This window comes from Ambystoma mexicanum, chromosome 9, assembly GCF_040938575.1.
Source record: "Ambystoma mexicanum isolate Mex_15411 chromosome 9, UKY_AmexF1_1, whole genome shotgun sequence".
Classification (NCBI taxonomy): Eukaryota; Metazoa; Chordata; class Amphibia; order Caudata; family Ambystomatidae; genus Ambystoma; species Ambystoma mexicanum.
The window spans coordinates 639,821,490-639,965,668 of NC_090931.1; the positions used below are offsets into that span (position 1 = coordinate 639,821,490).

General features: G+C 45.8%; 1 protein-coding gene across 1 annotated transcript; it reads right to left on the reverse strand.

Moving 5' to 3' along the window:
• Nucleotides 1-7,162: 7,162 nt before the first annotated feature.
• TMEM199 (transmembrane protein 199) lies at nt 7,163-110,415 on the reverse strand. The gene is made up of 6 exons (XM_069615348.1): nt 110,201-110,415; nt 91,387-91,460; nt 91,170-91,259; nt 61,693-61,735; nt 41,647-41,759; nt 7,163-7,603 (listed from the first exon to the last, which is right to left on the reverse strand). The coding sequence occupies exons 1-6, from the start codon at nt 110,382-110,384 to the stop codon at nt 7,508-7,510; spliced, it is 600 nt and encodes a 199-aa protein (XP_069471449.1). The 5' UTR covers nt 110,385-110,415; the 3' UTR covers nt 7,163-7,507.
• Between the last annotated feature and the right edge of the window lie 33,764 nt (nt 110,416-144,179).

Here is a 144,179-nt window from a genome sequence, read left to right on the forward strand (position 1 = left end):
ACACAGGATTTGAACCCTTTTGATTAGGAACCCAAACACTTATTGAAGGTAAGATAAGATGTACACTTTAATAGTGTACAGAAAGTCTGCCCATTCTAGGGGCACTTTATTAACTATACATTAATATTTACCATACATTTTTTCTGGCTTAAAATTCTGAACATGTCCCGTATTAAATGAACTTTTGTTATTTCAGGTTCTACTGACAAGAACCAGTTCCAATCTCTTCTGGGGCTTAACCCTTCACTACTGGTCCAGATGTTACTTATACACAAGCAGGGCGCCACATTACTGGTCAGCGTATAGACCAAAGTAAACTGACTTTTATAACCCAACAGACATTACCTTAAGAGAAAATGACAATTGCTCATGTCCATTAAAACCCTTTTTTCATGTGTCCAGGACTGACAGACATATCTATCCAGTCTAAGGGTGAGTTTGGTCTACGAATTCACTTAGTGCACAATATTGGTTAACAGGTCACAACACAGGGATCAGATAGAACTGAAGTATTATACCACTAGAGAAGATATCCAGTTGACTACACACAACAGCAGTCCTATGACCACTATATTTCTCTGCACGTTGGGCTACGCAGGATTCACGAGTGACTCATGTTTGAACCCAATTACAGAGGATATGCTTGATGGGCCATGACAGAACGTGGCATGCTATATACTCCCACCCACCCCCCCCAGCACAATTTGTCAGTTAAGTGTGTGAGACATTGGAATAATTAAGATTTACTGCTCTTTGTATTTTTTCATTTCTGCATACCCCTTTGTATGGGACATGACGTAACCTTTTGCTTTACATTTTGCCACTTAGAATTGTGGATTTTATTTTTGTGACAAGACACTGGTAACACATGTGTATATACATTGTGTATATCTAGCAATACCTGATCATGTTGAAATGGCTATTGTATCAGCCTTGAAAACAACTTAGGTCGAAACACGTGTCGGCTGACTTCATGATAAATTAAACCATTACCAGATGAAGATTTGTCAAAGACTTTATTCAGACATTTTCATACAGAAACTTACCTTGATAATTGTCTAACAAGCCAGAGCGTGACCAGCCTGTACCAATCTTTCACTTGTTCACTTTTTTGGGGCCTTTATGGGTGGACCCCATGGAATTTGCTGTGCAGCTTGCAGTCACACTGTGCTTAGGTGGTCATAGCGCATTTGTGAGTGGTCAGACCTATACATTCTGTTACACTCACAGCAAAAGCAGGTTTGTGCAGAAAAGCTACTTAATTACCACGCACACACATCCAGTTCACTCCTATTGCCGAAACGGACATGGCCAACCAGGTGAAGGGCCGCAAGCCTTCACGGTGCAAGGTCAAACAATGCCTGGAACTGCTCGCAGTTATCATCAATGACCCCACACCAACCCTTCTTGCCTTAAAGAATCCTGGATCACACCTCTGTTAAAAACACCTTCTCTCGATCCAACTACACAAACCAACTATCAACCATCACCACCATCCCATTCCTACTGAAAATCCTAGACAGAATTGCCTACATCCAAATTCAGGCATTCCTGGACATTCAACTCTCAGCCCCCATCAATCGAGCTTTTGTGCAGGCCACAGAACCTAAACAGCATTCCTTGACCTAAAGAATCACCTGGACGATGCCAACAATGCAAGAAAACTCCCTCCTGTTACTTGATGTATCTATCCACTGCATTTGATCTGGTGGACCACAAGACCCTATGCCAGACAGCAGTAGCATACTTCTACCCAGAAGCAGCAAGCTGGGTTGCCCCCTTCCTTCTCAAGTCTTCGCTGGCGAAGCCACAGGCCCACCTACTCCAAAGCCTTCCGGTGTCCCACAAGGTTCCTGCATCTCCCCAACTCTCTACAATATTTACACAAAACCACTGTTTGACCATCTTGACTCCTTAGGTATCTCTTTTACCAACTACGCAAACGATACACAAACTCATCCCCAAACCGGATCTTATAACAAGGACTGTACCATTGTAAATGCCATCTACGAGACAATCCAAACTTGACAAGAAGACCAAGCTGCTTCTTCTAGTTGGACAGTCAACCAACCTTGACCCAGCATACGGTTCTTCACCATAGATGGGCATACAATTCCTGCCTCAACCTCAGTCAAAATATAGGGCATTTACCTCAAGGCTTCACTCAATATGACCCGCCAAATCCACAACATCGCCTCCACAACAGAACGTTACATGAGCAAGAAACCTTTTTTTTATCCACTACCAACCGCCTCACAGTTGCCATGGCTTTTGTGCCATCGAAACTAGACTTTCGCAATGCTTTACTCTGCAGGACCTAGGACAAAAAACTGAACAGGGTCCAGGTCATTCAAAACAATGCTCTCCAAGCAGCACTGGACCTAACAAAACTGACCACATCTCTGAGGTAAAATGGTCAGTCCAATGGCTCCCCATTCGGGAAAGAATCAAATTTAAAATCCTCACGACTGCACCGCGTGTCTGGTGAACAAAGCCCCCACTTACCTCGCCCAGAAGATCAATACATACTCTCCAGCCAGACCACTCAGATCCTCAACAGCCAGCGTTTACTTACCGTCAGATTCAAACGGAAACGAGCAGGTGGCTGAAGCTTCCCCACTATCGTGGCCAACCTCTGCAACAAACTTCCACTGCACTCTGAGCAGTCCTACCAACTTTTCAAGAAAAACCTAAAGACCCATCGGTTCACCTAACTTTTATCATTTACCACCTGCTTGGACTATACCCACCAATGTAACTATACTGGTTATGTGTGATATTTCTACTTTGTTGGTCGCCTACCAAAAAGACAGTTTTTTCCGGCCAATTTTCAGCAGTCCGCCAAAATAATAATCACACATCTTTGCCCCCCCCCCACATCCTTGCTTGTGGGATGTCTGTAAAATCGGGGGTTGGGGGTTTCACCCCAAGCCCCCCTATTCAGCTGCCCCCATCTCTCCATACCCAAGCATACACCTAACCCCTAATCACACAAACCCACACGCAGACATAAACACTTACCTGCTCTACCGCGATAGCCCTTCCTGATACTGACGTGCCCGGCATGACAGTTTGATTTAGAAAGACCGCTCTGTGCAGTCACAGAGCAGTATTTCTAAATCGATCTTTTTTTCCAGATCCTAATAAAACCACATTTTCACTTAATACCAACTATAGCTACCCATGTAACTAGCGCCCAGATGCCCAATGGTTTGGTACTGCGCAATGAATGCACATATAAAATAAATCATCATAAAAAGGTGCACAAATCACCACATGATAAAGAGAACATAGGACAGAACAGTAAAGAGTTTTGCCCACCTTGAGCTTAGGCAAGCTCCAGTTTGCTAAAATGACTGCAAATACACATCAAATGAACTAATCGAACCACAACTACAAATCTCATCACAAGACATCATCCTGGACCTGCCATATAACAATGTGTAAAAACTTGAATCCTGCACTATTACAAAGGGACAATGATTCCAACATCAGATTAGCAGGCATCAGCATTCTCTTCTCACACAAAAAACCATTTGCACAGTGTGCAAGGACTGCAACTCCCAAATAAGTACTGAAGAGCAATGTTTCACACAGCTCCACTATTACAACTACTATTTGCATATATTATCGCAATTCTCCTAAAACTAGCATATAACAGTCTTCCATCAAAGGGCACTCTCAATCTACATCATAAATCAGATTACATTTTCCTTAGACTTCGAAGATAATCAATCTATTGTTTCTGCGACTATCCATTGGAAGACCATAAAAACACAATAGTGTGACTACATAGGCAAACACAATAGTGTGACTACACAAGCTACACTGACACTACGGACAAGGGAGAGAATGTGTCACACTGTCACACTAAAAGTTCGAAATTAAACTACCTGAAATGCGGATGGAAAAACGATTTTAAACTAATTTTTAGAGTTTTGGAACATACTATATTACAACCACTCAATTGTAATTGTCGATTTAAACAGCGCTTATACACAAGTGAAGTGCTTCAAAGCACTTGGGGAGCAAGCGAAAAACAGCAGTAATTCTTAGGCCTTGAACAGTTTCCGAATGATCCAACAAAATAAAGTTAACTAGCGTACAAGGCCGGACAGCATTTTAGCTAGAGCAAGTGCATGAAGTTTAACAGGCGCAACCAGATTAGGGAGGGGAGACAAAGGGGGAAAAGACAGAACTTACTAGGACTAGTAAATTCAGGTCATGCAGAGACGGCGGTTCAAGGGAGGGGGGGAGTGCGTCCAGTCCAACAAGGCCCTAGGTTACGTTCAGAGCGGTTACCCCTCTCGTGGAACAAATTATGCAGTGCAGTAGGGGTTACCCCCCTCATGGAATGAATGTTGAAAATACAGTAGTGTTGGGCATAGTGCAGTGGCCCGGAGGCAAGTGCAGAGACTTGCGGGGGAGGCTGGGACCTGTGAGGCTCTGGAGGTGAGCCAGGCGACCAGTCACCAAAAACTGAACAGAGTTATGGGAAGAGATGGAGGAGTGAGGCTGGAGGGAAAGAGGAGGTTAGCAAGAGAATGAGGAAGAGAAGAGGAAGGTCTTGAGGAGTTTCTGGTACTTCAGGAGTTCCGGCTCAAGGGGGAGAGAGGCAGGGAGGCTGTTCCAGAGGGAGGCACCTGCAGAGGATAAAGATCTACCCCCAAATCTCTGCTTGAAAAAACGGCTCACATGCAGAGAGAGTTGGAGGAGGCCGAGCTGAGGGCTCTTGGACAGCATTTAGGAAAAACATTGTCGATAGTGAGGGCCCCGGCCCCAGAATGCCTTGTTGACTATGCAGAGGGTCCTGAACTTGATCCTAGCAGCCAAGGGGGAGCCAGTGGAGGGATTTCAGCACCGGAGAGATGCAGTCCCTGGGCTTGAGGCCAAGGATAAGTCTTCAGGGTCTGTTCAGGAGGAGTTGTAGCAGGCAGAGAGTAGAAGTATGCAGCTTGAGAAAGATGCTATTGCAGTAGTCCACCCTAGAGAAAACCAGGGCTCTGGGGACAGTGAACCTTTGGGAGAAGGTGAGAAAAGGTAGAATACCTCTGAGGAGGTGCAGCTGGTACTGGGACATTTTTAGAGATGCCCGAGATGTGAGAAGAGAAGGAGAGAGGGGGGAGTTAAAAATGACCACCAGGTTTCTTGCCTCACTAGTAGGAGAGGGCGCAGGGCCAAGGGAGGCCGGCCAGTGGAAATTGGGAAAGCGGTGGCAGGGGTCCCAATGAGGACAATCTGTCTTACTGGCATTGAGGCAGAGATCGTTAACAGCACACCAAGACTGAATTGCGGACATTCGGGAATGAGCGAGGAGGAGGAAGAGGCAGAGGGTAGCCTGATGAAGAGCAGTGTGTCATCCACATGACACAAAGTTAGAGGTGAAGGTAGAGATCAAGTGGACCAGAAGGTATTACCCAAACTGACCGTGGCCGAATTGATCGAATATATATGTGGGGGGTGGATTTGGGGTACTAAATGTAGGTGGATTGGGCAGGGGCTGCGGGGGTGTGTCCGCCGGCACATATTTGGAGCCAAATTGGTCAATTCGGCCGTGGTCAGTTGTATTCGAACAATTTGTATACAACCAGCCAAAGGGGCCATATAGACCTTGAAGAAGCACGGGATAGGTTAGATCCCAGGGGGATGCCACAAGTGGAGAGAGTGATAGAGGAGAGTAAGGACCCAAGTTCACCTGGGAAGGACAGTCAGAAAGAAAGGAGGCAAACCACGCCAGGGCCAGATCTGTGATGCCACTGCAAAGCACAGGGAGCGTTAGGAGCCATACATGCCAACTATGAAAAGGCTGCATTTCAGAATCTCCCCGAGACGGGGGCTGGAATGCAGGAAGGCAAGAGGGTGCAAATGTTTATGGGGACAGTCACTTATGCCTGTGGGCCACTTAGCAGTCCTTAAAGTGTGTGAAACAATCGAACATTTAGTTACTGAATGTAAACCCTTAGCTGAACTACGTAAAAAAACACGAAATTTTTTGAATATAGAAATATTGATCAGTAAAAAATGTGGCTCATGATAATGAATGCGGAATCAGTATCCTTCATCAATACAATAAGATTTAAGGATTTGAAACTAACCAATTTATATTCTTTTCTACGTTTGGCTTATCACTGAAATTTTAAAATGAAACATAGAAAAATAGATATAAGCGGTCCATTCTGATAAGAGAAATGTACTTATATCATGAAATTAATTTTATCTAGATGTATTTTAGCTGTTTACATATCACATACTGATTTTATTTAATCAGATGATTATTTATAATTTGCTTTCTTTTACTATTGTTTATTATAAATATGTAACCTTGTATAGTAATATTGAAACAAAAGGCAAAAAGTAAACAATATGTGAAAGGCTCAATTTACGCCATACCACTATAACAAATCAAAGGGAAAACCCAGAAAAAGACTTAAGGCGTGAAAGGGGCTGTTCACAGCCAATCCGTTTGGCCACACTACAGAGACCACCTAGTGATGGGGCACGGCCATACAGGAATGGAAGAAAGAGGAAGAATACAATGCACACATGCGTTTTCATAGAAATCCCGAAAAAGCAAGCCAAGAGCAAAACACAGGCTGACCGACTCTTAGCAACAGGTTTGATTTAAAAATAAATAAAGAATAGAAACTAATGGGGATGTTTGTGTTTGACTATGTCCTAACTCAATTGAAACACATTTGTTCACCATTATGTAATAAGAAATAGATTGCATTATGAAACGTACGACTTACAAATAGGAAACTTAGAAACGTTGCAGAAGTCCTATTTTTCTGACCTACACACACCATTGCCAGCACAGTTCTTTCTCCGTGGGATTCCTGCAGCACATGACGGCCACGGGGAAAAGGGATGTAAGAGTAGGCCAGTCCAGTGAATGAGCTTTCGGAGGGATTTTCTTTAGTTCATCTGTTAAAGAAAATCAGTTTGTTGGACAATTGGAAATGCTGTGCATAGTCAGGAATGTCAGTCCCAAAAGCCCAGCAATACCATGTGAATGCTTGAGAAAGGCAATGTACCTACCTCAGCGTCCTTAACAATGGTCTTAAAATTACGAGACATGCTAGGAGAAAAAGCATGCATCATACCAAACAAAAGTAAAATATCTGCCAGCAACAGTTCAAAGAAACTGAAAACAAAACGCAGCTACAGAGGAACAAAAATATATTAACGCACCTACAATATTTCATGATTAAACATAATTTCACAAGGTTTCACTGTGGTCGAAACAAGCCGGCTGCATCCACCAGTTTCATCTTTTACCTTAGGGATGAAATGGAATAAAAAGGAGTGTAGAAAAGTGGGAGAACATCATTGGAATGGAAATTCAGCAGTATGCATCATGCCTGGAATGGACAAAAGCAAGCTTTGTCCGCTGAAACTTGTAGCACAAACATTGTGACAGAAGGCAACTTGAATTCAGGAAACGACTGACAGTCCAGCTCGGAAAAAAGTTTTCAGGCTCCAGGATTTAGACATGGTTCCTCTTACACTAGGATTCTCCAAGTTCACCTTCCATGGTGCGCACAAGTACATACAGTTCCGCCAAACCAACCACCGAAGCCACAATGACAGCTGACAAAATCCGCTGGGAGGAATAAAAAATAAAAAAAAGTGAGGAAATGTCAGAAGAGAACCACCAGTCAAAACACGAATGCAGCATTTATACGCCTGGCAACTAAAATTGGCTTTTTGGGTACGTCCAAGAGGAGCCAAAATGTCACCTGAAGCAATACCTTACAACTAGCTTAATCTTAACAGGGACACAGGTATCGTTTGTAACAGGGTTTGAAAACAGCAAAACATTGTTTGGGAGACAATAAAATCTAGGAACTGCAAACTCCTAACAAGGTTTTCACTTTAGGATTGCCGTTTTCAGACAATTCCTGCTTGCTTGTAAATCTATACACTCGACTCTCCTCATTTCCACTTCCGGGCACTTTGAAGGCATTCAGTGATCACCCAAAAAAACAAAAACAACAAAAAAACAAAAAGAAAAACGAACACGACAACCTAGAATACCTAAACCTGCGTCAGCCAGGTCACCAGTTAAAATCCACTGCATGAAATGTTCTTATAATCTGTTCAGGTCATGGGGTAAGTTGTGGATACATTTAGTGCCATCATAGATGCAGGCAGAGAGTGAATACGTTACTGACCCAGATCTTAAGGAGAATGGATCCAATATCAAGGCCCTGTAGGCAGTTTAACCCCCAATTCTACTGAACTGTGGAATTTCCCAGCACTTTATTTCTGTTTCTAATACAGCAAGATAGTGGCCTAGGCTATCTAGATAACAGAAATAGAGAAAAACAGAATACTTTAGTGAGAATTGTGGGACAATAAGAATATAATACCAGTCTGCCGTTCACCAGACTGGTCTCTGCAAACATTCTTTTCTTCATTTCTGAGCTTGTAGATTTGCACTACAAATTAGATGAATAGTGAGAACTGAAAGCATTTGAAGCATCCAGAAGAACTAACATAATACTACGGGTGGCAACTATAGGTATCCAACCATTTGTTCCCCCCCCCCTTCTCTCCATTGAGACAGGAGCATCTGGGGACACCCATGCAAATGAGAGAGCAAGAGGAGCGTTATTGCAGCAATCATACATAGGTAATACAGCAACCTATCCAGTAACGAAAGTACAAGGTTGCGAAATGTATGGGCAAATAGAAGTCTGCCCAAATGAAATTGGGGCTTAGAAAGCTCCCAATTGCAAGACCAGAGCTAAGCGTCGCACATGTCCTTTTAAAGGTAAACCATCATTAGTTTCTGATAATTTGTTGCATGTGACACCGACAATTTAATCACTGCAATCTTGCTCCTCAAAGTGGTTAAAGGAATGGTTCGGTAACATTTTTTTATTGCCCCTACGGGTCGGCCATGTGTTTTTAAGCCCAAGTCGCTCGATTTTAGAAAAATATCCTATGGACCTTACCCGAGTTTTCATCCATTAAACGCATGCGAAAACAGGCATCAGGGAGCTGCCATTTTGTGATAATCCTATCATTTCCCCCATCGCCCTGGCTGACCTGCTTTTGCGGCACTAAATCATATCCCCGCCCCTGAGCCTGTCATCAGCAGACACGTACCGCCCATTTCACAACGCCAAAGCACGTCTCGTGTCAACATTCGCTGCGCTTCAGCTAATAACGCGTCGCCATGGAAATGGCAGAACACCTCTTTCCTCAATAAGTATAAACAGACCGTTTCATAAAGCACAGCAGCAGATTTTCGATTCCATTCCGCTCTGTTTTACTTTGAGTATTCTGTGACTCGTTTCTGTGCTCTGGTCAGCTACCTTCGTTGCTTGTAGCCCGTGTGAACAGATACCAGTACCACCGCTATAAATTATTTTAGTTTAAACACACAATGGCTACAATAATGCCCTACATGTACGAGCCAGTGTATACCGAGGAGGAACTACTGGAAAGGGAAACACGCGAAAACGATGGGGCTTCGGACGGCAGTTGGGAGGACGATTCAACAGCTGAAGAGCCTGGACCTAGTCGCATGGACGGTGTTTCCACCTAGTGCACATGCAATCGGTGCGAGCTAATGCCAACCGAGGACGAGAACTGCTGCTGCTGTGAAAACTCAGGATGCGTGGCCTACATTTCGGAAGGCGAGCCACGACCGCAATGCATCACCGAGCTGCCAGACTTCAGGGCAGCCTGCCTCACACGGTCCGTGTTGAGGATAATGATGGTGCTTATGCACAAACTTCGCCGAGTAACGAGTATGTATACTCTGCTTGTCATGCCACTCCTATTTCAAGGTCTTCTACTATATCCAAAATTACATATACATATCATTGTAACAAATGAAAGTCGTTCAATAGTGTGCAGTGTCTAGATAGCATTTTTCCGAGCAGAATGCCATTAGTTACAAGAATTGTCATTGACAACAAACGTTTATTAAACTTATCTTGGTAATTTAAAAACAGTTTGTTTCATTCCTTTTCACAGGTGGTACAGGCTGGTGGCCCATCATTCCTTTACATGGTGGCTTCACGGGAAGCTTGGACACCGCATTCGAAGAGTAATACCCGCCTGTGCCGTTCGTGCCATAAGAGAAACGTGATAGCGGTCAGTACAGGGGATTTTCTCTCTCACTGTGCTGCAACCTGACCTGTACAATGTGTAAAGTCTTGTATTTTTGTGTCATCAAAATAAGATACAAAATAAAACACCACAAATATTTTAACAACGGTTGTTTTGATTTTTTAAATGAATCAAGTGTGTCTCCATTCAAGGATGGACGTCAGACAACTGTGCTCCGAATGGGTGAAGGTCTAGTCGCTGTGAAGCATGGTGGTCACTATCTAAGCTAACATAATATATTCTCAATAATGCATGCAGGTATTGAGGACACGTTTGTGGAGATGAACGAGCTATGTGCTTAGTTCAGGCTGGTTCACATGCAGCACAATGATCGAAGAGGAAGAGTGAGGCGTTACATTTATTAGCTGTTGCAAATAGCTCTGGAGTTTTCCAGTCAGAGTGGGAGTGAGGGTGGGGGCCATGTGCTGTGCGCAGTGAGGCCTGGTCACCAAGATGGATTGGAAATAGGGTACAAAAATGGATGCCCCGTGTCCTGCTCAGTGGTCCCATCTACGCGAATATCAACCAAAGTTATCACATAAGGGCAAGGAGCGAACCCACTACTGGAGGCACTTGGTCCGAGTTTCTACTGAGAAGTAAAGGATGAGAGGGGCCTGATGGCCCCTCGCTCTCACACACTTGCCTGCATGCCCACCGGCCCATCCATCCCACCCCCCTCTATCAAAGGCGGTTCGCACCCGGGGATGAGCGCTGGCATGGGGGGCTGTCACGGGCGCCAACGGCCAAGGTGCCAAACACCATGTACACTTCAAAAGGTATCCCCCAGGGGCCATCGCTCACATGGCCTCCGACCATGTGTCTCCAGGCAGGCCTCGCCTGAGGCAGGCCGCAGCCCTGCAATCCACATAAGTGTGTCTCCATTCAGCAGTCTTCCTGTGCCTTATCTGCACGCCCACCGGCCCATCCATCCCACCCCCCCTCTATCAAAGGTGGTTCGCACCCGGGGATGAGTGCTGGCATGGGGAGCTGTCACGGGCGCAAACGGCCAAGGTGCCAAACAGCATGTACACTTCAAAAAGTATCCCACGCCCAGGGGCCATCGCTCACATGGCCTCAGACCCCGTGTCTCCAGGCAGGCCTCCCCTGAGGCGGGCCGCCCCCCTGCAATCCACATATACCACGACATACACACGTCATTCATTCACAAACACACCCCAATTTCTAATACTTTATAAACCACTTGATATGTCTCATGAGAACATCTTTGTGCTTTGCAAGTCAAGTCCTGAACCTTCTACCTGAGAAGCACTGAGATCTATGCTAATCTGCTCGTTGTCGGGCCATCTGTGACCGCTTCGAGCAAACTCGTCAGTGTGCTACCTGTGGCCATCTACCTGTTCTCCTGCAACATACTGCTCGGCCTGCTGAATCCAACTGTTTGTTGGTCAAGGTAAGGCCATGTATCCTAGTCATATTTCGGTCATTTTTACATTTATCTATTTGTGATTACAGTACCCAATAGAGCTATGGTCATTGGTCTCATGGCTACTGACTTGAGTTTCAATTGTTATGCTCTCAATAGATCCATTTATTTTCATCTGTGTCAATTGTCATCGAATTGCATCCTTCGTGGGTCCAGTCTATAATGTAAGCATGTTTCCTTTTCGTGCAAGACAGAACATCCAAGGGACGAGTCACATGTTCAGAGTTTAGTCACATAATTAAAAACATTTCTGTAACTTATGCAAATACTAAACCGCACATGATGAACTGGTATAGTTCCAGCGACCAAAACAAACCTTGCATTGAGCATGGTATGGTTCATTTACTTTGACATTTTTATTCATCAAGGTTTTATAATATTGATATTTATTTTTCAGAATTTTCAACAATGCCTGCCTGTTCGATTAGCGGTTGCCCTTCGAAGACCCATGCTAAATCTGAAGGCACTACAATGCATGTATTCCCGAAAACTGTTGATCGAATAAGAGAATGGGTCAGACATTGCGGATATCGACTGGATGAGATGGAAAGTAGAGTCCAACAAGTCTTAGAGGACAAGAGGGGTGATCGATACCGCATCTGCAGCCAGCACTTTTCCTCAAACATGTACGCCACATCTTGGGTAACAAAGAAGAATAAACGGCGAACGACACGAAAATTGCTCGCAAACGCTATTCGTCCACATTCCGTCACTGAAGTGTCCGGATTTAGCTTTAGGCCTTGCGGTAGTGTGTAGGTAGCCGAATGGATTAATTGATATTTTAGGTGTTGTGTCCCTTGTAATACTTTCGATATTGATATGTGTATAGCTTTTTGAATAATGACATTTATCAATAAATGATGTTTCGATCTTATAACCCCCAAAGGAAATCTATTTATGGGCACAGGGAACTGTACTATATTGCACATTTTCAATAGCATTATTCTCAAGTATTCTGTCGGTTTACATGGCAATTTTTTAATATCTGCATTTCATCATCAAACAATAATTTACCTTTACAACTGCTTGACTATCCACTGAATCTGAAGCAAGAACATTCTACATCCGTGTCGTGCCCGCAGTGATCAACCACTTCTAGCGCGTATCAGGTAATCATACTTGGCTATTCCGCTACAGACTTGTTTTATGCATCGTGTGATTATTTTACCAATTGTTTGGTTAGTGCTTTCCAATTGATATACACCTTAGTTGTCGTCCCCTGGCGTTTGTTTTCAGTTATAATGAGTGTTATCCGTACTAATGCAAGTACTGTCTTTCAGGGAGATGCTGAAGCGTCCACCACATTGACAACAGCCCTAGATGTTCAGCAGCACGAGGTATGGATACTGACAGCTCCATCGACCGTGATCATCAGGACTGGAACACTTGTCGTTTGATTGTTCTACACCATGTTTCATTCGTGGTTAGCCATTGATATGTACCTGTGGGGTCGACCCCAAGTGTGTGTTGTGTTTTCAATATTGTAATCCTTACTAATGCAAATACTATGTTTCAGGCAGTTGTTGAAGCGTCAACCCACGCACATGATGCGGAGCCTAACATTCAAGTAATTCCAGGGGAAGCGGGACCATGCGGACACGAATCGGCGCAACAGCTTTCGGAGGTGCGCACCCATTTACAACATCCATAGATATTCTTCAGCAGCACGAGGTATGATACTGACAGCTCCATCAAGCGTGATCATATAATGTGATGCCATTTGCTATACTTTCTTCCCTATTAACGCAAGTACTGTGTTTCAGGGAGACGATGGAGCTTCCACTACAATCACAAGATCCCATTTAGATGATGCAGATGTAAAGAAATCAGAGAAATAAGTCGATTAAATCTGATCATATTTAAATATTCCTTGATTCTTTTAGACAATGCAACATTTGTGGTTATCTCTTTATATCTACCTGTGCCGTCGACCCCAAGTGTGTGTTAGGTTTACAATATTGAAAACCATACTAACGCAAGTACTGTGTTTCAGGGAGTTGCTGATGCCTCCTCTTCAATACAATCATTCGTGGCAGTCCATGCAGAGCCAGAGGTATGGATACTGACAGCTCCATCGAACTAGGTCATCAGAGCTTGAATACTTGTCGTTTGATTGTTCCACACAATGTTTAAATCGTGTTTGGCTATTGAGATGTACATGTGTGTTCGTCCTCACGTGTGTTTTATGCTAACAATATTTTGATACACAGTAATGAAAATACTATGTTTCAGGGAGTCGATGGAGCCTCATTCCGTGCGGTCTATGCGGATACAGAAAATATAGTCGTTGCAGCGCAAGAGGAAGGGGAGACATGTGGATACGAATCGGAGCAACAGCGTGCAGATGTTGAAGTTCGAGTCAAAAAAAGTAGCAAAGAAAAGAAACAAAAATAAGGTTAGTTACAAACAGTTCATAACTTTAGAATTTTTTTTGTGCTGGGGACTATTTTGTGTTTTTTCCCCATAATTGTACTATACTTTATCTTGTGTTTAAACTGAACATCCCTTTTCCAATCTATCCTCTAGTTACCTGTGGGTGTCCAAACTATACATACACAGACAGTGAAGCGAATGAGAGATGTTGCTTGCCAGACCATATACACTATGGAGGAACTATTAATTCAGACACCGCGCGTTGAGACTAGAGATGCTCATGTCCAATGGCACGAACATGAAATGAATGTGTCAGGAGAATCCAGCAAAGTTGTATTGGACCATTGCTACAGTGCGACCGCACCACCACAACAATATGATGCTGGATGTATTGAAGATAGCTCTGAAGTATCAATTCACACAATCTACACCCGCCAAAAAATTGCCACCAAAAAAGCTGTCAACATTGTTGTGTTCTCCCATCAATTTTGAAGTAGCAGATGTTGAAATGACAGAGAATGAACAAGCAGCAGCATTCACCAACGCATCAGAACTTGATAGCAGCGATATTTCTTTCAAATGTGGTGATATGTCCTCAACGTCACAGGCCGAAACAACTTTGACGCCAGATGACAGTCTAATGAAAGAGGGCAAATACATAGTATTCGACAGTTTTGATGAATATTATAAGTATGCTCAAATGTGGACATTCCGTTAGAGGGAAAGTATGTGGGAAGTCATTGATTCAGGTCACTCGTCAAAAAAAAGGCAGTAACGTCAAAATAAATGCCGCCTGTAGATTAAATCATACGTTCTCATGGTCTGCACAACCGATGCTGGGGAAACTGCCAGCAGGTAATCTACTGTGTGCAGCTGCATCACTTTTTAGTGGGTCCAGTTTTTAGAAAGTTAGAGTCTTTCAGTTTGTGGGACTCATTTCAAAAACGCAGTACTACAAATACCAACATGATTATCTGTTTCTGGCCATTAGTGATGCTTGGAAAATTGAACAATTGTCTCTAGCAAGTACATTTGAAGGCAAACAATTCAGGCTAGCGATGGACAGTGCGACAGCCCTGGATTTTCTGCCAAGTACTGCACCTACCACTTTCAGGACATGGATAGTAAGAAAATTGTGAGTTTGGTGGTTGTGCAGGTAACACAATGTACATCCTCAGTGGCCATGGAGAAACTAGGATTTATAAAATCAGTGGAATATCTACAATCGAGGGGAATGCACATCGACCTCATTGCCACGGACAGACAGGTTTCAATTGCCAAGACAATGAGAGAGCATTTCCCACATATTAAACATCAATTTGACGTATGGCATCTTGCTAAATCAATGAATAAGAAAATCTCGGCTGCAGGGAAAAAAAAGGTTTGGAAAGTATTTCAGAGTGGTCCCAGTCTATCGGCAACCATCTTTGGTGGGGCTCCAAAACTTGTGAAGGGTCAGTGGAAGTACTACTTGAAAAATGGCGGTCATTGATGCACCACTGTACCAACATGCACCGCTGGTCAGAAAACCTACATTTCTACCAATGTGAACATGGCCCTTTGTCCCCAGTGGAGGCACAGAAGAATAAGTGGTTGATTCCATCTTCACCGACACACAAAGCCATTGAGAAGATTGTTTTCGATAAAACTATCAAGAGATTTGAGGGGACTGACAGAATTCTGTCACACAGGAGGTTTGGAGGTGTTCCACAATATGTGCCCAAAATACAGGCCAAACCGCTTGCATTTCAGCATACAGGGCATGAGACATAGGACTCTACTTGCCGCCTTGGCCCATAACGAGAATCTCGGCCGTGAACAATCTAGGACTACGGTTAATGTAAGGATGCCTTGCTACACTAAGGCCTTTTCAAAACGAAGTAAGCAATGGGTGATCAAACCAGTCTATGAGGAAATGGAGTTCGACTTTGTCAAAAGCCTTATTGTTGCTGTATTAGAGAAGCACAGATATGGAATTTTGAACGTTTCTGTGCAGAGCACTGATCCATTGCCACCAAACATTGCCACAGTGCCATGTCCACCCAAAGGAGAGCTGGTTGTGAAGTACAAATCCCGGTTTAAATAATTGTAATACAAATGTCTTTTTGTAAATAAATGTTATTGTACAGTGTACATACAAAGTATGCTAACCCTAACCCCTACCTTCACCATCCTGGGTGGTGAACAACCTGGGTGTCATCTTTGACTTCTCGCTCTATTCACCTCATATTGCTGACCTTGTTTATATGTGTATGTATATATTTTTGTTGATGTAACTAATTTTCGCAATCTCATGTAAATACTGCGCACTGTTAACCGAGGGGAGGCTTGCGTATTGCAAATAATAAAACAAACAATAAATCTCACTTTCAACTCAACTCCTCGGGTACTTTATACTTTCCCTGACCTTCCCCAAAAAATTAAAAGTCTCTAGTTATGGTTCTTTGGGGCTGCAAAGCTCGCAGACAAGGACAGAATTGGGGGCCTTAGAACGCGCCAAGCGAGCCGTTGCAGATGGGAGAGAAGCCAGTTCGCATTTGCACAATGAGGCGCAGTACATAGATGGATTCGAAACTTCAAGTTCTCACAGATGGCTTTACTACGGGATGTTGCAAAGAAAGAATGTATGCTCATTTCTAGTGAAGGTCAGCGGCTTTGATTTTCAGCTCGCGGCCTGAAGAGGCCCACAACTCGCACTGGCAGTATAAGGTTCTATTGTTTTTTGACCGAGAGACAGGGACCATGCCGAAAGAACTTCATTTGAAGGGGGGGGGATGCAAAAATGTAAGACGATAAGGCAGAAAATTCAGAAAATAGACCGAGTTTCATGTTAGTTCAGTATACGAAAAATCGTTGCCAAGAGCAAAGTGGGATTTACGGACTGCATTACGCAGAGACACAATGGAAATGCGAATATAATGTAAGTAACTCTTTAGACGCTTTTATACCGAAATGAGGAATTAATGAATGGATGCATGAATAAATGAATGAATGAATGAATGAAGAGCTAGGAAAACGTTTGTGGGATCGTCCTTGTAGCGGGCACATGGGCATGCAGGTCCACATTCCACACGCATGTAGACAAACAGCCGTTTCTCATTGTGTGCTAACCTCGATTTATTTTGTTACTTTTCGCACTGATTTTAGAGCCGAACATACTCCATTGCACTATCCTTGAAAGCAAATAGATTCAGCTCGGCCGTAATAAATAAAATGAATAATATTAATAAAGATCAGCTGGCGAGACTAATTATAATTTTTATGTTTTCAAAACAGGTATATCCTTCCCTACTGCGACTGCCACCAGTTTCAGACCCCGGCAGACGGCTTCTTCAAACGCCAGCTGCAGCTTCTTGCACCACTTTGACAATCTTATGGGACGATCGCCAAGGACCCATATGCCCTTACGCGGTACTAGCGGCTAGAAGCAACATATCAACCTTTACGCTGGCCTAGTGCCTACTTGATGGAACAGCCTTGCGGTTCACCATGCGACCAAAGTGCTTCTTTTAACGAAAACCAACACCCTGTGTACCATAAAGGAACAGCGCGTGACTCACGATAAAACGGAACAGTTTTTGCGGATAGAGATAAAAGAAAATAAATGGCATTCCGAGTTAATATGGCAATTGCTGAATATTCTATAAACATTTAATGTCAAATAAATGTACTTTACCAAATGTACTGTGTTGCTGTTTGATTTTAAAGTAAGTTTCATATTCCGAATTGTGGCGCGCTGTGTTGCGAGTTGATCTGTGTTGGTTTCCGGGTTCCGTGTGACGTCGCGTAGAAGACGACTGGGCGCGTTTGCCTACGCAGCACAGAAACGTCACGGAGAGAGGCGGGGAATATGAATGTTTTGATAATGTCAGGCTCAGGGGCGGGGGATATGATTTAGTGCCGCAAAAGCGGGTCAGCCAGGGCGATGCGGCAAGTGATAGGATTATCACAAAATGGCAGCTCCCTGATGCCTGTTTTCGCGTGCGTTTAATGGATGAAAATTCGGGTAAGGTCCATAGGAAATATTTCTAAAATCGAGCGACTTAGGCTTAAAAACACATGGCCGACCTGTAGGGGCAATAACATTTTTTTACCGAACCATTCCTTTAACTACCAAATAGGGCGACCACATGCAAACCAGGTTTAGGCAAGTGGCCCATATGCACAACAGATGAAAGTTGGAGACCAAAGATGGCCCATCTCCACAGCTAGCAAACATTGAATGGGCAGATGATAGTTTATTTATATAGCGCCTATACACAATCATATCCTATGTGTTTCAAAGCGCTTCAAGGCAAGGGAGGGAACAAGGGAAAATACAATGACATTCTTGCAGGCCATGAACAGTAAGGATGCAAAATTAACTATCGTACTCGGCCTGACGACATTTCAGATAGTGCAAGAGCTAAGGCATAGATAAGGAAGGGAGGGGAGAGTGGGAAGGAAATGGAAACCAACAGGCAACTACCGTACTAGGCCGGACGACATTTCTGATAGAAGCGGAGGAAAAAAAAAAGGTGAGGGAGAGGGTTGCAGAAAGGGAGGGGAGGAACAAAACAAGCGAATATCATACTAGGCCTGACGACATTTCAGATATTACTGGAGGGGGCGCGGGGAGGGAAAAAAAAAACAGTAATGGCAGGGTGGAGGAAACAGACGACATTGCTATCATATTATGTCCAGGGACAATTCTGATAGAGTAAGTGTATAGAAGAAAGTAAGGGGAGGAGATAGGAAAAGGGAGAAGGGAAGGGAAAGGAGGATAGAACAGAGAGTAAGCAGTCAGCAAGAGTGGAGAGCGAATACACTCTTGATGACAATAAGCTTAGGAAAACACTGCTTGTAGGTGTTGACTGAAAGCAAGCATAGTTGCCGAATGAACCCATTTCGAGAGCAACACCTTAGTCTTGGCTTTTCAACCTGCATGCTGCCTTTATTTATTGCATTTATTTTACGCCCAAACCGTTGGGTGCCACGGCATAGACAGACATCTTAGCATAACAACAATCAATCTCATTAACAGCAATATTCACAGTGACATTAGAGGATACAGTTAGATCAAGATTAGGCGGCTGGCAGTAGCAGGTACTCTGGCGTATCTATCCCATTCCAGGATAGGTAATTACAGTCTAGTATTTATTAAATAGCCAGGTTTTTATGGACTTCTTGAAGCAGTGGTGGGAAGGTTCATTTCTAGTAGGTAGTGGGAGCGTGTTCCTGAATTTTGGAGCCAGAACTGGAAAACTACTACCTCCGGCTCTGGAGCATTTGTAACATGGTACAGTGAGGTGTGCATGTTTATTTGATCCGAGAGCTCTTGCTGCCTTATTCAATGAGACTGTGTGGAGATTTAGGGGTGCCTTCTTGGCGATGTGTGTGAGATGCAGTGATTTGAATATAATTCTGGCTTTTATAGGTAGTCAGTGAGCTTTCCTCCGGATTGAGGAGATATGGTCAGATTTTTTTAATCCTATAGCTGCTTGAAGGGCTTTGTTTTGCAAAGGTTGGAGTTTGTCTAGATTAGTGTTTGTGGAACCGAGCAAAAGTACATTGCAGTAATCCAATTTAGACATAAGGGCCCGGGCTGGGGTGGTACAGTTTCGTGGTGTAAGGAATTGACGACCAAGTGCAATCAATTTGGCTCTGTAGGATGTAGCGGAGGATAGCACATTTAGACATTGTTAGATTGGCATCCAAGTAGACGCCTAGTGTTTTGACCTGCTTGAGAACTGAAATGGAGTTCCATCGACGTTAATTGTTGAGTAATCTGTGTGGGGAGCATTGATTCTGGCTGGGGAGCCTACGATGAGTATGGAACAAGTTACTTACCTGTAACTGTTGTTCTCCAGCATGGGTCTGGCATGGATTCACATGCTCATGAATATTCCCCGTCGTCAGGCTGGGAATCCTCGGTAAAGAAAAAACCAGTATCAGTTTCGTTTCTGATCTGTCTTTTGTAGTAATAACCAATCACTGGTCTCTGCGTCATACTGACCACAGCCAATGACTGCCCTCTACCTAAGCACCGCCTCTGGCAGCCATCTTCAGATTTGGAAGCACGTGAAGTGGCAGTATGACCAAGTGAAGAGCCGCAGTGGGGTAGGCGGGAGGGTTCGCATGTGAATCCATGCCAGACCCATGCTGGAGAACAACAGTTACAGGTAAGTAACTTGTTCCTTCTCCAGCATGGGGTCTGGCATGGATTCACATGCTCATGAATAAAGAATACATAGCAGTACACACATGCACAACCACGGGAGGTGGCAAAGGCTCAACATTAAGCATTACATCAAACTCAACATTAAGCATCTTACCTCCTCACCAGGCTCACCTCAGGCGAACAGGTTGCGCAGCACTGCTTGGCCGACCCTGGACTCCTCCCTGGAATCCCGATCGACGCAGTAGAATTTCGTGAAGGTGTGCGTCGACCTCCACGTAGCAGCCCTGCATATGTCCAGCAGGGGCACACCAGAAAGGAACGCCGTGGTAGCTGCGATCGCTCTGGTGGAATGGGCTCTCGGACGGCCAGGCAGCGGTCTGTTTGCCAACCGATGACAGTACATGATACAGCCGGAGAGCCATCTGGAAATCGAAGCCTTCGAGAGAGCCTTCCCCTGATTGACAGGTCCAAAGTTCACAAAGAGTTGTGACGTCTTCCGAAAACACTTTGTGCGGTCCACGTACAACTTCAGCGCTCTAGCCACATCCAGCGAGTGCAAAGTCCTCTCAGCCGGCGACGAAGGCGACGGGAAGAACACAGGCAACACCAAGGGTTCGTTGAGATGGAAGTCCGACGGTACCTTGGGCATGAAGGAGGGGTGCGTCCTGAGCACTACCCTCGTGTCGTGAAAAGTCAAGTACGGGGCCTTGCAGGAAAGGGCCTGGATCTCTCCCACCCGTCGTGCGGAGGTGATGGCCACAAGAATCGCTGTTTTCCACGACAGAAACTTCAACGGGGCCGAGTGCAGAGGCTCGAACGGAGGTCCCATGAGCTTGGTCAGCACCACGTTGAGCTCCCACGCCGGGGCCGGCGCCTTCACCAGCGGGAACGATCTGAACAGTCCCTTCATGAACTCTTTCACCAGACGATGAGACCACAAGGACGTCCGGCCCGTGGTTCTGGTGTATCGGGAGATCGCAGCAAAATGAATCTTGATGGACGCGTGTGCCAGTCCAGCTTTGGCCAGCGTCAGCAGGTACGGCAGTACCTGGGGAGCCGTAATCCGTAGAGGGTTAATCTTCTGTGCGTGGCACCAGACAGAGAACCTCTTCCATTTGTGTCCGTAGCATTTAAGAGTCGAGGACGCCCTGGCCTTTGCAAGAACCTCTCTGCAGTCGGCCGGTATGTCGTATCCTCCAAACTCTAGCGCTGCAGGAGCCAGGCCTGCAAGTTCAGCGATTTCGGGTCGTGGTGGAGGATGGCGCCTCCTTCCCTGGAGAGTAGATCCGCGTCCACCGGCAGCTTGATTGGCAGGGACGCTGACAAGTCCAGAAGGTCCGGGAACCATATCTGCCTCGGCCACGCAGGTGCGACGAGGATCATCCTGCACCGTGACCTCTTGAGCTGGTTGACAAGCCGGATTAGCAGTGGCAAAGGAGGGAACGCGTAGAGGAACAGGCCCTCCCAGGGGAACGAGAAAGCATCGCCCATGCTCCTCGCCTGGGGAAACCTGCTGGCGAACCTCCGGCACTTGGAGTTCGTCGCCGTCGCGAACAGGTCGATCTGGGGTGTGCCCCACCGTCGGAAGAGGCGATCCACTAGATCCTGCCGTGGTTCCCACTCGTGGCACGAGCGCAGCTCCCTGCTGAGTGAGTCGGCGATGGTGTTTTTTATCCCTGCCAGATGAAACGGCACCAGAAACATCCTTTGGGCGACGGCCCAATGCCACAGGTCTTGCGCCTCCTTGGACAGTGCTGGGGACCTGGTTCCGCCCTGTTTCCTGATGTAAAACATGGTGGTGGTGTTGTCGGTGAAGATCCTCACCACCTTGCCCTTGAGGGACAGAAGGAAGGACCTGAGGGCCCAGAACACTGCACGGAGCTCCAGGACGTTGATATGGAGGGACTTCTCCGTCGGGAGCCAAAGGCCTCTCGCGTGCAGATTTTCGGTGTACGCTCCCCACCCTTCCAGGGAGGCATCCGTGGTCACTGTCTCCTGGTGGTCTGGAAGTCCATGCCCGCCGTCAGATGCGCGCGGGTGCCCCACCACTGGACCGCTCGGCGGAAACTCTCGTCGAGTGTGATCCTCTCCTCGAAGCCGCCCGTCGTTTGGATCCAGCGCGCGCCCAGGAACTCCTGCAACGGGCACATCCGGAGCCTGCACATGGGAATGAGGTAGATGCAAGAAGACATCATTCCGAGGAGGGACTTGATGGACCTCACATTGGCCGCGTCGGAAACCAACATCCGCTGTACCTTGCCCAGGATGGACCTGGTCCTTTCCTCCGACGGGGAGGCCAGAAGGGACACTGTGTCGAGCTTCGCTCCCAGAAACAGTGCGTTTTGCGCGGGTACCAGGTGGGACTTGGCGTAGTTCACGGAGAATCCCAGGTCCGTGAGAAGTTGGACGGTCCTTGCCGTGTGCTCCACGGCGAGCTCCCTCGTCTTGGCTCGGATGAGCCAGTCGTCCAGGTAGGGGTAGACGTGGATCCCCTGGCGGCGCAGCTGCGCCGCCACCGGTGCAAGGCACTTGGTAAATACCCTGGGTGCCGACCGTAGTCCGAAGGGGAGGGCTTTGAACTGGTAGTGACGCCCTTGGACCACAAACCTGAGGAATTTTCGGTGCCCCTTTAGGATGGGAATATGGAAGTAGGCATCCTCCAAATCCAACGACGACAGGAAGTCTCCTTCGTCCAGCTGACCCAGGACGTGCTGGAGGGTGACCATCCAGAACTTCTGCGCCTTGATGAACTTGTTCAGACGTCGCAGGTCTAGGATGGGGCGCCATCCTCCCGTCTTCTTCTTCACGAGGAAGTATCTCGAGTAAACTCCGGAGCCCCGAAGCCTCTTTGGGACGAGTTCGATGGCGTCCTTCCTGAGCAACGCCTTTACCTCCAGGAGAAGCTGAGGGACGTGAAGCTCTTTCCTGGCCACGGGGGGGACGCGCGGGCACCTTCTTTGAAACTCGAGCACGTGGCCCTGGGCTAAGGCATCCAGCACCCGACGGTCGGTGGAGATAGACTCCCACACGCTGACGAAGCTCGCCAGCCGGCCTCCCACCGGGGTGCTTCGGTGGGGGCCCGACCCCACGGCCGGTTCAATCCTGTTTCGACGAGGCTTTGCCGCCTTGACCTCCTTGGCGACGACGGCGGGGTCCGCCAGACTTGCCTCGTCCTCTGTAGGCCTCCTGAGACGACGAGCGGGCCGCTTGACGGTAGGTAGAGAAACCGCCGCCGGAACCTTTGGAGGCGCCCTTACCTCCGCTGCTCCGAAAGGGCATCCGTCGTTGCTGTAGAACCCCCAGGGCCCGGGCCGTCTCAGTGTCCGCTCTAATGGCCTGAAGGGAATCGTCCACTGTTTTCCCAAACAGGTTGTTCCCATCGAACGGCATGTCCAGGACTCTGGTCTGTACGTCTTGATGGAAGTCCGTAGCCTTGAGCCATCCACGCCGCCTAAGGCACACGCCGTTGCCCAACTGGCGAAACCCAGTGTCGGCGATGTCCGTCGCAATAGTGATGGCGTGGTCCGACGCCACCTCACCTTCCTGTAGGCTCTCCAGGGCATCCGCCCTCTTGTCATCCGGTAGGAAGTCCAGCAGGGGAGCCAGTTTGTACCATAGCTCCCTGTCGTAGCGGGCCACGATAGCCAAGGCGTTGGCCGCTTTAATCGTCGTCGCTGCAGACGAGATGACCCTGCGTCCCATAGCGTCCAATTTCTTTCCCTCGCCGTCCGGTGGGGAAGTCGATGTGGAGGCCGCACCCCCCCCCGCTTTCTTCCTGGCCGCCGCGGAGACGACGGAGTCCGGGGTAGGCTGCGCCCAGAGGCACAGGGGGGCCGCGTCCGGGACCCGGTACTTCTTCTCGTACCGGTCTCTTCTAGCTGGCGTCGTGGAAGGGTTCTTGAGGAGGGCGAGGCCCTCATCCCAAATGTCGTCCAGTAGAGGCACCGCGAGGACCGTCTTCCTCTTGGCCTCGCGCCGTTGATAAAGGAATCCTTCCTTTTTCTTCTCCTCAGGGCAGAGTTGGAAAAGCTCGGATGCCCTGGCGATCATGGAGTGGAACGATCCAATCTCGTCGGGCGGAAAAGCCCTGGTGGGAGGTGACGACGGGAGATCCTCGTCGTATACCTAGTCGTCCGTACCCGTCGCTGCCGTGTCAGACCCCGTATCATCCCCTCGGGTGGACGGGGAGGAGGGCTGGACGGGTCGCGACGGCTGAAAAGGAGGTGGAGGGTGAATCCTTCTTTTCTTGGGCGGGGGAACACCAGAAGGTCCCGGTTCAGGATCCCCCGACGGGAGAGGTTCCTCCGTCGGCAACGGTAGTCTCGTCCTTATCTCTGAGCATAAGGACTGTATAGCCAACAAAATGGCCGCCGAGTTGTCTTGTGGCGCTGGCAGCGGGGAATCCGACGGGCGATCAGGGGCCCCGTCGGCACCCTCGACGATGTCGTCGTCACCTGCGTCGGGATCCATCCCAACGGGCTGGTCTTCATCCACGCCAAGGCCGTGGCTTAAGACCTCGATCAGCTCTTCCTCTGAAGCCGAATCTACGACGATGCCCTGCCCCCCCTTTTTCTTCCCCGCCGGGGATTTCACGGGGGTCCTATCGATGGGCACAAAAGAGGACTCCCTCCGAGGTGGCAGGGAGACTGAGCCCCGAGGTCGCCACCACTGGTGTAGCCTCCACAGGCTGAGCCAGGGCCGCCGCAACAGTATCGATAGAGGGCTTGGCCGGATGGATTAAGGCCTTCGCCACCTTAGGTGCGCTCACCGCCTTATCCTTGAGGGGGGGGGGGACACTGCCTCGCTCCCCCTCCGATGGGGCCTTCAAGCTCGACCGGGGCCTCTCCAGGAGCTTCGCCGGGTGCTCGCCCTTCCTCTTACCCGACCCAGAGCGTTGGCTCGTGGCTGAAGGTGCTGGGGAGGGTGCGCCCTGCCTGGCGCCCGTAGAGCCCGACCGTTCGGCGCTCCCGGTGCCAGCGGACTCGCGGTGCTTGGCCTCGTGTTGGACCCCCGTCGCCGGGGCGTCCTCAAAGGTCTTAGAAGACCGCTCGGATTTCTTCCTCTTCTTCTCGCCTGACGGGCTCTTCCCTTCCAGCCAGTTGGCGAGGCGTTGGTGGCGGTCCTTCATGGTCCGCTCCGACATATTGCCGCAAAACGCACAGTCCTTCTCCACGTGCGTCTTGTCCTCATGTAAGCAGTAGAGACAAAAGGAGTGTTCGTCCTCCTTAAAGACGTTCTGCAGCTGGCATCCAGGGCAGACCCTGAACAGCTTTCCGGGCGTCGAGCTTCCCTTCTCCTGGGCCATGTCCGGGCCTGAGAAGCTTCTGGAGTCCTCCAAAACGTAGCTCGACGAAATCTTCACCCTTGAGGGGCGCAGACGAATCCGACACGGGTCCCCGTTGATCGGATGGAGAGAGTCGGTGGAGCTTGAGGCTCTTTTGACCGGAAAAAACGAAGTTTTGAGAAAAAAAACTTGAAAAATAGCACTAACGCTCGAGAGCCATAGCACGAGGATCCCAACACATGAACGTGCGGTAAAAATCTGAAGATGGCTGCCAGAGGCGGTGCTTAGGTAGAGGGCAGTCATTGGCTGTGGTCAGTATGACGCAGAGACCAGTGATTGGTTATTACTACGAAAGACAGATCAGAAACGAAACTGATACTGGTTTTTTCTTTACCGAGGATTCCCAGCCTGACGACGGGGAATATTCATGAGCATGTGAATCCATGCCAGACCCCATGCTGGGGAAACTCAATTTTCTCATCGTTAAGGCAGAGACTATTTAACGCCATCCAGTTTTGGATAATTACGTAGATTTTGATAATTGTGATGGTGTCCTGATCGTAGTTACCAGTGATAGGGAGAAGTATCTGCGAAATTCGTATAAATAACCATGGCATCCAATGCTGAGAATAGTAAATTACTGTACGCGTTATATAGCGTAGGGGACAAACAGGATCCTTGTGGGACTTCTAGTGGTACTGAGGTAGGGTCTGCGACTTCTTTGCTGATTGAGACACAGGATGTTCGGTCAGCCAGGAATAATTTGACCCAGGAGGTGGCATCTTGTGAGAATGGGAATTCCTTGGCTAGTGTGGTACATAGCTTGTCATGATGACTAGGTTGAATGCAGCAGACAGATCCAATAGCATTAGAATGCATAGTTTGCCGGTGTCTTATGGCTCCTAGGAGGCAGTTTTGTTCAAGGTGAGTTTGAATTTGAGAGTAGGCTAGTTTTTCTGCTCAAAATAATCGACAAGGGACAGTAGTTATGGGGCAATAGTTTGTTAGGACTGTCGCATCCAAGGAGATATATTTTTTTTTTTTTAAAGAGCGGGGTGACCCATGCTTCCTTAATGTTTGAGGGGACAGTGTTGGTGCTGAATGATCATTTACAAATTTGGGGCACACAGTTTGACTAAGTGTGCAGGAATGCCATCTCCTTTGCAGTTGGAGGGTTTTAATTTGGAGATGGTTTATAGCACTTTACTGGAGTGAATTTGAATAGAGTATTGGTAATGTCACTGGGTCCGTCAATGGTCGGTGGTGGTGTGTTTGTTGGCCAGTAGTGTTCTTTTGCTGGTGATTTTGTTATGAAGCATTTCGATTTTGGAGGTTAATGTATGGTAGTGCACCATGCTTTACATCGAGATGGTCTGTGTAGCGGGTGGGATAGGATTTTCCAACTCTGAGAATTAAGAGCTCCTTGGAATTAGAAGCTGCGTTGCCGATACGCATATTTAGGGCACTGGCTTTGTGCGCTATGATGGCTGCTTTGTAGGTTTGGTTTGCTTTGGATAGAGCGTTAGCAGTATCCGTGGTGCAGGTTTTGTTGTGGATGTGTTCCAATGACCTTTTGGTCCGCCTAAGCGCTACCAGCTCGTCATTAAACCAAAAATGTGAGCGTTTAGCTGGGCGCCATGATTTGGTTGTAAGTGGGGCTAAAGAGTCGATGGTGGTAGTTAGGCATGTGTGGTAGATGTCGGCTAACCAGCTGGGGTTGTTGGAGAGGGTTTCCTCTGGTATTTGAATGATGTCAGCTGTCAGTATGCAAACATTTCTGGTTTCTACCATGTCCATTTTAACAGGTGTGTTGTGGGGTTTCTCAAAGTTAGCGAGGTTAGCACTAATGAGGTGGTGGTCTGACCAGTCGACTGGTGCAATGGAGTCTATTGAGATGGTGGTATTTAGTGAGTATCCCGTCTAGTATTCTGCCATTGATGCGAGTGGGGGCATTGACTAGCGGAGAGAAATTCATGCCCGTGAGCGAGGTGTTCCTATGCAAATTAGTTCTACCCAGCAGGTTACCAATTGCCAGAGCATCTACCTCCTTCAATGGACACAGCCTTCCTTTTCTTTGTATATGTGCCCACTACTGCAATGGAGAGGTAAAAAGATAATTTAACTTTTTAGCCCATTTAATGAAAGCTAAACCGTGCAAGTTATATTTCCATTTGAGAGCCATGTTTGAATTCTCTGCCCCTTGACATTCATTCCTCACTCTTACTATATTGCTCACACTCGCTTTAAACATCTTCTTTCTTCCCTTGCCACTAATTGATACCCAGTCTATGGGTTACGTTTGTTTTCATCTTCACATTTACCATTATCGTACAGCTTTTTGTAATTTAATTGTTCGGCACTTTGGCGAAAGTGCTTTATAATGTATGCATCACAGTATTCCAGAGATTGCTTCATATTTTTCTTCTTTACCACTTTACTTTGGCTGAGTGGCCCAACCTCAGTAGTGCCACCCATGTGAATAATGGTATTAAAATGGTCCATACACCAACAAGAATGTTGTAATGTTAAAGTGCCAATCTGTGCACTGCCATTTCCAGGTCTCCAAATCACGTACAGCAGAACCACATTACTTTTGTTATGGCTTTGAGCATCAGGTGAGGGTCCTTACGTCTTATGAAACCAACAAGTAATGCAGCTTAGTTATTTTTACAGACCTGCGCAAGCCACACCAACTACATTGTAGGTGCACTGGTACTAGGTTACTAATGTAACCCGAAATTCATGAAACCCATGTTGTGTTGGTTAGAGCTATGTTTAACCCAAACATGATGTACTAGTTTGCTCTTAATTTACATGAAACTAAAAATGGGATTTGAATTGGCGACAGAGCCATGCTATGTCCCAGGCAATATTGTGTCTCTTCCGTCAGTCCCAGATGTCCTCCAAAATTAAGGCAGGAATGACAAAAGCATTCTTGTTGGGTCCCAATCCCCAGACATTCTTGCTCAAGTCTTCTTATGGTTAACTAAACTCTCCCCAACCACCCCCAGCCCCCTGTGGTGGGTCCAGACTGTGCAAGAGTCCCCAAGATTCACAGGTCAGGGTGCGCGAAAGGTATGATGTTCCCCTAGTAGGTCACTCTGCTCAGCAAGCTAGAAGTCTGCACAATATGGCTGTTTTTGTGATCAGGCAACCAAGGTTTGTCTCTTAAAGCTCATCAATAAAATGGCAGCCTGGGTTAAAAAGTCCAACGAGCCCCCGACAAGAAGGCTGTACTAGCTGAAAAGATGGAAACAAGTGTGTGCCATAAATGGTCACAGACATCTTAAGGAGCCATGGTAGACATGACCATATCTGTCTGGGAAAATGTGTAGTCACTGCTGAAACTACATCTGCACCGTTTAAATGTGGCACTCATCCTCTATAAAATGGCAGCCAAATGTTTTAATGGTGTAGTGCATTTGACTGGAAGCTGCATGTGAATAGGGGGCATCTGCAACATAACTTTGGCAACTTCTGGCACCCAGCATGAAGTACCACCTAAGATGAATGCTCTGCTCCTGAACCAACAGTGGGTACTGCTAGGCTATGTGCCCTCCCGACCTTGCAATATGCATGAGCAGACGGAACCATACCAGGGTCCCCTTCCTCTCTCGCAGAGGCACACTCAGGTTTGCTGCCTCCAGGACACAAAGTTCCACTGAACTGAATTTGCTAGATCCGGCACGGCTTCGCTTAGAACGGGATCACCAACCCTCCTGTAATGGACCAGCAACAAGTAGTGTCGGCCAAAGAGTGCAGCCAGTGTCCCAACAAAGGTATGATTAAGTATTTGCCAGTTGTCCGTCTTGGACATCTATACTGAAATTTCAGCCAGTGGAGTTTCTGCGCCATTCCACAGAATAGATGGTTCCATCTACTGGCTTCAACGATATTCACTATGGGCCAAGCGATTTTAGTCAAGTGTCTGTGCCTGCACAAAGTGCAATTTCACAGGTGGCCCACTTGACAGCTACTTTTCACCCCAACTGAAGGCTTTTTGTTCATCAGACGTTGATGCATCATAGGCCTCTAAGGAAGCATGGAGCACAAGGTAAGCAGAACCACGACTTGTAGTGAATCTGCCACAAGTTTGACAGCTGCACTTTACCATAACTAAGTCGCTGGACTATTAATTTTGTACCGTAGGAACGTACCAGGATTTCTCAAGTTCTGAAAAGTTGATCTAAAACACTATTCTGAACTCGGAAACAGTTTTCTTGAACATTTACTAACATCTGATCAAGTTACTGCCATAAAGACGGTCCTAAGGCGCAAGAGTGCCCCATTTAAATGATATAGGTGCAAAAAACTGAGACTCTACAAGGCCTCTGTCCAGCCTATGCTTTAGCGCGACTGCCTCGATGTTACCACGTTAGTACAAGACACCCCCTGTCCTATAATCAAATATCCTGCCTAGACCCACCCTGCAACCCACCATAAACCACAACCAGAGACCAGAATATTGGCTTGGTGTGACTACGTTGGTGCGAGATGGCTCCTGCCATATAACCAATTATCCTCTCTAATACTACCCTGCAACCCATCAAACCACAACCAACTACCCGGAACCGGGCAACTGAGATGCATAGTGCTGAGCATAAGAATAATGACCGCCTGTCCAAAAAAACACATCTTACGCTGCTCCTAGCGATGAATCTCCCTCAGTGTCACTACAACGAAACACGAGGACGACCGCCACCAACTTACCCAGATCCAAAATGTAATCCTGGAACAGCAGGCTCGTAAGAATAAACCATCCACTCCAGAGACTCCCCTCTCCTACCACTATGCTCACTCTCTACTTTACACCAACACACAACAGAGCACAGCTATTCCCCCTCGAACAATTTCGGCCAAGCTGCTCACATACAAACAATACTCCACAAACACCTCAACATCCTGCTAGAACGCAGCAATACCTCACGAAAGAAAAATCGGCCTAGCTTCACACACACGTCCTACACAGAATGCAATCTCGTAAACCAACCACCTGACTGCACACATTCAATTGATCTCACTACCACCGCACCTAATGTTAGGATGCAGCTACCATCAGGCAATTCACACTAGCTGCACACATATGGAGTGCACCCAAGCACCCTATACTACCCTACTCCCTCTACTGACCTGGACTACAGTCCCCAAGCGCGTTCAACCCACAAGCTCTTTGAGATCCTACCAATGATATATGGAGCGCTACATGAATGCCAAATAACAATCAAAAGCAGCTAATAAGCTGTAACATACTTAATTTCTATTACTGCTAAAGCTATGTAGCACATGTTTACATACATACCGTGTGGACATTCCGTTAGTGTGTGATTTTTGCACATTATTCTGTACCTCTTTACACATTAATCAGCAAAAATATATTTTCCATTATTTTGACAAGCACAGCTGCACACATGCAACAGTGACTGGCCAAGCATCGCCCCTGGCCCCGTTTCATCTGTCTAGGTCATATCTGACTGATGGCTAAGTTTAGCAAGGAAGGTGAGGGGTATGTGTGGGGGGCGAGGGGGTATTGGATTAGGTGTACAGTAGTCACTACAGTGAGAAATTTACTTCCTCCTAGGTCCCATCCAATTTCTTCATTTTTTTGGAGAATAACGGGGACGAAAACCTAGAGAGGAGGTTGTCCAATTCTGATATAGCCATAGAGTGCTCCAATGCTTGCTTGGCCACATCGGGAAGAGGACCGGAACTGGCATACATGTCGGGTGCTTGCAAACGGTGAGGCCCTCCACAAGGGGCATTTGGGGGAAGTGGGAGGATTTAAAAGGGGGTGGCGGGGGAACAGGCTCCTGCAGTCCAAATTCCAGAACCCAGCCACTACGGGCCAACTAGATCAACATTAAAATAAGTGAACTGGAATTTCTGAATGGTCCATTAGCTAAGAGGAAGGGGGGCGGTAGGAAGGCGTTGAGCAGGATTCCGCAACCTTTGCCACTCCATACATAATGTCTACATTCCAACAGTCCTAGCCACCAAAGTCTATAGTGGGGGATCATAACACAACATCTGGAGAGCTGCAGGTTGCCAACCCCTGAACTAGAGGAAATACTACTCGCAGGAAATCTTCAGTGCTTTACACCCAGGGAGTGGACCACTGCCTAGGTGAGACATGGATTTGTCACACGTGGTGTTGACAGGTAGTGAATGCCCTTAACCAGAGGTAAGCCCAACTTCAGAAACAGGTCCTGAAGAATCCGGGGCATGGAGTTCCCATTTGTTATTGCCCAATGCCAACTTACTTAAGTCAGCCTCCAGGCTGGAATTCTCTGAGAGTTAAGGCCTGAAGGTACATCCTATGAAAATGGCCCACTCATCTCCATGGCCAAAATAGCCAACTATCAGGGGGACTTGGTACACCATTTTTCACATAGAACATGGGTGTAGTTTGGACGGATCACACACATGTTCAGATGAAAGGCACAGAAAGCACTGAAAACTGCCTGAAGCTCCAGAATGTTGCCAGAGGTTGCCAATGGTGGTAACCCACCCAAGCAGGATAGACTCCATGGTCCTGGTACCATAAGAGTATCCACAGAAGGAGAATATCTCTCCTTTGCACAAACACCACCTCTGTGACGACTGACCTTCCTCAGTTTGGCTCCAGTTCCACCACAATCACCGACGTTGCTGATCGTTTACCAATGTTAGACTGTGTTGCTGGAACGGACTGGGCAGAACCAGAAGGCGAGGATGCAGCCCTCGATCAGCCAATATGCTCACATGCTGAACCAGGATCTGTAGCTTCTGAACCTCTTCCACACAGTGAGGTCCCTGAGGGAGCTATTGCGAAGGGTGCTTCGTCGGACAGTCAACGTTCGGGGAAAAACAACCCTGATTCAGACCTCGCTGTTGGTGTACCATCTTCAGTGTCTGACCCCCTCTGGATCTCACAATGAACCCCCAAATGGTACGCTTTGCGATTCCCATGAAAGAACTCTTGAAAATCAGTCACTCTGACCAAAGTGGCAGTTTGCCAAGTCACTTGCCCCTAGATTTGTCCTCTTAACAATGAATCCCCTTGAGGTGGCAGTGCACTAGAGAGTAGAGGCCACTAATGTTGATTCACCGATAGCTCCAAGTTATGGCCCTTGCTGGTATCTGTTGGTCATTCCTTTTGTTACAATGACCCTCATATGCACGTGGCTCAGGTATCTGGTATACTTGTAGTTTTGTATTTTAGCTGGAACTTTCTATGATAAATGGCGAACTAAGGCATTCTTTGCTTAGTACCCGATTCCTGGTGTGATATGTACTTTGCTGCAACTTCATTGAGCCTTTAAACTTTGGTCTGGATGTTTTGGTCTGTAAACGTATTTTACATGCATCTTACCTGCCTTAATGGAAAGGGGAAAAAAAAAAAATATATATATATATATATATATGATCAAGCGCTCAGTTGAGTGTAAAACGCGTTGTGTCGCAGGCCATGCCCTAACGCGTCCTGCCTCGGTTTTGTCTTGTTGCTATTCCAGCCGTGGTTCTGTAATTTAATAAATTATTTTCACTCGTATCTATTCTGGATGTGAGTGTTTTTGCTCATTAACTGACTGTTTGGAGATGTTATTTGGCCTGCAGTGAGTGCATTTTTTTTTCCTTCTTTGTTTTGAGAGAGATATATATATTTATTTTCGAACTTCGTCTACAAGTCAGGAACATTTGTGCTGGGGTTCCAAATAAAGGTCTGAATTTGGACATTTGAGGATTGGACCTAGTGTATACTAGGTCTGATTATATTTCAGTCATCACTGTAGTCAGAATACGGCTATACTTTGTTGCTTCACTGCGACTGATTGTTTTTTCGCACCACCAGTCATGAAAATGACAGTACCTCTGCGCAGCCCTGGATTCACAGTGAACACACGCCTGTCTCCTGGCAGTATGCCTGCAGTTCCAATCTCACCAACTGCTAGGTCTCTGCCCATTTGCCACATGAATTATCCTGCAGGTTCCCTATTGTACCCATTCTCTTTCTGTCAACAAGGATGTCTGTTTGAATATGAAGTTGGTTACCCAGTCCCAAGGCCGACTCATTCCCACTTTGGCTTTACCGGTACTCCGAATTTTAACCACCCCAGACCAAGCGCGCACTAATCTTGCAGCACTGCACCGTTCTTCCATAGCAATTGGTCTCCGATGCTACACCAACCTAGGGCCGCTGTTCATGGGAACTAGCAAACTTATCTGTCCACCAATTCCGGTGTTGTGATCAATAATGTTACATTTGCCTTTGACCGTAATTTTTCATTTTCCCAGTATTGGAACGCTACATATTCCGGAAACTTATCTGTGGGGACACAGCTTATCCCTGGTTATCTATCAATTGGAGATTACATGTGGTATATCCTGCCTGCAGTGTGTCATACTCCCAACTTTCCAGCCCAGTCTCCTCTCAGAAGTAGTACTGCCTGGGAAATCTTTGTTGCAGGGGTGGGATCTCTTACATTGGGAATTAAGATGAAGACTGTCTGACCCAATTGTCACGGTTGGTAGAGGATATTGCAAACGCTACTGCAATTCGCTATCCTAATCATGGTGCTTCAGAATTGTATGGCTGTAGATATCTTTCTGACCTTACAATGAAGTGTTTGTGCAATCAAGAGGGAGTGCTGTACTTGCATGCATAGATACTCCAGCAATATTACCAACATCGTCAACCACATTCGTCACACTGTAAGCCACCAGTCCAGAGGCTTCCTGGACCGGAATGACGATCTATTGGGACCTCTGTGTGAGTCTATTGGTCAGATCTTACTCACAGCGTTAGTCATAATTCTAAGTCTGTCCTCTCTGTTGTCTTGTAAGTGTCTCTATTATCGGGTTTGCAACACCTGTTCTGAAGTCTCTCAAAATGCCCAAGTGCTTTACTGTCATGCTACTGAAGAAATAATCTGGTATGACAAGCCTGAGTTTGTTTGTTGCCCTAAAGATGTATGCCATGAGACTGGAGTGAAGATCTCAGAGGAGGGGATTGTGGGGGGAAAATCTTCAAAGTGAATATGTAATGTACTCCCCTAGCATATTACTGTATGATAATATTGAGTAGGCAAACTGCCATGATTAAATCATGTTTCTTGCTTGTGCGAGGTGAGGCTTTACTGCGCATGTCTCTGTGATGAAGGCTCTTCGCCTAGAGTGTAGTTCTGCTCACCTTCACATCTCTCACTGCGGACAGGTTTCCCTTTTGGCATATGCAAGCGGGTTTCAGGCTCCCACTTTAAGAAAAGCGGCTTTTTAGCAGACGGAACTCATGATACTGTAAGCTTTCTCGCCTGCCTCAGAGCGTGTGTGAATCTTTGAGAAGTATTCAACTTCACTAAATGCATCATGTTATGCTGTCCTCACTGTCCAACATGTAAGAACGCAAACGGTATCAAAGCATAATGGTGCTCTGCTTCCTGCTTGCAATGCTGTTCCAGTACGATTCCTTGCCCTGTCTGGACCACCCCTTCCATTGAAATGCATGAATTCCTTTGTGTAGAACAGTGCAGGGGAAGGGAGTGGAGGGGGGCGGGGAGCTTGCAATGAAGTCTTGTACTGTTGGTTTGTTTTGTCCCGTTTGCTTTCTACTAATCAATTGTTCACCATTCCACCAGATTAGTCAGTGGTCATTTACCAAGACAATAAAAAGGCAAATGATGCTGTCAAAAGCAATAACATTCTAGTGAAAGCATTTCACTAGGCAGATTTGCTGATCCACTTCTAGCGAATGTTCCCCCACGGTCTACCCTAAAATACCACATTTCAACCTCTAAAACTGAATAAGGGACATGGTAACATAAACAGTCAATGTGTACATGCCTGGTGACAGAGCGATTTGTGGACACTACTGTCAGCCCTTCAGATAAGGGGAGTATGTTAGGGAGTTTTGCAAAAGACCAAAAGTAGGACTTTAGAAGACTCACACTTGGTACACAGGGATCCAAATGGCCTGAAACACAATGTATGTTGGTAGCAATGGCTGAGCAGCCAGGCTTAGCTTAGAAGGGAGGAAGGGCTGTAGGAGGTACACAGAACATACACATAGGCCCAAAGAAACACTGATTTTTAGTACAGGGGGTAGTCCTGACCTCAAACATTTACACTACAGTGATTTGCTGTAGAAACAATTCTAACACATCTCCATATATAATACATCTTCATAAGTATGCACTCTAGGAGGAAAAACGTACAAATCCAAATTCTGGAAAGACTGGAGAGGCCAGTTGTAAAGACCTTTATTTATTTAGGTCGCATATTTCAGCATAGATAATTCAATTTTGCTGGCTGAAAGGCTTACATATAAATAGTGAACAATAAACATAATCCCCAGCTTGCTAGGTTTTGTAAAGCGAGGACCCAAATGTTTAACACAGAAGTCACTAAATGCAACCTGTTGTACTTGAAGTTGTACAGGAATCTAAAGAAACTTTTTTTGGCATTCTGCCAACATATCAAAAAAGTGAACACATTCATAAGATGAGTATAGTGTGTTAACTCCACACTACTATACTGTTACTCTATTGTGTTATCTGTGTGTTGTATTACAAGATATTACTTCATATTTGTCAACACTTTTGCAACCAATACTTTGTACAATGCAATGTTTCGCTTCAAGAAACCTAAAAATAGGGTCTGCTAAGAGGCAAAGAAACACTGACGCACTAAAGTTATATAAAAGTAAGTATTTATTTTATAGGTACACACAAGGCAAGTAATTCTTTAAAAAGATAAGTACTAGAACACACAATAAGTAACTTAAAAAAATCAATGCATCATTCACAAAAATTAAATGGTGTCAAATACTTTTAGAAGGGTGGTATGCAATTCAAAAGTTAAGTACAACCTTTGGAATAACTTTTCATAATATATGTTTCGGGTAAAAATTTATGAAACAAACCCAACATAAAGCAGGTAAATACTGGTTATAACTTAGGAAGTCTTTCTCAAGTCCAATTAAGGGTTTTATGAAACCATATCTGAGGCATTACAAAGCTCCACTCGTAACAGGCTGTACCACCCGGGAAGATTTGGTAGCGTAGACAGAGCAGCCAGACTGATTAAGAGGAATAGAGGCTGTAGCATGGTACAAAGAAACTGTAGCAGACATATGGTCCAGAGAAACACTGAAACACTATGTATTGTAAAAATAAATGATTTAAATACAAGCAGGCCAAGATAAATCTTGGGGAGGCAAGTACTATCTACATGTTATAAACACATATAACACTTATGGGTTACAACCCAAAGTATAACATTATTTAGCTGTCAATATGCAGTCAAGTTGAGTCAAACCTACAACACACTCAGAATGTCAATCAGCTATTCTTAGTGAGTAAAACCAGGTTATTTATATTTTTAGAATACCCCTGTCAGTCATACAGTGACACTCAGTTAAATAAATCACGTAATAAACCAGCCATGTTACAAGTATACACTGTGCAACAGATATTACTTTGTAGAACACAGTTCAGAGCTAGTAAAGGAACTCACTTTCTGAGGGGTACATAAGCTACTCAATGATAAGTATGAACTCTCAATAACCATTTTAGAATGCACTAAACAATTCGGGAAAATAAAACCCCAATTACAGTTTAAGAAAGACAATGTATTTGAAGTTAAGTAATTAGCCTATTACACTATTTTGGAAACAACCTAAATAATAGTGGATCACGCCAACAATTGTTACAGAGAAATGACAGGAACGACAGGTCCACAGTTTAACTAGTAGTGGCTTGCACCAACAATTAGCACAGTGACATTATGGGCCTGATTCATGGAAGTGTTTTACAATGGTGCAGTCCCATAGGGAAACGTTCCATGAATCAGGCCCTTAGTTATAAAGTTACTCTATTTTAGAAGTGCCCCCAGAACAGTTTCAGAGACAGCACAACCCAATGTTACAAGTTTGAAAGAGCAGCTGCTTTTCAAGGTAAGTAAAGCCCAATATAAATTTAAGAGGGGCTAAAAGCAACTCAAAGACAAGTATTAACTTCAAGACTGTTATAGATATGCAGAAAGACGATCAGGGAAAGCAAACCCCAAAAGGTACACTTTAAGAATGACAATCTGTTATTCAAGGTAGGTAAACCATATTGGTAAGCTTTTACATTCAGTTAAAAATAATAAACCAGTAGCAATACCCATTACTTTTCAGATGGGGAGCAAGCACCATTTAAGTAAATAAAGATAATGTATATACTTTTTGGAGGGGCAGCATGCAACTCAGAGGTATTAACTTTTTATTGCAGAGAACGTTAGAACACCAACTCATTTACAAGTAAGTACTTTTTTTACACTTGTTATACTTTAAAGACAGCCCTCATCTAATAAAGTCATTCCCTAGTCTATAGCATAGGTTTTCTCATAGGCAAAAGAAGGAGCCCAGTGGTCTAGGAGCCAGCTGTGGGCAGGTCAAGATGGGGTTCAGGTACTGGAAAGTCAAGAGTTCCAGACAATATCTTCATCAACAGTATTCGCTTCAGATTTAGTTTAATGTTCTCAGGGATGCTAATCAATTCACATGTCCAGAAGTGAATGGATTAGCTCCAATGCTTAGCAGGCCCAAATGCAACAAGAGCATACTGCCCCAATTTCACAACACCACTGCGGAAGTGTCCCGCCATGTTGCAGCCTCCACTGGCTACCTGCTTGGTACAGGAGCTGGCTCGTTTCCATCATCTCCAGTGGTACCTCGGTGGGGACCCCCTAATGACATAACTTTGATGTGGTTCAATTTCCATCCCGTTTCTAGCCATGTGAACTGAAGACCCTGACATTCTTGGCCAAGATCTATCAATTCCCCTGATGAAGAAATCCTTAAATTATTTAGTCAACGTAGAAACCGGTCCGTGCTTTATTTTAGAGAAGCAAGAAGTCAATATTGAGCAATTCCAGTCTTCTTGTGTCTACATTTCAAATTATACATTTTTTTTCCTTTGGCTTTGTTATTTTACTTATAATTTTCCTTGCTCTTGTAATGTTTTTGTACACAGTTCAATTGAATGTACAGCTGTCTGCGTACATTGATAGATTGAATGTGTTGTATGGGTTGAATGAATTGAATTCTTGAATTAATAATTACGATCCGCTACTGCTTGTATCCTTTATGAAATATTTTAAAATTTAAATAAATATGATTTATTTTTACTTACGAGCTACTAATTTAAATGTAATGTTTTGTTTCAGACTCCATGAATAGTGTAAGAGTTGGGAACCTGTATACCCTTGGGATAGTTGTATGAAGTCTTACCTCAGGAACCACACCCCCCCGCCCCCCAAAACACAGGTGTGCTGGTCTCACAATATATGAGATAGGAATGATACTAAATATCTCCCTGCCCTTGGGAACATGAGTACTCACAAGGAAAATAAATGGGAAGCACAAGGGGCTCCCAGCAACACTGCAAAGGGTGTGTTGTGTGATGCAAAAGTCAAAGACAGATGGCATAAAACCTGGAGGAAGCTTTACTCAAAAAAGGAAAGAAGGTTTAATAAGAGATACAAAATGACCCAAAATATTGAGGTAAAAGAATGTGTGTGGAAAAGGGTTCCCACTCCTTCAGGAGAACAGGCAGAAAAATCCACAAGTCCAGGAAAAAGTGCTGGGGCGATTTTGCATAAAAATGGGTCAGCCATTTTTACTCCCTAATAGGAATAAACACCCCAAAAAATAGGGGAGACCTGCAAAAGCCTGTACCGCTTGCTCTTAGCCACGCAGCTCCATGGATAGGTTTGGCCTCGTAGCACATGTAGAGCCACAGGAAGAAACTACGATTCCTGCCTGAGAGTAAGGAAAATGTATCTTTTAACATGCATGTATAACTAGATGCAGAGAAATATTTTGTTAGAAAGAAATTCTGTTTTACAGTTATATGTGTACTCTTATAAAATACTCCCATTTGGAACGGGACTTTAAAAAAAAAAAAAAAATGTTTTAAAAGGGAGTAAAAAGTATTATACACTTAACTTTCAAAAACGAAGTATGGAGCACCGACTACTGTGGAGGGAAAATGACTTCACCAGAGAATGCTATCCGTTTAAAAAGCCCCTACCCCATTTAAAATCTGAATATTACAAATGTTTGCTGCATCATTTAAAACCTGAAATTGTAGTCGAAGATAAATTAACTGCCACAAATGCATTTGAATAGAATTTTGAGAGCATACATGTTCCCGACACCTCTAACCTGTGCCACAAGCTAATGACTTTCCCAGAACAATGGCATGCATTCCCCAATGACATAATAATGCATTGATTTGAAACAGTTTCTTGAAAGCCAGTCTATTTAACTACATCTACTTTAAGTTTGTTCTCCGTTGTCCACTAGATCTACACGTAGTTTTTCATTTTAAAAACAGACAAATCATTTATGGTGGGAAATGCCATGACAAGTCTCATGCACAAAACCCACACAACCACCTCTCTCACAGCAAACCGCACGAACTTCACCACACTGCAACTACAACCAACCAACACATAGATTGCAACAACAGCATGCGAGGACCCGCTTTGATCCTATTTGCACACCCAAGCTCAGCGCACAGTGAAAACCGAACTGAAGCTGCCAACAGTACACCACCTCTCACTGTCCTATGCCCTCTTCACCCACTAACCCACCCTGTCCACCTTTTGTTTACAGATCCGCCCGAGTGCCTGGAGACCAACTCTGTTGGTGACGGTGCGCTATATAAATACCTTTAACATAACATGTGGGAGCATAAGTCATACAAACCTTTTTTTATAACAAATAGGGAATTGAATAAGGAATTCAAGAACTGGAATTGCTGATACAGATCAAATCCAATCGCAGCGTGCATGGTTCCGGCCACCACTGGCCTATAATGGGAAAAGTAGGATTTGAAAAAGGAGTAACATTCCGAGTAGTACAAGGAGACCACCCCGCAGGCCGCTCACCAGAGAGTTTTGGTCTGTGCCAGAAGGATGTTAGGATAGACCAAAAAGGCTATTCTAAAAAGGTGCTCACAATCCACATGCGCATCTTTGATGAATGTACGTATATGTGCTGTGTCAGTTCCCTACAGGGGTACACTTGACAACAGGACCTGCTGCTTTTATCTTGGGCAATAGGTGTTAAAGAAAAAACAAAGTTTGTACAGGGGTCTTTTGCCACAGCATTTGATACAATGTTAGACAGACTGTCTTAGCACTACAACAACAAATACAAACTCGTGCTTTGTGGCTCAAAAATGGAAAGCTTTTCTGACATTTCCTTTCGAAGAAAGAAAAAAGGGGAATACTACTAGGCAGTCAGATAAAATTAGAGCGCCTTAATTTGGGGACTGGTGAAAAACTCAAATGCTTTCATCAGTCTCAGACAAAACAGAAAATATGGAATTATGCAGCCATGTCCCCAACCTCACTCCCCAATAAAGCCATTTGTGGTTGGGGAGTCGTGATGAGCAGATTTGTACGTTTCATCAAAAGACGAGCAACACGGCTGTTGGAAAGGAGGAAAAGGCAACTAATAGTCACTAGATTAGTCAGTGCAGGAACTAAGAGGTTGAGCCACATTGACAGGACAAGGATATGGTTGGCAAGAAGACCATCACCAGTTGATGAGATTGGGAGGGGGGGCTCGGGGGAGAGAATCTGACTCCACTTCAACGTTTAGGTGCATTTTAATATCCAGGCTTAAGCTTATTAACTCACTTTTAGGATTCATTGTTTACACAGATTTTAGTCATGTATACCTGGCAAATTTCACCCACTGTAACTGGAGGCTACTTTGAATATATTCAGCAGGTCATGTGCAGAGCCTGGTCTCTGAAGGAGTGCTACTCGCCAGGCCATCCCTCTTCACCGAAATGACATTTTTGAAGAATCTATCTCCAACAGGCGCCCCCACTCCCAGGCCATCAAGATGTAACAACCTTTCATAATTTGAAAAGGTGCCCAAGACTTGCTACTCCCATAGGCTCAGGCTCTCTGAAGGGCTACCTCGAAGCCATGCCCTCAACACCTAGGTGAAGGTATGATGCATCACCATACAAACGCCTGAACAGGTGGCCCCTCTCCTATCATTCATAATTCACTGCATCTGAAAAGGTACTCATTCCTAGGTTTTAATATAGCCCCAGCCCTTAAAACCATATCCCTAATCCTGAGCATAGCCTCACCCCCTCAACCCTCCAAATGTTTTCACTAAGGAAATGCCTTGGCAATCCACTTTTCAACACATACACTTAAAACATGGACCCCCCCCCACCCCAGTCCCGCCAACGGATAAATTCCACCAAAACTCACCGCTGCAGCATCTGTGAAGACGTACTGGCTACCAAGATAAGTGCAAGCAAATGCAGCAACCACGGTGATCAGATAGTTGAAGACTGTGACAAGCAATGCCTTGACGGACCTCACTGAAAAATATGGTACAAAACCAGAGACACGATTAAGGTGACAGTCCCCTGAATATTTAAGGATCATCCTATCGATCTCACACTCGCATATTCGCACAAACCTTGCACAGAAACACCCATATCACTCAAACTAGAGTTTACCACATCATCACTATTCCTCATCAACTGTGCCCAGTTAAATGTGGTGGTGCACTCAGTACAGGCAACTTGCTTTTATTTTGTATAGCGCATTCTGGCTGATGCACTCCATCCCAGATGACAGCCCTCACAAAGAAAGCTCACTTTTTCAGCCCCCTCAAACATGCACCTTGGCAGAGCGAGTGTGGTGTCTCTTCTAATGAAGCTAGGGTTCACCAGTTTTGGTTTGCTCCTGTTCCATTGAGATTATTCTTAGGTGTTTTCTTCACCTGTAGGCCTTGCAACTGATGAATGCAATCTGGGCTCAAGGGATCAGTGTCCCGCCATGGCTCAAACGTATTCGATGGTGCTGCAATGGAGGTGAGAGACACACCTGTAAATCCCAATGAGCACTGGTTTACAAGATACATCCCGACTCCTTTCTTCTAGTAGTATATGCAGGAGTACCCAATATGCAGCAAGCAAGATTGGGATCCGATGCAGTCATGTACTAATGCCAGTTGTCAACAAGAGCCTTCCATTCTAAAACAGACCATGGTCTGGCCAACACAATGCTGCCATTTTGTCAGGGAACGCAGAGATCCCCAACTTGGGCAAAATTAAAGCAGAGAGGAGATTATGTCTCTCAAGTTTGTCAGTTGAATAGGCTGAACTATGGGGGAAGAGCCCAAAGTGTAACCAACGGATGTGGTTCCCTAATACCAAACAGTGCTCATACATAGGAGCAGTACTTCTTTTGCACTCAAGTGGAAGGTTCACTGAATACCTGGAAATCCTTTTATTCCCCCACAATGGGACACTAAGAGAAGGTGAAGAGGACCATCAACACTCTAGGTTATTGCCCACAGAGGTAAATGAAATTCAGTCCCTTGAAGCTGGGGTCTCAGTTTAATCGGCACTACAGGAAGAAACCTGCACCTGAAGAAACCACCCGTCTGCCCCACCCACCACCAAAAGTCCCACCATCCACAGAACTAAGTCCAAACCAATCTCTCATACAAACATCTCTGAAAAACGAAAGAACACTCCTATAAAAGAGCTCTCCTTAATACAAGATCACTGGTCGCACATGCCCTTGATATAGCAGACCTAATCATTAAAGACAAATTAGATCGCTCTAACTGAAACTTGGCTACACAATGCAGCAGGCCCGTCTCTAATGCTGGCCATCCCAGATGGCTATACCATATCCAGGCAGGACCGGGTGGGCAACCGTGGCGGCGGCATCGCCATCATATCTAAAGAAAGTTTAGCTCTCAGACTAGCCCCGACCCAAACCCTGCAATCGTGCAAATCCCTCATTGCCAAACTCCCTATAAATAACACCCAATCCCTCACCATCCATCTGGTCTATAGACCACCTGGTCCACTCGGGACTTTCGAGGAAGATTTGCATAGCCTACTAACCAACAATGCGAAACTACCTCACAATTACTGTTACTAGGTGACTTCAACCTAGGGTTTAACGATCCAGCAGACATGCATGCCTCCATCATAGCCAATACTATCTCATCACACGGACTCTCACAAAAAGTCAACCTACCCACTCACCTGAAGGGAAGAACCCTAGACAGAGTTGCTGATGCAAACTGCTCAGCGGTCATCTCCTCTACCACACCACTACCTTGGACCGACCACTCCCTGGTCTCATTTAACTTATTGACCTCCAGACCACCTACCACAACTGGGCAAGTGGCACCACCCTGCCTAACAAGGAATAGGAAAAATATAACAGTAGAAAGAATTATCCCAGCCATCCTTCCAACGCTAAACGCATTGCCAGACAATCTAGATCCCAACCCACTAGTTCACGAATAACAAAATTATGTTAAATACCATGGACAAAATTGCCCCACTTAAACCTCGCACCAGCAAGCCCAAAACCCATTTAAAAAAATGGTACACACCTGAACTCAAAGCCCTCCGCCTAAAAAAGAGAAAATGTGAATCTGGAAACTATGCCCTTCCAGCGAAAAGAAAGCCACTCTAGATACTATTTCGCGTCAATACAAAGCTGAAATCTGTCTAGCTAAACGGAACTCCTACAACAACCGCATTGCCAATTCCAACTCAAGCATGAAGGAGCTCTTCCCCATTTTGAAGGAACTTGAGTCACCCATTGCCACACCAGACACCTGCACCAAGGACCAGACCTGGTGCGCAGACATCCAACAGGCCTTAGCAAATAAAATAAACACCCTACAAAATAAAATTCAACTAAAAAAAAAAAGACTCCTTAAACCTCACCAATCCTCCCAAACCTCCGCCTAATGTTTTACCTAGCACACACACTAATTCATTCTCCTTCTCTAAAACTACCACCCTGGAGCTCGAGAAAATAATACTTTCTCTCAAACCCTCAAACTGCAAAGGCGACATTTGCCCTGCACACATAATCAAGGACACAGCCAGAGACCTGTCGCCCTTCATTTCCAAACTTATAAACGCATCTTTTTCCTCAGGTAGCATCCCATCCAACATAAAACAATCCTGGGGGCTCCCCCTCCTTAAAAAGCAGACGCTTGATCCCCCTCATCCCCACTAACTACCGTCCCATCACCACGGTACCCTTTCTACTGAAAATCTTGGACAAAGTGGCCTATGTCCAGATCCAGAAATTCCTAGAACTACACAAATTACTAGGCTCCAGACAATCAGGCTTCCAACCACTACACGGTACGGTAACAGCCCTCATGGACGAAGACCCAAATTGATGATCTGAGGGACTAGGGAAAAACAGCACTCCTACTTGACCTCTCCGCGGCATTCGACCTTGTCGACCACAAGGTCCTCTGCAGATACCTGGACTCAGCTACTCACTTCTCCCCAGAAGCCATCAGATGGATTGAATCCTTTCTGAGCGAGAGAACTATGAGAGTCTTCTCCCCATCAGCAGCAGCAGCAGCAGACCCCTCTCCTATTACTTGCGGAGTCCCGCAGGGTTCATGCGTCTCCCCCACACTATACAACATCTTCACCAAACCTCTGTTCGACGATCTGGATCATCTGGGTGTCACCTACACCAACTACGCAGATGACACTCAGATTCTCCTCCCACTTTCAGGGGATCACAGCAAAGACAGAGTTGGTGAACAGGGTGTATCTCATCATTCAGGCATGGATGGCATCTCATGGCCTATGCCTGAATGATGACAAGACAGAGCTCATCATCCTGGGTACCCCCACTAATATCAACAAATTAGGCCTCGAATATGCTGAATTCAACATAGACGGCAACATTATCAAAGTATCCAGGGAGGTAAAAACTCTCGGCTTTTACCTGGATGCCACATTCACTAAACAGGTCAATTCACTAGCATCTACTCTCCAGGCTCGATTATTGTAATGCCCTATATAGCGGTGCTAACAAAGCCATTACCCATAGGTTACAAATCCTACAAAATAATGCCTTGAGAGCTGCCCTCAGCATTAATAAAAGAACACATCTCCACTACCAGACGCCAACACAATTGGCTCTCCACCGATAATAAAATCAAACTAAAGTTGGCCTCCCTAACACATAAAGCCCTCAACAATGCTGCCCCCAGCTATTTGATGGACAAAGTAAAGAGAAAGTCATCCATTAGACAAACAAGAACTATCAATTCCAACTGTCTGATAATTCCCAGATTCAAACTCTCCACCATTGGAGGCAACAGCTTCCCTGTGAAAGCCACCACATTCTGGAATTCTTTGCCACACAACCTGAGAGCCGATCAACCCTACCTGCACTTTAGAAGGAAGCTCATCAGTCACTTGAACTCCAACAACCCCCTTACTTAATTGTACATTTTACACCTCTGTATAGATACTGATACTTACTGCTTGAGGCCTTTGCTCTCGCCACAAACAGCCCCCACACAGATCTGTATTTTTCACGCCTTTGTATAGATATTATATTTTTATATGTAAAGTTTTGTATATTTCTCATTCCTGTAATCCTTAATTGCGTATATCTATAATTTTATTTTAATTGTATATTTCTGTATACTTCTGTAATATTGTAAGCCTCGCATATCCTTTCTGCCTACGCCCTGCTGCCCCTGGGTATGGTGCGCCATATAAATAAACAAACATTCAAAGCTGGAACATTGTTACCCTGACCTCAAAACAATAGGTTATGCCAAGATGAAACCATAGAATCTATGGCAGATCTTCTGATTGAGAAGGAAATTGGGTCACAAGAACGATGAGTCTTTAAAGAAGTACTAGCATAAAGGTGTGTCCATTTTGTCGCAATACAAGTTTGCATACCCATCTGATAGTCCAGTGAGATGCTCCATTTTGTGACAGCAAGGAGCTACGTTTCCAATTGCACTGCACTCAGAAATAGCCACAGGAAATTGAAAACCCAGGGGATTCATCAGAGATAACTAGCCAACTCACACCATGTACAATAAGGATGGCGACATAATAGCCCCAATTAGGATGAAGTGCATCTAGTCCCAAAGTCTGTTACCTTTGCCGTTCCAGGTGTTTTGGACTGCAACTCCCATCAGCCAATACTGATGGATCACGAGAGTTGTAATCCAAAACCTCTGGAGCACCAACGGTTGAAGAACCCTGTCTTAGGTGGCTCCTGAGAACATCATGCAGTCACAGCAATGACCACGGACTCAACAGACACCGAAACGTCTTTGCAGGTCATCTCCTTAAAGAACAGAATCCAATAGTCCAGAACTACAAACATCTATATCACAAGGTTTTGCCGATTCAGATACTGGAGTGATGTAAAATCATGTCCAGTCAGCGAGTATGTCAGTTTCTGGAGAATCCCATTTCTGACAATGGCGTTGACCTTCAGGGCAAGAGCCAAAGTGGGGGATATGTAAGGGGGTGTGGGGTCGCATCTCTGGCCAGGGGAATTACCCAGACTGCACGCTAGCACAATTAGAAGGAAGAATTACGGGTGGCAAACAGACTGTGGCCTCTGCTGGCCAAAAGGAAAGGAAAGGTGGATCTAGTACCGCCAACACGGTTTTGTATTGTTTGTAAACTGCAGTTATGTGACCAACCAAAATCTATGCAGGCCAGATTTATGCCCTCCCCCATTGCGAGTGAAGGATCACCTATCCTCAGTCAGCTTCTCACGTCCCAAGTAGGACCATGTTTAGACAGGGCACCAGAGGCAGTCTCTTAACAGGCTTGTACATCCACACTAAGAATTAGCAATACCTGGCAGGACACCTTAATGTCACAGTACAACATCCTTCTGTATTATGGTTTCAGATTACCTCAATCCTCTGGTCCAGAGTATAGAGGAGCTTTCAATTTTATGGTTAGCACATCTTTCACCCTTTTCACCAATTTCCCTCATCGAGACACTGCCATTGTTTTTTTCCAGGAGCTTTGAAAGCAATCATTGTGGGGTTTTCCCCAAGGTACAAAATGGCATTGGAAATCCTCCTTAACCAGCTAGAAGTGGTTTGGAGCCAAGTGTTAAGTAGTCATCTACCACTGTGAATCCAACATGCCCAGCGGCAGCAATTATTCTCCATTTCATCTCTTTGCCTGGAAATTAAGTCTGTTCCCGAGGTTAAGGCTTTTCTAGGGGACTAGCAATTCTATTGTGCCATCTCCCACCTACATTTGTGGTTTAACATGCATCCAAATCTCTGGGAGAAATCTCTCTGCATCTGCTTTTAGCCAAGGCATTGTTTTTAGTAGCCATCACCAAGTTAAACAGATTGGAAAGTTGGATGCCCTTTTACAGTGGTAAATTAAAAGATAAATGCATTAAAAAATAAACATTTGCGATTCCAAGATGGCGACGATGGGGAGCGGACGTGTGAGGCTCGCTCCGTCCCCCCCACTAGACCGCGGCAATAAAGCATAACAAAGAAGCCGAAGACTCTCACCGATCCCCCGCCGTGGGCACCGGCCGCATCAGGCGTAGAGGATGCATACAGCGTGGCTATCTGCCCGAGAGCGAAGACGCGTCCCGCTGCATGCGACTCCCTGAGGCCGATACACTCCACGGACCCCAGCGCGGGAGCGCTGCTTCGAGTTACGAACGGGTCTCTCCCTAGGCATCCCAAAGCAGGAGGACTTGGTAGGGGCCGCTCTCCGGGTAGCGGTCCCCCCCTGTACACAATCGCTGACACGGGCACCGGCTCCTCCAAGTACCAACCCGAGAACCATCAGAAGACCCGCCCCCGAGCCGGAGCAGCAAAAGGACACGGGCGGCACAGCGACGCAGTGAGGACAGGAGCCGGGATACCCAGTCAGCTGGAGCACCGGCCCGGCCCACCAGTAGACGGGTCAGAGAAGTTGGCGTATGACAGCGAGCGGAGAGAAGAAAAGGGAAAAGGCGAAGCAGGAGCAGAACGGAGGACATCACACGCGGAAATCCACCGAACACAAGACGGAGGTTGATCCCGGCAACAGGCGGCCATCTTAGCAGGTCCGAGGGTCTAAACACCCCCACACGCACCGCACTGGACCGGATCACAACCGGTACCAAGAACAGCGGTAAGCACCCTAAAGGCCACATTCTGGAGCAAAGCACAGGCCCGTCATAAGACAGAGTGAGGAACAAACAGGCAACCCCCCCAGTACTTAGTGAACAGGGGGAGTCAACAACAAGCTCCGACAAGGGAGGTGACCCCAATTACTAGAATCGGCAACGCCGTAGAGGTCTCAGCAGGGGCATACCGGCTCCTGGCCCAACACAGAAGGAAGGGACGAACAAAGGAGCTGGCAGCTGAAGATCCGAGGGAAACCGGCACAGATCGGATATCAAAGTCAAAACCATAACAGCACCTATGTCAAAATCTAGGGGGAGGGCAGCCCAACAGGACCAACAACCATAGCAGAAGAGAGGGGAAAAGAGCCTAACCCAACTGTGGGGACCCGAACACGCCAACCCATCCACTTCCACCAAGAAAAAGACTCCGGAGGTCCTATCAGCTACAGAACCCTCGGACCCGCTGGAACCTGATATGGCAACCAGGGAAGATATGAAATCGTGGTTCAGGGAATTCCAGTCGCAATTCCTAGAAACAACACAGGCACAATTTGAAACCATGAAAAAAGACATGCGTACAGCAATGCAAGAACTAACGACTGAGATCACGAATCTGGGCGAGAGGACGGACACATTGGAAAAGATCACTCAAAACCTTGATGAGGAGCACAGCTGTACGCAGAGGTCCAAGAGCAACTCCTGACTCAAACCCATCTGAAAGAGGCAGTAGGTCTTTAAAGAGATCTTAGACGCAAAGGAGGACTAAGAAGTTGGAATTGATAGAGTCCATAGAGTAGGCCCGAAGAGCAAGGTAGAACCAGGCGCGAGGCCACGGGACGTCCTGGCAGCCCTCTCCTCATACCCCCAAAAAGAGCAGATATCACGGAAGGCCAGGACCATGGACCATATTAGGATGAATGGGGAGGAGGTGCAGCTCTATCAAGATTTGGCACAGTCCACTCTACAAAAGCGCAGAGACATGGGCCCGGTGGTGAGAACCCTAACGTCAAAACAGATTAGATATAAATGGACTTTCCCCTTCGGACTCCTATTCACATAGGAGGGGAAACAGAGGAGAATAACGACATGTGAGGAGGGGAACCAAATATTGGGGACACAAGAACAGGAGGAAGAACTACAGGGAGCGAAGAGAGACATAAGAACCCAGAAAAGGGCAGAATGTCAGTGGATGAGAGTGGACAGACAGGGTAGGATCCCAACGCCGAAAGAGAAGTCACATCAAATGACGAAGCCCCGAGGTGCCTTCGACGGATATATGAACTGCCCAAGTTGGCAGATTGAAAGAAACAACTCAGTTGGAGGAGAGTTTTACACAATTTAAGGTGTGATGGAGGGTCCAAGTGGCACCTATTGGAATCCAGAGGGACTTAGTACACCCTACAAGTTATCCCCGAGGACCGATGAGTATGGCGCTCACGGCGCAACGCCTGAGCGAACATAGGTACCGGAGCTCATCCAAGGGCAGTTTTGGGGGGAGGGGGGTATTAGGGCATGTTGGGGATGGCCTAAGGGGGGGGGGGGGGGAGGGTAACCGGGAACCACCAAATAACTTACAGAACATATCAAAGGAAGCATTTAGAGACTCTTCTTCTAGAAACGTGATGGGTACAAAGGTTTTAACTTATAACGTCAGAGGCCTCAATTCTCCCGTCAAAAGAAAAAAAGTAGAATACATACCTGAAACAAGAGAGGTTTGAGATCATCCTGCTACAAGAGACGCACATAAAAGCACACGACAGGGGAAGGGTACGGCTGAAGGGTTACAATCTGATCATACAGGCAAACGCAAGAGAAAAAGGCGGGGGTCCTGATCGCGTTCAGGGATTCCCTAAAGGTACAAGTTCTCCGAACGGAAGCAGACAAACAGGGCAGATTTCTGCTAGCCAACACGATCATAGAAGGCAACCCCCTAACTCTAGCGGCCGTTTACGCACCCAACACAGGCAAAGAGGGTTTCCTCAAAGATATGCTCGAAAAGTTAGAAAGCTTTGCGGCAGGGGAAATACTGGGGGGGGGGGGGGGGGGGGGGGGGGGAGACCTGAACATAGCATGGGACCCTGTAATAGACAGATCAAACCCCAGACAGCAGGGGCAGTACCCCGCTACGGAAGCCCCGAAAAAGAAAATGGCCAGCCTGGCACTGGGAGACATCTGGAGACATATGAACACCAACCTCCGAGGTTACACATACTACTCACACGTTCACCACACGATGTCTAGGATAGATTGTTTATGGGCATCCTCAGGCATCCTAGGCAAAACACGAAAGACCGACATCGGCTCCATATCTCTGTCAGATCACGCCCCACTGTGGGCTGTGATAGAGCTAGCCCCACGGGCGACCAGGATATGGTAATGGAGGCTCCCTGAGGAGATATTGAGGGACCCTGTGATGGAGAATACGGTCCGAGAACAAATCACTGAATACCTTGCAAATAATAATCACCCGGAAATCTCGATCGAAACCAATAGGAGGCCTTAAAAGCTGTCACCAGGGGACATATAATAGCTCTGAAAGCCCAAAAAGTGAAGCTTAACCACCAGTGGGAAAAGGAACTGGAGGCACAAATCGCAAACATTCATGCAGAAATACTGCTGAACCCAACTATAAAACCACAAAAAGCACTGAGGCACGTGCAAGGCCAGCTAGAAGCGATTCGCACGAAAAAAGCAGAAAGACACCTGCTGAGGCTAAAACATTGGTACTACATTAAGGCTAACAGAGCAGATAAACTATTAGCCAGACAACTGAGGGGGGAAACAACAAGATAGGACAATAATGGCCCTCCAGGATGAAAGAGGGAATAGAATGACCCAAACTACTGATATGGGGGAAATATTGGAAAGGTTCTACAGATCCTTGTACTCCTCAGATCATCCGGACGAGAATCTCCAAAAATCATATCTGGAGGGGGTGGAGCTTACAAGACTATCCGAAACAGAGAAACTTACACTAGAGGGCGAAATAACAATAGAAGAGGACAACAGGGCAATTCGAGATCTCCCCAGAAATAAGGCCCCGGGCCCAGGCGGCTAAACCGCCTTATTCTATAAAACATATAGGGACATACTTGCCCAGACCCTGACCGAGTTATATAACTCCTTCCAAGGTAAATGTAACATTACCCCAATGATGAATGAGGCCAAGATGCTGGTGATACACAAACAGGGGAAAAGACCCCGAGCTACCATCCTCCTATAGACCCATAGCTCTGATAAACCTAGACGCGAAACTATACACAAAAATCTTAGCATACAGACTCACCCAGGTACTCCCAAAATGGATCCATCAAGATCAGCCAGGGTTCGTCCCGGGAAGGCAAACTCATGATAATATTACGAGAGTCCTCCATAGAGTAGAAAAAAAATAGGAGTAACACGCACGCCGGCGGTGATACTAACACTGGATGCAGAAAAGGCGTTCGACCGAGTAGAATGGTCCCTACTATTTAAAATACTAAGGAAAATGGGCATAGGAGAAACGTTTATCAAAATGGTACAAGCTAACTATAATTCCCCTAACATCAGAGTAGCGGTGAATGGGTCCTTATCTAACACGATACGCATTGAGAGAGGGACGAAGCAGGGATGTCCACTATCTCCCCTGCTCTATGCAATCTTCCTGGAACCACTGCTGGCGCGAATAAGGGGTAACCAAAATTTAAAAAGGCATAGACATGGGAGGAATCACCCATAAAACAGTAGCATAGGCAGACGATATGCTGATCTCATTAGGGGATCCTGTAAGCTCCCTCCCCACCCTGATGCAGGAGATTGACAAATATGGGGCCATATCCAGCCTCAAGATAAACAGGCAGAAATCGGAAATCTTGATACTTGCGGGAGATATAACCCGAATTCACTCGGTAGCAGAAGACCTCCAATTGAGGATCGCTGCGTCAGGGACCAAATACCTGGGAATCACCCCGACACACAAAATACATCAATTATACTCCCAAAACTTCCCGCATCCGTTGAAACAAATAAAAAGGGACATGGAAAGATGGAACCCATTATCAATATCATGGTGGGGGCGGATAACAGTTACCAAGATGTCCATACTACCCAAACTCCTATACCTATTTCAGGCCCTACCAATAAGACTCCCAAAGACATTCTTTAAATCATTAACAAAAGCAGTCAAGGAATACATCTGGTGAGGGAATGTCACGCTCACCTGATTCCCACAGAGGCACAGGTCTGGCTTCGAGTGCTGATGCTTCTTATATGGTGAAGCGCAGGACTCTGAAGATGGACTCACTGGCTCGCAGGAATATTCCCCTGTGCATGAAAAGGGAGTATTACCTACTGACGGAATAATGCTCAAGCCTCCCACTCCCTTCCAACCCTCCACGATACCCTTCCTCGATTCCCCGTGAAGTCTCACCTTAGGGTCTGGAAGGATGAGTTCTCCATCCTGCTTCTGATGCAGGGGCGCGTTGAAACCCAGTTACTTCACTGGATTGAGGTTTGATGGGAGTTCAAATAAGCTTGACTATTCAGGTAAGGCGCTGTAAGAGTTCTGTAGCAAGTTCAAAAGTTCAAGCTTAATAATAATGTTCATTGTCTTATTGCTGCAAGCGCTAATGCTTATGTCTTTTTCCCCTTAGGGGCCGGGGTTCGGAATGCCGGAGATATGGCGCCGACCCGAAGTGAAACGTGCAGTTCCAGTAAATGACAGGTAAGTTCTGATGAGCGTTCGGGTAATGTCTTTGCATTCGCTCATTCAATGTCTTTGTCTTTTTTCCCCATAGGGGCCGGGGTCCGGAATGCCAGGAAGCGGCAGGACCCGAAATGAAATGGGAATTACCAAACAGGTAAGTCCTAGAAGGAAACTGAGCTTTTTCCTATTCCCTTCCTTCTCTCACCTTGTGTTCTTGTCTTTTTCTCACTAGGCTCTGGGAAGTGGCTGCGGATCGGCATGATCGCTGCTGAAGATGAAGGTGCCCAGGAAAGGTGAGTGAAATGCAGCGCTGAAGCGATCGAAGCGAAATGCTTTTAAAATGATGTCTTCCCTTTCAGGATCGTCGGTGTGAAGTCTCCGTGATGCAGCTTTAGCAGGTAAGGTCTTCTTTCTCTCCAATTCTCTCTTAGCAGGTGACCCAGGGTGCTGACAGGCGTGGCTGAAGTCCAGATGCAGGAGCTGACACGGTGAGCGTCCAGCTGCGAGGAGCAGAACGCCGCGAAGCGCGAGTTGCTGTTCAGGCGTGGTTTAAATCGCTTTGGAAGAAGTTCCAGGTATGTATCCTTCCACCGATCAGGTATGTATCCTTCCCCGACCACACCCAGGGGAAAGTAGTTCCACAGGTAAAGTAGTTCCATTCAGGCCTCAAGAGGGCCTGGATGTAGCAGCATGGTCTGCCCCAGGTAAGTGCACATTAAAACACTTGAACACATGTCTAGCTTTATGAGCCTGGCGCCTAAGGCGCCAGGACAGGGGTCCAACATGAGCCTGGCGCCTAAGGCGCCAGGACTGTGTCCAAAGGGCCCCAGCTTGGGCCCGCTGGCACTTCCCTGGGGGAAATGATGCCTGCCTCTGGGGTTGCTGGGTCGGACCTGGCTCCTTGGAGGTAGGCATGACAGTACCCCCCCTCAAGACCCCTCCCAAGGTTGTTCCCTCCGGGGGTTTTGGCTTGTTCGATTAATACAAAGGTTCCACCAGAGATTTCCGAGGTGCTTGAACATGGTTACTAGGCTCCCACGATCTCTCCTGAGGTCCATATCCCTTCCAGTCAACAAGATAGAAGAGTTTGGACTTTAACACCTTGGAGTCTAAAATGTCTTTAACTTCGAATTCTAATTCCCCTTCAATTTGAACTGGGTCTGGAGGCTTGGACAGTCGGGTCCCTGGTTGTACTGGCTTCAAAAGTGATGCATGAAAAACTGGATGAATACGCATGTTAGACGGTAAATACAGTTTAAAGGCCACGGGATTGATTATAGCCTTGATGGGATAAGGTCCAATGAATCTGGGTTTGAAGGTTTGCGGGCCCTTGAGGGGTAAATGTTTCGTTGCTAGCCATACCTGATCTCCTACTTGGTAAGGAGGAGTTTTACTTCGGTGCAAATCAGCGTTTTCTTTATACTTTTTCTTGGCTTGCTGTAAATGAGTTGCAGCTTCTTTGAAGGCTCGGGTTATTGTGGAATGCAGATGATTTACTGCGGGCATTTCCAGGGTCAGAGGTGGATCTAGATCAGAGGTCCGAGGATGGTGACCATACAAAGTATAAAAAGGAGTTTGTCCGGTTCCAGAATGCACTGAATTGTTGTATGCATATTTTGCGATCCAAAGGATGTCTTTCCAATTTAACTCGGATTGGTGTAACATGCACCGAAGATATTGCTCGAGAGTCTGATTGGTTCTCTCGGTTTGTCCGTCGGTCTGGGGGTGGTGGCTGGTGGATAGCCGCACATCTATTTGTGCTAGTTGGCAACACTTCTTCCAAAAATGGGAGATAAATTGACTTCCACGATCCGAGACTAATATGGAAGGGAAACCATGTATGCAAACTATATTCTCCAGAAATTCCTTGGCCAAGGTGGAAGCTGAAGGCAAACCTTTTAAAAAGGGATAAAGTGGGCCATTTTGGAGAATAGATCCACAATTACAAGGATAGTGTTGTAACCAGCACAAGGAGGCAGGTCCGTTATAAAGTCCATTGACAAGGTGTGCCATGGTGCCGGTGGAATATCCAAGGGTTGAAGTAGGCCGGCTGGCCTTTTCTTTTGACCCTTGTTTTGGGCGCAAATTCCGCAAGACAATACAAAAGACTATGTCTTTTCTCCAAGAAGGCCACCAGAAGTGGCGTTTGATTTTTTCCTCCGTTTTAGCGATACCAGGGTGTCCTTCCATTAATGATTCATGATGATGGGCAATAACAAGTTCTTGCAATTCTTTACTAGGCAGAAACAACCGCTCCTGGAAGTAGGGTAAGTCATCCTTAACGGTGTAATGAGGACTCTTTTGACTCCATTCCAGTAAGGCTGAAGAGTCTAGAAGTTGTTTTACTTGCGTTTGGACGTCCTCAATAGTTTGCAATGAAGTTAGGCCTAAGATTCTTTGTTCAGGTATGATTGGCACAGGCTCTAAACTCGAATTGGGTTCTTCCATGCCAATCGGGGATAAGGCGTCCGCTTTACCATTCTTGCAGCCAGGGCGATAGGTAATTACAAAATCAAATTCCGCAAAGAATAGAGCCCATCGGAGTTGTCGTGAAGATTGAGCCTTGGCCGTCTTTAAATAGTGTAAATTTCTGTGGTCCGTAATTACGGTGATGGTGTGTCTTGCCCCGAGAAGGTAGTGACGCCAAGCCTTGAAAGCAGATTTAATAGTCAGTAACTCTTTGTCGGTAATTGCGTAGTTGATTTCAGGAGGAGAACATTTCCTGGACCAAAAGGCCACAGGGTGTAGTTGGTTAGTTTCTGGGTCTCTTTGCGACAGGAAAGCTCCCATGGCCGAACTCGATGCGTCGGTTTCCACAATGTAAGGGAGATCTGGGTGCGGGTGCTTCAATATAGGTGCAGAGGTGAATTTGGTTTTCAGGTCCTGAAAGGCTTGTTCGGCCTCAAGAGTCCATTCAAAGCGTTGGTTTTTCTTTAGGAGAGCTGTGATGGGTTGGACTGTTCGGGAAAATTCCGGGATGAATCTTCGATAGAAATTGGCGAAGCCGAGCATGCTCTGAACTCCCTTCACCGAGCTAGGAGATGGCCATTTGAGGATGGCGTCCACCTTTCGCGAGTCCATTCGGACTCCTTGAGGTGTCAGGATGAATCCGAGAAACTCCACTTCTGTGGTATGAAAAACGCATTTTTTTCGAGCTTTGCAAATAGTCTGTGCTGGCGCAATTTCTCAAGAACTGCCCTAACATGTTTTCTGTGATCGGATTCTGAAGAGGAGTACACCAGGATGTCGTCAATATAAACAATGACACAGACGTCGATAAGTTCCCGAAGAACATCATTCATAAAGTACTGAAAGGCGGCTGGTGCATTGCACAAACCGAAGGGCATCACCTGATATTCGAAGAGCTCAAATTTGGTGCGGAATGCAGTCTTCCATTCTCGCCTTCTATTATACGCACCAGGTGATAAGCTCCTCAGAGATCTAACTTGGTGTACACACAAGTATCTTTCACCTGGTCGATAAGCTCAGGGATCAGGGGCAGAGGATAATGATTCTTAATCGTTATTTGATTTAGGGCGCGATAGTCTATACATGTTCTAAGGTCGCCCTCTTTTTTCGGCACGAAGAACAGAGCTGAGGAGACAGGAGACTTGGACGGGCGAATAAAACCATTGGCTAGGTACTGATCTAAATACTGACGCAAATGTAGGTTCTCAGGTTCCGTAAGAGCATAAATCCTACTACAAGGTAGTTGAGCATTGGGTACCAGATCGATTTGGCAATCATAAGACTGATGGGGAGGTAACGTGTTAGCCTGTTCCTTCTGAAAAACGTCTTGGAATTCTTGGTATTCTGATGGTAGCTGTACAGGGGTGGAAGTTGCAGAGGCTAGACCCATAACTGGATTTCTTGGGTAACAAGTTGGTTCACAATCAGGAAAACTTATCTTCTTTGCTCGCCAGTCAATTCTGGGATTATGTGTTTCTAACCAAGGAATTCAAAGAATCACTTGAAATTGTGGGGCCTTGATCACATCAAACACGATTGCTTCCCGATGTCCATCCTGACCCACCAGTGTCATTTCAACAGTGGAATGCGTTACAGGTCCTGAGGCTATTTCGGTTCCATCTACAGTAGTAATGACATCTTGGGTTACTTTCGGGCGGAGAGGGAGCTTAATCCTGGAAGCCAATTCAAGGTCTATGTAATTTCCAATAGCTCCACTGTAGATCAGCTGAGGCTGTTTTGGGTCCACGAGCACCATTGGCATGACAAAATGCGAGGTCAAAGAGTTTGTTTTCAAGCTCGGCAAGCGGACCCCTACGCTTGTCGGGCTAGGTCGTTTCCCGAATCAGGTGTCAATAAATCGTTATCAGTGGCTCCAACCACCTTCTTAGGTGGTTTAACCGGACAATTTCGAAGAAAGTGACCGGAAGTCCCGCAATACAGGCAAAGTTGCATTTGCCGCCTTCTCCCTCGTTCCTTCAGTGTTAATGGTCCTTTAACACCGCCAATTTGCATAGGTTCGGATAAGTCGGTACTCTTGGAGTTAGCGTGGGTTTTGATCGGTACTCGGGTTTCGTACTTGAACCGATCTGCTTTTCTATTTTGAAGTCTGTGATCAAGTTGAACCACCAAGTCTATGTAGTCTGCGCAGACCTGGGGTGGATCTACTATCTGAGCTAGAACATCCTTAAGCTCTCCGCGCAGGCCTCGATGAAACAATGTGACCCTTTTGTTTTCTGGCCATCCAGTTTCCACAACCAGTCTATTAAAGGTGGCAACGTAGGAGAGAAGATCCTGATTACCTGGTCGTAAGGATAGCAGTTCGTTATCAAGGGCCTGTCCTTGAGAGTGTCGAGCAATCAATCTTTCCATGCTGGCCTGAAAACCCTGAAAATTCTGGAGAATGGGATCATCCTGATTTACCAATGGAATAGACCAATCGGCAGCACTGCCACTGAGGTAAGATAGTATAAAGGCTACCTTGGTCTGGTCGTTAGGGAAGGCCCCGGGTCTGCATAGAAAGTGTAAACGACATTGGTTCATAAAGACGGCATATTTCTTGGATCCCCCACCAAACGTTCAGGCGGGGCCAAAGGCATGTGTCCAGGGAGATTGATTTGTACCGGGTTATTCAAACCCATTGATGTGGAAGTATCTCCGGAATTAGGTAAAGGAGTGTGCCCTGCCTGGGCCTGCAATAACCTTTTGGCCAGGTCATCTGTTCTTTCCTTGGATAGGATCAGTTCTCTTTTGAGAGCGTTAGTCTCCTGGCGGGCTGAGTGCACTTCTGCCCGTAATTCCCCGAAAAGCTGGGCCAGCTGATCTGTCTCGGAAGTCTCCATAGCGCCCGGGTGGGAAATTGTGGGTAGGCTTCGCGTTCTGTCACGCTCACCTGATTCCCACAGAGGCACAGGTCTGGCTTCGAGTGCTGATGCTTCTTCTATGGTGAAGCGCAGGACTCTGAAGATGGACTCACTGGCTCGCAGGAATATTCCCCTGTGCGTGAAAAGGGAGTATTACCTACTGACGGAATAATGCTCAAGCCTCCCACTCCCTTCCAACCCTCCACGATACCCTTCCTCGATTCCCCGTGAAGTCTCACCTTAGGGTCTGGAAGGATGAGTTCTCCATCCTGCTTCTGATGCAGGGGCGCGTTGAAACCCAGTTACTTCACTGGATTGAGGTTTGATGGGAGTTCAAATAAGCTTGACTATTCAGGTAAGGCGCTGTACGAGTTCTGTAGCAAGTTCAAAAGTTCAAGCTTAATAATAATGTTCATTGTCTTATTGCTGCAAGCGCTAACGCTTATGTCTTTTTCCCCTTAGGGGCCGGGGTTCGGAATGCCGGAGATATGGCGCCGACCCGAAGTGAAACGTGCAGTTCCAGTAAATGACAGGTAAGTTCTGATGAGCATTCGGGTAATTGTCTTTGCATTCGCTCATTCAATGTCTTTGTCTTTTTTCCCCATAGGGGCCGGGGTCCGGAATGCCAGGAAGCGGCAGGACCCGAAATGAAATGGGAATTACCCAACAGGTAAATCCTAGAAGGAAACTGAGCTTTTTCCTATTCCCTTCCTTCTCTCACCTTGTGTTCTTGTGTTTTTCTCTCTAGGCTCTGGGAAGTGGCTGCGGATCCGGATGATCACTGCTGAAGATGAAGGTGCCCAGGAAAGGCGAGTGAAATGCAGCGCTGAAGCGATCGAAGCGAAATGCTTTTAAAATGAGGTCTTCCCTTTCAGGATCGTCGGTGTGAAGTCTCCGTGATGCAGCTTTAGCAGGTAAGGTCTTCTTTCTCTCCAATTCTCTCTTAGCAGGTGACCCAGGGTGCTGACAGGCGTGGCTGAAGTCCAGATGCAGGAGCAGACACGGTGAGCGTCCAGCTGCGAGGAGCAGAACAACGCGAAGCGTGAGTTGCTGTTCGGGCGTGGTTTAAATAGCTTTGGAAGAAGTTCCAGGTATGTATCCTTCCACCGATCAGGTATGTATCCTTCCCCGACCACACCCAGGGGAAAGTAGTTCCACAGGTAAAGTAGTTCCATTCAGGCCTCAAGAGGGCCTGGATGTAGCAGCATGGTCTGCATCAGTTAAGTGCTCCTTAAAACACTTGAACACATGTCTAGCTTTATGAGCCTGGCGCCTAAGGCGCCAGGACAGGGGTCCAACATGAGCCTGGCGCCTAGGGCGCCAGGACTGTGTCCAAAGGGCCCCAGCTTGGGCCCGCTGGCACTTCCCTGGGGGAAATGATGCCTGCCTCTGGGGTTGCTGGGTCGGACCTGGCTCCTTGGAGGTAGGCATCATGACAGGGAAAACCCCCAGAATCTCAAGTTCAGTTCTAACAGCCTCCCGGAAAGACGGAGGATGCGCATTGCCCCATTTCAGGAAATACTACGAGGCAGCACAACTATGGGTACTAAAGGAATGGATCCCAGACGACTCCCAAAAACTCTGGGTCGCCCAAGATAGGGCAGTGGCAACCACCCCAACAAGACATATGCTATGGGCTGGGAAGAAACAGACATCCAAAACTACACATAAGCGAGATCATGCAAGCTGCACTGGAAATCTGGGATGGTGCAACTAAGAAAGGTACTCCAACTAAAGACCCAGCCCCATTCATGCCTCTGTTTAGAAACCCGGATTTCCCGCCAGGGCTAGAGGGAAAGGCCTTTCAAAAATGGGAGGAAGCGGGCTGCTACATGATAGGGGACATGTATCAAGAACAAATAAGATCCTTTGAAGATTGCATTGGCCTATTGCACCTTGAAGGCAAAGATAGGTACAAATACGACCAACTCTTCCATTGGCTAGACACACCCAGAATACGACAGGCCGCCACCAGAGAATTAACCCTGTTCGAATAATATATCATGACTAATGATGGGACGAAGAAATTTGTTTCGAACACTTCTAAATTCATCAACTCCACAGAGGAGAAGGTCACCTGGGCATACATTAAGAGATGGTAAAAGACTCTGAGAACGATGATTCCAAGGAGTCAGTGGGAATATACTTGGGGAATGATAACTAAACTCACAAGAGCGATACACACAAGAAATGTGGATCAAAATCCTATTGCAATGGCACTACACACCAGAAAGGCTTCATGGGATGTTCCGGGTCTCCCCCAACCTATGCTGGAGAGCATGTGGAGGAGAAGGATCTTGGAGACACATTTGGTGGGACTGCCCAAAACTACTACAATACTGGTCAGATGTGAAGGCTCACATGGGCTCAATGTTCCAAGGTGCTGGAGCTCTGGGAGAGGAGGTGTGGCTCAGAGGGATCTGGGATCCGAAGGACAAAACACTCACCAAATCACAGAAAAGAAATTTCATGGGACTTCTGGTCAGGGTATGGTTGGAGATAGCCCAGAAATGGAAGCAAAAAAACCCGCCCATTGCAATAGACTGGATACACAGAGCGTGGTCCCACATAACTATGGAACATATCACATACAACCTGCAAGGGAAATTACCAGAAATTCAGGGAAGAATGGTCGGTCACGCTAGAATACCTGCAAAGTGATTATATGGAACAATGGTGCCCACACAATAAGAATCCTTGATATGTTCATATAAAGAGACAAAGTCTACAAACAGACAGTAGTTACTGGGTGGACACTCCGGGGAGCAAGGGGGATTGGGGCAGTTTGTTTAATTGACTAAGTTGTAAAATTCAAAAATATTTTTTAAAAATAAAATACATTTGCTAGACTAGATAGTTTACTTTGTAGGGATAACGTTTGACCTGGATGTAATCTTTTCACCAGTCCCCAAACCTGCCACTTTTCTGGTCTGGAGTATGTAATGCTCCAAATCAGGAACTCCAAGCAGTCTGTTGCATGAAGTGACCCTTAAAGTGTTAGCAGGAATTTCTTAGATCAGCTTGTTGCAATACCTTTCTAAAAATGTGCTGTGCCAAGTCTAGAAGACAATAATTAGCAAACCATTGCCATCTTACCCACCAACATCTATCAGCAGACATCTCCTCCTCACGTCACTAGAACAGCAAAGATAGTTTTAGGAAAGCCTGGTCAACCCTACACCCACTACCACATTCTACGCACTCGGGGGCATACAGCTTTTCTAACATGTCAAGACACCATACAACAACACAGGATTCAAAAATGTTTTTGAAAGAACAAAATTACAGACACTGTCCTGGTTCTCACAAACTCACCTTGTCTGCCCAAATCTGCGAGAGTGCCATATCGGGAGAGCTCCTGTCAGAGAAGGAGAGACTACATTTAATATCAATTTAAAGAAACGAATGAGGCATAAACACTACTTTGTCTGCTTGAAACTAGTTTAGCAGTCACATTTCTCTTGGCATGTCATCTCTGTGACAAGATTTGCAAGCTCTTTTTTTAGCATAAACCTCAAAGCTATAGCCAGTTTGGATTTCTAAAAGAAGAAATTCCCAGAGACCGAAAATAACAAGGCAAGGATGAAGAAAGAGGATACTGCTGATAACCAAGTCATAGCCCCTGCTAGTAGCCAGTGAACATGTAGCCAACAAAAATTCAGTCCGTTTTTTTTTTATTGTTTGTATCTGGTTTATTTTTAAACATTTACAAAAACGGATAAGAATATAAAATATTTACATTGACAAGATTTAAAATTCGATTAATATCCCAATACAGAAACGTATGCATAAAATACATTAGACAAATAGACTGACAGAAAAAAAACAAAAAAAAACATCATTAATATTTTGCATGTACACATGCTACAGTCTTTCTAAACGCTAATATGGTTTGTCAGGTTCCCTGTGCGCAGAAATAATTCTTTGCTCACTTCCCAGCAAATTACTAAAATTCACATTGCTTATAGCTTCTTGTTAGATGCACCTTGTTTTAGTCTAGTTCATTTAGTCATGGGCAGTTTGCGCTCCAAATTAGGTTACATAGATTCATACACATGATAATAAGGTCTTTACACTCCCAGTTCCAACGACAAACCTCACGATTACAATTTTAAGTTACAGTTTCCAATTACAGAAATTGGCCCAATATTGCCCTCATAGGGTTAACAGTGTTCCATTAGCATAGTGTGATTGTTCTTCCAAGCAAAGTGTCCACTCAGTGACGTCACAACCACACTAGCTTAGCTTTATATCATTTCCTCGTGGGCAGTTCACATGTAACCAATTGCATTTAAAATGTTATCTCCTCTCTGTGAGGACACTTACTGAAATCCCTTGATCAATTTATAGAAGATCACAAACAACGGATAAGTATCTGACCACCGCAATTTTTAGAGCAACTGTTGTGCCATGCAGCATATCCCACCAAAGGCGATCCAGATCAACTCTATCCAAGTTATTTACAATTTTTATTAAATGTCTATACAACTTAATTTGAGAGCTACACAGATTAGTAGCAAGTGCCTAAGGCTTTCTTTGTCCTCACTACTTTGCCAATATCTGCATCCTGACACTCTACCGCTCAGTTTTCCTCTTATTTCAAGTATCTCACTGGTTGGCAGGATATTAAACCTGAACCTTATAGCCATGACGCCAGTTCTTATTCGGAAACCTGACCAAATAAGATTCTGGAGACCCCAGCATCTTGGGATACTAACTGATAACAGCGTTTGGTATTCCCCACCTTTTCCATGGTTTCTGCCCAATCAGAGTACTGTAGAAACTGTGACACAAGTTGGGTTATTAATGAACGTTCATTTGTTTAAACCTAATTTGTCGACTATACACATACAGGTTGTCTGTAAGATTGACAAGAGCAGGCCTTCTGGGTTCCCGTTTCTCAGGCCGGTTCCCATATGTTCATATAGGGTGTTTAGGAGCACCTTTCTAAATAGAGACAATCAACGCCATTCCACTATACTGGTCAGTGATTGGAGATCCAACTCATACCTTATGACGACAATAGGTAGAGATTTTGGTAGACAGTATAGTATTGATTTCCAAATTAGGGATTCCATCTTGTGCAGCTCATCCATCATCCATACGGCACAGAGTTGTAGGCCATAAGTTATTTTTGGAATAACCTTTGAACTACAAAAGCATATGGACAGGACTAAGGGAGTCGTTTCCAAATTAGTGATGTACCTTTTTCATCATCAACACCTAACAGCGCACCTTATGCGACAAATAGTGACAATACTGAAATGTCATGATTGTTAAATATAGGAAAGCCCAAATATTTAATCATTGGTCTGATGGTAAGCCTTTCATGGTTTAAAAACAATGTATACCCATCCGGGGTCTTCCTATTAGTCATACTCATTGTAGCTGTTTTTTTGGTGTTTATCCTCAAACCATTTGACGTGGTTTATTCAGAGAAGGCCGCAATCAAGTGTTGAAGACCTTTAAGCGTATGGTTGATAAGGAAATCATAGGCATAGGCACACCACGCCAATTTCAGACCTTCTGTCCACAATCGGTGGGACAAAAGGCATCGTCCAATATTTTACCCAAATCAGATAGTGATTAAAAAGTGCCGGTGCAAAGATGCTGCCCTGCCGTAATCAGCTTCAGATTTTTATAGGATAAGATAGCTGGCCCTCCATATTTAATCAAACTTGTATCTGGGAGTGTCCATGTAAGTCGATACGAATTTAAGATTTCTCCCGGCATACCCAAGGTGTTCATTTTTGTCCACAGCCCAGATCAACTAAATCAAAGGCCATGCACAAATCCATTGATGCCATAAATAGGTGCTGCCCCTCGCTTCCATGCCTTTTCCTGAAGTAAGGACACCAATAGGCCCCCTGTGTCTGTCCAGACCCCCTTTTTGAACCCGAATTGCTGTGATAAGATTGAGTTCCTAGATTACCATTCTTCTAGTCTTTGCAGGAAGTCCCACAAGGATTTTGGAGTCTGCATCCAATATAGCAAATCAGGCGGTAATTTTGTGGGTCTCTCCTCTCTAAACATCAGAATAACGTAGGAAAAATGCCACAAGGCAGGTAGATGATATCTGCAAACAGTATGGATAAGCTCTTCGCCCACAATTCGGGTTGAACCTTAAAAGTGCATTTGAGAGACAATCTGACCCAGCTACTCCCGAGGAGCTAGCTTTTTTAATTTGAAGCATTATGTCCTATACAGAGAAAAAAAAAAATCTAAAAAAAAAAATCAATGGACCATGCAAGGTGTTTTATGGAGGTCCAGCCCATTTCGCTAATGACAGGCAAATGGAGGTTACTAAAGTGACCATCCCATACTTCTTCTGGCATGGATGTCGATTGAGCATTACTTTGCACCAATAACCAGAACTGCCTTGTCGAGCCATCTTTTAATGAGTCGAGCATAGACTCCCTGTCCAATTGTAAAAGAGATGCTCCATAACCTTTAAGCCAATTTTTTTGCTTCAGTTTTACTCTCGTCATGCCTCCCTTTTTTTCCCTCAATTGTGAGGGCTGAGTTTCCAATTCGTCATACCTCTCAGTTAGAGATTTTTATTTCGTTTTACAAGGTTGTCAAAAAGGTGTGCTTATGGCTACCCCCGTTTATATTTGTTTTCAAATTCTTAAAATCGATTTACTGATTAGTTTGTCAACAAAAAAGGAAAAGTGACCGCGTTATGTCAAGGTAGTTGTTGCAAATTCTTCTATAAACAATGCATTTAGTCTTGCCACATTACCCTTGTGCCAGACTATTCTAGACTTCGAGTAGTTAGTGGTTAACTGAGTTTTCCATGTTTGGGAGTACTTTCAGATCAAGGTTTCATCTTATTACCAACATTCTATGATCACTTAAAGGTTCCCCCCCGACCCTCCCAAGATTCCATGAATGGGTCACATCCATTAAAAATGGAGACAAGAACATATAATCAAGTGTGGATGAATTACTCCCACTTGACCACATAATAGGGTCAGCAGAGTTCTCATCTGTTCCATATACTGAATAGAGGCCCCATTTTAAAAAGAAAATTGAAGGGTCTTTCACTTTGAACCCCAAGGTCAACCATTTATAAGGCTCTTTGTACCTTCAGAGACTATTGAAAGGAGGCCCCTTTTCTCTGGTTTGCGATAGCGCACATGGGATTTCGGTGTGAAGCACTCCCGTGATAATCAGCAACCCAGTATATGTAATCATGGCATCTATACTACATCAATTTCGTCTAAGGTTGACTGTAGATTTTGATCCGGGGGCCAATAGACATTTGAAGAGAATGATTAAAGTGGTCAGACCGTTTTTACTTCCAGCACTACCACTAGGGCATCATGAGTAATACGTGTGCTTTTGATTATCTTAAAGTCCTCACCAATTTTAATAGCAATGACGAGCCCTCCAGAGGGTCGTCCTCTTTGCCCTTTCTTCGCAGGTTCACAACAGACGTCAAAACCACCCAGAGAAAACTAACTGGTCACCCAAGTTTCCTGGATGGCAATTATCAAAAATTGGAGAGCTTTCCGCGCTATTCCACTGAGCCCTTTAAATGGGCAACCTCTGGAGTTCTAGGACAAAACAGATATTTCCTTACTGTGGTTAAAGATTTGACTTTAGATCCTTTAGCTGGAGAATGGAGTCGTGCAAGGTGAGAGCCAACCATCTCCAGCCATGATCTTCCACATTTAAGTCTTTGTAGCCGTCACTCGTCATGTTCCCGTTTCCCCTCATGTGCTCTCTGTATGCAAGCAATGTCTTGGCTAGCTTTTTGTTGGCAAGAGAAACACTTACTGAAAGAAAGTATGTCATATCCCAATTCATTACATTGGTGAACTTCCTGCATTAGTGCATCAAACTGCGAGTGAAACACTAATCTTACATGGTCAAAACGTTCTGGTGAATGAAGTCCACCAGTTTGATGTCTGCTGAGGAAAGCATTCTCAACTCAGGGATTTCTTTTAATAAGGCCAAGACCCTAATTATTCGGGCCCCCATAACCACACAATACAATAAAATGCTAGGGTCATCTGTATAGCAAGGTGTCTTCCATTGTACATGGGTTAGGTCACTATTAAAGAGCGATTTAGGTTCCATTTCCAAATTTGTCCCCAGACCTTCCCTCCCTGGTTGTGTTATAGGGTAGTTTGTGTCACCCTCCTAGTTTGTTAACAATGTGTGAGCCAGTTGAGTGTCAACTTGCCGTCCCTTTTCCCCTTCAGGTGGGTGATCTCTCTTATGTCGGCCCAATTCAGCCTGAGGCTCGAACGGCATAAACTTTGAAGCCAGGATCTGCTCCACCGTAGTTCTAATCATTGTTTCGAGATGACAATTATTACAGTATGGGTCGTCTTTGGCCCTCATCGAGTCCAGTCCATTGTTGGGCGTGGGATCCCTCATCAATGGGTTAACCAATACTCCATCCCCTATGATGGGTACCAATGGTGGTTCCCTGCGCCCCCTCGGATTATATGATTTGTCTTCCCAGTTTGTTACATGCTCCTTTCCATGTATAGTATTAATAAAAGCTTTGAGAAATATGGGCGCCTCTGAACTCTACTGTGGCTACCATTTCCACATGGAGGCCTCCAGTCACTCATATTTATACAGTCTTGAGTTAGGTTTAAGAGATTTTCTCCTGCCTCGGTTATTTCAAGAATACTCTCTATAGGTGGGGGGCAGGAAATTTGAAGTATTTACCTTGTTTCAACTGGGATGATGTCCCCTTCCTTAGTTGTTTTGCATTTACTTTCTATGGGTATGAGGCAAGGTGCTTTGGGGCATTTATCCTTCTCCACTGACTTGGAGAATTCATAAACCCAAACCCCCACTTGTTTGTTTGGTTCCAACCGCAGCATCTTCTGATTTCGGTTTGTCCCCTTTTTCTTTCCCCCCCTTCCTTCTGTTTTAGCTCTTCAGCTAATGTGTTTGGTATAGACCCCCCTCCTCGATTACAACGAACTTCCTCCTCAAGGGAGTCATCTAGTCCCGGACTGATATCACAGTTTCTCCAAGAGTTTTGAGAGGGTTTACCTGCTCTTTTCCCAAACAGAAATTTTTGGTTTTTCATTCCCCCCCCTCCCCTATTATGTGGTGAGGATCTGACACTCAGTCCCTCACAACAGGTGATATCTTACTTAGGTCTTATCCCTCCTTAGCCTCAAACTCCGATATCAAACATGTTTCATCAATCTGCCCAACTATTGGCTTGGCTCCCATATTTTGCAAGTCCAGCAGGGGAGTATCAGTGCTGGTCGATTTACAACCAAGCTCACTTTTGTAAGTTTTGGGCTCTCTGCGGAAGACGGTCGCCAATGCCATACTCATTTCTCACAAGAGCGATGTGTGGTTCGGGAGCTTTTTTAAAATAAGAGCGATCATCTTCGCACCTCCCCCACTTTGCCTGCTTCACCGGCTGCTGCACCGATGAGGACTCATACCACTCCTCACACCATCCCTCGGTATATTGGGAGAGGGCGAATAGGGAGATCTCAAATGGCGGAAAGACCGGTGGTGTATCCAGAGAGGAACCACCGACCGCAAAGTTCACCCAGCCTTCATTGGAGTGTTCCTGTGGCCAAACGAGCAAACAATCTCTTTCTGACCAGTTACCTTTTGCACTACGTAATGGGAGTTTTAGCCGCCCGGCGTCCGTCCGTCCGTCCGTCCGTCCGTCCGTCCCCCGCGCGCCTGCGAAAAAGGCACTCCCTGAACCACACGCACGCGGCATGCTGTTTTTATCGTGGTGCGAGGACGTAGAGGGCATGGCTTCTCGTAATAGTGATAATCAGAACCGTCCAGTCGCAACCCGACTTCTGAGAGACATCCAGCGGCTCTTCTTAACTTGTAAATTCAACCTAAATACCAAAGTAATTAGATGTGTTCCCCCTTTTATGCAAGGTGTGAAATCTTGACCACGTCAATCAGGCGTCAGTGAGAAGGTTGTGGTGAAAATACCTCTACAGTGAGAGTTGGCAAGCAAAAAGTAGCCAAAAATGTACTGCTGTTAGGGTTGCGATTACCTGGTTTAGGATCAGGGTAAGTATTCGTGAAAGTAGATTGTGTCAAGGTTAGCTTTCGGGTAGGGTTTATTGTAATGCTAGGGCTAATAGAGTAATAGTTTGGTTAAGTGCTAAAGAAAGGGGTAGGGAGGTTGGAGAGGGCTGGTTATGTTGACAGATAGCGGTTAGGATAAACCTGGTGGTTAGAGTAATGTAAGCATAGGGTAAGTGGTAGAGTTGCAGTTAGGGTAAGGTTAGTATTAGAGCAAAGGTTTGGATTAAGGCAAGGGCTATGCACTTTGTGGCGAGCTGGTAATGGGGTTAGAGATTTCACAGTTTATTTTAATTTGTTTTGTATTGAGTAACATGCAAATAAAATGCTTTAGCAGGCTGAACGAGTGTTCTGTAAGAGTTCAGGGTAGAATCAGGGTTGTCCCTTTCTTCTCCTGCTGTCCCCTCTCCCCTTTCTGTGACTACTTTGCCTCCCCCTTCTGCCTCCTCCTTGGCTACCTTGCCTTCCCCTTCCCTCTCTGCCCCCTCTCGGGCTCCTTCTACACCTCCGCAGTGAGAAGTCCTTCAAGGATGGCAACCTTCTCCATGTTGCCACTCTAAACTCTCGCTCTGCTGTCAAACACTCCTCGGAGATGTGCCGCCTTCTGGAAGAACTTGACCTTGTGGTCATTGGTCTCACCAAGACATGGTTCACGGCCAGCTCTGTCACAAGCTTTGATACGCTGCTACAAGATCCTCTCCGCACCCAGAGCCAACCGCTCTGGTGGGGGTGTAGACCTGATCTTCCCAGAGTGGATTCCTGCCTCTGTCACTTCTACGCAGGCCTACTGCTCTTTTGAATGCCTCGTCTGCAGGCTCTCCCCCTCTCCCCTAGCCATTCCCTTACTGTGGCTACTATCTATCGGCCAACTAGTCCAATTTCATCCTTCCCTGAGTGGGAGGACCTCTCCTCCTCACTCCTGGTCTCAACCACTCAACTATTCCTTCTTGGAGACTTCAACATCCACTTGGATGCCTCCTGTCCTCCCTCTGGACTCTTTCGCGACCTCTGCAACTCTCTCTCTCTCTCTCTCTCTCTCACTATTCTCCCCTCTGGCCCAACTCACACTGCAGGGCACACTCTTGATGTTCTATCTCCTCAGACCTTCCCCTCTCACCACTCTCCTGGTCTCTCCTCTCCTCCCACCTCACCCTCCCTACCCCCTCAGGCCAAGCCACTTCCATCACTGCCACCCACCTTCTCGGTCATCCGACCCATGAAGCGTGCGTCAGCCGAGGCTTTCGCCGCCACCTTCTTACCCCCCCCCCAATCACTCTTTGGCTGACTCTCACCCCGACAGCCCTCTCCATGCTCCACTCTGCTAGATCTGATAGCCTGGATATCCTTGCCCCCGTCATGAGAATCCGCTTGAAGCCCAAAGCCAAATGCAACTCCTGGTACGACTCAGACCTTGTCACCCTAAAACGCAAGTGCAGGGTGGCCGAGAGGAAATTGTGAGCTTCATGTTCATCCGCTGACATACTGGCCTGCCGCCTTTTGCAAAGGCAATACTGGCTCTGTCCTAACCAAGAAGAGAGCTCATATCCAAGCCTGTCTCTCTGCGGCATCTAACAACTCGCATGAACTCCTTAACATCTGCAAGGAACCGGCCAATCCTACCGCAGTCTTCACCTCTCCTGTCCCTTCCCAGGCCCTCTGCACGGCACCAGCTCCACACTTAATCACTAAAACTCAGGACATCCTGTCCTCATGCTCCTCCTAACCCCTCCCTCCCCCAGTCCCTGCTTTTCCTCTGGCCCTTCTGCAGCCACCTCTCATCCCTCCTTCTCTGCCTTTCCCCCTGTTCTCCGCTGACAAAGTTTCTAGACAAGTCCGATCTATGAATGTCTCGTCGAAACAGGTTCACCCCTGTTCCTCCAAAACTATCAAGGACCACATCGACTCCCTGACTCCTGCCCTGGCTGATTTCTGCAATCACTCCTTTGCCACTGGAGTCTTCCCAACCCCCAGCACTCCCTTGTGCAACCTCTTCTTAAGAAACCCTCTGCTGACCCCTCCTGCCAGCTAACTATCGCCCAATCTCCATTACTCCCTTCCTGAGCAAGCTCCTGGAGAAACTGGCCATCTCCCAGCTTAATCTCCACACTGAATCTGTTGGTTATCTTCATGACCATCAGTCTGGCTTCAGAGCTGCCAGAAGCATAGAAACGGCTCTCCTGAACATCCGTGAAGACCTACTCTCCAACCTTGACTCCAACACCCCTTGCATCGTCATCTTGCTTGATCTCTCTTCTGTCTTTGACGCCATCCTGCTCAACTGTCTGTGATAACCTGGGTATCACTGGTCAGGCTCTGGCGTGGCTGCCTTTTTTCCTCACAGACCGACCCTGCCAGGTCCAGCTTGGGTCCTTCCTCCGTTATCTTTTTCTCTACCTGTGGTGTCCCCCAGGGGTCTAACCTCGCCCCCTGGTTGTTCAACCAAAACCTGGCACTCCTTGCCCACTGCATCGCCGCGCTCTACCCCAACTTTCAGTGCTATGCCGATGACGCCCAGATCATTTCCAGGCTACCCTCGGCCTCCTCCTCTCCTTCCCTCATCTCTGATGGTCTGTTAACTAGGAGTGGTGTGCCGCCAATCACCTCTGCCTTAATACCAGTAAGACAGATTATCCTCATCGGCACACCCGTGCCCTCCTTCCCTGTAGCTCCCTGACCGGCCTCTCTTGGCCCTCTTCCTGCTCCCATCTACAAGGCTAAAAATCTCTGGGTCATCTTCGACTCCACGCTCTCCTTCTCTCCTCATATCTCTGACGTCTCTAAGAAATCACACTATCAGCTACACCTCCTCAGAGGTATTCTTCCTTTCCTCTCCTTCCCCCAGAAGCTCACTGTCGCCAGAGCTCTGGTTCTCTCTAAGCTGGACTATTGCAACAGCCTCTTTCTAAATCTGCCTGCTTCTACTCTCCGCCCTCTGCAACTTATCCAGAACAGGACTTCGAAACTGTCCTTGGCCTCAAGCCCAGGGATCGTAGCTCTCCAGTACTGAAATCTCTGCACTGGCTCCCAGTGGCTGCGAGGATTACGTTCAAAACCCTTGCATCATCCACAAGGCCTTCTGGGGCATGAGGCCTCAATACCTTCAACTCTCTCTTCTCTCTAGCTCTTCGCTCATCCGCCTCCAACTCCCTCAGGGTCAGTCGCTTCTCCAAGCAACGAGTTGGTGGTAGATCTCTCTCTTCGGCTAGTGCCTCCCTCTGAACAGCCTCCATGCCTCCCTTAAACTTGAGGAGAACCATCTCTGGTTCCGGAAACCCCTCAAAACCTTTGTTTCTGCTTTTTCTCCTCCTCCTCTGCTGACCTCCTGGCGGTAACCTGAACTGCACTGGCTACCTGGACACCCTCTGATCTCGGGCCCAGGTCCCTACCCCGCCAGTGTCTCACACCTGCACTGCCCACCTGGCAACCCCTGCACCTGGGGACTGTTTCTGTATCCCTACAGTCCCCCTACCATCCCCTGAAACCTGATGTCCGCACTTACATGTTGGCCCGGCCGTTACCTATTGTGATCATCTTGTACCGCACTGTCCCTGCCCCCTTCCCATGCACTTGCGATGGGAATGACACCTGGCCTAGTAAGATTGTTGTCCGTCCGCCCTTTGTTCCCCTCCCTTGCCTCGTCGCCCCTTGAGGCGCTTGTGCATAGGCACGTTATAAATGCCATATCATATCAATTAAGAGTTTGGGGAAGGTTTAATAATGGAGTTGGTACGTCTGAAGGTTTCTTTAGCGATCTGGTCATATTGAGGGTTACAGCCTTGTACTTTTTGTGCAATTAAAAATTGCTTTTTTGGCGACATTCTTACTGGAAACATTTTAATTGCTTGTATTGAATGACAATGGACCTAGATATGAATGAGGCTAGAGAAAATACTTTCAAAATTACAAGAAACAGTTTAACAATAGAAAAAATATGTTTCACAGTTTCAATGTTCTTTGTTCAAAACATACTTATGCAACATAAGTTCCTTGACATCAGTCTTTCCTCTTCCATACTTTCACACATACCATAAATCTCATCTATTTCACAGAAAATGAAACCTAAATGATCACACATGAATATAAAACAATCCCATCAATATCAGTATTGTTCTTTGTGTATCTTAATATGCATTTGTTGTTCAAAGAATAGCTAGAATTCCTTAGAGCGAAATCCCAATACTGATATTTATGGGATTGTTTTATGTTCATGCGTGATCATTTAGGTTCATTTTTTGTGAAATAGGGGAGATATTTATGGTATGTGTGAAAGTATGGAAGAGGAGAGACTGAGGTCAGGGAAATTATGTTGTATAAGTATGTTTTGAACAAACAACATTGAAACTGTGCGAAAAATATTTTCTATTGTTAAACGTTTTGTCATTTTGAAAGTATTTTCTCTAGCCCCACTCATATCTAGGTCCACTGCTTATTTTCTATACATTTTACCTGGAGGACCTATGGTATTTACAGGGACCCTTCTATTTACTTTTTGCTGATTATATTTTCCTGGGGACATTTTCACATGGAACCCACCTGCTAGCATTTCATAGCCTTTGCAGTGAGCATGACCTAGATGTTAGATCCAACATGCGATAGTATGGCCACGCTCTACCATTTGAAGAGACACGCACTGCAACAACCAAAGACTTCATCCAGCAATTGCAAGACTCACCTTTTCAGTCTGGTTCCTCTCACTCTTCACCACCCCTTTCCCCATCCCAAGCCCACCCCATCGAAAGGGGACAAAATGGTGATTAGGTATAAAAACACACAAAAGCAAAAACAAAGTGGGGAATACAAAAGCACAAGCATTTATTGTAGAAGAATAGCACTTGCAAAAACGAGTGGCTCAAAACAGGAGTGCATGAGGAATGGAGGACAGTGGAAATCCCTTTTATGGAAGGGCTAGTGAAAAGAGCATCCCAACACAAATGGTAGTAATCAGACAGCCAAAATGCATTTAGAAGCCAAGTTTGAGAGTTTTAAGAATCACACATTTGTACATGGACATGCTTTTAATGGTCATTTTTAGTAGCAATTGACAGTGTGAAAATATAGAGGCATGCCAACTTTCAAAATGTGTGGGTGAAAATAATTCCTCCAAGTGTACTAAAGGCCAGGCAGCCTAAAATTCCAGAGGCCCTTATTGCGGTGGCCACTATACTAAACCCCTCTCCTACTGGTTCAGCTTCGCGAAGATCAGCAGTCAAAGTCCTTCAGGAACATGTAGCAGTGCGACCGGGAGTGCTCTCCATTAGATGGTTCACACAGGGCTTGCAGGGTACGATTAATCCCTAAACTGATCCTCCCCCAGTCTTCCCTTCATTTAGGGTATTCCTGCATTACTTACCCATTCATTATTCTCCACAGCATCTTACTGCCTCTCCCATCCTCATTTCCCCCTCCACAACAAAACCACAACAAAAAAACCAAAAACGGAAATCTGATCAGTTTTGTAATGAACTCCAACCCCCAACTTTGCACTCTGTGTTAGAGAAGTTTTCCTAAAGCCCACTTGCAGGTAAAACTCTATAAAACTATCCCTTGGCATACAGGTCTCCAACTCTTAGTTTGTTTATTCATTTGTAACGCGCTCCAAACCCGAAAGCATCAGGGTGCGAGGGTTACAGGTAGTAGATAAACAGATACATGTATGTACAGGATAGTTACAGGATGAAAGGGGGCAGAACCGTTATACATATATTACACATTAAGGTAATTGCAGCTAGTGGACCTATGGCTGAGGTTAGAGATCGGAGGATTTGAGCCAGGTGGTACATTTGGATCTGAAGTTCTGATATGGCTGATCAGCTCGGATTGTAGGTGGCAAGGAGTTCCAGAGCTAGGCCGCTTTAATGGGGAAGCTATTGCCACCTACCTTAGAAAGTTTAAATCTAGGGACCAGGAGGGAGTTGCTGTGGGCTAGTAAGGAAGGTCTGGTGGAGGTCCTTTTATGGAATATCAGCGAGATAGCGAGAGGCGGCGTTGTTGAAGGATTTGTGGGCGTGTAATGCAGTTTTCAGTTTGATTTTGTCATTAGTAGAAGTCCATACTACCCACAGGATTTGGTATAATGGCAGAGCAGCCACGCTCACCTTATGAGGATGTGAGCTGTAGGTAGGTACACTGAGCCCAGTCAATACAATAGTCGAAACTCTTTCACAATGAAAGTCATTTTAAAATATACTTATTTTATATACACAGGGCAGGTCGGTAAATACTCTTTTAGACCAACCAATACACATAGGACTTATTTTCAAAGGTGACTGCTTCAAATTGTAGTTGCTTGTGGTTACAATTGTTAGAGAATCACACTGCCGACAGTTTTGCTGTATTACTAGAGTGCCGTACACTCACACGGATTACTAAATTAATGAAATTGCAGTTATCTGTAAAGTCACATCAGACAAAGTCTGTAGGAAGGAAAAGGATGGTTATTCACATGTTAGCAATACTTTACCTTGTAGTAACACTTTCCAAGCCTTCTACAAGACTATCCCCAACTATCCAAAAGCCAGTGTAGGAGAAGAACAAAACATCTATGTAGCAGCAGGAAAGTTCCTCTAGTCACTAAAATAAAAATGCTTAGCAAGAGAACACAGTTGCAGGGATTCTGCAAAAGGACACAACCTGCTATCCCTGGGCCAGTAGTACGGGTGGATACCCAAACACCTTGTAACGCACTCCAGTCACACTTTGGGCTTAAGGTAAGTTCTACCTTTAGCCTCACAGTATCTTGGATTAGAAGTAAATGCAGCTGGATTCTTTCCTGTGCAGCAGCGATGGACCGGTCTCCCGATTCCTCCGTTTGGTGACGAAAAGAAGGCCTCTGAATGGGATGTCACTGCAGCAGTCATGAGAAAGGACCCTCAGCTTGAGGGAGGACTGTCTCTTCTAGCTGGTTGAAGAACCAGGGGGATAGGTTAGAACCCTGGTGAACACTGCAGGTTGAGAGGGTGATAGTCGAGAGAAAGGCACCAAGTTCGACCTGGGATGGGCGGTATGAGAGAAAAGTGGTTAACCAAGCCAGAGCCCGACCTGTGATTCCCAAGGTGTCACGAAGCAGCAAGATCAGGATGTTGTGGCCAACTGTGTCAAAGGCGGAGGAGAGATCAAGGAGAAGAGTACAGAGGGAGCGTTAGTGTGAAGATTTGAGAGCAGGTCTTCACAGGTGTTCAGAAGAGCAGTTTCCGTGCCTCTGGATGCTCTAAAGCCAGACTGGTGATCGTGGAAACAACCGATTGATTCCGTGTGGAGGTTTAGCGGAGAGATAGCCAGCTTCTCCAGCAGTTTGCCCAGGAAAGGAGTGATAGTGATCGGGCAGTAGTTTGACGAAATGGAAGGGTCAGCAGAGGGTTACTTGAGAAGAGGGTGCACAAGGGAATGCTTGAGAGTAGTTGGGAAAACTCCAGTGGAAAACAAGAGGTTGCAAAGGTCTGCCAAGGCTGGTGCGAGGGAGTCAATGATGTCCTTGATGATTTTGGAGGGGGAAGGAGTCAACTTGCTTGGATGAGGCCTTCATAGACTGGACTTGTCTGGTGACCTCATCAGGTGTGACGGTAGAGAGAGGAGAGTGGCAGTGGAGGTGGGGCGAGAGGGTTTTTGTGGTGAAGTGTGCTGTCAAGAGTCTAGCAGAGGTCCTGGGTGGGAGTGAAAGAGGAGGAGGAGGCTGCTGCAGGATTGGCCAGTTCCTTGCAGACTTAAGTTCAGCCTTGTTTGATGCAGCAGAGATGCAGGCTTGAATAAAGACTCTGGAGGTAAACTCCACTGGAAACTAAACCAAACTAAACTGGAGCGGATGCAGAGTCGATATTGCCCTAGAAGGAGGCTGCAGACAAGTTTGTCAGATGGTCCACCAGACAAATTCCATTTCTGCTCAGGTGCCCTTCGCTTGCGGCTTGCGTTTAAGGGCAGCTAGGTCGGAGTCGTAGCAAGAGTTGCACTTTTTGGAAGCCTTCGGTCAGATCCACATGACGGGGGGGGCAAGAGATGGAGAAATTAAAGGGCAGTGAGGGTTGTGTCAGGGTGGGAATCAGCCACAGGAAAGGGAGGAGGAGAGTAGGTAGAGGCAGAGACAGCCACTGTCACTTTTTTCATGGGTCTGGTGATCTTGACCCCAAGTGGCTGTGCCGGTATGAGTGGAGGGAGAGAGGGAGAGATCAGAGGAGGAGAAGAAGAGGCTAGGTCGGCCCATTCAGAGAGGGAGAGTAAGCTGTCCAGGAGGCCGATATAAGGTGGCCATGAGGAGAGAAAATTTAGGAGCGAGAGCCTGCAGACTAGGCACTCGAAAGAGGAGTAGGTCTGAATAGGGATAATAGACAGGGATCCATTTAGGGAAGATCAGCGGAGACAGAGGGAGGTGCGCCTTGTAGGAACAACAGCTGTAAAGCACAATCAAAATCTGTTATCTAGCAGGCCAGGTGAAAGGTAGCACACTAGACAGGCTAAATTCGACTTTAAGACGGGGCAGGTGACACAATCAGTTACTGAAAGGGCTAGATAAGATGAGGACCAGATCATGTAAAGCGAGAGGTAGCCAGACATTGTGATTTGAGAGCTAGTAGAAGGAGCTGACCTTCAGAAGAGTGTTCGGACATTTGCCGTCGTGTGTCCAAGAAACATGGTGGTTTCCTCGGCCTCCGTGTGCATGTGGGGGGTGTAGAAGAGGATCCCCAAAGACCCAGCAGACGGCCAGACAGCGAGCAGACAGGGGCCTTAGAAGAGGGGGCCGGCTAAAGCCTGCCAGTCCCTCATTGGTTAGGAAAAGCAAGTCACAGCCAATGCCAGAGCAGGATACAGGAAGGCAAATTTCACACATGATGAAAGCACTGCATGGTGGCTGGGTTTGCAGGCAGAATTCAAGAAACTACACGTTTCTTAGTGCAGCAGGCAGCAAGTTATGAAACAAAAACTGCCAGGAAGCCCGATGTAGAAGCGCTATAATTACTGGCATTCCCACACCAAAAACGATTTTTCTGACGAAATTGCTCCCACTTGTATGTCGAGGTGCACAGGTGACTGAACAATTGCACCTACCTCAACCAAGAGACTGCAACAACCCTGCACCGCCAAAAGGACTATAGAGATGTGAAAAGAGAATTCACCCAGGCATGGGACAAGTGTTGCAGATAGACCTTGGGAGCTACATTGGGGCACAGTGCCTAGCAGATTACTGCGATAGAGGATTGGCTGAAATTTTCACAGGGCTTGGAAGAGCTCAAAAGGGATAAGAGAACACGGGAGAGTAAACGGGAGACGAAAAACAGCCTGCAGGGCAAGAGAGGCCCGGCCCAACCCAGCCTCAGGCCTGCAGAAGGGTGGCAAGAGGAAAAGAGTGAGGACTAGAGCAAGACGGTCAACTAGTAGTTCTGACGAAGAGGATGACAACTGGGAAGATCTCTGAGGAAGAGGTGGTGTCAATATCATCCTCAGACTAAGAACAGCAGAAAGCACCAAAGAAAAAGAAAATTGATAATGAAGATGGGCCCCGAGGCATTAATCCACCCTCGATCTTCAGACTGGGAGCCGCCTAAAAAGATAGCAGCTTCTCTCAAGAAGCACCTTAGGGCACCAATGGCAAAAGAGGTCAGAAACCAAGACACCTACTGGAGGGGAAAATCGCTGACAGAGATAGACGGTAAAATTGTCACATTCATGGGGAAATACGTGAAGGATGTGAGAAAGGGTGTAGATCGGTCATGGCAGATCTTTTGTTTATTTGTTTATTTTATTTATATAGCGCACCTGACCCAGAGGTATCTGGGCGCTTAGAAATACAGTTACATGAGTGGCAAAAGCAGTTTGTACATACATTCAAATGGGTATCGTACATTGCTAAATACATACATCAATACTAGACAACTAACGAGAGGTATTTGTCTAGGCACACGTAATTCACAGTGGTTATTTAGTTTTTGCTAAGTATCCAGGCTATAACTCTTCTCCTGAAGTGGTCAAATACTTTTAAAGGCCCCGATGTCTGATGGGAGGGAGTTCCAGAGTTGGGAGGCCAGTACCAGGAAGCTAGAACCGTCAGATCTTCTTAGGTTAAACCTGTGGACTGTCAGACAGGAAGCGTGTAGATCTGGTGATGCGTGTTGAGGATCTCCCGGTGAATTTTTCAGTGAGGTTGCGGGGGGCGGCGGAGGGGCGCTATGTGGTTCAGTGCTTTGAAGGTCAGACATAAGGATTTGAGTTTGATCTTTTTGTTTATGGAGAGCCATTTGTGTTGTATTCCAGTAGCTGAGGTGTGTTCATTTCTAGGTATACTTAATGCGGCTTGTCAAGACAAGGAGGTTGGATATCATGGGTCTGCTCATGAAAATATTGCAGATGGCGCAGGAGACCATCAAAAAAATGAGGCAGTAGATCCGGTGGTGTTATGGGATAGCCACAAAGGGCCATTTGCATGTTGGGAAAACACCAACTCCGTGATTACAACTGAAAGGAGAAAGTGGCGGTTGGTGACCCCCAAGCTACCGAGCTGGCAACATCGGAGTCCGCAGCCATAGCAAAAAGGAACTAACAAAATTCACCAACTTGAACGCGGTCCTAGATAAAGCACAGGCCTCACTCAAGAGGGTGTTGGCAGGCAGATTTTCAGAAGGACTGGCAGAGGCCGGGGCCGCTTTACAAGCCGATACCCGCATAACAGGCCCTACAATAGAGAGCAAGGATGACCGATCTCCCGAGATAGAGAGGGGGGGTGGGGGGGCTGGCGACAAGGAGACCGTCAACATAAGTAAAAGGTGAGAGCGACCAAGCTCAAGCACGCAATAAGCATAGACCTCCCAGAGTAGGAGGGAGATTAGAAAACAATGTAGACTGTTGGTACTCAATATCCAAAGATGCAGGGTCTTGGACACGGTGCAAGGGTTTCACATAGATTTTTACACAACCACAAGACAGAATACACCCCCAAATCATATATGCCAAAGCATAGAAGATCAGCAGTTGCTAGAGGCAGAACTGAGAAACTTAGAACGCAAGGATGCCATAGTGCAAGTGACGAACTCCCCGATAGGCTTCATATGCAATGTGTTCACGGTCAAAGTCGACATGGGAATTTTATTGCCTCTTTTCAGCCTTGCGTCAGCACCTTGGTTGATCCGAGGGAACAGAGCATCCGGCTCATAATATACCTGGACAACGTTTGCATAATGTGCCAAGATAAAGAAATGATCAAGAGTCAAGTGCATATCACTAGAACTACTTCCAACAACTAGGTTTTGGGATAAATCCAGTGTTCAACCAGATCAATCCATGCAATTCCTGGGTTTTGTGATACACTCCGGTCCAGGGGTCACTCAGTCTACCAATTACTAAAGTGAACGACATCCAGAAACAGATCAGACACACTGTTGGAGAGAAGTCGTTACGAGAGGTCGCCAGGCTGGTGGGGCATCTAGCTTCATCAATTCAAGCCATATTCCCCGGGCCTTTACATTACAGGGACCTTCGAGGCTAAAGAGGGGCAGCTTCATCAATTCAAGCCATATTCCCCGGGCCTTTACATTACAGGGACCTTCGAGGCTAAAGAGGGGCGCATCTAACAATCACGCATTCCAATTTCCCCAAGATGTGAGGCAAGAATAAGAATGGCGGCTCCAACATATGGATTCTTGGAACGGAGAGCTATATTTGTCTCATTCCCGGACCGGATTATAGAATCTGACGCCGGCAGATGGGACTGGGGAGCACAATGCAGAGACTTGTCAACAGCGGCCGGATGAGGAGACTGCATTCCACATCCTTTACCTAGAGTTTCTGGCAGGATGCTTTGCGGCGACATGTTGGACTCAGGAAAGGGAACAACGTTACGTACTCCTCAAGATGTCAGGTATATAAACAGATGGGGTGGCACAAGGTTCAGAATGTTGGCAAAGGAGTTTTGGCACCTTAGTCTTCAGAGACAGGTTTCGATGACGGCGGAATACCTACCGGGTCGCCCGAACGAAGTCTATTGGAATTCCAGATTTCTCCGAGATGCCAACGATTGGAAGCCGACGAGAAGGTATTCCAAGACCTAATGGGGCGTTGGGGACCGTGTCAGGTCGATCTGTTTGCATTGAGGTAAAACAACCAACTTCCTCAGTTCTTCAATTTGAGGCGTCAGTAACAGCCTCACAACCGCCTTTCGATGATCGTAAGGACATTAGCTCAGGTGAGGAGGCAGAAGGCCTCTCAGATTCTGATCACTGCAGACTGAAAGGGACAAGCATGGTTCCCCAGGCTCCCGGAGATAACACACTGCAACCCAGTGGCTCTTCCCAAGCATGAGTGTGGGACCCCAGTGGAGGCAGCGAGCTGCTAGTGCCGACAGGCAAACTCAACCTGATCGCCTGGGCAATTTCAGGGGACCTTGGGTTAGGCCAGGCCTATTGGGCGAGGCTGAACTCTGGGCACCAGGGACCCATACAGCATATAAATCTGAATGAGCTAACTGATGTATGAAGATGGACATACATCTCGATGGAACAGATGTGGTTCACATAGCCAATTTTTTAGCCCAGATGGCGGCGCAAGGGAAGGTGTATAGCACCATAAATACATCTCTAATTGCGATCTCAGTGGGCCCCGAAACATTGAAGGAGCACCAATAGGGGGAACACCCTCTCATATGCAGACTGATGAAGGAAGTGAGAATGATGAGACCGCCCAAGGAGAAGTACTCACAGCTGTGAGACGTAGATACAGTGTTAAAAACTTCTAGCATAGCTGGATAATGCAGATCCATCTAGGAAAGCATGATCTGCTAAACTTACTATGCTCTAGTGCCTTCTTTCATGTAACAGAACTTCAGACGTTGAGCGTTAGAGGTGAAAAAACAATCTTTAATCACCGAATGGGGGGGACCTTCATCTCGAGAAGGACTAAAACAGGGTTGAAAACGATATTGTATGATGCTTTTCCAACTCAACCCAAAAAATATCCAGTTAGATGCGTAGTGGCATATGAGAACGTTACGAGGGAAGTGAGACCGGTAGAGGTATAACAGTTCATCATAGCCTTATGTAAACCGTATAAACGGTGACGCCAGCGTTTCTGGCCAGATGGCTAAGAGGGGTGATGGTGCAGGTCGGTAATGACATACAATGTTACAGTACACACTCCGTGAGGGGAGCAATGGCCACCAAGGCTTACAAGATAGGAGCCAGGCTGGAAGATATCATGAGATATCGGCGGATTGGTCTAATGAGGCAATATTAAGACCTTTTATTTCAAACCGATGGAGATATGGCAACTTTGGTGGCAAGTAAGCTTTGAAAAAGCATAATACGAGCCTCCGGTCTAGACCTACATCAGACACATTTGTTCCAGAAAGTCAGGATTCAATTAAAGACACGGACACAAAGGATTATGCCACCCTTGAAATCGTGCTGATCAAGGAATGTAATGTTGGGCAGGTTATGTAAATTGGAATCATTATCGTACTGATATGGTTATGTCGTCATAACACGATTCTCTACCCTCTTGGTTCAGTTCACTGAGATATGTTTTTCAAATTAGGTACCGGTGTGGATAACAAGATAGCTGGGAACTAAGACAGTTTCGCCTTCATCAGAGATCGCGTTTACCGATTGGGCGCATTTTCAGATCAGCAAAAGAAAGAGGACATTTCAGGGGAGTTAGTGTTTATGGGACTACACAGTTGTGGATTGGCAAGTTGATCACATGGTGGTTTTTCTTCATGGACCAATACTACCTTGCACTTCCAAAGACTATCTAAAGTGAGACTTCTTGTCGTTACCGTTTATTTTTGGTTTGGTAAAAGCTGCTCGAGAAGTAAAGTTTAAGAGAAAGCATAATCCTTCAACTCTGTGTCTTTAATAGAATTATGACTTTCTGGAACGAATGTGTTGAAAAATATGAAATGTGGAACAAACCTTTCCTCACTATTATTAGGCTTTATAAAAGCCTACCAATGTACAGCATGCTTTCTTAGCAGCTCTCAACCTTCATTGCATATTTCACTAAGGCGCATTCCGAGCGCCATCTTGCGTGTGCGTGTTTTTAGCTCTGTGAAGTACAGCTCAATGAATGGCATTTAAAAAATACTGGCAGAGTGCAATGAGGTCATGTTGAAATTAAAATCATCATACCTATTCTAAATTAATTCTATGTATGAAAGTTGCAAAGCATGAAGTTTATTTCAAGAAAGTTAACAGCGCTTTGATTAGAATCTACTCACATTCAACTTGTCGTCATGAACTTGAACATTTGAGTGCACCTAATACTCACTGTTTTTTACTGCCCCAGAACACCACCTTCCGCTACTGCACAATCCCAGTCCCCCCCATGGGTTTTATTCCCGACTTCCCTGAACTACCTACCTGGTTTCGTATAGTATTGTGCATCGGTCATGGGAGGTCAAGGGGAGCCTGCACCGGAAGGAATTTGCATAGTGCTTTGAACAATCAGCGGCACATATTGTGTCTTCAGTTATTGAACTTTGAAGGACAGACTATGGACTCTCCTTTGTTCTGGCCAGTTTTGGTTTGGTGGATGATGTGGAACTGCCAGACTTTCTCAAATATTGCACTGCTGGAACTACCTACAGTTTTAGCCACCATTTCCATTGGTGGGTTTCTGTCCCTTTTCATCCGGATGGCTAGGTCCCCCCCCCCCCTGGCCTCATCCGTCGGTAGCCTTTCCCAGCTATCGAAGGAGCCCCTTAACTATACCTTTTTCCACCAATTGGTGAAGAGTATGGGGGCTTGGCTTAGTCTTGCGAACCCTGCATATTTTGTTGGACTTATTCTGACAGTTTAGTGGACAAAAAGTCACTTATTTTTTCAATATTATTCTTTTTCCTGTCAAGCTTTCTTTGGGTTTCTGCAACTATTGCCTCAATCAGTCACTATGTAGTATTTCAAAAAGTTATGTAAATATCTATAGAACCACAAAGTAAATAAATTGCTAACCATTTTATTTCCCACAACACACCCATCCCTTCATTGATTCAGAATAGATCATCAAAACTTGGATTAATTACCCAACAATATATGGCTACTTCATGCTGAATGTGCCTTTACCACTTGTCTTGTCTGGCTAAGAGGGCAGAGTCTGATTCACGATTGACAAAGCCACCTGAATCAATCACCTACTCCTGACATTCTCCATTATTCCTTGAGAACAAATGGCGATTCATCTCCTACCACTGACCCCTTTGCCTACTAGATTCAATGCCCTCAGAGGACACGATTAAAAGTCTTAAAACAACCTCCCAAACTTCAGATCATCAACACCTCCACTCTACCCTCTCTGACACTCCCTGGTCTCTCACCACAACCTGCCAGCTCCTCCCGTACCCTCATTTTAATCAACTCTCGCCAACTACTTCAACATCTCAGTATCCCTCCCTTCCCCATCTGTCCTACGCTCTTCCTTATCCCTTAGCAACACATCACCAAATGCAATTCAAACCTGCCTCACTTTTGTCCAATCTTCATCCAATCAGGTTTGCGCATCAAGCTCTTGTGCCACCCCCAAGACATTTCCACCGAGACTGCAGCTCTGCATTAGGGTCTTCCTTTCAGCACCAGTGTACTGCTCACTCCTCAACTCCCTCATACCCCTAATCGATCAAGCCGCTAACAATGCCCCTCCACATCGTTCACTAGCAGTGGTCCCACTGTCGCCCTCACCTCGTCACCTACACAGAAGCTCTTCATGCCATTACCTCTAGAGTCAGCTAGTATTCAAATGGGTCAAAACTAACCTGAAGACTAACCGCAACTCCATCCAATCTACAATGCATTGTAAGCACTCAAATGAAACCACACACACACACACACACACACACACACACACACACACATTTCCAATTGCTCACCACTCCAAAAGCCTCTCCACCCTCATTCATCTTGCTGTCCCGATCTTTAAACACAGATCACCACTGCTACTCCATACACTTTTATTTGCTTAAATGAATCAACCCATATCTGTATTGCTCATTACCTTTTAAGGCCACTCCATGTCAATCTTGAAAGCTCCTCAACCACCCACCTACCTACAAGTAAGAGTGCCAAGGATCAGTTACGTGTCTCTCCCCACATTCGCAACAACTGCTCTCTCCTTTGGATCTCCTACCACCTGTTCACTAGGATATTCAAATCATTTTTGTCTTCACACACCCCAGAGCTATAAAAAGAAAAAGGAAAAAAAAAAAAAAAAAAAAAAAAAAATCACATCTCTAATGGTCTCTCTGTATCCATGCCCAACTAGAACTTTACTCCCAGATGCTCAACCCTTTAAAAACTGAGGTAACCTCCAAGTCTCCCAACATCTCACTCCTACTCCATGCTACCATTTCATATCCACTTGACCTCCTTAATCCATACCCCACACCAAGGACAAGTACCTCTCAGTTCTCTTTAATATCAGCCCCAACAGTTCAAAATATTCACCGTCAGGGAAGTCAGACAATAAAACCTTTACCAGTCCCCTTACACTGCTTCAACTAATGTTTACTCTCGTTGTGAGATGGCTTAACTGCCCTAGTCTCACGGGACCCGCGTGCAAGTCAAATAACCCAACCCCTCTGATTGCGAGCAGACAAAGTTGGTCCAAAGGAGACCCTGCATTACAGTTTGACTGTAGGAGAGAAGAAAGGAGTTAACAAACCATACTGAGCAGTCAGTTAGAAATGAGCAGAACACCAAAATGTGTAGGCCTAAATCAATTAGTATGTCATGAGTTGCTGTATAAAACGCCGCCGATTCCATAGGACGAGTCGAATATAGTCTAGCACGGCCAACACCACCATTTCAGTTCTGCCTGTAGGATGAACACCTGCCTGCAACATGTCTAAAATGTGATGGTTTGTTATGTAGGTTTGAAGTTGAGTGTTATGTTGTCCTCCATTACTTTGACAGTGTAAGAAAGTTGACAAGACCATCATCACATGCATTTAATTTTTTTAAAGGGAGCAGTAATGCCTTGTGTGCATTGTGGGGTTTGCTATAACCAAGATGGATTGCTTGTATGAAGCAAGAGGCTATTGTAGGGAGTAATACCATTTTTTTTTTGTAGAACCATGGAGGACATGGGGTCATTGGCTGAAACTGAGCATTTTTTTTGTTGCATCAGTTGTGATGTTTCAGGACCGATGGCAGTGAAAACCTCTTGCCGATATGAAATGGGCATTTGATCATGGGCACGCTCGACAAGGTGTTTAATGTATTTTTCAAGCAAAGCTTGTGTATATTGAATTTTGTTAAGAGGTTCTAGGATGAATTATAGGTAGCCTACAAGGGCAAATTCCAGAGCCAGTCCTACCCCAGAGGCAGGGCAAGAGTGCTGGGAGCCCCCCCCCTCCCCATCCCCCCCCCAAGTTCCTACCACCTATGCCCTGATTACTCTTGGTACCGCTCTGTCATCCAATACCGTACACTCTTCAAGCTGGCCAGAGTTCTCTCTTCATATCAGGACTGCAAAAAAAGAAAAAAAACAAACATGCAATCCAGCGTCAGAGGAACCCAGAGGACGTCGGAATAAAGTGGCCGACAGAGACCAACACTAGTTTGCAGCAGTGGTCGCTCGTCAGATACAAAAAGCAATACAGCTTACTGCATCTCCAGAAAAGCAGTCTGCCAAGTCGCAACGGCGAACAGAGACTTGATTTGAACGTCGCTTGTAAAAAAGGGGGTGGGGTGAGGAGGGGTTTGTCAAGACCCACCCCCTGGATGAAAGGAGCAGAGCAATTGGCCCATAGTGGCCACTGCAACACTGCACCAATGGAGATGGGGAAGGAGGGGCAGAAGAAGCAAATCAGAGTCATAAAAGACCCAGACAAATGATAAAGAGTAAATGTGTTCAGGTGAGATACAAAAAGGTGTGGAGTTCGACCAAGAGACAAGGTGAGAGACGGAAGGTGGAGCAGAGTGCTGAAGAGGAGTTTAATGAATGTGCAGATGAGGTATTGTGTGGAAGAGTGTAGAGCCAAGTGGAAAGAATGCTGCTTTGATTTTGAGTGCAAGTGATAAGAGGGAGGACAAGGTGTTGTAGAGGGGTAGCATTGGTGGATGAGGGAACTCACATGCGCAAGGAAGAGAAGAAGCAGGACAAGAGAAAGAGGAGGGACGAGAGCAAACACAGCAAGAAAGACAAGGCTACGAGAGGGGGAGTAGGGGAAAGGAAGCTAGTGCATAGGACGACGCAAAACCAGAGGAGGGAATGGGAGGAGAAAGGAGGGTAGCGAGTAGGAAAATGCAAAACCAGGGGTGGGAGGAGGGTAAAGGAGGGCACGGAGGACCATGAAAAACCAGGAAAGGGAATAGGAGGTTACTGAGTAGGAAGACGTAAAGCCAGGAAAGCGAGAGGGGGAAAATAGAGACACCACACCATTCTCGCAAAACTATTCAAATAGGATACCCTTGGGAAGCCACAATGGCAGCAGCCATTAGGCCCTCCCAAAGCATAAGCTAGTCAAGAGGGTAGGGGTCACCAAGCTATAGAATCCATCTATGTGATGACTTGTTCTCGAAGACGAAAATTCTGATTCTTTTCCACAGAACATTTCCCTGCAATTATATGCGAGGGGGTGGGGGGTGGGGGAAGAGACTCCTGCAGCCACCTTCATACTCAACTTATATTTGTTTCTTATAACCCTAACCCCCCCCACATACAATTGTGGTGAAAATGTGTTTTGGTCTTTGAATTTTTTCATGCTCAGTAATTGATGTTAGGGAAGGCTGGGTTTAAGTGCAGGGAGCCAACAGGAGTTTGAGGGACCAGCCAGAAACATCCCTTAGTCAAGCTCAACTCGAGGTGATCGACACAATCCAAAGTACTGTTAATAAAAATCATCTATCAGCATTTAAGGCAATCTGTGACAGTTAAGACATGCTGAGTTATGTATTAATGATTTTAAAAAGAACATATTTCCTGGTTAGAAGAGTTAGATGAGAGTTTTGATTTGCTTTGTAAAAAATAAAAAAGACATGCCAGCTGATAAGATTTTGCTTCACTCAGTTTCCAATAATCAAAGTTTGATCTCCCACATTATGTCTTCAAGAGTATAATTTTTCACGAAGGCATTTTCGTTTAGACTTTTATGTTGGGGAGGATCCAATTTCATAACAATGTTAGAAATTTGACTGAGAATTTCTTAAAGATCAGCATCAAAGTGAAATAAGCGTTCCTCCATTAACATAACAGCATGCTCCATATTTAAACAAGCTAATTTCTTGGATACAGTGTTTGTACGTGCGAGTGTGCTCTTTTTAATAGTGTTTAATGAAGGATTCAGAAAAGAAATAGCTGCATGGTCAGACAAAGGTACAGCATTAAAACTAATATTTATATGTTTGTGGTTTGGAGAAGAAGAAAAAAAACATGTTTAAAAAACATTCTCTGTGACGCCAAGAGGTCATCATTTAGGACAACGTCTTAGCAAGAATAATTGATCTATGGTGGTCTAGGTTTGCCATACTGTTAATCAAAATAACGATATTTCCGAACAATGTCAAAGTGATAAATCTGCAGTGAAGCTAAAATCAGTTAAATGGTGTTTTAAAAAGTGGCAAAAGGACTGTGTAGTCTAAAAATTAACAAAAACATGACGGCATTAGTGGCAGAGTGCGAGCAGCGTATTGCAAGAAATCGCAATGGGTTTGTGTAATAATTTCTTCAAGTAAACGAGGTTTTAAAAAGATAACTGCAACATCACCCCTCCATTTGGAGGATTGCATGTTAAAATGCTATGACCAGGGTGTAACATTATAGATTATGGCATTCAGTTAGCCATGATCGAGTGATAAGTCTTTTATTGGCATAACACCGCCCCAAATGGGGTATTACTGCAGACAAGGCATTGCGAAAAGTATGTTTCACATGTATTCCAGTGCAAAATTGCTTCTGGGTAATGCAAAGAGACTGAATGTGACAGGAAGGGCAGGGCCAGCAGGAGGAGAGGGAGAGGTAAGTGGGGAGTGAGGGGAGATGGTCAGAGACTGATGGTGACACGGATGGGGGCATAGGAGAAGGGTTCTCAGGGGCCTCCTGGACAATGTGAGCAGGGAGATTTGGGGCAGGGAGTTCTTGTACCCCAGAGAGGTACGGGGGGCCAAGGGGGGGACATGGAGGGTCTCTCAGAGACGAGCAGCAAAAAGCAATCCATTTCGAAACTCATTGCATGACAGAATTGTACAATAGCGGGGTGCAAAATTGATGAATGGACCATTTAAACAACAATGACAACTATTTAGGCATTAGGAGTGTGTGTTTGGGAGCAGATCTTAGTAAATGATGGATTAACTGCAATACAAGAATTTACCCTGGGATGTGCCATCCAAGAACAGGTGGCACAGCTTCCAGGCCCTTGGCCCGTTCTGTGTCACATGGGCCTACACAGACTTGCTTTGGTGCCATTTTATAATGGGATTTAATCTTGTGGAAGTTGCCCCATCACCCTTGTAGAGTAAAAACAGGCGAGAGTGCTCCACTGAGATTATAAAGATCCTCCACGTGAAGGTATGCTGCCAAAAACATCTAATTTAAGAGGTGCTATGATTTTTTAATATTATTAAAAAGCAGGGCTCTAGAACAGAAGTGAAGCCTTTCCCTGTTAGATTAAAGGGCAAAGGGAAACATTCCAGCGAGGAAACAGAGTGCAAGTGCTTGATGTCAGAAGACCTGCTACACAGGACTCACTAACATAACCTAGCAAATTTAACATTGTAAATACACTAAACCAAAGCATAGTGAAGTCTACAAAAGAGCACAAAATGGCGAGATAAAGCTGGACACCTAAGTAATATGTTCACTATTATTTAAATGTGCTGGAAGTCCTAATCAATCAAACTACCTTATGCTGGTCTAAACTTGAAGGAAGCCTTTAGCCAATAGGACTCTAGTTTTTCTTTTTTGGTAAACAAAGAGATCATAAAACTAAATATAAAATGGGCAGAGCAGGTGCAGGGACGTGCCAAACACTACTCTAGGGATAAAGATTGAAAGCTTGTTTTTAAAGCCCCAAAAGTGACCTAGCGTAACAAACAAAGCTTTTTCACCACTCAACTGCCACAGACAGGTGCTTGTACCCAGGTCTACAGATAAGGTGCATACTAGGCCTTTTTACGCATGAAAATCTTGTAAATACGACAGCTTTATTATTTTCCTGTGTACATTTACACACAAGTTTAGAGCAGAGAGCAGTGCAAAGGTCAGGTTACTTGACAGAAACCAGAAGGCTTCTTTTGATTTTGATCTAGATGGATGTAATTGCAAGCCATGGATGAAAGCCTCTGAATCAGAATGTATTTCTCTGAAGCCTTTCAAGAAAATAAACTGCACACTGTGATTAAAGGAATGGTTCATTTCCATTCAGCTTCTGCTGTGTTGATGCTCATGGAGCAAACAGAAGCACTGTGCATATTTTAAAATTAAGTTGCAATTGACAATTATTTTGTAACACATTATGCTTTTTTTGTCCAGTGAAAGCAAACTAGTATTGCACAATTGTATTTTTTCGAATCCGGTGCTGTGTGCATAATCATGCAGAGGCAGATCATGTTTACACTTCTAATTTGATTTGCACTCTAATTATAAAAACAGTGTGTAAAATGATGACTATGCACAGTCTAGTTTATAGCCTTTCAACCTTGCAGTCAATGGGGCCATTAATATGAATGGTCAGTGGCAGCAGAGTCTTTGCTAAAGGGTGAGTGATTGTCATTACACCAATCACAGGGGTTCTAGCCTCTCAAATCGTCAAGACTACAATAAAACATCCAAAACCTGACTCTCGAGGAAGTGCAAGCGCTGTTCAAAAACAAACAAATGAAGGTTACATTGGTAATTGAAATAAAAACTCAGCAAAACCTGTGCCTGTACAGATAGGTATTTAACTTTATGTAGCGCTTCATACATTGTTCATCCAACATCTAGGTGCTGAAATGATTATACCTCAGTCGATACTCAGTTAAGCAACCTCTGAAGGATGTTAGCCAATAAGATAGCTCAGCCGGTTGAGCACTCGCTGCAATCTGTGCGTGATCTGTGGGTTGCAGGTTTGAATCCCTGCAAGACCAACTCAGCCTTTCATCCTTTCGAGGTTGATAAAGGAGTACCAACTTTGGTTTGGTGATAATTGTGATAAATATGTTCTATGTGCAGCGCTTTGCCAAAAGCACTATATAAATAACCATTTAACCATTAGATAAGATATAGAATTTAGCATGGAGTCCGTGACTCTATGCACTGTTGTATCATAACATTGGCATACCATTAGGTAGTAATAGCTCCAGGAAATAAAGACTTTCATTAAACATCAAAAGACTATTCTACTATCAAACCTCAGAGCACACAATACAATTCATGTTTGCTTTACTATGTAATTGGCTAGGTTTTTGTGTTTTCAACCTTTACATACATAGAGGAGAAATTAAATGGCCAGATCTTAGAGAAATAATGAAAGGTGTATTCTGTCACAATGCAGAAAGTTGCCACATAGTAATGATTTCCATACAGTTTTTGCACACGTCGGCTGGATGTCATATACATTTTACTCTCTTGCAAAGGACAAAAGTCATTTTTACTCTATTAAAATCACATTTACTCTCAAAGTTTAAAAATAGGGAGTAAAATACTCTCACCTCAAAATCTTATCTGGAGCACTGCTTGTACCATCAAGCAACTGGCAAAGACCAAACCTGGGTGAGGAGACCCATCATTCTGTCCCCTTGCAGGGCGCATTTCACACTAAATGTGAAGTATACACAAGTGCAGAAATTCTGCGATGTCTGTACCTGGTTGTTGACATTCCGCGTAATCTTCTTGTACTCCTCATTGGCAAGATTTGCCTTAATTCTTTCCAAGCGGGCCACAAGTTCTGGATTCTGTAAAACAAAAATTGAAGGAGTAAAGGTTGGTTTTAGATGACACTACTGAAGTGATGTGGTCTAAAATTATGAAGATTGATGTGTCCAGTATGAGTAGGGTTCTTCTTGGCACACAATTACCCACCCTTGCGGGTTTCACCACCTCCGGGAGATGGATCTGGCTGTCCTGCAGCAGCTCATGCAGGTATACAGGAGAGCCTGAGGAAGAAAAGGCAGAACACATTACAAACCACGATAGAGGGCAAGTCGAACCAAAAGAAAAAAAACTGAAATACAGAACTTGACAGTGGCCCTTCGGGATGGATATTACTTTGCAATGTGTTTGTGCCAGTCTGAATAGAATAGAGAAGCAGTTAATCCAAAAAGGTCACAGAAGAAAGAAGTAAAGGTCAGTAATAAAAGTCAGTCCCGCTTGACGGCGAACAATTTTTAAGTAGCCTCATGGGCTTAATCCAGTTTCATCTCACGTCTGTTCACCCAGGGAACGTTCTTACTCTGCTACAGTGTGGCAAACATTTTCATTGTCACTTTTCGAGGGCTTAGGTGTTCAAGACAGAAGCTACAATGACATTTCTTTCTTATGGGATCACTGGATCTAGCCCAATGCCCGAGCAACACAGTTGAGCTGACATGGTTCCTGCCCTTCTCGGTCAGAAAATAACTATATTCACAGATCAATCATGGCTGAAGTCAAAAGGTGTGTGCATCATTCCTGATTACAGGAGTCACGAAAAGGTTAGCTAGCATAGGTCATGCTCTCTACAGAGTAATAAACAAACAGAGGTTATGGCACTGCACAATGGCCATCATCAGCTACAAATAGACTACTCTTAGAAGGATTATGCATTGCCCCATGCTGTACGTTCGGAGTAAATACAGCAACCTCACCCCTGCGTTAGGGGTCGGGTGAGCAACCATCCCAAACTTTCAAAAGCCAGGATATGCCAGCAGCTGCACAGAGCGCTCAAGAGTCAAAACATCAAGCACCGCCCAGCCATCACAGCGCATGCCAACTACTGACAAGAGGGAATTTTAGTGCTTTATGGACACACAAACACATTTCTGTATGTAATGGAAGCAATATTGATCAAAGGAGCAGGTATGAGCACACCATGGGTATCGGGTAGGTACCCCCACATTAGACTCACAATTCGGCTAACAGGCCTTCTCAAAGCAGGCCATAGCAGCTTTAGAAAAATTAGTTTTCAAATAGTAAAAGGAGCTCAGCATGCCATTCAGGCTACGCAGGGGATTCGGAGAAGAGCTTTTATCCCCACTACCACAAGGTACCTCAGACTGTAGCAAGAGCACGAGGACTAATGGCAGCCCAGGATATTAGACCAAACAGGGAACCTACAAGGTGAATAACTCCTTCGCCCAAGTTGGTCATGAATGTCACCCAGCTTTCCTACCTATACAAGAGGGTGTTCACAGATCGCAAGCGATTGAACCTCACCTTATTTTGCCATTTCAGAATGCTTCCAATGTGCTCGAATCTTGGAAGTAGCTAGAAGGCAGCACCTTAGGTTCGATACGTTAGAGAGATTTTATACTGTGCCAAATCACCAACGTAGTGGCCTATATAAAACAATGAACACAACCAAGGGCTCCATGTAAAAATTGTGATCTTCAACATCCCTGATAGAATTGGTTCTTTTGAACAATTAATCTTCAATTCAGCCACAGAAGAACTAATGCAAGATACTATGCAATCGCAGACTGCTTCCTCCATGTAGACTCGTGGTCAAACAATCCCCAATGAGACTTCCTATTGTCAAATTGTTCTAAAATGCCCAGAAGTGCCAAACCAAATGGAGCATTCATAAAACCTCCTAATCAACAGGGTAAAATTAATCCCCACAAGGAAGGAGATACAAATGGAAATTCTAAACTTATTTTTAAATCCTTCCATCAACCCTACCATCCACCCACTGAAAACCATAAGGGTATAGAAACCTAAAATGAAAAAACCACTATGAACAAATCATTAAAGAGCAGCTAAATCGTACCGGTAAACTTATAACGGGGGAATTATGAGTGAATAAAGACATGTTTGGTCCAGGTAATATCAAAAACGGCTATACAGTCACAATATTTAAATAAATCAAGAGTAGTACGTTTCACCCAAGTAAAATACCAACAAAAAAATGAAAATTATATAATATATTAGCTGGGCAAGGGGTTAAAATGGGTGGGTATAGGGTTAAAAAGAGGCCTGCCCCTCCACCCCACTATTTTGTTTTTAAAGGACTATTTTCTTTGTTATTTTGTATCTCGGTAAGACGTACTACTCTGAATTTTACTTCAGTAAAATCACATATAACCCAAAAACAAGTTGCTCAAATGCAGCTCTGAACCAATTCAAAAGCATGACTGGCAAGTTGAGTGAAAACATGTGCCAATGCCAGATTTCAGTAAAGCATGTAACTATCGGGAACCCATTACTAAATATGAAATACAGGTTAGAAGGGGGAGCCTACAATATAAAACAAGCTAAGTATGCATCAATCAGCTGCGAGATGAAGATAAACGGTAGGTCAACGGGTGCTTTTAAACATTCACTTGGACAGGGGTGAAACTGTACACAAGCCTGTTGAAATCCAAAACTAACGACTTGGTACCATTGCTAAAAGGAATTACACGTCTTATGTCTGAAATCAAAAGGGTTCAAAAGCAAAACAAAAAAACAAAAAGAGCGTATACATGCATGCATGCATGCATTTGGCCTGGTCTTAGTGCAGAAACCAATTAAATAAGCCTGCAGGTGAACCCTGCTGGACAAACTTTGCTAGACATGGACACTTGTGCCAGCCGCACCTCTCACCTCCACCCCCCACCAAATGAACAAAAAAAAAAAAAAAATCAGAAGAAAAAATAAAGTGCACCATTTCGGAATAAATGCAACTCAAAGTGCAGTTTGCCCTTTTGGTGGCCTTGCAGCGCGTGGCCCTGTAAGAAGGAGTGGAGGTTGTTCATGGGACAGAGTCAAGTGCAATGGTGGTGGGTGCAGCCCAGAAGTACCCAGAAATCCAGAGGCTCTACGAGTTTACGATTTTTGTATTGACCATTGGGGAGAGGCGAGGATCTGGTAAATTACTGCAGTGTGGGTCTAATTTAGTCACCAGAGGAAGCGGGCATTTGGGGGCCTTAGAACGTCATCATATCTCCATTGTTTGTGGAAATTGATAGGCATGAAGTTGCCATGTTGGAGGGAGGCATGAAGTTGCAATGTTGGAGGGAGGCAATGTGTAGTAGAAGTTGGAAGGTGATTTTAGGGGCGAGTGAGTTAGTTGGGGAGAAGAGATTAGGCAAACAAGGGATACATAAATGCATTGGTTACCATTAAAGAGCAAGTTAATTGGGTCCATCCAAGGGTGTGATTGGAGAGGTGCGTTACATGTTTGCAGAAGAGACCCCCCCTGAGAGGGTGGAACGGGTTGGCAACATGTCTAAGAGGGAGGGGTCTTGGATAGTTGGGGGACATTGCCAGTTTGTGGGGAGGATGATTACGCAGCCCAATGCTTCCTGGTTTTATGTATGGATTGATGCTCGGATAAAGATGCATCGAGACCGACCAAACGACACCAATTCTCCAATAGTTCCTTGTTGGAGTCGTGTGTGGGTTTGCAGGATGCTTGTCTAGTTTAGGAGGGGTTGTTTCCTTTAGGTCGTAAATTACGGAGAGCGGGTGTAGGTTTGTGGAGGATTTGGTCGCATGCTGAAGTTAGCTAAATAGCCAAGTTTTAATGCCAACAATGCATTTTTTCTTAAAGAGGCATAATTAAAATAGACTATTCCTACCAGAGCCTCAAAATCTGCTAATTTGAAAGATTTAAAGAACCAATATAAAACAATAGTTTAGCAAAATGTGTGACCATGTCAGCCAGGAAAGGAATGGCAGTGATTAATTAATCAGTATGGTGGGCAGAGTATCTCATGCCATGGAGATTTATAGGCTATTCCAGCTGCAGTTTTTGGAGCAGAGATTTGGGGGCACAGACTCTAGAAGCCTAGTTACTGAGGAAAATAGGATATTTAAATGACTCCTGAAACTGCCAAATAGTGCCCTCAATGTTCCACTCAGAATGGAACTGGAATGGTATTGAGTATCTCATAAAAATGATACACCCGGGTGCGCGAAATTAAGGTTCGATAAGCAGGAGCTAAAACCAGCTCCTGGGTACCAAGCATCACCTAGTGATCAGGAGCTACCGCTGGCTAACCAGGAGCGCGCACACAACACTACAAATCCAACTTCCACATCAGATGTACAGTTTAACTTGGCTATAATGCATGGTTTAGGTTTAAAACGTGTCCTGTATATGTCATAATTCTTCTTTATTAATATTAATATTCTCAAACACTCAAAGTTGTCACATATGCATGCTTGTAAGGCACTAGTTGGCCTGGGGAGCCAAAACTAGCTCCTGGTAGCTGTTGGTTTCAACCTAACGAGGCTCTCCTAGAGGGTAGAAGCCAGAGCAAAATAGCTCTCAGCAATTTCAAACTCTGAAACTCAAGATTTATTCGTTTAAATTATGGGATACCCATGAACTCACAGTTTATCGTGAGGGTCGGTGTAATCTGTCATCCCAACAAATGGTTACTGGTCTTCCATGGTGCTCCTTTATTAAAGAGATGTCAATGACATTCAATGTACCCCTTCTGTGGAGCAACCCTGCTAAATTGGGCCGGGATTATAAAACTATGGTGAGAAACGCCTATGATTTGTGGCACTCTAGAGAAATATGTAAGTAGTGTGCCGATAATTTAGTTGTACAATTTTTAGAGCTTAAAAGTAATTTCTCTCTGGAAATGTATTTGGATATTTCCTGCAAGAAAAATGTGAAGACCTTGATTGCTACATTTAGATTATGAACATTGACTGTTCAGCAATGTATTTCTCTTTGGAATGTAGGCTAGACGGACAAGTGTACAAATTGGATAAAGTGGGTCGAGGACGTGCTGCATTTTCTATGCATTTGCCCTTTATATGAAAACCAAAATAAGGTACCATTTAAGACTGTTTATTGACAAAATATATAAGGACTATTAAAGAAGCATATAGGATGCTGAATACGACCTTGGATGGAAAAATGCCTAATTGCAATTAGGAAATATTTAGTGTTTGCATAGTCGTTCTGAAAGGAATTTGTAAACTCGAATGTATCAATTTTTAAAGGATTGTATTAAGCTTATTTTAACTTTTGAATTCTTTTGTTACGCAGGTGCAGCATTTAAAAAAACTTTTAATTGCTGTTCATAATTTTGTACGGTTTCTGCCGAAATATGTTGAAATGAAATAAAAATACTCCATGCTATGAAGAACTGAGTGCATACTCAATACACCGGTAAAAACGAATGCTGAAACTGACAAATCATCCAATCCCGTTATATGGAAGTAATGCTTGGGAGCCAAAGACTAAAGAACGGAACTAAATCAAAGTGCAGTCACTGCTACACATGCGCACTCGATACTCAGGGAGTTGCACCAATAATTATATTGCCTCCCACATGTGCGACACCAGCAAGCCACCCTACACCAGCTTCCTCCCAGTGGTGATAATGTCCATCGTACACCACAGGAAGACTTCTAAGCAGGGGGAAATTGGGCCGGGACAAGAGCTGTGACCTCGCACAAATTGACTTGTCAGGAGGCTGCTCTGTGTAGGCCCAGTACATTTCGTCCATTTCCAGCACTGCTACTAAACCACCTCCCAACCCACATTCATGGTGGACTACCATCTCCCATCTAATGATAATGAACACAACCCTCTACACCACCTCCCTTTATAGAGTGATACAAACACTTGACCACTACAACCAACCCATTCAATGGTGACAACAGCCTCCACATAGGGGTGGACTGGCTTATAGTGAACTCTGGGGATTTCCCCTGTAGACCTCTGCTGCAGCCTCTGCCTCTTTGATGTAGACACAGAAAAGGTTAATGTGCTTGACGGTTTGCGCATACACCAAGTCAAATTGCCCAGTTGGCACGATTAAAGATTAGCCGGATATTATCGAGATCTTCTCTCTTTTAATGATGGTGGTTCGGTAAAATGCCAAAAAGTGTTCACGCTGGGTCCTCTTCAGGGTTACCAAAGCCAACAATCAGAAAATGATTACAGAGAACAGAACAATTCAATACAATACCATTCAATTTTCATATATACATGAAATCATTGTCCATGCCATATCAATACAATGTTTTTAGCATTCAAAGAAACACAAATCTAAATCATACAATTACCATAGATGTTTTTAACAGAAGTTCCACCAACCCATGACAGTAACAACATTGTCCAATGTTGATCCATAATGAAAAGAAATGAGAATGAAAATATCTTAGTCTTGTCATGGGATTGTGCATCCCACTTGCATTCACACCCCTTCACATGTGGTATCATCCTCCTATTTTAGAGTTCCATTACTCTGTACCCATTACTCCACTGAATTTGAAGAATTTATATCACGCACACAACAAACTTGATTGAAACCTGGCGCAGGTGGTACTGTATAGTAGAACAGAGCGTCAACCTAATGCCAAAGAAATTCAACAAAAGCCACAGTCACCATATCTACTTGAACACGTAGGTCTTTAGATCGGCTCTAAAGATATCTATTGTAAGTGTGATTTACATCGAACATGTTTTTACAACCCATCTCCTAGAGGCCCAGAAGGAAAAGAAGTACAAAGACAACAATTGAAACCAAAGATGCAGCTTGCCAACCAGATTTCACCATGGAGCAACTACTATTTGAGGCGCAGCGTGGTCCAGTCAATAAACAGACTTGAGATGCTTATGGCCAAGGGCCAGAAAATTGAATGTCACCGGCAGAGCCAGCAAAGTGGTGTTGGACCATTGCTACAATGTGAGAGCTCTACGAGATGAAGACGAAACTGAATACAATGAAGATTCATTGCAATTATTCGAGGTCCCCCCAATAAATATTTGTTTTGATGGTTTCTCCAATTTGTGTGCAAATAACACCAGCTGAACTAACACAGACTGAAGCTTCAACGCATTTGTCCGAGGAACTTGCCAAAGATCTTGACTTCAGTTTGCCCAATTCGGTCATAATGTACACCACAGTTGAGTCACAATCATGCAGGACGATTCGTTAATAAAGGAGCATAAATAAATTGTATTCGACAGCAGCCTGGTGGAGATTATACTGATGCTGAAATGTGTGCACGCAGCGAGGGGCAAAATATGCGGGGAGCCATTGGCGATTGTGACTCATGTAGTACAAGGCACTAACCCGACAAGCCACCTGTGCCCACCTCCATCATACATTTTCATGGTCCACTCAACCGATGCTGGGCAAAGTGCCAGCTGGAAATCTACTGTATTCAACAGCTCCTCTTTTCAGTGGCTCTACTTTTAGTAAATTGTTCAGTTTCTGTGAATTTGTGGGACTTCAGAATCAGTTCCTTGCTAAAACGCAGCACTACAAATATCATAGAGAAAATGTACTTCGCGCTATTAGTCAAGCCTGAAAAATTGAACAAATGTTAAATCGAAAGCACTGACAGCCCTGGATTTCCAGCAAAGTACTGCACATACCACTTTCAGGACATGGAAACTAAAAAGATTGTTAGTTCAGAGGTCGTGCAGGTGCCCAAATGTACATCCTCAGTGGCCATGGAGAAACATGGTTTCATAAAATCCCAACATCTTCAATCGAGGGGAATGCCAATAGACCTCAGTCACCGACAGACATGTTTCGATAGCCAAGGCCACGCGAGAGCAGTTTCCAAACATTTGCCATCAATTTGATGTATGGCACGTTGCCAAATCAATCCAAAAAAAACAACGAAAAGAAAATCACAGCTGCAAGGGTTCAGAAAATATTTTACAGCGGTCCCAGTCTTTCAGCAATCATCTTTGGTGGAGCTCCAAAACTTGTGATGTGTCTGTGAAAATTCTGCTAGAAAAATGGTGCTCATTGATGCACCACTGTTCAAACGTTCATTCGTGAACAGAAACATTTTCACCAATGTGCACATGGTCATTTATCAGAAGAACAGGAACTCAAGAAGAAGTGGTTGGTTCCATCTACACCTCCACACAAAGCTCTTGAGAAGATCGTGTTTGATAAACGCTTTCAAGAGACCTGAAGGGACTCGCAGAATTGTCACACCAGAGATTTTGGAGGTGTTCCACAAAATGTGCCTACAGTACAGGCCCAAGAGGTCGCATTTCGGCATAGACGGTATGAAATATCAAACATTACTAGCTGTATTAGTTCATAACAATCGAGAACTGCAGGAAACTTTGGGATGCTTCATTACACAATGGCTTTTACAAAAAAAGCAACAAAAATGGGCTGTCAAGCCGATATGCCAGGAAATAGAATTCTATTTTGGGAAAGATCTCTGACTGTGTTGGACATGCACACTCATATAATCATGATTTCGTTCCTAGGACTCATACATTGCCACAAAACATTGCAAACGTGCCCTGTCCACCAAGAGAGGACCTCGAACAGTTGATTTTCCGTTTTAAATGATTACCAACCGTGTGCATCTTCCACAATGTACATGACCACTTGAAATCTATTTAACTTAAATTTCAAAGCTAATAAAACATCCAAATTGCCTTTTCAAATGTATCCTCTTTGTCACATTTTTTTTTGCAAGAAGTGCCTGTTGGGTGATGCCATACAGTGCAACTCTGTGTATTCCCGCTTTCGGGAAGCTTTTGTGGTCCCTTCACTGATCAGGGCACGGGAGAGTCGGATGGATATCAGCATGAAAGCAACCGCGTGGTCTGCAGTTGCCTTAGCCTGCACGTGACCAAATAGAGATACGACTCCCACTAAGGAATGAGACCTTGCATGTGACCAAATAGAGATACGACTCCCACTAAGGAATGAGACCTATGCAAAATAAACTTGGGATGCAAGAACTAATGCCTGTAAGCTAAACACAGCATGAAAGGGTGCTATTGGTGTGAAATAGGCGCATTCCGACTGATATTTTTATGGGGGCATATGTGAGGGGTCGTTGCTTTCTGATGCCTTATCAAAAGGGCCGATCTTTGATTTGCGGCCTTTGGAGGCTTACATTTTCAAACACAGTGGGGACAGGTGTTGTGTTACCAAAATGTATGACCACTCTAGATTAGGTATATGGTAGGTGAATTTGAGGTGGTGCGGGGGTATGGTCTGCTGACCAGATGCGTTCAAAGGAAATAGTGGTCATGGGTTATGGGGACCGTGGCCTGGCAGGCAGGGAATGGGATGAGTAAGTCAGCAGAGATGGATGGGGTACTAAGGTTGAAGCAGGCCTTGGTGTCACATTCTTGGATGAGCAGTTTGTCAGGGCTCTATAAATCGCTACTTGCAAAAATAGCTGCATTTCCGCAAGAACAGGACATGCAATGAGCTGACATCGGTGGTGGGGGCGGCTGTGCGCGGCTCTGGGAGAGGGAGAGTGAACAGTTCGCCAGAGGGCCTTAGGAAGGACACAAATGGAGATCAAAATATACACATTAGCGCATCGTTAATACACTTATATGAAACATAGGTCTTGCAAATAGGTGTTTGAGGGGTGGAGATCTCTCCCACCTTAGCTTATACATCATTTGCCAGGTACGAGAATGGCGCAGGGGGGGCAGGATATATACCGCCTCTCCTCCAACATTTGTTAGTGCACGGGAAGTTCAGTGAAGATGGAAGGGCACTTGGATTATGACTTGTCAGTGTCTCATGTTATCCGCAGTGAACACTCCCCCGGGAAAAAAGGGCGCACGCAGAAAAGAAAATGGGGGGAAAATAAACTGTCAGAAATAACTAAATCACTATCAATGTAGAAGAGTAAAATAGTTTTCACGGTAGCGTGGCATTGGTGGATGCCAGCAAACAATTTGTTTGTTTTTCGAAAATATTTCAAATTCCATTCAAGTTGGCGGGCCGGGCCAAATCCCTCCCATGGGAGTGAAGGACACTGCGTTTGAAGTTGCTGGTGGCCTGTTCACACCGACGCATCATGTACAGTATGTTTTTGAGTTGTGGCTTTCCATCACCAAAAGGAAAGTTAGCATGGGCGCTCCTATGAAGGTTCATTTGTTGTTCATCCTTGGAAGAAAAAGAGCATTCGCTTGGGCATGAATGATGGGAGGTTTGTAATACCCGCAACAATGATAACGTCCACCATTTCAAAATTGGAAAAAGTAACATGTAATTTCATTTTATGAAAACCGCCGATCTGAGCGGACACCCTGCGTTGTGCCAAGAGTATGTAAATACCAAATATAACATAATTTTTACTGTAGACGAGTTCATAGTAGAACTAGTTAAGATTTCATTTTCTGTTATTGCTGGATTACATTGTAATGGGTTGTTGGTTGTGCAGATTGTGACAACACGCAAACATAACCTGTATGTATTGGTCTTTGTCCAGGGCACATGTGCAGTCCAGCACCGAAATGCATGTAGTCCACGTCTGGGTTCCCCCACATTGCACCAACGCCAAGTTTGTTGCTAATATTCAGTTAAAATGCTGTCTATGTGTTGTTCTAATTCTTCCGTCACCTCCCGAATCCCCATCCCATTGCGAGCTAAACATACTCCACAGCACTAACTGCTCAAGCACATCGCGTACTCAAACTTTCCACAATGTTTTCTCTGTGTTTCCATTGCTTCTGGTCTTGTTCATCATTAGTTTTCACATGGTGCAGAATTAATGGTTAAATGGATCAATTAGAATAAAGTATGGTTATTGAGACACATTTGTATGTTTTTTTACACAGATACATCCTACCATTTTGAAAATGTCATGGTTTCCAGATACCAATTGATGGCTTCTTCAGCAGGCAGTGGCAGATGCGCCCAAATGGCTGGCTTACCATCACGCTGTTGTGCGACGATCGCCCCGGGCCGACTATATGCCCTATATATGCGGAACCAGCGACCAGGAGCAACCTGACATAGTTTACGGTGGTCTAGCAAGAACCAGATACCGAAGCCCTGAGATTCATGGTGCGTCCAATGCGCTTATTCTACAGAAATTAACACTGTGGGCCTCATGATAAACAATGGACGTTCGAAAACAAAGAAATACAAAATTTGGTTTAATATGGAAATTGGCTGATGTTCTCGGAGTATTTATTGTGAAATAAAAGCACATTATAAATTGCAGAGTATTAGTCTTACCTTTAAAAATAGTGTTTTCTATTCCGATTTGGGACGTACTGTGCAGAGGATGTGTGTTGATATTCCGGGTTCTGCGTCAACTAAAGGTTAAAACGTAGGTGATGACTGGGCGGGTTTGGCTACGCTGCCCACTAACATCATGAAAATAGGTGGAGAATATCGCTAGGAATAGTCAGCTTCAGGGGCGGGTTGATATTTAGTGCCGCAGGGGCAGTTCAACTTAGGGCAATGCGGCAACGGATAAGATTAGCACAAGATGGCCATGCCCCGCTGCCTGGTTTCGCATTTGTAAAAGTGCAGAAAACTATGGTAAGGTGCATAGGAAATGTTTTTACGATCGTTCAGTTTGCTTAAAACCACATGCCCGAACGCTCTGGACAATAAATAATTTGAGCGCACTATTCCTTTAACTAGAGCGCAAACTCTGAAAAATAAGTTATGCGCTTCCTTACTCAAACCTGTGGAAAGACCAGAAATGTGGTTTAGGAATAAACTCAAGTTTTTTTTTTTTTTTTTTATGTATTACATGTAGGACGTGCAAGTTTGCAAGAGAATGTAAAGAGGTGACGATTAATATCCAACAATAGTTGGTGATTGATGAATTTATTAATTGCAAGAGTAAATTTGTTGTGTATGCAATCTTATGTCCTTGTGGACTGTATTATATTGGAAGCACAATACGATAACATCGGTTTGCTTTTAACAAGGAAGACCCAGGTTTACCACTATCAGCACATTGGGTGCGGCAACAGCAGTTGGATAGGAAGGAAGATCGGAGATTCATGGGTTACTAACTGTACCTGGCAATCCAAGAGGGGGTGATAGAGAGAACGAACTAAGGCAATCAGAAGCACGACTCTTTGGAAACATACATGGTCTGAATACTGAACATGAGATGGGGGTCTTTTTGTAGTTAGAGGAAGTAGGGTAGTCTCAGTTTTGGAGTTCAATTACGGCTGTATTGATTGGGTAGGAGAATATTATAAGGGCCACTAGCCAAGATAAATCCAGGCAGGTTGGATATGTGCACCATAATGGCCTCTGTTTTTTCGTGTGCGGTTGAGACTCACTTTTATTGTGTTCATTCTAAGAATATGAGTAGTACATTTAACTATAGGAAGAGGGTGCAGCTTATCTGTAAGTTACATTAGAGGCTACCATTAGTTAGGGAAGAGTGGCCCTCTAAACCATGTGGTTTTTGAGTGTTGGAGTGGGATACTATCCACCTCCTCTAAAACCCTTGCAGTAGTTTTTGTTTTATTTTTCCAGGCAAGGCCTGTCGGTAGGGAATGGAAAGGAGGTTGTAATTTCAGGGGACAACAAAGTTTAATCGATTTTGCAGAAACAGCATGGTACGGGTTACATACTTGGAAGATATGTAGGAGTTGTGAAGCAAGCGCTTGTTTTGATCTTGTGTGGTTATGGCCACATGGCCTCCAATGGCAGGGTAGATCCGAAGCAATGGGTGGAAACTGGAGTCACGTGAGAACGTCCGTGGAAACCGTTGCCACGGACATACAGGTATCTAAGCAAGCCCTTAAGAGGTGGGCGTGTTTGCTCAAAGTATCTGTTGGGAGACAGTAGTGAGCGGATCACCACAATCCTCACATTCAGCTTTCCGGTGCACGATCGTTGGTGAGCAAAGTAAGTGGTAGGATGTGGGCGCACTGAAAATAGCTACGAGATTAAGTTAACCAGATTAATGATGGGTTTCTCCATAGGTTGGGAAATCGGAAACGCCAAAGTGTATGAGCGGATTAGCGAGTGGGAAAGGACCTTCCTTAAACCAGTGGCTGACAACAAGTTACAGGTCAACATGGTGGTGGTATCCTTTCAATTGCGGAACGCTGTATGTTAGTTAAATGCTCTCTGGATATGCTTTGTGTTTCTTGGTATATTTATAATCATTTTTTACACAGATAATTCTGAATGAACAAATGGAGCTTTAAGACAGTTAGGAACAAGTGATAGTAATTATCATTTGGTCTGTGCAGTACTCAGGGGAGAGTGGGGCACGGGGAATAGTGAGGCAACTTTTGAAAAAAGGATTCTGGTTGAAGGGAGCGCGCAGTGGAGCCCAGTTGTGGTGCACATACCAATGGTGGTAGTTGGAAGGCTTGGAATGGAGTATTGGGTACAGAGTAATAGAAGGGGTGTGAATGCAGGTGGGATGCATGATACCATAACAAGACGGCAGACTAAGATATTTTCATTAAGGTTAAACATTGGACAATGTTGTGACTCTCACGAGTTGCTGGAACTTCCGTTGCAAACATGTATGGTAATTGTAGGATTTCGATTTGTGTTTCTTTGAATGCTAAAAACGTATTGATATGGCAAAGGCAATGATTTTGTGGATTATGTATGAAAATTGTATTGAATTGTTCTGTTCATTCCCCGTGTGAGGGTCGAAACACATGTTGGCATTTTACCGAACCACCATCATTAAGAGATCTCGATAATATCAGGCTGATCTTAAATAGTGCCAAATGGGCAATTTGACATTGGTGTATGTGCAAACCGTCAAGGACATTAACCTTTTCTGTTTTGACTTTTGGTTACAGGGGGTGGTGGATGTAGTCACGTCTTAAGCCTGTTGCGGCTACACACCACTTAAGCATTGGTCATTAATAAGGGGGTAAGGTGTCTGCTCAGTGGGGTTGAGCCCAACCTTTATAGACATCTTGTGTGTGGACGTTTTAGTTCCATGTTCTCTCATAGGAAAAGGGTTAGGCTTGCTGAAAATGTGTACTATGGGGCAAGATGTATGCCCATTAGTATAATAAGGCATGAGCTGGGGCTAGTCTCAATTCATTCAGTTGCATGGAAGACTGTCATTATTTCGAAAACTCAATACACCTAACCAATTTTACATGTTTATATGTAAAGAGCATAATCATATGGACTGTGCAAAAACAGTGGTACCAACATTGCCACGCAATCCTTGCTGAAGCCAATATAAAGTTAGAAACCTTTATAACAAATCCGGATGCAGCAAAGAGAAAATTATGGCAAAGGGACTGGATACAGACTGAATACAAATGATATGCAAATTTAGACCAAGACATAAGAGCAATAAATGGCCTCGCGAAATACTCGAGTTAATTGTCTAGCTCTGAACATTGCAACCTTTTTCTACGCTTCAGCTTAAACCTCCTACCGACCAATCAAATACTACACCCAGGAGGGGTGGGGGGGAGAGCCTTGAAGGAACTAGAGCATGCAGACTGCAATCGAGTTAATTGCCTAGCTCTGAACATTGCAACCTTTTTCTATGCTTCAGCTTAAACCTCCTACCGACCAATCAAATACTACACTCAGGAGGGGTGGGGGGAGAGCCTTGAAGGAACTAGAGCATGCAGACTGCAATCGAGTTAATTGCCTAGCTCTGAACATTGCAACCTTTTTCTATGCTTCAGCTTAAATCTCCTACCGACCAATCAAATACTACACTCAGGAGGGGTGGTTAGAGCCTTGAAGGAACTAGAGCATGCAGACTGCAAAGCGCCAGTAGACACTTAAACATCTGATTCTATCGTGCCCTGAACTTAAACCCCAGATGTCAAAATACCTCGGACATCTAATATTGACCACACCGTCCAGGAGCATATCCGATTGATGGGAGCACATATACATGGGAGAAAATAACAAAATGACATTTGCCTTGACAGCATTTTTAGAAGCTTTATTTCCGTGAGTGAAGACAGTTTAAAGATCTATCACCAAAACTGTAACGACCATGAGAAGGCATTGTTATTACAACTCCAGATGACCAAATGGGTTATTTTTATCTGCACTGAAACTTTACATGTAATGAATTAGGAGATTTGTAGTTTATAGCTTTTTAGTTCGCCAATTCTTTTATCTTCTCTTGGCTTCTTTTTTAGACGATTATTAGTTCCAATTGTGAATGACAAGGTTTCAAATAAACAATATGTCAATAGAAAAAATGGGGCCACTCAGTTCCAGGGCCTCTTGATTCCCAGTCCACCGGACGGGCGCAGGGGCAGGGGGGTTATACTCTGCTCAGGATTTAGGAGAGCAGCCAACATACAAAAATAGAAATCTTTTTCAAAAGTTCATGACAGCAAATAGCCACATCCTAAGGGGTGAAAACAGAGGGCAGAGAGTACGCAGGTGCTGCAGGGCCCATGAACCCCCTGGGAAAAGCCATCTACGCCAAGAATCCCGATACCCTGAATGGGACTCTCTAAAAATAATCTGCCCAACTGCACTCGACAGAAGAAATCCAAAAAAAGTCAGCTCTCCAGGTGAAAAAAACAGCAACAGACCTGGCCGAGCAGTTACAAGCAAACAACACATAAGATGCACCAACAGCACACGAGGACTGACATTGATAAGATAATTGCACCAAATCTCAGCGCACGGTGTATACCAAACTGAAGCTGCCAACAGAACACCACTCATCTCACTATACTACTCCCTTTCCACCTAAGTAACACACCCCGCCTTTGTTTGCACATCCGCCCGAGCACCTGGGGACAATTCCGTTGGTGACTGTGTGCGGTACAAATGCCTTTTAACTTCTACTTAACATGATGACAACTACGACCCACCATCACCTCACAGGCCTTGAAAGCAACGACCACACATTACCTCCAGGTCCACTCTTCCTCGTCCCAGTACTTACCGCATGAGCCCCCTGCCTCTGACACAGGACCTACTTCTATTTCTTTTATTTCGTATAACTCCTCCCCCTAAACCACAGCATCCAGTTTTTCTGTCCCAGGAGAGGGGTTGTCGCCTGCCATCTGTTTTGAGCAAGGTTCTCAGAAGGCGGTGTGTCATGGCTCGCCTGTTGCTCATGCTTCAACGGCACATGGCATCTTGCGTGTTTCTGGTTTCTTGGGCTCGTCTTCATCTGTGTCCTCTGGTGTCTTACCTATTCTCCCACTGGCTCCCAGCTTCTCAGGCTTGCCAGGCCTTGATCCCGGTGTCTCCAGCTCAGAGGGCCTCCTTACTGTGGTGGTCGGGTCGTTCCGAATCTCCGGAGCATGGGTGTCCCTGGTCCGTCCTCCTTTGACCACTCTTACTACAGACGCCAGCAAAAGGGGTTCGGGGGCCACGTTGGGCGTCCTCTCGGCCCAGGGGTTGTGGGCTCCAGAGGAGGACATTTGTTCGTCCAATTGGAGAGAGTTGTGTGCCATACTTCAGGGTGTTTCTGGAAGGTCAGGCAGTGTTGGTCCGGACGGACAATACCAAAGCATTGGCATATGTCAACCCGCCAGGGGGTCGGGCCTCTCCTTTAATGCTCTGGCAGCTCAGATAGGTTCCTGGGAGGAAAATTGCATCTGTTGTCCCTGATGGCCTCTCATGTCAGTGGGTTGGACAATGATTCAATCAGAATTACTCAGTCGCTGGTTCCCTTCCTCTGCAGAACTGGTTCTGTCAGACAGGGTATTTACAGAGATCTGTGTCAGGTTCGGGCTCCCCATTCTGGATATCTTTGCCTCTCCGAAGGTCGACTTGTTGGTTGCTCTGTTCTGGCCCTGTCGGAGCTAGCTCCTTTCGCTGTTGGAACTTCAGTCCCGGGATCCCAGTCCCGGGATCCTTGGTTGATTCTGAAGTGGCCTTGTCCCCTGCAGGCGGGTCTGGGGTCCGACAGATTCAATGCGCGGTATGGCTATTGCATGGTCTCGGTTGAGGGGTTTTCAGGTCCTGTGCTCAAGTCTATCATTGCTGCTCGTAGACCTTCTACTCTGAAGGTGTATGACAGACACTTGGCCCACTGCCGGGATTGGGGTGGACAGTCTGGTATTCCCCCCACCCCTGTTAAAGCCTGCCCGTTATTCTCCAGTTCCACAAGGAGGGTTTTGACAAGGGTCTAGCGATCTCCACGCTTCACTCCCAATGGACCTCCATCAAAATCCTCTTGGGCACCTGGACGGGGAAGTTGCTTCAGGGTCTCTCCTTCCTGTCCTTGTACTTATAAAGATCTTCCCCCTTGGGACCTCCATTGTCTTGCGGTTCCTTCAGGGGTCACCTTTTGAGCCCCTTTCTGTGATTGTCAATCACCTTACACTAAAGACTGCTTTCCTTTATCGCCGTCACATCTGCCCATAGGCTGGGGCTCTTTTCTGTCATCCCCATTTCCTGAGGGTTCTATTGGACTCTATGGTTTTGCTGTGTGAATCGAAGCTCCTGCCGAAAGTTGTGTCTCGTTTCACACCTCTCAGGATCTGGTTCTCCCTGCAGTTTTTCAGGATCCACAAAAGCCGGAAGAGGTGGCATGGCATACCATTGATGTACGGCAGCCAGTTCTGGAGTATTTAGCTCGAACTGCCGCCTTCCGGCAGTCTGATAGTCTCTTGGTTACTTTTGGCCCTGCTGGTGCGGGACAGAAGGCCTCTGTGGTTTCCCTTAGCTGGTGGATCTGTGTTGTTGTCTCCATGGCCTATGTGGCTTCTGGCCTGCCCACGTTCAGGGTTGCTCTACAGGAGATTTGTAGGGCGGATCAGAGCACTTTTGTAACTATCGGTTGAATGTCTCCCACTCTAGGCATGGTTCCTTCGCGGTTGGGGTTTTGTCTGTTGGGATGTGCGTTTGGAGTTATTAAAAAGGTGCGAGTTTTTGTTCTGCACTTTCTGGCTCTGTGTCTCATTGAGACCTCTACCCATTACTGCTATGGTATGCCTCATGAGGTAAGTACTGGGACGAGGAAGAGTACAGGTAATGCTCTGATTACTTACCGGTAGTCTTCATTACTCCTAGCCCTACTCTTCCCCATCACAGTCCTAACAACCTTCCTCTCCCTCCCTGCGGGGGAAGGTCCCATGCTCCGGCTTGGATATGTTAAACTGGATGCTGTGATTTAGGGGGAGGAGTTATACGAAATAAAATAGAAGGTCCTGTGTCGGAGGCAGCGGCCTCATGGGGTAAGTACTATGACGAGGAAGAGTAGAACTAGGAGTAATGAAGATTGCTGTAAGTAATCAGAGCAATAAAGCGTAGAGGTCAAACGCGAAAGTAATGGTCTAAATACCTGCTCAGTCATAACCATGAATGTCCCTACATCAAAGTGAAACCATTGCTCAAACATCCCCTGGATTTCATATACAAGTGTCAGGCCTTAAATATCTGCCCCTTTACATTAACTTGCCCCCTCCACTCGCTATTTAAAGCTGTACTGCTTCGTTGTTTAACCCTTGTTGCCGATGTCCCAGCTGCCCTTCATCCCGTGCTTATTACATACTCCTTGCACCAGGAGAGTACGGCCCGTCACATACTTCGCACAGATGTCCCTCACCTATACTAGCTAACACGTTTGGGAAAACCCAATGGGTAGATTTGTACGTTCTCATAAATGTAAGAGAAATAATGTAATGTACATAAAAATTGAGGTTCTCCCTCCTAAAGAAGGAGAGTTACATGCTGGTGACAAACAAACGCTGCAGTGCGATTGGAGGGGCAGTCGCGGCGGAACTGTGCACCTGTGTGCACCTGCTTTATTGCGCACAGCGCGCGCCACCATAAGCCAACCCCAGGCCCCTCATAACACGGGCTGTAGCGCTGGCGAAGGGCAAGGTAGAAGAAAAAATTGGCAGGTATGCCCCATTCACCTGTGTCCTTTGACCTCCCAATTAACACCCCACCTGACTACCACCTTCAGCAGCATTATCACTTAAACCATCTCTAGTTCGCCACTGCTACTCAGGCCTCCTTTAAGCTATCCAACATTCACCTCAATTCACTGAACACGAGCCCTTTGCTAGCTCCACCGAGACCCAATAACCTTAGGTGCCCTCACGCCTCACCGCTATCACGCAGCGCCCCTCTCAAGTCCCGCAGGGCTTTAAAGGACACCAGGCCGGGCCCGTCTCCTCTCAGCGACTCCTCCAGTTCCGTGCGCAGCTCTGGAGAAAGGCGAGCATTGTCATCCCGCAAAAGGACTCGGGCAAAGCGCACGAAACTCTCGCCTATCTGAAAGCTGGACGCCATTTTGCATTGGGGAATTTTAACACTGTTAAGCGGATAGTACCTTCCCGTCGCTCGGTGCATGCTGGGTGATGACGCTGTGTTGTGAGTAGCTCACGGTGGATTTCGCAGACGTGCGAAATGCTGGGACTGAAGGGAAACTAATATTAGTAATAATTTGCTAATGGCATGCTAATATATCACGACTGCACTAACAGAAAACGAGGTAAAATCTATAACATTCTATTTCGGAATATAAGAAAGATTTAAAAGAGGCTGACTTCCGCCGTTTCAGTGAGCAACCCATTCATGCTACTTAATATAAGCCTGTGTTCCACGATGAGAAGTATTGCCAATAATGCTTAAATTACTAACCGGTATTTCTCATTGTGATGAGGACACCGCCTCAGCCTCCACAACAGGAACGCTACAATCCAATCAAGTTTTCCGCCCTTCCCTCTGGGAGGTATACACCTCCTTTCACCCATAACTCAAACTTTTTTCCACCTAGGATCATGCACAGCATCACCCACTTTATTAAAATACAACTGACATCCACTTCCATTACTCTTAGTGTGTGCTACAACTCAAAAGCACAGGCCACCTGACTGGCCACATTCAGCCGACAAAGGGGATTCCAGCCTTCTGATCCTCTTGCACCTTTGATATAGTGGGCTATCATACTCTGATCAGCCTCCTCATACAAAGAAAGGGCTTTGTGGGAACAGTTCTCAACTGGTTCTGATCCTACCTCTTAGGTGGCCCAGATGGGCACAGTCAGATCTTACCACCGCCGGGTTACCTGCAGAGGGACCCAGGACCCAATCCTCTCCCGGTGATATTTAAATTATGCATGGAACCACTGGGATCACTCCTTGAGGACCCAGACATCTTGCTACACCAGTACGCGAATTACGCCAATTATACGGTAAAGTATACTGCTTCCCGTACCTCTTTCGCCCTGGAAATGCCTTACCACCATTCAAACCTGGATAATAAGTCCATACCTAAAATTCAACTCAACCAAAACAGAATTTGTGCTCCTCGGCTGCCCCTCAAAACAGGCAACTATCCAAGGATGGTTGAACGAGATGTCCCTGTATGGATTCATCCCCCAACTTGCGTCATCTCTCAAATCCCTTGGGTTCTTCATGTACAGCAAAATCTCTTTTTAGCAGCACATCAACAAGAAAGGAGAGACCGCGTGGTACCAGATCACACTGCTCAGAAAGTTGTAAAAACCTCACAATTCTATTCAAGTGTGATGCATGGCGAGACTTTGCAATTCTGTCTGAATGGGACCCATGGCTAAAGTTTAGCCATATGTCACACTTGGATGGAGTTGTGAGGTTTGGCCATGTGCCAGACACTTAGAATTAGAATTATGAAGATTATGCATGCATTACAATAATTGTGGAGTTTAGCCATGCGTCAGACTTGGATAGAATTTTGAAGATTAGCCACACGTCCCATTCAGATAGGATTGAGAAGATTAACCATGCATCAGACTTAGATACAATTATGGAGATTAGTCATTTGTCACAACAGATAGGACTGTGTAGATTAAGAATTTAGCGAGTAGAAAAGCACTAAGCACCCTGCTTCTACTTCCTCAAACACACCACCCAAACACTATACACGCCCACTGGGCTAGCCAACCTATACCTAGCACACACACAACAAACAAACTCAGACACTTGACCTTACCCGTACGGACACAACAAACCAGTGCGCACAGCGTTAAACACCTGCCAATCTACACATAAAACACACATACACACCCCAACATAACAAACAGTCGCATAGAAATATCCAAGGCATTGGACCTTACCCGTACGGATACAACAAGCCAGTGCGCACAACCCTAAATTACAGCAATCAACACACAGACACACCCCAACATAACAAACAGCCACACAGAAAACATTGCAGGCATTGGACCATACCCATACGAATGCAACAGCCAGTGTGTGCCACCCTAAATACCAGCAATCTACACATAAAACACGCAGACACACCCCAACACAACAAAAAGCCACACAGAAAACATCCCAGGCATTGGACCTCACCCGTACAGATACAACAAGCCAGTGCACGTAACCTCCCATCTACAAGCTAACACACATAGACGCCAGTTTCTACTGGTTCGGGACCTATCATATAATTCTTCCCTCACTAAACAACCCATCCTCTTTCTTGCAGAGCCACATAAGTGCCTGGAGACTGCCCATAGGTGGTATTGATGCGCGGTATAAGTCAGTATAACATAACCCTCCCCAGGACTTCTGGACCGTAATTCAGGTTCTCTTGATTGCACGTATTAATTGGTGTAGTGCCTTCCTCGCCAAGCTCCTCACGGTACACCTGGCTCCCCGCGAAGCAGTCAACCCCACCGCAGCCCACTGTATGACGTCACTCTCATCATGCACAACTTTCATTGGCTCCCTTTGTTTACCAGGATCCTTTTACAAATTGCCTCTATCCTCTATAGGGCAGCCATCACCCAGAAACCCATCTGATTGCAGACAACACCTCGAGCAGTACACTCTGCTCTATGTCCCAGACCATTGCCAGGCTGGAAACTAAACTAGCCCATAGGGAAAAGACCACAGATTAGTCCATCTCACTATGCCCCGAAATACTGGAACACCATCCCGCTCCTACAGTTCAGGAAAGAACAGAAAAGCCTGACTTCAGGAAATTCATAGGTGTGAGTTAGCTAATTATGTCCCTGGTTCCATCACCACTACAGACCAATGTAAGCTGCACTCCTGTTCCTTGAACTCTTGTATATCACCCTGTTGCTCTTGAGCTAGGTTCACGCTTTATACAACACAAATACAATAATCCAGTCCCCTTAGGGAACCTGGAGCAGAACAACGGAAGCTGGGCATTCTCCAGTGTGGCAAAGAGATCCAGGCATGGAAAAGCAAATGTATCCCCAATCCTCCAAGATATTTCTGGATGAAATGACATTGCTTAGGAGAAGGAAAAAAACCTGACTGAGACTGTCAGCTTTTCCATTGTCCACCCCTCTTTAGGCGACCACTGTTGAATTGTCCATCTGGACCAAAACCAAGTGTCCCTGCATCAAATTAAAAAGTCCCAACCTCTAGATGAACTAAGAGTCCTGGCAATCTATTCCAACTTCTTCCAATTGGAAGAATGCTTCCTCCCGTGCCGAGTCCACTCCTGCTGATGTGAACTACCTGAGAGTTGCTCCTTACCCTTTGCCACTGGCATCAGTGGTAAGAATGATTGGCACAGATTGCACTAGCAAGAAACCCCTCCTTAGTGTGCCCAAATATAGCCACCAATGAAAGGCACTCCTTAACACCTGGGTCAAAGGCAACGTGGCCTCGTATTCCTGTGAGGCAGGACACCACTGTCAATGAAGGTGAGACACCAGAGCTGTCAGCTGAAACCATGCCCACGGTACCACAAATACACAATATGTCATGTGCCCCTGTACCTGAAGCCACATCATGGCTGATGCCACCTCCATAAGTTCTGAAGAAGGACTGCCCAGTCACTCGGGAGAAAGACCCTTCTCAGGTCCATTTGAAACCGGGCTCCAACGAATGTCAGATGCTGAGTGGGCAAGAGATGAGACTTGTCCCAATTGATTAAGAACCACAGGAGGGGCAAGCACTATCATATAGAATGAACACAGTCCTCAAAATGACACTTGAGGATGCCTTCACCAGCTAAGTGTCTAGGTAAGGAAAGACCTATACCCCCTCCAGGTATAGAGAAACTACCACAGTAGCCAAGGCTTTCATGAACACACATGTGGCTGTCCGCAATCCTAATGGGAGAACACAGAACTGTAATTGGTGTTTCTCCACTGTAAACCACACGAATTATTGTTGATGAGACCATGTTACTGGGATGTGGATATATGTATCTGAATGTCCGTGGATGGCAGGAAGTCCACTTTCCTCCCCAGAGGAACAACCTTGTACATAGTCGCTATCCTGTAAGGAAGTTTGGCCGCATTCAGGTTGAGATTCCTTCAAATCCACTGCGGCAGAGTCATGGGCTCGGTCCTGTCGGGGGAACAGGGAAACCTCCCAACCTGGGGTAGGTAGCCTATAAGGGTGTATGAGAGAGCCGATCATACCATGGAAGCCTTGTGAGGAAATGGGGGGGCCTAGTCCCTGAACTCCCCCCTCTGTGCCTTGTTTGCTTCTGTGGGTACCACTGTCCATCATGCAATACCTTCCAGCCTCTTTTCTGGCCCAAGTTCTCCTTTGTCCTTTTCAGGACTGCAAGATCCAGAATCTAACGCAATTGCAATGAAACAAAGCGAACAGATAGAGAAAGACGCTGACACAGAAGCGTCAGTTTAGATCAACTTCCCACCAGCAGCATGGACAGTAGCATCACACAGCGGATGGAAGGTGAGAACCTGGTGAACACCAACCTACCTGGACAGCTGAGATTGCATAATGGTTTTGGAGCTGTTGGATACTGGTTTTGAGAGAGAGAGTGGTAACAAGTGTGAAAGATTGAAGCTGTGATTATGAGAGTTGTAAGGAAGGAACTAATGGTGGCAACAGTAAAGACAGACACAAGTGATCACAGTTCAAGGGTGTTCATTAAACTGTAAATGCAGGGTGGAAAAACACCTAACCTAAATCTAAGATGGGAGCAAGCTTTGCTCTTCAAATGAAAAATAAGGCAGTCCTTGTGGCGTCTCGACAAATTAAAAAGGCCTATGCTAAAAAATAAATATTGCCAAATCCTTACAACTATTTACAGAAAGAGTGTGGGATAGGATTTTCAAAAAAGAAAGAAGTGTTCACGAATAACAAGTCAGGATGTGATTGCCAGGGGTCTTCCTTCCCCACGTTTTGAGCACAGGACAAGGTGGATCTCCTGAGCACAGTACACGTTCAAGCTTTCCGTGCACGAGCCGACAGTTCCATTCCAGTTATCAGGTTCTTCGATGGTTAACTCTCTTTTCAATAAAAGTCTCTTGCCTTCGAGGGCCTGATGTATTCAACAAAACAAACAAACACAAAGTCCCTTTCCAAATGAACGTTGGGGTGATGGCTTTCCACCCCCCGGATCTCTCTCGGTCGGTCTCGGAGCCAAATGCCAAGAGGAACAATCCACTTCCCCTGGTTTTACAATCCTTCTTACACCTGTTCAACAAAACAAACAGAAAGTTCCTTTCCAATGGACTTTGGGTGATATGGTTTCACCCCTGGATCTCACTCAGTGTAACGCTCACCTGATTCCCACGGAGGCGCGGGTCTTGGCAGAAAGCTGTCTGTGACTCGAAAAGTGATGTGCAGGACTCGATTGGCTTCTGGGGTCGAACCTCTTCGCACTGTGTGTCGGACTCGAAGAGTGAGGTTTCTGCAGGTGAAAGAATATGGGGGTTAAGGGTCTGGGTTGTTGAATGTCCCTCTCTCTCTCTCTCTCTTCCCAGCTTTTTCGTAGAGCCCCCAGGTCAACGTGCTCACCTTATATAGGTGAATGCTGGGCTCTCCATCTGCGTCTGGTGCAGGGTGCCGTTGCCAGTTCCTTCACTGGTGAAACACAGGCCTCTTGAATTCAGAGGATGGTTACCGTCGTTATCTGCACGAGCGGTGAGTTTCTGGACACCTTTTGTCTTTATAGTCTTTACATGCGTGGCACGTTTATATGCAGACTCTGTATAATGCTTTTCCCTTATGTATTGCAGGGCTCTTGAGATGAAAGATGAAGTGAAGCGCCTGGAAGTTCGTAAGTATGGCAAGCGCTCTAACTGTCTCTTTCCTTGCAGCTTAGTTCGTGTTAAAGAGACGCCTGAGTATTTGCAGGCGTTTTATTGTGACGAGCGTGATGGACGTAAGTAAATACCTGCTTAATGTCTTTTCTTTTGCCTTTCAGATGTTGGGTTGCAGCGCCGGAGTCCGCGGAATGCCAGTAAGTTGTTAACGATACTTTGTCTTCACAGGCGGCGATGCAGAACGAAGAAATCCGGAATTCACAGCGTGCTGGTAAGTATGGCAATGCTTTTGTTTTTGCAGGTGGAGATGCGGCGTGAAGAAACGGCCGCAGCCGATGGATCAGGTAAGTAAGCACTGCGTGTAAAGTTTGCCTTGCCAACCTGTTGTTTCTGTTCTTTGCAGGTGCTGATGATGACTGGATACTGAAATGGTAAGTAGGATTCTTGCAGGTCCAGGATCGGAAGAAGAAAGGCCGGAGCAGACTCGGTGAGCGTTCTGCTGCAGATGCAGAATAACGCAAAGCACGCTTCATCTATCGGGTGTGGTTTAAATAGCCTTGGAGTGATGAGGCGTCTTCTTCCACGGCCCCGCCTAGGTAAGAAAAGAGTTCCAGTTTCCAGAAGAGTTCCAGTGCTGTATCCAGGGAGTGGAGCTGCCCCACCTAGGTAAGAAAGTAGTTCCTGTTCTCAGATGGCTTCTAAGTGGCTGGTAAGTAAGCAGCATGGTCTGCTGCAGGTAAGTCCACCCAAGCATCTTCACACCTATTATGAGCCCGGCGCTTCCAGTGCCGGGACCAATGGTTTTGATGAGCCTGGTGCCACCGGCGCCAGGACAAGGTCCAAAAGGTCCCAGTGGGGACCGGCTGGTGCTTAGGATTAGGGTTAGGGGCCTGCTTCCAAGGACGATGGGCTGGTCCTGGCTCCTTGGAAGCAGTGATCATGACAGTACCCCCCTCAAGGCCCCTCCTAAGCGTGTCTTCTCCGGGGGTTTTGGCTTGTCAGGGTGATTCAGATGGAATTTCTTGACCAGATGAGGTGCGTGGACATATTCTGAAGGTTCCCAAGACCTTTCCTGGGGGCCGTAACCTTTCCAATCAACCAGATAATATAACTTAGATTTGGAGATCTTGGAGTCTAGGATGTTCTTAACTTCGAATTCAAGTTCTCCATCTACTAAAACCGGTTCTGGGAATTCAGTCAATCGGGTTTCTGGTTGTACTGGTTTTAATAAGGAGACATGGAATACTGGGTGTATTTTCATATGCGTAGGTAACTCCAATTTGACAGCCACCGGATTAATTATGGCAGATATGAGATAGGGTCCAAGGTATCTCGGGATGAAGGTGCAGGGTCCCTTTAGAGGCAGGTGCTTAGTGGATAGCCAGACCTGATCTCCTACAGCGTAGTGAGGAGCCTCTTTACGGTGTCGATCTGCTCCTCTTTTGAATTGAGCTTTAGCTCTTTGCAGATGGGCCGAGGCTTCCTTAAAAGCACGGGTGATCTCCGAGTGCAAATGATCCACAGCAGGTGCTTCGAATTCTTGGGGAGGATCCAGGTTAGAGGTTCTAGGATGGTGTCCGTATAGTAGGAAGAAGGGAGTCTTCCCTGTTCCAGAATGAATCGAATTATTGTAAGCGTATTCAGCGATCCAAAGAATATCCTTCCAGGGGTTTTCAGTTTGTTGGAGCATGCAACGTAGATATTGCTCTAGAGTTTGATTTGTCCTTTCGGTTTGTCCGTCAGTTTGGGGATGGTGACTAGTTGAAAGTCTTACATCAATTTGGGCTAGACGACAGCAACTGCGCCAGAAGTGAGAGATGAATTGACTTCCCCTATCGGAGACTAAAACCGAGGGAAAACCGTGTAGCCGAACGATGTTTTCTAAGAATTCTCGGGCCAATGCTGAGGCTGATGGTAGACCCTTCAGGGGAATGAAGTGAGCCATCTTGGAGAATAGATCCACGACTACTAAAATGGTAGTATACCCCGAGCATGGAGGTAAGTCCGTGATGAAATCCATGGACAGGGTATGCCATGGACAGGGAGGGATGTCTAGTGGCTGTAATAGGCCGGCTGGTTTCTCCTTCTGACTTTTATTCTGGGCACACACACCACAGGAGATTACAAAGTCTCTAATATCCTTTTTCCATGACGGCCACCAGAAATGTCTTTTAATCTTTTCCATGGTTTTGGTAATGCCAGGGTGACCCTCCACTAGAGAGTCGTGATAACAGGAGATTACTTGTTTTTGTATTTTCTCACAGGGTAAATGCAGTCGTCCTCGGAAATATGGTAGGTCTTGATCCACTGAGAATTCTTTCCCCTTTAATTGCCAATCTTGCAAATCGCCCGGAGTTAGGAGTGATTTAACCATGCTCTTGATGTCTTCAAAAGATTGAGCACTGACCAAACCCAAAATTCTTTGTTCTGGGATTATGGGTATTGGTTCTGGATTGGTCAAATGTTCATCTACTCCCATCCGGGAGAGAGCATCTGCTTTTCCGTTCTTACTGCCTGGTCGATAAGTAATTATAAAGTCAAATTCTGCTAGAAACAGAGCCCAGCGAAGCTGTCTGGAAGACTGAGCTTTGGCTGTCTTTAGATATTGTAAATTGCGGTGATCAGTCATTACGGTGACTGTGTGTCTGGCTCCTAGAAGATAATGCCGCCAGGCTTTAAAGGCCGATCTGATGGCCAAATGTTCCTTGTCTGTAATTGAATAGTTGATCTCGGAAGGCGAAAACTTGCGGGACCAAAAGGCAACAGGATGTAGTTGGTGTGTGACCGGATCTCTTTGTGATAAAACTGCCCCCATAGCAAGACTAGAAGCATCCGTTTCCACGATGTAGGGGAGTTCTGGGCGAGGATGTTTTAAAACAGGTGCAGAAATGAATTTAGCTTTTAAGTCCTGAAAAGCTTGTTCTGCTTCAGAAGACCACTCAAAACGTTTGTTCTTTTTCAACAGAGCGGTGATGGGCTGGACTATCCGAGAAAATTCAGGAATGAATCTGCGGTAAAAGTTAGCGAACCCTAACATGCTTTGAACTCCTTTTACAGAGGTTGGTGATGGCCACTTGATGATTGCATCAACTTTCTTTGAATCCATATGAACTCCGCTAGGTGACAATATGAATCCCAGGAACTCGACTTCCGTTACGTTGAAAACGCATTTCTCAAGCTTAGCAAAAAGATTATGTTGACGCAATCTCTCGAGAACCTTTTTAACGTGTCTCTGATGTTCCTCTTCAGATGATGAATAGACGAGGATGTCATCAATGTAGACAACAACACACACGTCTATGAGTTCTCTAAGGACATCGTTCATAAAATACTGGAAAGCAGCAGGCGCATTACACAGTCCAAAGGGCATCACTTGATATTCGAATAGCCCGTACTTGGTGCGGAAGGCCGTTTTCCATTCATCGCCCTCTTTTATCCGTACCAAGTGGTAGGCTCCTCTGAGATCCAACTTTGTGTATATACATGCATCTTTGACTTGATCCAGGAGTTCAAGGATCAAAGGTAACGGGTATCTGTTTTTAACGGTGATCTGATTCAGGGCGCGATAATCTATGCAAGTCCTAAGGTCTCCTTCCTTTTTCGGAACGAAGAACAAAGCCGATGAAGCTGGAGATTTTGAAGGAAGGATAAACCCGTTAGCTAGGTATTGGTCTAGGTATTGTCTGAGGTGAAGGTTCTCTGGCTCGGTGAGGGCATAAATCCTGCTGCAAGGAGGAGTTGTTCCAGGTATCAGATCTATTTGCCAGTCGTAGGACCTATGAGGAGGCAGGGTGTTGGCTTGATCCTTCCAAAAGACGTCTTGGAATTCCTGGTATTCGGGAGGTAATTTGGGAACCTCCTCAGAAGAGATTGCCGCCAGTGAAACATCAGGCCGAGGATAACAAGTGGTAAAACACTCTGGAAACTGAACCGTCTTTGCTCGCCAATCGATCTGAGGATTGTGCTTCTCTAACCAAGGGATTCCCAGAATGATCTGGAACTGAGGGGCCTTGATTACATCGAACACGATTCTCTCCCGGTGTCCATCTTGACTGACTAGCGTCACTTCTTGGGTGGCATGCGTTACTGGTCCGGAGGCTATCTCCGTGCCATCCACAGTAGTGATGACGTCTTTCACTGCCTTAGGGACAAGGGGTAGATTCATCCTTGATACCATTTCACGGTCCACATAGTTACCGATTGCTCCGCTGTCAATGTAAGCTTCAATTGCATGCAAACGATCCGGACGTTCAGGACTAATGAGGACCATGGGTATCACGAAATGCGAGGTCACGGGACAGATCTTAACGCTCGGCAAGAGGACCTCTACTCTTGTCGGGCGAGGTCGTTTCCCTGCTCAGAATTTGTGGTACAGGTATCCGCGGCTCCTACAGTCTTCTTAGCTGGTTTCACTGGACAGTCCCAAAGAAAGTGTCCTGAGTTTCCGCAATAGAGGCATAATTGCAGCTGCCTTCTTCTTTCCCGCTCTTTCTGGGTTAAAGGTCCTTTCATGCCCCAAATTTGCATGGGTTCCACAGTGTCAGCTCCCTTATTCGAGGTCTGTGGTTTAGAAAACACTCGGGTATCAAATCTGGAACGATCTGCCTTCCTGTTCTGTAGTCTATGGTCCAATTGGACAACTAAGTCAATATAGTCAGAACATTCTTGTGGAGGATTCACAACTTGCGCTAACACATCTTTGAGCTCTCCACGCAGGCCTCTGTAGAAAAGCGTTATTCTCTTGTCCTCGGGCCATTGTGTTTCCACTATGAGTCTATTGAAGGAGGCTATATAAGTCAAGAGGTCTTGATTACCCTGTCGTAATGAGAGAAGTTCATTGTACAAGGCCTGCCCTTGTGCATGTCTTGCGAACAGTTTCTCCATGCTGGACTGGAAGGCCTGAAAATCATGTAAAACCGGATCATCCTGGGTGACTAAAGGGATCGACCAATCTGCGGCGCTGCCACTGAGATAAGAAAGCACGAAAGCCACCTTGGTCTGGTCTGTTGGGAATGCAGCTGGTCGACATAAGAAGTGTAGGCGGCACTGATTGATGAACACTGCGAATTTCTTTGGATCACCAGAAAAGCGTTCGGGCGGAGCCAAGGGAACATTACCGGGCAGATTGATTTGCACTGGATTTGAAGATGATGCAGAAGGATAACTTCCTCCTGGAACAGGCAAAGGTGTCTGTCCTGCCTGCGTTTGTAACAACTGCCTAGCAAGGTCCTCTGTTCGCTCCTTGGAAATTATCAGTTCTCTTCTTAGAGAGTTCGTTTCCTGACGAGCTGCATGTACTTCTGCTCTTAATTCCCCGAGCAACTGGGCTAGTTGATCAGTGTCTGAGGTTTCCATTGCGCCTGGGTAGGAGTTTTGAAGCGGGCTTCGCGTTCTGTAACGCTCACCTGATTCCCACGGAGGCGCGGGTCTTGGCAGGAAGCTGTCTGTGACTCGAAAAGTGATGTGCAGGACTCGATTGGCTTCTGGGGTCGAACCTCTTCGCACTGTGTGTCGGACTCGAAGAGTGAGGTTTCTGCAGGTGAAAGAATATGGGGGTTAAGGGTCTGGGTTGTTGAATGTCCCTCTCTCTCTCTCTCTCTTCCCAGCTTTTTCGTAGAGCCCCCAGGTCAACGTGCTCACCTTATATAGGTGAATGCTGGGCTCTCCATCTGCGTCTGGTGCAGGGTGCCGTTGCCAGTTCCTTCACTGGTGAAACACAGGCCTCTTGAATTCAGAGGATGGTTACCGTCGTTATCTGCACGAGCGGTGAGTTTCTGGACACCTTTTGTCTTTATAGTCTTTACATGCGTGGCACGTTTATATGCAGACTCTGTATAATGCTTTTCCCTTATGTATTGCAGGGCTCTTGAGATGAAAGATGAAGTGAAGCGCCTGGAAGTTCGTAAGTATGGCAAGCGCTCTAACTGTCTCTTTCCTTGCAGCTTAGTTCGTGTTAAAGAGACGCCGGAGTATTCGCAGGCGTTTTATTGCGACGAGCGTGATGGACGTAAGTAAATACCTGCTTAATGTCTTTTCTTTTGCCTTTCAGATGTTGGGTTGCAGCGCCGGAGTCCGCGGAATGCCAGTAAGTTGTTAACGATACTTTGTCTTCACAGGCGGCGATGCAGAACGAAGAAATCCGGAATTCACAGCGTGCTGGTAAGTATGGCAATGCTTTTGTTTTTGCAGGTGGAGATACGGCGTGAAGAAACGGCCGCAGCCGATGGATCAGGTAAGTAAGCACTGCGTGTAAAGTTCGCCTTGCTAACCTGTTGTTTCTGTTCTTTGCAGGTGCTGATGATGACTGGATACTGAAATGGGAAGTAGGATTCTTGCAGGTCCAGGATCGGAAGAAGAAAGGCCGGAGCAGACTCGGTGAGCATTCTGCTGCAGATGCAGAATAACGCGAAGCACGCTTCATCTATCGGGTGTGGTTTAAATACCCTTGGAGTGATGAGGCGTCTTCTTCCACGGCCCCGCCTAGGTAAGAAAAGAGTTCCAGTTTCCAGAAGAGTTCCAGTGCTGTATCCAGGGAGTGGAGCTGCCCCACCCAGGTAAGAAAGTAGTTCCTGTTCTCAGATGGCTTCTAAGTGGCTGGTAAGTAAGCAGCATGGTCTGCTGCAGGTAAGTCCACCCAAGCATCTTCACACCTATTATGAGCCCGGCGCTTCCAGTGCCGGGACCAATGGTTTTGACGAGCCTGGTGCCACCGGCGCCAGGACAAGGTCCAAAAGGTACCAGTGGGGACCGGCTGGTGCTTAGGATTAGGTTTAGGGGCCTGCTTCCAAGGACGTTGGGCTGGTCCTGGCTCCTTGGAAGCAGTGATCATGACACTCGGTCAGACTGGGATCCAAATGCCAAGGGGGACACTCCACTTCCCCTGGTCTTACAATACTTCTTGCATTCACGAGTCTTAATGTCTTTTTAAACAGCTCCTCAGGATTCACCCCTTTTTGTCGGCCTCACTCTGCCGGGTCCACTCTTGCCAACTTTTGAATGAACTGTGTGTGATGACTTTTCATCCCTGGATCTCCCTCGGTCAGGCTGGGATCTACGTCCTGTTTTGCTAGCATCTCTCCGCCGGGTTCATTCTTGCTAGCCTTCGCAACACACTGTTGATGCACTAATTTCACCAAGCGGGATTCATTTCCCTTATCTTCACACTCATCTGTCGGTCAAATTCTTTTGAGTGTACAGAGGATTTTGCAAGACCCCTGTATGACCATTTGGACCTCCTTTCGCCTTTTCCCAAGGCTTTCTAGTTACAGTAGTTTCTACCATCGGGTAATTGCCCAGAGTTTCCTACGTCAGCACCCACGTAGTGCAAGACGCCTCTGTTGCTGGTTTTCTCCCTTTTCTATCAATAGCTCTTTAAGCCTTTCACAGTTCAAATTAGCCGTTTGCTACTTTTCATTCAACACAGCTGGGGTTCTTATCGACTCTCCCCTCGACTCACTGGCTGTGATGAACCGCTTGGCTTTCTTTCTTCTTGGAGTTAAGGTTGGTACCACAGAGACACGCGTCTCTCCCCGGCTTGGTAATCAGTGAAGGAGGTTCTTGTTTACCGTTGACATCTGCTGCAACACACACTGGCAATTTATGGTCTTATGATTGCTTCTGCGGAGGTTTCACAGGCCTTGGTCAGAAAGGGCAAGGCTGCTTCTCTCTTTGTCACCCTCTCGGTATGCACCGTCTTTCTCCTCCTCTTGAACTGCTGTGCTGAGTTAGCCCTCACGACGTGCGGTCTGCTTTGCTCGACGTGTGCTCTCGTGCTGCACCTTTTATCCCTATGGGGAAGGGAAAGGGCTGTCAGGTGTGTGTGATTCTGGTCATTTGCCTGATTTGCTGTTGTGTTGGGATATGTCAGGTAAATGGCTCTGGTGTTAATTCGTTGTCTTTCGTGTTGTGCGAAAGTGTTTGTGTCGGAAAAGGAAGGGGCTAGTGTTTTAGAATATCCTATGTGGTAGGATGGGGAAAAGGTGTTGAGAGAAGGGGGAAACCGAGTCTCACCTGTCGGTGTCCGACTCCCCAAGAACACCCCCATCCAGGTGATCCTCCGTCAGTGGTCAACCCCCAGCAACTGTATCCAGTGGCGATGGCCGTGTCCCGGCCACCTGTATGACATATCCCCAGGGACTAGCTAGGGGGCACCTTCAGGTTTCTCACATTTCCTTCCCCTATGCAAGGTGGAAATACCTATTCCTTGGCCAGACTTCCTGCTGTTCAGACTGGTCAACCAACAGGAGTGAGAGATGTCCAGGAATTCTTGCATGTTCCATTGATCGGTTTCAATAGGTAGAGGTGAGATGAAGTGATCTTGTCTGACTCTCTGCAATAACCTATGAATTGGGTTTCACAGGCTGTCTTATGTTTTATTGGTTCTGAGTTTTCACAATCCCATACTGGAGAGTTTTGGGAGTCGTAACTTTCCTGCCAGGACCTCCGGGGCAGAAAATCTCCAAAGAGGGATGGAGATTCCTGTAGGAGAGTAGATAAGATGGGGGAAGTCGCTCCCCAGAATAACTTCCTCAGGGAGCCCTGTGAAGAACCGCTTGTCTGTCTTTCTTCTTGGAGTCAAGTTTCTCCAGTTCCATTATGAGAGCCACTTTGAGACGCGCGCGAACAGCGCTGCGACTCCTGCGTTCGTTATAAAACAAATGGAGAAGCAGAGCGCGTTGTCTCGCAAACTGCATTGATGACACGCCCAGTCTGTGGTTCCTGTTTCCAGGTATTTTTAGGTAATTAGACCTTTTCCAGATGGACTAGTACACTGTTTGGCACATGTTGTTGTAACGGCTAGGAGTACCCAAGTCTGTGATCTCCTGTGACTGGGGGGTTTTGGTTCTAAGACTCGATTAGTGCTGCAGTAAGACATAAGGAGAGAATCTCCTAAATATACCACTTTGATTCTGTGATGATAACAGAACAGAAATGACACTCCAGATGGTTCTAGCCTGACACATCAGGAGATCAGGTGTTTGCTCTTGAGCTACAACATCCCCATTTATGTTGTGTGTTGTTGAGTTACTGTTGTGAATACTCCCCACAGGTTCCTAAATCCTGTACCTTTGTCACCACTGCAGCTCCTGAGTCAGGGATCCGGTGTGGAGTACCACCAGGAAAGGGGGCGCAGCCACTAAGACGTCCCTGCACTGTGTCAGCCACTTGTTTCCCTGTATGCCCCATTGGGAATCAGGGGATTTACACAGTGACAGAGGTGTCTGTCTTTCATGTTTCCCAAGGACCCTCAAGCAACTGAGAACCGGCACGATCCAGATGAATTGCAAGACCTTCTTTATCCTTCTGAACCATGAAAAACATGGTAAACAAATTGACCAATGCCTTACAGAAATTACAGACGGAAGTTCACACTGCTAGACAAGAAAGTGAATTGCTGTTCCAGACTTTGACAGCCCTCCAAACAAGGGTGGAGTGACAAATCTTAGGAAAGAGCCCAGGTGTGGGACACCCTTGGGGACTGGCAAGAGGCGTTACCGGTGCCTCTGGGACCTCTTCCCCGAGGGTGATGGCAAGTCAGTTATAGTGCCTGCGGTATTGCAACCACCAGGATTGGGTCCTATCATACCTACTCCTCCCATGCTCACCAAATACAGAGCGGACCCCAGAGACTTTAAAGCTTTCTGCACACAATGCTGTATTCACTTCCTCAATAGACCTGCCCTGTATGTCACAGAGTAGGCCAGGGTCGCCTTTGTACTAGTGAATCTGGAAAAGACAGCCCTTGCTTGGCTACCCCGTTAGTAGACAGCAATGATCCTATCCTGGACGACTACACAGCATTCCATGAGGCCTTTCGTGCAATGTTTGATCACCAATATGCTCCTCAATCCATTAGAATGGTGTTTATTGAAATCCAGCAGGGGAACAGGAATCTTTTATCCAATATAGCCCATTTTTGAAACATTGCAGGCCATACATATTTAGGCTGAGGATGTACAAGGGACCCTCTTTTACAAAGGATTGAGGGACAACTTGAAAGATGCTGTGAGCCAAGTTGTGACCCCTCCTGAATCCATTACAGAGTATATCTCCTTATTCGTTGTATGGATCAAAGGATGGGGGAGGGACGCAGTGAAAGGAGGTATTCCGAATACAGACACCCTCTCCCTAGACCTGAACGAATACCTCCTAATGTGGATTCCAAGCCCATGCAAATCAGGGGTAACAGAGGTCATTTAAGTAGCAAAGAGAAAGAAAGGTGTAGAAAAATGAATTTATGTTTCCACTGTGGAGACACTGGGTATTCAGTACATTTTTGTCCCAAACAGGGGCCCTTTATGAAGGGAAACAATCAAGCTCGTTGAATAGAAGGACGTTTTTAACAAGCTCCCCAAAACAACTTCCATGTAACAGGTCCCTCTCGGCACTCAGATGCCCCACCTGTATTTACCAGTCCTCTTACGATCCCAGACCCAGCAGTGGGGTACATTCCATGTTCTTCTTGATAGCGGTGCCACCGGGAACTTTATTGATTCAGCATTTGTTCAACAACTCCACATACCCTTGTGTAAAAAACCCACCCCTGAACCGATATTCACTGTAGACAGTTCTTTCCATGTTTATGGATCCATAAATTGAAGAGAGGGTCCCAGGAATGCCCCTCTTCACCCCCATGAACATGACAGCCCGGAGAGTCAGGAACGCAAGATGCAACTCACTGTTTGAACAGCTCCCATGAGGGCCGATGACATCCACATATGTGAACAGATATTCTTTCAGGCAAACATTCAAATCTTATCCAGTCAACGTCTTTATGGATACAGGTACCACTGCACAGATCATGGATCCAAATGCTTCAATGGATCAGGTTGACTAATAACGGAAATCCATTGTGCTGATGTCATTATTGACACCACGACATAGAAATGTTAGTCATGAAGCAAACTCGCACCCATACACAAAGTTACACAAACACACGTGTACACACAAAGAATATGCTTACACAGTTCTGTAGATGGAGGACAGATACGTGTGCATACTGTCGAAAGCCTTTGTTATTTATTCTCATTAGCCAAATGCAGAAACGCAAAACACAAGGATAAGAAGAGATGCAAAGCAAGCTTACAGACGCTTATTGCAACTAACCCTATTAAACCACAGTGTAATATAAGGAGCCTGGAAAAGCCACATACTTCTAACCTATAAGAAACGTAGCATGGTATAGATATTTAGAAATTATAGTATAAATGTAGTGAGTTTACATGAGGCCCCGGGACGAGAGGCGAAGAAAAGCAGTATTCGGCTGCACGAAGCAGCAGGCCAGGGCTCGCAGCAAAGGTCAGCGATGAGCAGAACATTCCTGGGCCTCGGAAACAAGGAGCAACCTGCATAATACTAGCATAAATCCTCGCAAATTGCAGAACAGAGAGCTCAGTTTCGCAGTCCTCAACCACGTGGTGCAGCCAAGGCAGACAATGATTATTCACCCGCTGTGGGAAGACGAGCAGTATTGAGTGACACAGACAAGAAGTGAAACATGGATTTGTTAACAACGTGTCAACCCTGCAGGCACTCTCAAAAGCAAAGTGGTAATGCTGATGATTACGTTGGGAACACATAGTCTTTCTCATCACTTTGAGAAGGTGCACAGATCGCTGAGAACAGAGCTGGGTCCAGGCCTCGCGAGATCAGCTCCAGCCAATCAGGGAACACAAATCCAGGGGTGGCTGGCAGAGGGCAAGGGCCAATGGTAATCCTGCGACCCTGCAACAATGTAATAGATAGTTTTTGGGGAAGGGACAGGCAAGCCATCTGACATGTGGGGGCCAATAGAGTAACATCTATAGGTGCCATGCATAGGCACTACCACCCCAACTAACCTATCCTGTACCCTCGTAGGTTTTTTGTGACAAGCCCCATGTTGTGACGCAGTAACTGAACAAAATTGCCCGGCACGCGCTCAGGAGCTGTTATTTCGGGAGATTCGCAATGTCCTGTATGATCCCTGTGTTTTTGTGTAATAAATGACAGTTCTAACTTGCCCTTGGCTGAGTCCTCTGTAGGTGTACTGGGGAGGGTTTGTTGGGCCCTGGGAGCGCGAACGGTGAGCTTGTGTGAACCCCAGTCCCTTTGGTATACCTAAGCCAACAAGTTGGTAGCAGAGGATGGTTACGCCCATTTGGCATAAGCTGCCTCTTCTGTCGCAGCACCTGGAGGGCTCTGAGGTGCCTCACAGAGTGTGAGTTGTACGGGAGGTACACCCCCGTGCAGAGACTGTCATGAGCCAGTTTGGAGAATATCCTGCCCGCGGTCCATGAGGAGCCCAGCAGACCAGGAGGGTGATGTGGCAGCTTTGGGGGAGCCGGTAGTCGAGCAGCGTCAGTGGATCACAGAGTGTAAGTATTGACGCAGCCACGCAGCAACCGAGGGGGGTGGTAAAACATGTTCTGTGGGGGTGGTGACGAGTGTTGCTGAGTATCGTTTAGTAGTATTGAGTAGTGTGGCGTATAGTAGGGAAAGGAGCGAAGGTCGATGTAATTTCTTTGTAGTTAGGGAGCATTCGGTCTTGAGGTAAAAGGTTCAGGCGAATAACCTAGACTATTGACTTAAGGGTACGGATGACAAAAAAGTTATGTAAATATTGGATTCCCTGTAGATTGGGCGTTTTAGCTCGGGTCATGAATGATGGTATTCCCATGTATAGAGCTTAGCACATGGTGCTAGCTTAAATTACGGAAGGTGTTCTTCTGGTTAAGTCTCGTGGAGGCGTTTTATCTACAAGGCGACGCTGTAGGTACAGAATGAGCATGAGAAATATTGGTATGCCCTGTTAGGAGGCAGGAAGACAGCTGTGAGTATATGTCGGGTTCATGAAAAGGTCTGTCTCATGGAATAATAGCACTGTGAGCTTTGTCCGTGATTTCTATCATTCCCTTTTGTAGTGAAGCAGTGACGTCATCCATAAGACCTATGTATAGGACTAGGAGAGCACAAGGAGGTATAGAAATAGGTGTTCACAACTTACAATTGACGTATTAAAGCGCATGCGCAAGATTAGTGGGTATGCCTGAGAAGGCAGAGAGTTGTAGAAGGGCGTTGCGCGGAGCACGCCTGAAAGGTTGGTTGGGAGCCAGAGAGTCTCGTGATAATTGACAAGAATTGGTATTTGTGAAGTTGAGAAAAGCAAGATTTAAAGTATGTTTGTGTTTTGAATAACAACAGGATTGTCGAAAGCCTCGACTTGAGCTCAAGTGAGTATAAAGAAATGTATCAGGAAATACGGGGGGATACGCCCCTAAAGCACCTATGTAAGACCCTTGCGCGATATAAGGACATGATTTGTAAATATAGCGCATAGTGGACAAAAAGCACAGAAGGTAAATTGACTAAGCCATGGCCACAATGTGGGTGTTTCTCCAATATATGCAGCAATCATAACACACACATATACAAGAGGCTTATAAGGGGAAAAGGTTGAGCAATCATATGGTGATATTCGGGCTCTGGAATTTGTTTCAGGAGGACGAGGGAGAAGTAGCGAGGTGTCAATGGATGCGGAGCCATCGGCCCCCCGCTCCACCACCTCCTCCTGACCACGAGACCCAAGGGGCTAAAGCAGAAGCACAGAGAATATACCCATGTAGGAATTAAAAGCACCGGAGGGGTACACAAATCCATATTCAAACCTCCATATACCAAGGAGGAGGGGCATAACGGGGCATGCAGTCAGACCCAGATGAGCGCCAAGGAGAGCCTGGAAAGAATAGCATTGAACGAGTGGGTAGGAGGGCAAATACTATTGAAATTAAATGGGAAGGCAGCGGGAGAAAAAGGAGGCGCAAGTAAGGAAGTATAGCTGACTGTAAGGGAAGCAGTGAAGCATGAGAATGGGCAAAGATAATGGAAGCAGTAGAAAGGCAAGAGAAGGAAGAAAAGGAAGAAATCGAGAGGTTGCAAAGAGAAAAGCAAAAGGAAGAAGAGAAAGTGCAGGAGCAGCGAGAGATGAGGAGAAAGAGAGAGCTTGAGAACATAGAAAGGCAAAGGGAGGAAGACGAGAAGGAAAAGCATGTTTTGGTTATGAGGAAGTGGGAACTAAAGCAGCTCGCAAGAGAGCGCAAACGCAAAGCCGAGGAGGAGGATGCAGTAAGAGATATAAGGCTAAAATGGGGATTGACAGCGTCTGACAATAATGCAGGAAGGGATAGGCAAGCAGAGCAAGATTTCAGCAAGACATGTGACAAGGCAGCCGCACTGCCAGACAAAACCAAGTCAGCATCCTCTGTGGGGGACGGCTGTGTAGAGGAGGTCCCAAATATGGCCTGCACACCAGCCACCCATGTCGAAATGCCAAAAGCATACTCGCCAAGATATGTGACATATAAGGAGCAAATGAACCAACAGAGAGCCACGGTGGGGCTCTGTCCAGTACCCATCAGGGGGACATGTATACCTATTGAAGCGCCAATAACCAGACAACCTTGGACTGCAAGGTACCCACTGAGACAACCTTACCAGCAGCTGATACGAAATGAGGATTACTTACAAACAGTCCCTGAAGAGACCCAGAGAGCCTTAATGGAGGGCAGATGGTGACAACAAATGAACACAAACAACGAACGAAAAAACTGACACACAAGGACTAAAAACAAAGAGTAACAATGTAATGGACACATAAGAAGAAAACGATGTTAGCAAACAGAAACGTAGCCATGAAGTAAGATGAAAATATGCGACTAACTGAATGCATGCGAATAGGCTTGGAATGCAAGAAGCAGAGAAAAACGGTACTGCTTGCAATGCTTAGTAGAAGAATAGAGCGGCATGCGCCAAGTATATATCTACCTCAATGAAGCACGCTATACAAGTGTGACTCCATTTTGTAAAAGCAGAATTAAGCCCAGGCTGCAAGGGACTAACAAGGCCAAGATTCATATTCCAGCCAAAGCCAAAGGGAAGAACGGAATCGAAACTCAGTAAGAAGCAGCTCAACGCCTGGAAGGGAAGAGAGCTGCAGCCTCAGAGAATCGAAACTTCAGAGCATACCAGTCAGCCAGTGAAGGTCGAGATAAAGAGGCCCCAGGCAGGTGGCGATGCTAAGGAAGAATCAAATACGCGAATAACAGGAAAATGAATTAGATTCACGGTAAACAGACACATGACCAGCCAAGGGCGCAGAGGTACCAACTTCTGATGTCACCCAGAACCCAGGATGCCATAACCTTTCCTGATAAGAAGCTACAGTTTCGAGGCCATCCCTAGCCAACTAATTGACACATAACCCTAAAGGTACTGATTGATGGAAGGGAGGCAGAGTGAATCGTGGGGCACTCTGCATCTGGGTGTCCATTCTGCATGCTGCTAATTAAAGTGGAGATGTGTGCCTAGGGGTGTAACCCACCCAATCACAATGGACCAAATAATCTAGGGTCCTATAGCTTGTAGAACCAATAAGATGTCGTAGTTGTAGTGACGTCTATCACAAGTGATGTAGTGGGATGGGTGTAGACGCCCACCCGATAAGAGTTATCCAATCTGCATGCTCTGTTACCATATACAGATTTAGCACCTATACTTAAGTTACCTTTCCGACCAATAGAATTGCATGACAAATTTATGAGTTTTGCACGTCAACTGATGACGAGTTTTGTCCATAAAAGTTGCTGTCTGAATGAAGAATTTGGGAGTTGAAGCGAGACAGGCGATCGCATCATTGATGATTACCATTTGTTTCCCCGTTTGTTGTACTTGTCATTAAACGGACTTCCCTTTGCCAAACTATTGAGTTGTCCTTATTGAAGTGTGTTGGAGTAAGTGAATCCTGCACCCCCATTCCTCACATGGTGCAGCTATCTTGTCTTACAGGTACTAGAGGGTGAGCTCTGACCTATCGGCCCGTCAGAGGATGCTCCGCCCTCCCGTACATTTGGTAGCGTGAGGATGGTTCGACCATCAACTATTGATTAATTAATACTAAGACACCCATAGACTGATGGCATGAAGTAACTCTGAGTAGACTGAGAAGCTTCCCATGGACAATGATAGAAGTAAGTCCATCAAATCTGCATTAGGTCTGAAGGAACCTGCCTTTCCAAGCATAACCCTTCTCATTCCCACGGGCAGCGGATCGGACGAAAACACCGCAAGAGGTGAGAAAAGGAGGGGCGGTGATCCCGAAGTTCCAGAGAGGAAAAGATGCGAGCGGTGAGTGAAACAATAAACTCATTACTTTGTCAAATGTCTTGTAGGCATTATAACAAATAAGGGAAAGGTAACGGAGGGTGGTGGAGAAAAATAAAAATAGTCAGAAGTAGAGAAGACTGTATATATATATATATAAGGGGTTAATGACTCGAATGTAATAGATAAAAAGTAGGTTACCGGGAGGACACCCGAGATAAAAAGTAGGTTACCAGGAGGACACCCGAGATAAAAAGTTGGTTACCGGGAGGACACCAGAGATAAATAAGTAGGTTATCGGGAGGACACCCGAGAGGAAAAAGTAGAGGATTCGGGGAGGGCACCCGAGAGAAAAAAGTTAAAGGATTCGCCTTGTTCCTGCGCTTTAATACAGTGGTCAGAAGAAATGTGAACTCAGAGCCCACATAATAGAGAACAATTAGGCTACGGTGACGAATAAAGACGGCACTAATGGGGTTCGTTTAAACCCCATGTCGGTGTATTGATTAGAAGGCAGGTATATGTGTGTCCAGATGGTGTCCGTCTAGTCTGTCAAATGTCTGTCATACGTGTCCTGTTATATGTCAAACGTAAAGAACTGTATCATTGATTGTTTGAAATGAAGTTTGGGCTTTACGTGATTTCGTATCTAAGAGGGAATCACCAATTAATTGATATTCTTGAATAAAGTGATGATATATAACTTTGGCGGGAAAGATTGGATTGGAGCTTGCGTATTTGGTGCTCGCTCATACTGTTGAACGTGTGACAATTGCATAAAATAGTGTTGGTAACGAAAGTTGAGAATGGAAGAGGTTACCCCACTTGCCCATTTGTGCAAGCAAATACCCAAGCACGCACTCAAGCTTAAAAAGTATAGTGCGGAGTGGGTTAAGGGTACTGCCCACAAAATGTTTATGGCCACAGAACGGGTCATTATCTAAAGCCGTCCTACAGCATATGACGACTTATCTGCATGCCACATACACAGGCAAGAAACTAGAGAAACGTCTTGCTGTTCTAGAACTGTGGAAAATGTTTGAACAGCTACAGGAGGAAGAGCCTCCTGCAGATTGGATACTAAACGTATGCACGGAGGGGGTGAGATGCCTACTGCGCCACAAGCCCCACCAGAGCCAGAGATCGAAGGGAAGTAAGTCAGAGGGACTCTACCCGTTAAGAGAGCTTAAGGCAGCTACGGAGTATAGCAACCCCGCGTATGAGTCACCTACGTACAGTAGTGACGAAATCAAGGAGAAGGAGCAGGAAATTAATCTTACCTCCACAGTCCCGAGGGACAAGGAGAGATGGGATGAGGAGAGGAAAGACGAGGCACAGAGTTGTGCACCTCTCATTAAGGAAAGAGAGAAAAAGAAATGGAAGGGCAGCGAAGGCAGAACTGATGAGATAGCATTCGCAAAAGACGAATGGATGGGAGGACAGAGATTGCTGAAACCTGATGGTAAAAGAAGTGATGATATAAGGCTGACAGAGAAGTCTGATGAGGCACAGAGAAGGGAAAAGGAGGAGGAAAAGGAAATGAGGGATGAGAGAATAAAAAAGAAAGATAGGCTGAGGCGAGAACAGCTATATCGCGAAGAGCAAGGAAAACCGCTCAGTCGCAAACAATGTTTAGCCTATGCGCAGTACAGACAGAACATGCCAAGGTTGGAAGAAGAGCAAAGAGTATGTGAAAAGAGAATAAGGAGACGGGAAGATGAGGAAGTTAGAAGGGCAAATGAACGTAGAAATGAGAGAAGAAGATAAGACTAAAGAAGAACTGAGGAAGCGCAAGGAAGATGATGGTGATATAGAACGCAAACGTAGACAGAGGGCACAGGATCTTGAATATTTGGAGCGGGAAGTTAAAAAACCCAATCCTGTTGTACAATGGGAAGACATCAAAGAGTTCTTCCCTGCAAATGAGTCAATATCAGGCATGAATGGGGCAAACATTGAAGATAATAATAATCATAATTTGGCATTTATATAGCGCTACGAAACCTCAGGTATCTGAGCGCTGCTTATTATTACCCACGGTGTGTGGTGCTCATTTATCAACCTCGGAAGGATGAAAGGCTGAGTTTGGCCCCGCCGGGATTCGAACCTGCGTTAGCAAGCTCTGCATGGATGTCAAAGCGAGCACTCTACTCGCTGTGACCTCGACACCAGAAGCATCGGGGAAATGATTGATAAAATATTCGATGAAATGGGGCTGGAACACATTCCCCAAGGTGGAAGGGAAGATGAGCGCTTGGAAAGCACTCAGCTGTATGACACTGAGGATGTCACCCGAAGTAGTGGGAGCAGGGGACTGTCCCTGGATAGGCTAGAAATTAGTAAGAATGAACAAGATGTAAGGAGTTGCGTGAACTGGGAACAATCAGCGTCCGACTCCGGTGGGGAAATGGAGGACGAGACACACGAAGAAGGGCGACGACGCGAGAAGCGGCTCCCAAGGGACTAAGGGGTACGATGGTCAGACACTAGCGAGTCTGCACCTAGGACATCAGAGTTCACCGCGCAGCCTGGCTGACAGGAGCCAATGCGGGAATGCTACCCCAGCGATAGACAGGAGAGCTATGGGGAAAGAGAAGGAAGACTGCGCATTTCAGTTCCCGCTGCTAGAAAAGGGGGGCGCAAGACCACAATATATATATTCAATAATTGTAGAGCAGCAGTGTGGAAAGCGATACGAGTGCTGTACCCAGACACTTCCGATATGGGAGCTATAATGAATCAAAAAATGAAAGAGTCAGAGGATCCTTTGATTTATATCCAGAATTTGAGACGCGTGGGTGCTCGAAATGCATGAATCTTGGACGAAATTTATCACTGTACTCTTACCATATATTGTGCCAAGGGTTGCCATGACCGCTACAGAAAAAGCTCAAGAAATTGGTAGGAATAGAAGCTAAACCGTGGGCCAAAATACAGTTGACGATTGCACTCTACTGTAGATTGTTGCAAGAAAAGAACTGAAAAAAGGAGGCAACTCGTGAAGGCGAGGAAGCGAAGCTGATGCAAAAGAAACTCTCAAAGTATGCTCTCGAGGGAGCCATGCTGACAAACCCAGCTGAGCCAAGCGCGCAACAAGTTACCAACCCATTGCAGAATAACCAGGGTAGTGCAGGATTTTTCCCGAGGGGTAGGGGTTTTAGAGGAAGAGGATGGCAGAGTAATCAGGGAGGGTTTCAGAGTAATCAGGGAGGTATTCAGAATAATCAAGGTGGCTTTCAGAATGCGCAGATGGGCAGTCCAGCTACGCCAGATAGACAGATGGCCCGACCACCGCCAGTGTGTTGGCTGTGTGGTATGACAGGACATGTGGTGTGCGTGTGCAGAAGCCAAGGCAGGTGGCAAAATGGCCAAGGGATGGGAACAGGCATGTTGAATCAGCCTGCCTTCCCACAACAAGGCGGTGCACAGAATCACGCAGTGCAGCAGCAGGTGCCAGGCTTGCAGCAAGGTACGCCGCAAGGGATGCAACCCTCGAATATAGGGAATTTGCCACAGGGGCAATCCCAACAGGCACCGCCACAAATGTTGCAGGGCACTAACTCCGGAGGGGGAGTTAACCCTGGGAATGGGGAAATCCACAAGTATACAGTGGACCTAACCTATATATACAGTAGGACAGCTCACAGGAAACTCTGATGTGCTCTATCCTATCAGTGACACCAGACCCTAACAGGGAACCTAGGGTAAATGTCGTCACAGGGGGGAAAGAATATTCCTTCTTAGTTGACACGGGTGCAACACGCTCGTGCATACGAGAAGGCAAGTTTTCCTTGTCTGGCCAGGCCATAGACACTCAGAGTTTTACAGGAGCTCACAGCAGAGTTCCCTTTACGGACAATCTCCCAGTCTCTGTGGGAGAATGTGAGATGAATGTACCCCTGTAATATTCACGCCAGATCCCAGTAAACATTTTGGGTCGGGATTTAATGACAACGTTGAATATGACTATATCGTTCACAGAGGAGGGCATAGCATGCTCCACCCCAGGAATGCATTATTCTAACGTGTTCGAAATGATCGGAGCGTACTCCGGACGCATAGCCATGAGAGCTATACCATTAGAACCGGAAGTCTTTGCATATGGCGTGCGTGTGCTTATGGCGGGATTTCCAGGCCTCGCAGATAGAACTATGAGAACCCCTAATGATTTTCTATTCAGACCAAGAATACATATGCATGAAGAAGAGGGACAAGTATTTCCCTTATCGATACATATTGCAGCAGTACGAGGGAAGGTAGTAATGGTTGAAGGGTACGATGATGAAGGCAGACAATGGTGTGCAATTATCGCCATTGAAGAAGGGTACCGAGTGACTGACGTCACCGATGATGATCTATTCGAAGAACACCCTGACTCAGCAGAGACTAGGGTGGAGGTGAGTCTCATATTTTGGGTCAAAATGATCAAACGAGAAGTGCCACAGAGAATGATGTTAACACTGATCCACCCCACATACTTTGATGACGATATGGCCCAGGTAGCTGTCTCAATATAGACTACAGGACCCTATGACGTAGGCCTCCTGAAAGGAGCAGGAGAAGTAAAAATTAAATTGAAACCAGGAGCAATTTTACCAAGGACACAACAATATCCCATGTCCAGAGAAGCGGATGAAGGGATTGCGAAGACAATTTCCGCCATGATGGAGCAGGGCATCCTTGTGACGTCAGAATCACCCTGCAATACGTTGATTTACCCCATCAAGAAATCAAAGGGAGGGTTGTGGCGTTTAATCCAAGATTTAAGAGCATTAAATGATATTGTTGAAGCCGAGTTCCCTATAGTCCCTAATCCATCTACGATCTTGTGTAACATACCGATCGAGGCGAAATACTTCACAGTGATTGATTTGAAAAATGCTTTTTTCTCAATCCCGCTGCACCGTGACTCACACGATCTGACATCCTTCACGTTCAGACAAATGCGCCTAAAAAGTATGAGGTTGCCGCAGTGGTACCCACTGTATGTCACACATAGCAATGTGCAACACCAGAGGACAGTTTATGGGGAGAGATGCCTCATTGATATGGGCAACTGAAAAGGAATACCCCGATGAAGACGGTATGTCCAGGATATCAAGACAAGAAACAGAGCGCACACCAAGAATCATGTGATCAGGTACGAAAAGCCTGAAGTGAAAGGATCAGGAATAAGTTGGGAAATAAACCCGAGACTGAACATCCAAGGAAAGACTGCAGAAGAGGCTACAATTTGGAAAAACAGAGGCCAAATGCAGATCTGGGGAACAGTGGTTTCCCCAAACAGATGGGAAGAAGGAGTTGTAATCTGCCGAGCGTGGATGGTCCTTGGAGCCTGCAAGGAAGCAATAGAGAATTCACAGAGGTTATACAAACCACTATGGCCGAAATTGGTAAGGCTGCTGACATGGGTCGAAGACAGAGGAGGACCCTTGCAAATAGTACCATTGGAAAACCCGAAACTGTGCTTAGAAACAATGGCACAAGGAAGACAGGAGAGAATCAAAACTGCAGACGATTCTTCGAAGCCCCAGGAATGATGCAAGGCACCGCAGTAATTATGGACCATTACTGGGCTTGTGGATCCAAAGCATACATAAGACTGCCGAAAAACTGGGGAGGCATATACACTATAGTGAACGTCCACGTTCCCGCACTAGTTATCCCGAAAAGTGGCCTGAACATTGACAGTTTCCCGAAAGCATATGCTCACCTAAGGAAGATGAGGTCTGTGGAACTGGTATCCCGAATGAAAAGAGAGAATTACTTTTCTGCCAAATCAGAAGATTTCCAAATCCCATACGAGCACAGGCCGTTTAGCCTCACCTCAACAGTATTCACAACAATGCTCTTGCCGCACATCCAAGTAGGAGTGAATGCTAAATGGTTGCTGATAACCAGATGGGAGTTATTGCGGACCATCAACACTACCATAAAAGGATTCAATGCAATCAAAGAAGAATTGAGGGCAATCCGATTGATGACCCTCCAGAACAGATATGTACTTGACATGATCACAGCAATGGATGGAGGTGTTTGCACAAAAATCGGAGAATCATGTTGCACGTTTATACCTTCACATGATGAAGAACATGGAACCTTAACAGAAGCCATAAGTATGCTGGCAGATCTGCAGAATCAGATGATCAAGGAAACTGACAAAGTCGATGATGACAGCTGGTTTGGAACACTGTTTCTATGGGTCCCACAATGGATGGCAAACATGTTCAAAATTCTGGGTGCCCTGCTAGTAATGATATTACTAGGATTTTGTGTTATCAAGATAATCGTAACACAATGCCAGAAAACTGCGAAGAAAGCCATTGGGATGAAAATTATGGTCGATGTCGAACCAGGATGGAAGCCCAGAGACCTAACAGATGAAGAAATAATAAACTTCGTGACGGCCAGCGAATTTGCGCCAGAAGGAACAAAGTTTGCATACCCTAGAAAACGAAGAAGGTATGAAGGGAAATGGATTTACTGCAGCCCAAATGGGCAATGCCAGCTACTGACCTGGAACAAAGACGCACACGTAAAAACAACAGGAAGTTTGAAAGGAGTGATAAAAATATGGACTCCAAAGATGCACACGTTCACACCATCATGTACAAACCCAGATGACGAAGAATTGGATATGAAAGAACCAAGCAAGAATAATCTAAAGAAAGAAGGAAAAGTGGTCGATAAACCACCCATGTCGAAATGCCAGAAGCATACTCGCCAAGATATGTGACATATAAGGAGCAAATAAACCAACAGAGAGCCACGGTGGGGCTCTGTCCAGTACCCATCAGAGGGACATGTATACCTATTGAAGCGCCAATAACCAGACAACCGTGGGCTGCAAGGTACCCACTGAGACAACCATACCAGCAGCTGATACAAAATGAGGATTACTTACAAACAGTCCCTGAAGAGACCCAGAGAGCCCTAATGGAAGGCAGATGGTGACAACAAATGAACACAAACAACGAACAAAAAACGGACACACAAGGACTAAAAACAAAGAGTAACAATGTAATGGACATATAAGACATATAAGAAGAAAACGATGTTTGCAAACAGAAACGTAACCATGAAGTAAGATGAAAATATGCAAATAACTGAATGCATGCGAATAGGCTTGGAACGCAAGAAGCAAAGAAAAACGGTACTGCTTGCAATGCTTAGTAGAAGAATAGAGCGGCATGCGCCAACTATATATCTACCTCAATGAAGCACACTATACAAGTGCGACTCCATTTTGTAAAAGCAGAATTAAGCCCAGGCTGCAAGGGACTAACAAGGCCAAGATTCATATTCCAGCGAAAGCCAAAGGGAAGAGCGGAATCTAATCTCAGTAAGAAGCAGCTCAACGCCTGGGACTTCGAGGTCAACCTAAGGCAGGGAGGAGAGCTGCAGCCTCAGAGAATCGAAACTTCAGAGCATACCAGCCAGCCAGTGAAGGTCGAGATAAAGAGGCCCCAGGCAGGTGGCGATGCTAAGGAAGAATCAAATACGCGAATAACAGGAAAATGAAGCAGATTCACGGTGAACAGACACATGACCAGCCAACAGCGCAGAGGTACCAATGTCTGATGTCACCCAGAACCCAGGATGCCATAACTTTTCCTGATAGGAAGCTACAGTTTTGAGGCCATCCCTAGCCAACTAATTGACACATAGCCCTAAAGGTACTGATTGATGGAAGGGAGGTAGGGTGAATCATGGGACACTCTGCATCTGGGTGTCCATTCTGCATGTTGCTAATTAAAGTAGAGATTTATGCCTAGGGGTGTAACCCACCCAATCACAATGGACCAAATAATCTAGGGTCCTATAGCTTGTAGGACCAATAAGACGTCGTAGTTGTAGTGACGTGTATCACGAGTGATGTAGTGGGATGGGCTTAGACGCCCACCCGATAAGAGTTATCCAATCCGCATTCTCTGTTACCATATACAGATGTAGCACCTATACTTAAGTTACCTTTACGACCAATAGAATTGCATGACAAACTTATGAGTTTTGCACGTCAACTGATGACAAATTTTGCCCATAAAAGTTACTGTCTGAATGAAGAATTTGGGAGTTGAAGCGAGACAGGCGATCGCATCATTGGTGATTACCATTTGTTTCCCCGTTTTTTGTACTTGCCATTAAACAGACTTCCCTTTGCCAAACTATTGAGTTGTCCTTATTGAAGCGTGTTGGAGTAAGTGAATCCTGCACCCCCATTCCTCACATGGTGCAGCTATCTTGTCTTACAGGTACTAAAGGGTGAGCTCTGACCTATGGGCCCGTCAGAGGATGCTCCGCCCTCCTGTACAGCGGGAACCTGATGGACTTCGAAGGGGAACCACATGGAGGCTGGGTACTGAGGAGACTGAGCTTCCATGACAGTGACTTGGGAAATACCGAGTCAGATGACGACTTAGGAGAAAGTGAGGACGAGGGGTTGGGGCAACCTGTTTGTCGATTGGCAGGGAATAAGACCAACCAAAGCGTGACATGGGGAGCAGACAGAGATGCAGGGGAATTATCGGGTGACAAGGACGAGAGACCACAAGAGTCCAGGGATGCATCGTTCAGCCTGGATGGTGTAACCCCATATGCGCAGAGGCTTAGGGAGCCCCCAGCATGAAGGAGGGGGGATATGGTAAGGGAGTTCAATGCCACCAAAGACACCGGGAGATCAGAGAGGGAGATCAAGTTAACAAAATGATTGGACGGGGAGATTGAGGTCACACATATGCCCCTATTGGAAAAGGGAGGGGGCGACGTCAGTAGATGCCATGGAAGCATATAGAGAAGGAAAACTTGAGGTGTAGGCTACCCTCGCTGACCGTAGGTGTGGGGAAATGGATATATGAAATGGAAAGGATGATGGCAGGACAGAAATTAGCAGTAGGGGACGTAAAAAGTTTACTAGTGGTGACCCTTGGAGAGCCCGCTGATGACGTATGGAGAAAGGCGGGGTACCCAGGAGTAACAACCCAGAACATGCACACAATGATTTGCCGTTCGCTAACTGCCAAGCTCCGTATGGCAAGCTTCGTGGACGCATTACCCAGACACGTCAGATATTAGTGTGATTATGGCAGGCAGAATGGGGGAAGACAAAGACCCCTTATAATATGTTCATGCTATTCAAGAGTTACAGCACCGGGAAATACGAGAACCGTGGAATAAAACAGTGGCATTATTCTATCATATACTATGCCAGGGGTTACCAGAACAGGTGCAAAGGCAACTAAAGAAGTTGGTGGGAATGGAAGCAAAGCCATGGTCAGAAATACAATTCACAATAGTACATTACTGTAAATTAATGCAAGAGAACGCGAGGAAAAAGCATGAGGGTTGAAAGCAGGAGAAGGTGAAGTTAGTGCAGAAGAAGCTGTCTAAATACACCATGGAAGGGGCAGTATTAACAAGCACGGGAGGACAAGGGGCGCCACAGATACAGTACGTAACACCGCCCGCGGGAGGGGGGCTCATGAGGTGGGGGATGCACAGCACAGGTTCAGGGGAAGAGGGGGCCACCAAGGGGATGCGGATATGGGCATCAAATGCAACAGAAGCAAGGGGGATTTCCAGGAGGGTATCAAGGATATGGGCAACAAATACAGCAGGGTCCAAAGGGGTTTTCTGGAGGGAATTGGAGGCAAGCGAGAGAATCGCCCCAGTGCTGGGTGAGTGGACAGATAGGACATATCTCAAGGGTATATAGAAGCAGAAGAGGGATGCAACAGAATGGGAGGATGCAATACCAGCCAGCATATCCAGGGGAACAGAATTAGTTCTATGCCCAGGACCAGAAAACAACAAGGACAGGCACCAAACGCGTACCCGCAGACACACTAGCCCATGACACAGACACCACAATTGCAGGTGCCTGTGCAGCAGTATTCTCAGGCACCACAGATACCGCAGATGTTGGGTAACACACATCAATTATATACAGCACAACAGATACCGCAGATGCAGTACAGTACACAGCCAAACGACGTGACAATGGCTCCCATTAGGAAACTAGGGGAGGTCACTGTAGTGGCGATCAACCCATTCTTGTGAAACTGAATGTCGTTATACCTTCAATAGGACAGCCCACAGATGGAATTGATGTATTCCATCCTATAGATTACACCCAACCCTGCGGCGGAACCACGTATAAGGGAGACTATAGGTGACAAAACATTTTCCTTTCTGTTTGAATATGGAACTGAAATAATAATAGCATGGCACCCAGTAATTCAGGGAATTATGTGGCGCCTTCCAAATGAGTACTTATTCAGGCCAGAAATACCATTAGATGAGATGGAAGTGTGAGAAACCAGAAGGTGTCTCACCCGCTAGTCCCCGGGGATCTGTAATCCAGGTGGCCAGGACATGGGCATCGCTTTTGGATCCAGTTCCTGGTGGTGACCCACTGCAGGAGGATCACCTGGATGGGGGTCTTCGGGGAGTGGGTGTGGCACACCGAATGGTGAGACGCGGTATCCCCATCCCTGTAACACCTTTTCCCCATCCTACCAAGTAGTATACTTAGGAACTGAACCCCACCCCCAGCCTTTCCGACACAAACCTTCTCATGCACACCGCACTGTGAGAGAAAACGGACTAACACCCGAGCCGTGTACCTAACATGTCCCAACACAATGTTCAGGCAGAGTCAGGCAATTACTGATCATTACACACACCTGACTTCCATCACACTTCCCCACACGGATAAAAGGCACAGCACGAAAGCACACTCTGTGCAAGGCAAAACACAGTTCCAAGATGGCAATTCAATACGCGGGAGAAAGATGGCAAGACCAGAGAGGGTTGCATGGAGGGAAGTGCCCTTGACCTTTTCGGAGAAAGAACACTACTTTCACGAGCCTTCGAGAATAAGAAACATAAGTCCTGGAATTAAAGCTGAAGAAACCTGCATTGTGTCAGAGGTACCCGGGACTCTCCTGTGTCGATAGCCAAGGCAGGGAGGAGAGTTTGTCGCCATGGCACTGTCCTTGGCTCCTACAACAAAGCAGCACCAGTAAAGTCAGCACAGCCGGTGAGTCGCACAAATGTAAATTGTGAAATGTGAAATCGAAGTGGTCCTGCAACTAGTCAAGGTAAACCCTGTGCACATTTAAAAGTCTACAATAGCTAATATGAACTGCAATTGGTCCGAGCCCGGCTGAGGGAGACTAATTGTCTAAGAGGAAGGATCTGAGCCCGGATGAGGGGGATCCAAGGTGAAGAGTGAATCCCCTGATTAGAGTACTTGTAAGAGGAAAGGAACTTTTTTTGGTTTTGGTACATCAGGCCCTCTGAATCAAGAGACGCGGGCACAGAAGGCCCTGATGCTGGTAATGGAACTGTATCCTTGTGCCGAAGAAGCCTGAGGGTGTGCAATGCTCGAGTGAACCACCTTTTCCCATGATAAAAATGTGGGGAAGGGAGGCCAACGGCCTGAACATCCTGACATATCATTTTTGTGAACACTTCTTTCTTTTTCATGAACACTACCCCACACTATTTGTATTTAGAGGTAAGGATTGGCAATATTTCTTTTTTAGTATAGGCCATTTTATTTTGACGAGACTCCACCAGGACTGCATTATTATTATTTGATGGTCATAGCTTACTCCCATCTATAGATTTAGGATTAGATAGACATTTATCACATCCTTGTTTAAGTTCAATAAACACCCTTGAACTGTGGTCACTTGTGTCTCTCTTACTATTGATACCATACCTTCCTTACATATGGTGTTAGGTGTGGGATGCGACTCAATTGAAACAAATTGGGGAACCCTACAATTTCAGGACTGTAGTCATCAAGCCTCAGACCCCTCTGTTGCCACGAAAGAGTGAATAGGCTTTGATATCTTTAGCAGCGAGAGGCTACTATCCCTCCTGAGAAAAGAGGAATGATTCCCACAGACTTAGTTTTAAAACCCCCTCCTTGGTATTTTATAAGATTATATAAG

Excerpts from the sequence above, each read along its gene's own strand:
- TMEM199 (XM_069615348.1), bottom strand. The coding sequence starts at position 110,384 with ATGGCGTCCAGCTTTCAGATAGGCGAGAGTTTCGTGCGCTTTGCCCGA. Across the intron at positions 91,461-110,200 it reads AGGGGCGCTGCGTGATAGCG|GCTCTCCTGTATACCTGCAT; the intron begins GTGAGGCGTGAG and ends TTTCTTCCTCAG. Across the intron at positions 41,760-61,692 it reads CGCAGATTTGGGCAGACAAG|TGAGGTCCGTCAAGGCATTG; the intron begins GTGAGTTTGTGA and ends CATATTTTTCAG.